At 43.7% G+C, this 121896-nt stretch overlaps 2 protein-coding genes, 1 long non-coding RNA gene and 1 pseudogene across 3 annotated transcripts; 2 read left to right on the top strand and 2 right to left on the bottom strand.

Moving 5' to 3' along the window:
- Positions 1-5752: 5752 nt before the first annotated feature.
- Positions 5753-8343, top strand: LOC117031944 (uncharacterized). Its single transcript, XR_004424648.1, has 3 exons — positions 5753-5879; positions 6679-6715; positions 8025-8343. It is a non-coding gene; the product is annotated as an uncharacterized LOC117031944 (long non-coding RNA).
- Positions 8344-20573: 12230 nt separating this feature from the next.
- On the bottom strand, positions 20574-45660 carry IL10RB (interleukin 10 receptor subunit beta). Its single transcript, XM_033132252.1, has 7 exons — positions 45388-45660; positions 43916-44039; positions 39967-40124; positions 36752-36918; positions 33215-33362; positions 27944-28104; positions 20574-22363 (listed from the first exon to the last, which is right to left on the bottom strand). Exons 1-7 carry the CDS (start codon positions 45434-45436, stop codon positions 22190-22192), a joined length of 981 nt encoding a protein of 326 aa, XP_032988143.1. The 5' UTR covers positions 45437-45660; the 3' UTR covers positions 20574-22189.
- A 719-nt stretch (positions 45661-46379) lies between these two features.
- Positions 46380-72437, bottom strand: IFNAR2 (interferon alpha and beta receptor subunit 2). Its single transcript, XM_033132224.1, has 9 exons — positions 72085-72437; positions 65880-65971; positions 64824-64865; positions 62907-63021; positions 61383-61561; positions 59251-59411; positions 55458-55629; positions 52181-52311; positions 46380-48632 (listed from the first exon to the last, which is right to left on the bottom strand). Exons 2-9 carry the CDS (start codon positions 65932-65934, stop codon positions 47943-47945), a joined length of 1545 nt encoding a protein of 514 aa, XP_032988115.1. The 5' UTR covers positions 65935-65971; positions 72085-72437; the 3' UTR covers positions 46380-47942.
- A 22334-nt stretch (positions 72438-94771) lies between these two features.
- LOC117033096 (ferritin light chain-like) lies at positions 94772-103422 on the top strand (annotated as a pseudogene).
- The last annotated feature ends 18474 nt before the right edge of the window (positions 103423-121896 follow it).

The raw sequence follows: 121896 nt of genomic DNA, 5'->3' as shown, positions 1-121896 counted from the left end.
GATGTGTGTGAGTGGGACTATGTGGGAACTCCGTACTCTCCTTCTATTTTGTTGTGAACCTAAAACTGCTCTAAAAAAATAAACCTATTAATTTTTTAAAAAAATGCAAATTACGTTTAGGCAGGGCCTCATGGTCCCCACCATTCCCTGTGGTCTCTCCCTGTGGGCATATAATCCCTTTTTGACTCTAACTGTTCAGTTGAGTGATTTTTAGTATATTCACAGAGTTGTATAATCATCACCACTATCTAATTCTGATAGAACATTTTAATCACTCTCCCGGAAAACCCCACGCCCTTTAGCAATTATCCCTCATTTCCTCCCAACGCCCCAGCTCTAGGCAACCACTAACCTACTTTCTGTCTCTATGGATCTGCTTATTCTTGATATTTCATGTAAATGGGATCATACAATATGTGGCCTTTTGTGACTGGCCCCTTTTACTTTGCATAATGCTTTAAGGTTTATTTGCGTTGTCTCATGTATCAGTACTTCATTCGTTTTTATTGCCAAAGAATATTCCAGTGTATGCATAGACTGCATCTTATTTATCCATTCATCTGTTGGTAGACATTTGGGTTGTTCTACTTTTCAGCTGTTATAAATAATAGTCCTATGAACATTTGTGCAGAAGTTTTTGTATAGACATATGTTTTCATTTCTCTTGGTTATATACCTAAGAATGGAATTGCTGGGTCACAAGGTAATTCAACTTACCCTTTTAAGGAACTTCCAGACTGTTTTCTGAAGTGACTCCACCATTTTATAATCCCAGCAGCAGTGGACGAGAGCTCCAGTTTCTCTACATCCTTGCCAACAAGTGTGATTATCTGTCTCATTCGTCAGGGCCATCGTCGTGGGTGTGAGGTGGTATCTCATTGTGGTTTCAACTGTATTACGCCAAGGCTAATAATACTGAGCGACTTCTCGTGTGCATCTTGGCCATTTGTAAGTCTTCTTGGGAGGAATGTCTATTCAGACCCTTTGCTATTTTTAGATTGGATTATTTGCCTTTTTTATTCTCTTGAGACTCTTGAAAGCCTCAGTTCTTCCACCCGGAACAACACATGTGTGACCCCAGATCAAGAAATTGGGCTCTGGGGCTGACCCAGGACAGCATTAACAGGTGAATTTGGGAAAGGAGGGGTGCAAGATCGCCAGGGGCCCACCTCCCTCCTTGCTCACAGTGACACTGGACTTACTCCCATTTTAATCATTTTTAATGTCTAAGGGCTGTTGTATGCTGAAAGGAACCCACACTAAATTTTTATCTGTTTTTACGGAGTTGGCAATTATCTAAATATTCACATTCTGCTTAGATAACTATTACATCAAAAAATATGAATTTTAGAAATAGGAGTTCCCCAAACATTTTAACAGTGATTAAAACCTTAATCAGCTAAACTCTTCCAAATGAAAATTTTAAGCCAAATTATGAGACACTTTAAAATGCTTTAAACACTTTAAAAATCTCACACACATGAATACAATGATTATAATAATTTCAATACAAACCCCCAAACCCATTTCTGCAAAAATGTCATGTATCTAAATTTGCTTCTTCATTATCTCTGTTCTTATTTTCGTGGTTTCATATTGCTTCCCTGGGGGGTTGGACACCTTCCATCTGCCTCCCCAGATCCATTCTCACCCTTGTCTGCCCTGCTCTGTGTCCTGGGAGACTCCTCGTCTAAAATGCATCAACAGAGTCCTTTATTCTCAGACTTCCAACTTGTTGGGTTCTGACAGTGGGGACTCAGCCTGAGATTGGAGGGTGGGGGACAGTGAGGCAGGCTCCTTTCCTGCAGGGTCTCCTGAGTTGGCTGTGTCACGCACAGAAGGCCGCAAGCCCTGTTGCTGACCCTCCCCTCTCTGGGATAATGGCTCCGCCCTTCCCCTTCCAGGCCTGGAGGTAGTCAGCTGCCAACGCCAGAGCTCACGCTATTCCTTGTTGGTTTCCCTTAACCCTGCCCACCCTTTAATAAATAGTCCCTTTATTCCACCCTCCTCTGTCACTGTTGAAGTGTGTCAGCTCCTTCCTGATAGATCCCTGACAGATAGGATGACATTTTTATTTGCCTGAGCTGGAGAGTTAGACTGGCTTTTGCTGGCTAGTTGAGGTGAACAGGTGAAGGCTCAGAACCAGGGCCAGGAGACTTGGATCTGCCTCCCTCCAGGGGATTCTGTCTGAGCAGAACCAGAACAGGCTCTTTATCTTTTGGGGAGATAGCCTTTGTCCATTATATGAGGAACTGCCCAGGTGAATGGCTCTAACCGATCAGTTTTACTCTGATTTTTGGGGGTCCTTTGTCTTATAATCTTTTGAAAAATAATGCCGTTTGAATGTCTTACCTTGAAAGTAGAGCCTGATAAAAGACTGTCTAATTACATAAGTGTTTATGATGCAAGTGATATAAGCCATTTTGCAACTGCTTGTTGTGTGGTTTTAATTAGTTACAGCCAAGTCAGCTGACGGAGAGTGAATTTTACTTCCCATTGACCATGAAGACCAACAATAATGAGGCCTCTGCTACCTCTGGGTCTGGATCTGTGTATGCACAGGACCTTGGGGGTGCACACAGCCCCCAGGACAGTGAGCACAGTCAAGGACCCGGGCCTTTCAGGCAGCCCACTTGGGACACCTTCAGGCTTTGAATAAAACGAATTTAGTGATTGATTCCCCGTCTGACCGACGGAAGAACCAGAAGAGAAAGAAGCCACGAGTCCATAGGCGAGCTCTTTCCCATACACACTGTCTGTATTCTGTGAGTGAACAGTGGCTGGGGATTTACTGCTTGTGTTTTGCCAGCAGATTTGGTGTCAGAATTTCCCTGCCTGGGAGCTTTGGCTGCTCAACTGGATGCATCGAAGTCCCTGTTTGATGCACCTTCTGGACTGCTAGAAACAGAGCAACATGTCAATGTCACCCCCCAGGGGGAGCATTTCTTCCAGCCCTTTCCCATCTAACAGGGCTATGCTGCCCCCACCCTGGCAGAAATGCGTGTGGCACTGGAAGGGGGGAACCCGCTATTGCAAAATGCCTGCTATTTGCCTGTCGCCATGTCAGGCAATCTGCAAATATTCTGCCACTGATTTTCAAATAGTCTGTCATCTCAACACTGCCCAGGGAGCCCTCTCCTTTGCTGGGTACTCTCTTTCTCACTCCCTGTGGGGACTGAGTCCCAGAGAGCAGTTTCCAGGCTCTCGGCCTCATGTGGAAAGGTGCTGGCCCGGGTAGTAGATGGCCATCAGCTGTGACTGGTTGGCCATTAGCTGTTATCGGTTAGCCATTAGCCACTAATATAGCTGCTGTGGCTGCATTGGTTGGTTGGTTGGTCGGTCGGTCGGCAGAGAAGTGGGCGGCAGATTGTGCATCATGTGGAGCCTGCTTTCTGTGTCTCCAACCCAGCCGCCAGCGAGACTATAGTGATAAAACCCCCCATCCATGGCTCCGTGGATGTTCCTTTTTGGCCTCGCCATATCCTGTGTTCTTATGTGGGGAGCGGGAGCAGAGACCCTGCACGACACTCTCCTAGAGGACGGCTTCATGCCTGCTCATTTCTCCCCAAGCTCTGCTGACCTGGACCTCGTTGGGATAACAGGAGACACCAGACTTCCTTAATTTCCCACCACCCAGTCCAGTAGCCTGCCAGAACCTGACCATGTTCTCCTCTCTCCCTCCTGTCAAAGGCCTGCTGTGCTGGGGCTCTGGGTCCTGTCATTACGCTCTTGTTCTTTCAAAGGGTGTCAGTCCTTCCTCTCATGGGTATCATCAGTGTTTGTGTCAAGAGCTCAGCTGAGTTGGAGACAGAGCACTGAGCTGCCCTGTGTCAGAGAATGCGATGAAAGCAAGAAGCCCAAAATGAAAGTAACAATGCCGCCTTTAATCACTTACTGCGTGGTATAAGCAACAGGGAGCCCCTATCCCGTTTCCCCCAGGGAACTGTGCACTTGTCGAGGGTAAGCCACTTAACCTCTCTGTGTCTTAGTCGCAACCTTTGGAAAACGAGGCACTTCATAGGATTGCTGTGGGAATTAAATACAAATGCAAACGTGCTTAAAGCGGGACCTGCACGCAGAGGGTGCTAAATAAGGACTGGCTGTCCTCCTGCCCCATCACTCCATCCCGGCAGGTATGCAGCTCAGCCCTCAGAGGGAGGGGACTTGCAGCTGTCTTGCATTTCCTGTTCTTGGAGAATTCTTGTCTTGAGTCTGTCTTTGCCATTTCTCCTGCTCAGAGAATTTACCCACATACGTTTAGCCTTCTGGGCATATTTTTAGTCATAAACCAAGGGCATTAAATCTAGGTCCAGCAGCAGGCGGCTGCTTAATGAAGCATTACTTATGGGCATGGAAATAGGCATTGTTTGGTGTCTGCTTGGTCCAGACAGGAGTAGTGGCAGCAAGGAGACAGACCATGAACGTGACTCAGGAAGAAAATCACATTGAGTCTTTGTTGCGTGAGACAGACTTTTTCCCTTTTGTTTTCCAAGGTTAGATATCTGAAGGGAGAATTCAGGATATAAGACAGCACACAGCCGTCTGTCCTTCAGGTAAGTCCCCTGCTGAGGAGAGGGTGGTGTTGAGACAGGTTACCTAGCATTTCCCTAGGTAGACAGGGTGGAATAAAGGAACACAGCCATATCCTAAAACTCCAGGTTTTGAAATCACTCCTTTGCTCCAGGACAAAATGTAACAACGCCTTGAGGTTAATCATAAAATTCCTTTTGGCCTGACAAATGAGCAGATCTGATAGATAAGAGTGGGTTATTTTGCTAATTCCTTCAGGGTGGGCAAGCAGAACAAACCTGGTAGACGAATTTCATTAGAAGGCACCAGTTCTCTTCTTCAAACAGTTCCCTTCTTCAAACAGCTCCCCTTCCCCAAACAGGCAAGGGAAGGTATAAAAGTAAGAGCTTTTGCTTCAGTCGCGGGGCACCCCCATTTGGGACCCCCTCCCGCTCGGGAGCTCTGAACCTTTGCTTTCAATAAACTATCTTTTTTTAAAACTCTTTGCCTCTCCTGGGTCCGTGTTTCCATTCTTCTTCGGTCTCACGAGACAGGATCCCGGCACACACTCACTCACTCCAAAGTCCCCTACATCATTTGGGGACTCACGGAGACATATTCCTCCTTTAGTGTTGGGTTTTCATGCGATGAACTGGGAGGGCCTCCTTGCTCTCCTGCCTTCCGTTTTAAGCACTGAGAAGAAATAACTGGTCAGGATGAAAAAGTGGAGCCTTTCACTGCCGTATCCCTTTCCTGTGGCCGCCTTAAATTACCACTAGCTGAGTGGTTTCAAACAACAGAAATGTATTCTCTCACAGTTCTGGAGACTAATCAAGGGGTGGCAGGGCTGTGCTCCTTCCAAAGGTTCTGGAGGATTTTTCTTTGCCTCTTCCTTGTTTCTGATGTTGGCCTGCGATCCTTGGTGTGTCTTGGCCTGGAGACGCATCACCCCAATCTCTGCTTCCGTCATCACATGGCCTTCTTCCTGTGCGTCTGTGTGTCTCTTCTTATGAGAACACCAGTCAACATTTTAGGATCCAACCAAATCTAGTATGACCTCATCTTAAATTATCTAATTACATCTGCCAAGATGCTATTTTCAGATAAGGCCGCATTCTGAGGTTTGGGGTGGACATGAATTTGAGGGGGTGGGGGAACACCATTCAACCTAGTACTGCTACCCATGATTCCATGATTTCCGTCCACCTTCACTTGTTTCAAACCACTTCCGGTTATAGCTCTGAGGTCCTCTGAAATCCGCAGCCAGGGATGACCGATTGTATTCAAGTTCAAGGGTTCCCCCCCACCCCCCCATCAAAACAAACCCGGGGAATGGAGTGAGCCTGTCTGTGAGCAGACCATCAATGACGGTGAGTGTTGAGATGCAGCGTCTGTGATTTTCCTCCTCTGAGCATGTTAAGTAGCTTTATAGACGCCCGAGTGTGGGGGTGACAAGGCTCCTCAGAAGTCACCACATGGAGCCAAGTCCCACCCAGTTCAGCCCTGACTGATGGGCTTGTGAGGCCGCAAGTCCACTCAGACCAGAGGGCGGGAGGGACGCGTCTTCTGTTCGGGGAGCTGAGGTCTGTCTCTGTGCGCCCACCTCTGCTGTGCTCCATTCTCATCAGTCTTCTACACGACAGCCTGGGGAAGGTTCAGTATCACAACGTCCACCCCCCCCACCCCACAATGTCCCCTATTGTGTCTCCATCTTCTTTTAAAACATCCTTATCCTGTCACCCTTTCCACAATGTGCTGCAGGTTTTCATGGTGGTACCAGGACCTAATTATAATTTTTCATTTTATAATCTGACACAGGCCCTAGACACTTAGTGTTTCTCTTCCTTTTTGTTTTAAACTTTTTATTTTGCAATAATTTAAAACTGGTAGAAAAGTTGTAAGAATCACACGAGGAACTCCTCTATACCGTTTACCCAAGTGCACCGAGTGGCGCTTAGTGTTTCTTTAGAAAACAGGATGGCCCAAAAACAAGGCCACGGGGAGGCAGGGGTCAGCAGATGGTCCTTGAGGCCTGCACACTGGGATTCGGAGAACAGACACAGGTCACATAGTTTTCTAGGAGACATGTCCCACATAATTACCACAGGCTGAGTTTGACATCAAATACATTCTCCAGCTTGTTTTTAATTCTTGCCTTCTTTTTGCCAGTTACCCATGAGAACCTCAATTCAACGAGAAACCTCTGGTAAGGATATCGTGTTAATTTTAGTCCATCATTGCAGCTTGTCACAGTCTGTTGAATGTCTCATTTAACATGTTTATTGCTTATCTTAGTCTTATTTGCTGATTTGAAAGGAATGGCTTCGAGACCTTTATTAAGTTTGTGGATTAAATGACTGAAAATGCTCCTGGGTGCACCTTCTTTATGCCACATGAAGTGATTAACTGATTGTTTCCTTGGCCACAGATCCTTCTAACTGTATTATTGTCTACGCTATAGTTCCTCTTCTTTTCCATATGGTTATTATTAAGACATTGTTGCATGACCTGATGAAATCAGATACCCAATGTCAGTGGTAGCAGTTTCCATAAGTACTTATGGATATTCTTCCATAAAAAGGTCTTACTATCAAATATTTAAAAATGATATGTACCATATTCTCTTTCTGGGAAAATTCACTACATGTGCTAGCATATGACATGCTGCAAAAAGGCCTGCAATAGTAACATGTTTTCAAACTGATTTTGTTCAACCAAGTGCTTCAGAAATTCCTCGATCAGTCAATTCCCCCCTTTCTGGTTACCATTTTGAGGAACTCCAGTGTTATGAGAAACACTGTGAAGGAAAAGCTGGTCTATAATGTTTCACTAATACACTGTACAAATTACCACGTCCATAGAAAGAAATGAGGTTACTTTGACCGTGTTCGAAAACTTCCATTCAATAATCAGTCGTAGAGAGTAATTTTTTCCTAGTGAATCAGAATTAATCTCAACAGTTTTTACTTTCCTGAATCCTGCATTTTTCCTCTTTCTGAAAATGTGGTAGTTCTTTATCTACATCTAGTGTGTTGTTATCTTCTCACTGACTGTAATTTCTCCAATTTCACTGGCCGGGTTCTGCAATCACAGTCGCAGGGTCTGTTAGGCCTGGGAGGCCATGTACCAGTCAAGTGGCTTTGTCTTTGCTCTGGAGGGGGTCCGGGTGACTCTTCTTGGTATTTCTGGACTTGGTTCTTGACTCAGTGCTGTGTATAGAGTAGACTCTGAATACAAGACCTTTCTTCCAGGACTGAGCAAGACCTTTGGCCATCTGAGCTTGCCAAGCATTCTTGACAACATTTTTAAATAATAAGACGTGTGGATACATCTAGGCCACAAGCTGTTTTTATCTACCTGTCTATATTAGTGTGCTAGGGCTGCCATAACAAAGTTTCACAGACTGGGTGGCTCCAACAAGACATTTATTTTCTCACACTTCTGGTGGCTGGAAGTCTGAGATCAAGGTGTCAGCAGAGTTGGTTTCTCCTGACACCTCTCTCCTTGGCTTTCAGATGACCGTCTTCTCGCTTCGTCTTCACATGGCCTTTTCTTTTGTTGACATAAGAACGTCCAAAGCTGTGGATAATTTTTACAAGGGTTTATTTGCACCAAAATTGATGACAATTGCCGGGAAGCAAGATCTCAAATGCTCTGGAGAATGGCAGCTTGCAGTTTCTTTTATGCATTTGAAATTAAGAAGTTATCAACCGTTGATTGTCGGCGCCAGTTCAATGCCAATAGGAATCCCTAATTTGGGATGTGGTGAAGAAAGAAACTTTATTTAGTGCAGCCAGCTCAGTTGTGATACAGCATGGCTTTAGAACAGCTCAATAGTGCCCCAGCTCAATTATGAAGCAGTACAGCTAAGAAACAGCAAGGCGAAAAGGAGGCCCTGCCGGGAGGCCACTCTCTTGTCTAGACAGCTCTGCTCCACATGTTCTAGTCTAGTCTGCTCCCCTCTGCTTCAATGAGAAGTCTTTGATGTTTCAGCTCCAGCCAGGGATATGCTGTCTTCAGTGAAAAGGGAAAGTATGCTCCTTGAGCCAGAGGGGAACTAATTTATATAGAAAGAAGTCCCTATCCCTGGTCCCTGGTCCCTGGTCTGTCTTCATGCAAATGAGGACTCCAAATTCTCACAGTTTGATAGGTCCAAAAACCACTGTTCTGATTGGTCAGAATGGAGCTGCTCTGATTGGTCGGTGAAGATACTGATAGGAATATAGCTGTACAGCTCCAATTGGATGGGGAAAGTCTCAGTCCTATTGGTTGAAATACAATTCTAGGAACTGCTTTGTAAGGGCTGGCTCAGATGGCTGGAACACAGTGGAGCCATCAGCACGGGCAGGATATCTTGCAGCAGCAGAGGCAGCCGTGGAACAACACCCACTGCTACGCCCTACTCGGCTTTCTGGGGTTTTGAGGACTTCACTAACAACAGTGGCAAGGAGCCAATAAGCATACGTGTTAACAACACAAGGAACTGGTCTGGGATCTGGCTAGGAGCCGGGGCCAGTCCTTGGTACGAGATTAGATGTGTCGGAGCTTGGCCCACCTGCGCCAAGGCGGAGGCCAGATCACATGCTGTAAATATTTTCTTGGTTCCTGGGAGGGTAGCCAATCCGTCCAAGGCCAAGCACGTAGCCCAGCCACTTTGAGAATTTACATCCCCAAATGTTCCCAGGCAGACCTTCATATATTCTATTCCTTACAGAAGGTGGGAGAATGCAAGGTGGGGATAGGATTACAGGGTAGTTAGCAAGGTTATGAGCTCTGTTGAGGATTGTTACACTTATTTCAAAGGTGTGTAAACCTAGATGCACAAAAACAATGGACAGGGCTTGCTTAAGGCAAAGATAAACCTCTTACTAAAAAGTTATATTCCTGGAGTGTAACAACCCACCATGACCTACCCAATTAGGAATTTACGATCAGATCCCCCTGTGAGGTTACTTTCCATAGAACCTCATTTTTCATTTACCATCAGATGTCATTTTATGTACTTGCCAGGTCCAATTCTTAATTGTCTTCAAAATGGGCTTCCTTTTCATCACCTTTCATGTTACAGATTAGAAAACTAGGACAGATAGATGTTAAATATTTTACCAAGGGCACGCAGCTAGTGATGACAGAGTCAGAATCAGAATACAGGCCAGGCTGCCTGCAGAACACAAGCTAATGTCCCCATCTGTATGAGTCTCCTGTGGCTGCTGTAACAAAGTCCCACAAACTGTGGTACTTTATTTAGTCGTAGAGGCAACAAGTCCAAAATCACCACCACTGAACCAGAATCAAGATGTTGTCAAGGCTGCACTAGCTCTAGAGGCTCTAGAAAAGAGTTTGTTCTTTGCCTCTTCCAGAGTCTCATGGCTCCAGACATTCCTTGACTTGTGGCCACATTCCTCCAATCGCTGTCTCTGTGGTCATATCCTCCTCTTCTGTCTATGTAATCTGCCTCTGCCTCTCTTAGAAGGACAGCTCTAAGGGCATTTAGGGTCCCCCTAATAATCCAGGATAATGTGTTTATCTCAAGATCCTGAATTTAATCCCATCTGCAAAGACCCCTTTTGTGAGGACCACACTCCTAAATTCCAAGGATTAGGATGTGGATGCCTCGTAGGGGGCCACTTTTCAGCCTACCGTAGCACCTGATCCTACTGCCTGATTAATCCCATGATTTAATTAATGCAAGATGCCCTTTGGACAAAGTGGAGAAATGTAGCCTCCATCACGGCCCAGTCATGGAGAAGCTGAGAGGTGCTGAAATCTCAAGACTGTTGGAAAGTCATTTCCAAAAGTTTTAGAACAAAATAAGGCTGCCACCAACGCACAGTAGAGAGGAAGAGGCTCTAAGAATTGAAATCACGACTGTAGAGTAACCCGGAAAGCTGAAAGGGGAGTGTAACTAAATAAATGTTTACTCATTAGTGATTTTTGAGCCTAGACTCCAAGAGGATTTATTCTAAAGATTCAAAGTGGGCACACAACCACAGGCAATTTTTTCAGAGCAGCGAGGTAGAACCTTCTAGAAAGAATGCCAATAGAACCAGAATGAGCTGGAATCTTCTAGAGGTGAGCTTTGACAAGGCATATTAGTGGCAGGAAAAAACAAAGAAGGGCAGCCCTTTGCTCTGGGGAGGAAGTGTTTTGTAAGTGGAAAACCAAGAGGAAGCACAGCTATTTACCAGCTGTTTTGCTTCTGGCTTCACCATCAAAGAGACTGGTCAGACAGGAAAGGACAGCTGGGGTGACTTGACGCCAGGCAAATCAAAGCCGGAGACAAGCATAGTATAGGGACCACAGGCGTGAGCTCTCACCTCCAAGGTAGGAGACTTGGCAGATTTGACTGCGGAGCCAGCCCCCAAACATCTGAGAAATACTGGCGGGGCTGCTGGAGAAAGGGCCCGAGGAGGGAGGATGAAGGAAGCACAGGGAACTGTGGAGATCAGGGTCCTCACGTCATGCAATTACCCAGTCTGACTCTTAACGTGGAGCATCCATTAATCACGGCCCTGAGGATGAGGCATGAGGACATTCTATTCTTGTTTTAACTCATCTGGGAACTTAAACTTTGGAAACTTCCAGTCAATGCCTGGATATATGTCAGACCTCCAGATAATCCTCTGATTGCTCCCTGAAGGACTCACGTATCCAAACCACCTGACATCTGACTGGTAACCATCCTGGACCAATGCTGGGGCTAAGAACGAAGGACTGCTCGTTCTCAAGACGGCACTTTTTACTATAAAAACTCTTAACTTTTCTTTCTTCCTTGGAACATTTCTGGGTTTTTGCTGAATTTTGTTTAGTTGTGTTTCCGGTTTGCAAACCTTATGGTGCTTGAATAAATTTTTATCATTTCTTTCTGGCAAAGCCTCCAGAGTCTTTCTGAGTTTGGTCAACAGCCCAGAGAATCATTCTGATTTGGGGGAGATTTGCTGGAGATGGAGATTTTCAGTTGAAGAAGCAAGAGGGAGATTTATCCAATACGGATATATTAAGCCAACTAACCAGCCACTCCTCTTTTTGAGTTTTATCCTTGGCCCTTTTCAAGGAGAATCAAGAGTATGTATCTCTTGAAACGACTGGATTCAATTCTTGGGAGTCGCCTCCTTCCCTTCCTCCCTCCCTTGTTTTCCTAAGCCCCCTAAGGACACAGATCCTCTAGCCTACACCCCACCACCCACCCCACCCCCAGCTCTCTTCTTCTTTGATGTAAATGAGGCAGATGAAGAGTGGAGCCCATAAAGGGAAATCCTGACAGCTCTGGGCCAGCTAAAGGGCTGGCAGCAGAAATTATAAGAGAGAAGAGACTGATTAAGGAAGAGGTAACAAGGAGTTAATTTGGGGAGAAGGTAGTCAAAGCAGGAAAAGCTTTACCAAGAAGTGTTTCTCAGTCTCACAGTGAGTGTCATGGTCACTAGTGGGATGAGGAAGATGGGCTGCAAAGAGCAGAGAACATTAAACCAGCAGAAATCTCAGCAAATATCTATTAGCACCTTTGTTCTAAGTGCTGGGGAGATAAGGATAAAACTAGAATATGGTCCTGACCCTCTAATAACAAACAGTGGAGAAAGACACTGAAAGGATTGTTTAAAAGTGCAGAACTGCTTTGGAAAACAGTCTGGCAGTTCATCAAGCATCTAAACATAAAATTATGAGAAGACACCGCATTTCCACCTCTAGGTATATAACCAAGAGAATGGAGAACACAGTCTACACAAAAACCTGTACAGAAATGTTCATAGCAGCATTATTCATAGTAATCAAAAGGTGGAAACAACCCAAATACCTATCAACTAATGAATGGATAAACAAAATGTGGTCTATGCATACGATGGAACACGACTGGCTATAAAAACAACTGAAGTATCGCTATATGCTACAGCATGGATGAACCTTGAAAACATTGTGCTAAGTGAAAGAAGCCAGCCACAAAGGATCACATACTGTATCATTCCACCTACATACAATGTCTAGAAGAGGCAAATCCATTGACACAAAGTCAATTAGTGGTTGCCTAAGGGCTAGGATGGGATGGGAGGAATGGGGTGTGCCTGCCGATGGGTAGGGGGTCCTCTTTTTGGAGAGATGAAAATGTTTTACAATGAGAGAGTGATGGTGATTGCACACCTTCGTGAGTACAAAAAAACCTTTTGGGTTGTGCACGTTAAATCGGTGAGTTGTATGGCATCTGAATTATGTTTCAGTAAAGCTGGTTTGGTTTTGTTTCAAGTGCTGACATTGCACACAGGATGCTGTCAGGACGGAGGAGGGTCACTAAGTCACTTGAGGGTGTGCTGAGAGCTTCCTGTGTTCTTCACACCTATCTCACTAGCACTGCTTCTCTGCACTGTTTCCTGGAGGCACCCCAGTGTTATAATTGCCACAAACACTTGCTCAGGTTTAAAACGGGAACTGAGTATGAACTTTCCCTCGTTTAAATAAAACAAGCAAATGCAATGTGTTGTCATTTTGTAAAAACCATGTTTTCTTGCCATGAATTAGTTCTACATAGAACTTCTGGAAGGCTAGAAAAGGAAAATTATTGATTTTTTTTTTGGTTGAACTTTTTTCCCACAGTATTTGTTCCACTCTTGTCACTTTCCTTTTCATTTGTCTTCACCTTTGGGTGGCTTTTAACATTAAGACAAAGTTTGCCACTGAGGGTGTGATTTCTAACCCATTCTTCTGTTGCTAACTAAAATAAAGGTTACATTTTAGCAACAAGAAACAAAAATATTAAAAATGATGTCTGACGGTGGGGTAGTTGTGTAATGGCCACCATATGAGAAGGTATCTTAAAACTGACAAACACAGCAGGCAATTCCATTGACTATGACTGAATTTACAGCAGGGTAATTTACTTGTGGGAAGATTGGGTCGGAGCTGAGAAGATGACCCAGAAGTCATACAGATTATTTTCTGCTAACAGTCCACTGTTATGGTACTTATTTAATGGTATAACTCGGATACTAATGGCTGACAGGACAGAAGGACAAAGAATGCAATAGTGCCAGGGGCCACTGGTGGTTGATGATTGTTTATAATCAATGCTGTCACCAGTATGGTATTTATTGGTTGTCATGCCATTCTGGCTGTTACTAACAAAAATATTTATGGCTACATTTTAAGGAGCACAGTTAATCATAAACTAGAAAGCTCTGATATGCTTGCTAAGGACAGTAAGGCTGGTCAAAGTTCACAGCATGAAACAAAAAATGAAATGAAACCCGGGACATGGAGATGGAGTTAGTTTTTTTCACATCTACATCTATACAAATGGAGAATAGAATTGAGATGCTGTAAACTTCTGATGTACAGTGTGCCAACTTGTACATCAAGTTGAAAAACAACTTCGACTCAATTTATAAGTAGTCAGAATAACTTTACAGAACAGAACTCTTTTCTTTAACCTGGACTATTTTCATTGGTTTTGTTTTTCTCCTTCATGTGTTTTATGGACTTTCTTAAATAGAATTCGCTCTGTTTAATCTGCATGTGTAATTGTCACGTACTCAAGAAGGCTTCCGTTTACCACTTTTTATTATCTATTAATTCAACAGATATTTCTTAGTACTAGGCACTGAGTCAGGTGCTGACGTGGAGACGAGCAGTGGTGAGCAGCTCAGAAGTCTGGAGCAGTGCTGGGAGGGAAAGGTGTCGGCCATGAAAATATTTCCTAGAGATGCTGACAACCCTGGATAACGTCTGACATTCCTGCAGAAGCACCGGGTGACAGGTGGACCCTGTTAACTGGGCATTAAAAGCAAGAGTGATCCCTTTGAAGGCTGGAGAACAGGAAGACGTATGAGAGTGCTGGTGAACAAGTACATACAACCTACCATACCTGCTCTGACAGAGCAGTGGTTCTCCACCTTGGTTGCACGCTGGAATAACCTGGGGGAACTTTAAAACACAGTGATAGCTGAATCCTGCTCCAGAAAGTGGGAGTTCTTTGGTCAGGGTGAGGGTGTGCATTGACATTTCTAAAGCTCTCCAGGAGGCTGCAATGGGCAGCCATGGCTGAGAACCAGGTGTGAGAGGAGGAACAGGGGGCTGCCCTGGAGGCTAATCCAGTCTGGGGTGGGCAGAGCCCCCTGAGCAAGTGGAGTGAGTTCCTTTTCCACAAGGCTGCGCTGTCAGAAAGCATTGCCAAGGGGAAGAATGGGGAGAAAGAGAAAGATGGGGAAGAGGGGAAGAAAGGGAAGTTGGCACAGGCTGGCTTCCCTCCGGGGGCCTTTCAAATAAACAGGACACATGTTTCTGCTACGACGTCTCAGTGGTGGCACACAGATGACCTGTTGAATCCCTTTCTGGTTTCAGAATTCTTGGCCATTTTCTCCATGTGGGGTTCTCCCATTCTTCACTTCTTAGCTGCAACGTCAGCCGCAGGTAGTTCACCCACATTCTCCTCCACACACCTGGGCTCCAGACACTTGGCAAGGCCACGAAAAACACTGTGACTACCAGCAAGGCGCAGGCTGGCCCTTGTCACACATCCGGCATGCACTCTTTTTGGTACACGATTTCAGAGGTTCCTGTGGAAGGTTCAACCACAAAGAATAAATAAGATAATAAATGTCATGGATTTCTCACAAAGCCTGGCACACCGTAAGCACTTAATACATGTTACTTTTGTCAAGATGATTACTTATTTAAAAAGATTAAAAAAAAAAGACTCACATACATTTGAGAGGAAAATACCTCAAATAGTCCCATGATGTGAAGAAAGAGATTTGAACAATGCTGGGGAGAAAAGTTCTCTGAGTGTCTGAGCTGACAAATTAACTATACAGATAAAGAGGAATCAGCTGGAAAGTTACTCAGCAGGAGTTTGTTCCCCAGCGTCCTTGCCAGTATCCATCAGCTCTGCTGTTCCACCCACTTCTCCAAGGAAGCCTGCAAAGGCTGCCCGGGTCACAGGCTCAGCCCATCTCACTCGCCAGCCAGTGTGGACAGTCTGTATACCATGGGTACGAGGCTCAGTAGTTCTCTGGTCTTTGGGGGCCCCCTTTCAGCACAGGCAGTGCCCCTCGTTTGGATGTCCTCCAACAACACCCTCTGTAGTGCAGGGGATCCTGCCGACTTCGCCATGTGTCATGCAGGGTGTCCTGCGGGGTCTCTGGTCCCGCTCCCCACATAAGAACGCAGGACATGGCTAGGCCAAACAGGAACACCCACGGAGCCATAGGTAGGGGAGTCACACCACTATACTCTCATTGGCGGCTGGGTTGGAGACACAGGAAACAGGAGCCACACAATTCTTAACCCTCACTGCTCCACTTGCTGGCTCAGCCACCATCTCCTTGCTAGCCCCCATTTTCTGCTAGCCTAGCCATGGCAGTTATATTCATGGCCAATGGCTCACTGGTTACAGCTGACGGCCAACTAGCCACAGCTGATGGCCATTTGATCACAGTTGATGACCATTTACTACCTGAGCCAGCACCTTTCTATGTGAGGCCGAGAGCCTGGAAACTGCTTTTTGGGGCTCTGTCCCCAAACCCTCCCTGTCAAGCCACAGTGTAAATGTTATCTATCACACAGACAGAGACTGGGCCAAAACAATTTATGACGTTAAGCAGCAAAACGAATTTTTTTTCTGAGACAGAGGCCCAGCTAATTCGGAGGAAATTCTGTGTGTTTTGAATTCATCTGGGAGCTGAATACATGTTGGAATGATGACTATTCGTAAGCAGTTGTATGTTTGTTATAATCTCTCCTAACTTTTTATTTTGAAAACTTTTAAACCTATAAAAAATTTAAATGCCCAGATACACTTCATCTAGAACAATGACACTTTGCCATATTTGCTTCCTCTCTCTTTCTACACACACACACACACACACACACACACACACACACACTTTAGCATCTCTGACATTTGGATGTGTCTAACAATTCATAGTGAGACATAGGTTGACAACATTTTCTTTCTTTTCCCCCAGTGGTTCAAATATGAGTGGTGCATCTTACAACTGATAACATCTTAGATTCAACAGACAAAAGAATCGGTAATGTGGTCAGCACAGTGTCTGGCTCATGTCAATGCTACACAGATGTTAGCTGTTATTTCTATGTTAATATGATGACAAATTTGTCTACTTCTCCTACGGCTCTGTCAATTAAATCTATTTTGAAGCTAGGTTGTTTAGCACATATATTTTTTAGAACTGTTTTTAGTTGCTGATGGACTGAATCTTTTTATGATTATATAATGGGCCTCTTTAATTCTAGTAATGCTTTTTGCCTTAAAAATCTATTTTATATGATATTAATATAGTGAAATCAACTTTGTTGGTTAGAATTTGCTGGGTATATATCTTTTGCCCTCTCTTTACTTCCAACTTTTCTATATCCTTATGTTTTCTGTGGGCCTTTTAAAAACAGCTAAAGATTTACTATTTTTATTTTTAAAAATACAGTTTGACAATGTTGTCTTTTACTGGATCATTTAGTCCATTTACTTTTGGATTTATTTCTATTGTATTACTTTATGCTATCTATTAGTTCTGCCTTTTTCAAAAAGATATCTTCTTCTTTCCTTTCTTGTTGGAGTAGTCTCTTGACTGAATAATTTTTCCTATTCTACTTTTCCTTTAGTACAGTTTCTCAGATTCAACTATATTGACCTATTGGGCCAGATAATTTGTTGTGTGGGGGCTGTTTTGTGCATTGTTGGATATTTTTGCAGCATCGCTGGCTTCTACTCACTAGATGCCAGGAATACCCCTCCAGCTGGAACCACCAAAAATGTTTCCAGACATTGTCAAATGTCTCCTGGGGCACAAAATTGCCCCTCTCCCCAGGTGAGAACTACTTCTGTAACGATGAGGTTACTGTAGAAATTTTAACATATTTAACTTCTCCATGTCTCAAATGAATCTTTATTCTTCTCTGAAATACAACGGAAACTTTAAAACTTCAAATGTTCCCTTCTCTGGGTTTTAGTTGTTTTTAAACCCAGAAGATATTATTATTGTTTTATACAGTCAATATTTATTTGGATTTACTCATGTATTTATCCATTTCTTTCCTATATTTCTTCTTATATGCCATAACTTTCATCTGGGAATGGTTTCCTTCTGCCTAAAATACATTCTTTAGATCTTTATCTAATAAAGTTCTTTTGATGTCAAACACTCTCAACTTCTATTTGTCTGAGTGTTTTATCCCTTTTCCCTACATAGGATATCCAATTCTAAGTTGACAAAGATTTTTTTTTTTCCCAAAGGTTTTATTGGGGAAGGGGAACAGGATTTTATTGGGGAACAGTGTGTACTTCCAGGACTTTTTTTTTTTTGCAAGTCAAGTTGTTGTCCCTTCAATCTTAGTTGTGGACGGTGCCATTCAGCTTCAAGTTGTTATCCTTTCAGTCTCAGTTGTGGAGGGCGCAGCTCAGCTCCAGGTCCAGTTGCCGTCCGTCGCCAGCTGCAGGGGGCACAGCCCACCATCCCTTGCGGGAGTTGAACTGGCAACCTTGTGGTTGAGAGGACGCACTCCAACCAACTGAGCCATTCGGGAGCTCAATGGCAGCTCAGCTCAAGGTGCCATGTTCAATTCCAGTTGCAGGGGGCGAAGCCCACCATCCCCTGCGGGACCCAAGGAATCAAACCAGCAACCCTGTGGCCGAGAGCCCACTGGCCCATGTGGGAATTGAACCGGCTGCCTTCAGAGTTAGGAGCACGGAGCTCCAACAGCCTGAGCCACCGGGCCAGCCCGACAAAGATTTTTAATGCACTTTGATTCTTGGCTTCTATTACTGCTGAGACATCATCCATGAATTTAACTGCTTTTCCTTTGAAGGTAACCTGTATTCTCTGCTTTTGATGTCCTACGGTTTCACTCTAATGTGAGATCTTCAGATTTGTTAAGCTTGGGATTTGTTGGGATCCCTGAATTTGTAAACTAGTATCTTTCCTCAGTCATTATCTTTTCAAATATTCAAATGCAGGCTTACCTCATCAATATTGTGGGTTTGGTTCTGGACCGCTGCAATAAAGCAAATATCTCAATCGAGTCACATGGAGTCTTTGCTTTCCTAGTGCATATAAAAGTTATATTTATACTATACTATAGTCTGTTAGGTGTGTAATAGTATTATGTATAATAAAACAATGGACATACCTTCATTAAAAATATTTTATGGTTAATGCTAACCATCATCCAAGCCTTCAGCGAGACATAATATTTTTGCTGATGGAGGATCTTACCTTCAATTTGTAAAAACGGAGTATCTGTGAAGCGTGAAGCAAGTGAAGTGAAGTGTAATAAAACGAGGTATGCCTGTACTGCATTTGCCTCATCCTTTCTCACCAATCCTTCTGAAACTCTGATTAGACGTGTAATAGATCATCTCACTCCATCATTCATACAGCTTATAGCTTAACCTCGCATATTTTCCATCCTAATGTTTCTCTGTACTGTACCCTTGATAATTACTTCAGATTTACTCTCCCACTGCTGGTTAATTTTATGTGTCACCTTGGCCAGGGCATAGTGCACAGATATTTGATCAATCAGCAATGAACACCAGTGTGATTGTTGCTGTAAAAGTATTGTTTTAGATAAGGTTAACATTTAAATCAGTGGACTTCGAGTAAAGCCGATTACCCTCCATAATGTGGGTAGATCTCATCCTATCAGTTCAATGCCTTAAGAGAAAAAAGACTGAGGTTTGCCGAGAAAGAGGTGATTTTGCCTTGAGACTGTCTTTGGATTCAACTGAATTATCAACTCTACCTGGGTCTCCAGCCTCTCAGTCTGCCCTACATCTTTCAAACTTGCCAGCTTTCACAATCATATAAAAATCACTTTTTAAGCCTGTTCCTTAAAATAAATTTTTCTTTCTCTCTCTACATATATACACAGACATCTTATTGGTTCTCTTTCTCTGGAATGCTAACTAATACACTTCTCCTTCTGTCCAGTGTACTTATTCTCTCTTCAGCTGTGTCTAACCTGCCGTTAAGCACATTCTCAGACTTTTAAATTTCAATGATTATATTTTTTCATTTCTAGACGTCTATTTGCCCCCGCCCCACAAAATGTTTAGTCATTTCTTGGTGTGTAGTCGATTGTAATTATTGCTCCTAATTATTCTCTCCCTTTCTTGTGAGAGAATTACACATTCCCGCCTGTTGCTATGCAACTTTCAGTTCTTCCCTGGGGAGTAGTACACTTCCCCACTCTGTTCACATTAGACTTTGCCATGTCTTTTTTTGGCCAAAGGAATGTGGACAGAAGTTACTCACTCCACCTCCAAGCAGAAACTTCAAGAACAATTGTGGGGCTTGTATTTCTTTCCCCATTTGCCATGTCCTTCAGCCTAGATCCTAGAATGAAAAAGTCATTTTAGAACAGACCCACATTTGACCTCCAGCCACACATAAAATGAGCGAGAAACAAGTCTTGGCTTTTAAAAGCCACTGAGATTTGGGGTTCATGTGTTACTACCACAAAGCTGAATGATTCAGCCTCTTGTGCTTTTCCGATATTATCAAAGCTTTCTTACATTTACTTATTTATTTAAATTAAAATTTACTGGGATGACAATAGTTAGTAAAATTACATAGGTTTCAAGTGTGCAATTCTGTATGACATCATCTGTATCTCACATTGTGTGTTCACAACCCAGTCAGGTATCCTTCCATCACCATGTACTTGACCCCGTTTACCCTCTTCTACCACCACTCTCACATTTATTTAACTGTATGAAGCATGCTGAATAATCTCTGTTTGTATCAGGGTCTAAAGTCTTTGCAGGTCTGGCTTCGCTGCTTGTTTTTGCTAGCTAGCTCTTTTTTTTTTTTTTCCCATTTCGTAATACTTTTTCTTTTTTTCTTTTTGTTAGTTTCAGGTGCACAAGACAAAATAATACTTAGACATTTATCATTTATATCCCTCACACTGTGTGAACACCCCTCCCCCCATCCACTATCCCTCTGACATCGCACAGAGCCATTACATTTCCACTGTCTCTATTCCTAATGCTGTACTCGCTTCTTGTAAGTATATACATACATATATATACATATATACATATATATATATATGATTATAGTTGGCATTCATTATTGTTCAGCTTCAGGTGTACAGTGCAGTGATCAGGTTGCTAGCTAGCTCTTGCTCTGATGTTTTCCTTTTGGGTTTTGTGATTTCTAACAGCTAACCCTGAAGTTTTACTTGACCACCCAGATAGTGTGATTTGGGGCTGCAAACCTACTGTTTGCGATTATATTATTACTTCTCAGAAAAGATATATTTTGCCCCTTCACTCAGAAAACAAAATCAAAACCAAAAAGGTTTAAGGTTTATTTGTAGTCCTTGGTGGGGGTGTTGTAATAGGCTGAATAACTACCCTAAAGACACCAAACCCTGCTCCCTGGCACCTGTGAATATGCCCTTATTTGAAAAAAGGGTATTTGCAGTTTAAATTAAGGATCTTGAGATGGGGAAATTATCCTGGATTATCTGGGCAGCCATTAAATGCACCACAAGTGTCCTTATAAGACAGAGGCAAAGGGAGACACACATATGGAAGAGGAGAGGGTGATGTGACTACAGAGGCAGAGACTGGACTGATGCTACAAGCCAGGGAATGAGGCATTTGGAAGAGACAAGGAAAGGATCGTCTCCTAGAACTTCTGAAGACTTCTTTGATACCTTGACTTCAACCTATGGATACTGATTTTGGACTTCTAGTCTCTAGAACCATGAGAGAATAAATTTCTGTTGTTTTATGTCACCCAGTTCGTGGCACGTTGTTATGGCAGCTACAAGAAACTAATATAGGGGTGGGATTAATTTCTTCCTGGTTCATCCTTACACACAGAGGATGGCTTTTTGGGATTTCAGATTTATGGGGAGGTCTCTTTTAGACCCCACCTTGTGTGAGCCCTAAGCTTTGTCTTTTGTCCCCTGAGCCCTTGTGAGCGGCTGCAATCTACAGGGTTTGTCAAACGCCCTCAAAGGGAAGGGTGGCATTTAACCAGTTTCTCTAGGTTTTGGCCTCTGAATATTCCTTCCTTCCTTGCTAGGAAACATTTTTTGTGTGTGTGCTTTATGTTTTCAAAAATGGCACCCAACAGGCTCATTCCGCATCTGACAATTCTGCAAATGGAGTATCATGAACACACACAGATTAAATAGAGAATAAAATTTTAGTAGAGCACCAGTACGATATGAAACAGATACAGGTAGAGAAACAAAACCCAGTCGAAACATCCCTGAGAATCCAGAAAGCTTGCACTCTGTACAGCGTTTTTCTGACCACTGTTGAAGTGAGGTTATTTTTTGGATCAGTCTTTTGGCAGTCTGGTGGGATTTTACAGCATCCATTTTCACTCCTCCTTTGAAATATTTTTATTTCTCACAATTAAAATCTGCTTCTTATATTAGTGAGCATAAGAGGCTGAAAATTATGCCTTCAGTGGTCAACTATTTTGTAATTATTAAGGTCTTTATAAAGCAGCAAGTTCCCAAGATGGAGTATTTTGCCAAGTGAGCCTTTAAAATTTAGCTGTCTGGTTGTTTAGACGTGGTCCCAGCATCTGCGAGTCTTACTGGGGCTTGCTCAGGTGGTCTCGGTCCTCACTTGTTGCTCTAATCACCCTCAGAGCAGCTGTGAGAAGTAGGGGGTCGCTGAGTCCAGCAGAGTGGGCTCCCTCCTCAGAGACTAGCACGAGGGCAAGTCCTGCCCAGAAGGGGCCCGGAGGCTGCAGCCGTCCACAGGCTTCTGGCTGCTTTCAGAGACTTCTGTGATGACACTCAGTTTGTCAAAAACTTCACTCTCATCAGAGAGCGGGAAGGAGAAAAACAGAAGCTTGCTGTGATGAGGGTGGCCCAAAAACTGCAGGAGGAAAAAAAAGAAAGTCAATGATCAAATTTTCCCTGAATTTTTTCCCTTGGGGCTTACAAAGATTTTACACAGAATTCATGGCTGGAAAATGTTGTTTTTTTTTAAAAAAAGTGACAATAATAATATGAGAGTTCCTCAAAAAATTAAAAATAGAATTACCATCTGACCCAACAATTCCATGTCATGGTAGATTCCCAGAAGAAATGAAAGCAGGGTCTCAAAGAGATACTTGTGCACTCATGTCCACAGCAGCATGATTCACAGCAGCTGAAGGGTGGAAACAGCCCAAGTGTCCATCGATGGATGGATGGATGGATAAACAAAGTACGGCATGTGCACGCAATGAATTATTCAGCCTTCAAAAGGGAGGAGATTCTGATACATGCCACAACATGCATGAACGCTGAGGCCATGCTCAGTGAACTAAGCCAGACACAAAAGGACAAATACTGTATATTCCACTTGATGAAGGACCTAAAATAGTCAAAGTCATAGACAGAAAGTAGAACGGTGGTTTCCAGGGGCTGGGGGATGTCGGGGATGGGGATTGACTATTTCATGAGTGCAGAGTTTCTGTCTGGGGTGATGAGCAATCTCTGGAGATGGGTGGTGGTGATGGTTGCACAACAATCTGACTATACTTAATGCCACTGAACTGTACAGGTCAAAATGGTTAAGAGAGCAAATTTTATGTTATGTGTATTTTACCACAATTCTAAAAAAAGCAACAACAAATCTGCAGCTCATTTTCTAAGTGATTGCGGGTCAACTGGGAGGGAAATGTTTAGGCCACTCGTGCTGCTGTGGCACTGACACAGCCTGGCTGTCATTTCTAGGAAGCTGGGATGTCGCAGGCATGGGATAAATGTGTCTTGAAATAACCAACAGAATCTCCCATGCATCCTAAGGCTGAGTTAGGGAGCCCTCTGGTGCTCCCAGCATCCTGTGTGTCCCTCAGTTTCAGCCCTCCGTCCTGCACTGTCCAGTATGGTAGCCACGAGTCTCCTGTGGCTACGGACCACTAGAAATGCAGCGAGTCCGAATCAACCTGTGCGCTAAGTGCAAAATACATACCAGAGTCTGAAGCCTTTGTGTGAAAAAAGAATGTAAATATTTCCATCATTTCTTAAAAGACTGATGACATGTTGAAACATTTTGGATATACTGGGTTATAGAAAATATATTAAAATTAATTCCACCTGTTTCTTTTTCTTAAAAAAATGTGGCTATTAGCCAATTTAAAACATACATGGCTAACGCTGGGTTTCTGTCTATCACGTTTTATGGACACTGACTCCTCACGGTTTGTCTCTCCCAGTCATTGGGGCTAGTCAGGCAGGGACCAGCATCTAATCATCCTTGTGTCTCCAACTCTTTGAACAATGAAGACGCACTTATGTTTCCTAAAATATCTGATTTCACGTTCTCCATTTTTTATCCCTGTAGGCCCACAATGCTCTTAAAGCGTTGAATTTTTCTTTTCTTTTTTTTTTAAAGGAGGGCACAGCTCACAGTGGTCCATGTGGGGATCGAACCGGCAACCTTGGTGTTCTTAGCACCACGCTCTCACCAACTGAACTAACCAGCCACCCCAAAGCGTTGAATTATTAACCTGTCCTTTCTAGCCTTTTATTTCTAGTTCCATCTCTAATTGATCTCTCTACTCCCTAATTTTTAATGTACTCTCTACACTCCACCCTTTGCTATGATTTAATCTACTGGTGTGAACTTGCAGGCTCTCTCGTCTGGGTTCTGACCAGCCAATGGAAGGGAGGGGCAGGGGCCAAGAGGAATTATGTCCATATCCCTGTTGGGCAAAGGATGAGGCGGTGGTTGGGGGTGGAGAGGAAGAACCGCTCCAAATCCGCAGATCCAGTGGCTTCATAAGAACAGACTAGAAGCTACCCTTGCTTCTCCTGGGAAATGGGGAGAGGAGAGAAGAAGACAAGAAGATACGCTAAGCCTCAAGAAAGCAAATGTCAGGCTGGTCTCCCGGCTGGACACACACACGGAAACTGGTGGACGGGTGCATATATCCGTGTTGGATAAATCTCACTGTTGCTTTTTCCCATCCGCAGCAAATCTCCCCAACTCAAAATTTCTCTCTGGGCCATGGTTCATGGATTTTCTACATTATGAGTCAAACTGGAGAATTTCATGTGAGGACCCTGATCTGCTCATAGTTCCTCGGACCTCCTTCGTCCTCCCTCCTTGGGCCCTTTCTCCAGCAGCCCCGCCCGTATTTCTCTGATATTTTGGGGCTGGCTCCGCAGTCAAGTCTGCAGAGTCTCCTAGCCTTGGCAGTGAGAGCTCATGCCCGTGGTCCCTTCACACTATGCTTTGATTTGCACGTCGCCCCATCTGTCCTTTCCTGTCTGCCGGTCTCTTTGATGGTGAAGCCAGAAACAAAAATAGCAGGCAAATAGGTGTAGTTCCTCTCGGTGCTCCAAGAGCAAAACACTTCCTGCCCAGAGCAAAGGGCCACCTCTCTGTGTTTTTCCTGCTGCAAATGTGGTTTCTCAAATTTCACCTCTGGAAGATTCTTGGCTCGTCCTGGGGCTGCAGTGTTGCTGGCACTCTTGTCAGAAGGTCCTTGTCACTTAGGCCCTGTGTCCCAGGTCTCCCTTCATGGTGAAGGTGCTTGCTCCCTAGCTCCCAGGAGCACTGGAGATGGAACACTCACAGAGAGGTCCCTCTCCAGAAATTGTCCTCTTTGGGAGGAAGCTGCCTCGGCCAGGGGTACGTGTCCTTCCCAGGGGTACGTGTCCTTCCCAGGGGTACGTATCAGTCGATTGACTGGTGTGGGGACAAGGCGTGACATCAGCTCTCAAGAGCACAGGTGAACAGGACCAGAAGAGCAAGAAGTGACAAGGCCATGGTAAGATACATGCACTTCGGAGGGTGGGTAACTCACTCTGTGAAGAGTCAGGGACCTGCCACATCAGCGAAGTTTTAGGGGTCCTGTGGAGTAGGGCATGGCAGGACATCCTCTCCAAAGTAAGGACCGATCATCGCGTCTCACCCCTGCCACTGCTATGAAGGCAGCAATATGCTAGATGGCGTCTTTGGGTTCTGGAGGCAGCACGTTCCGCACCGAGGAATACGACTCCACTGTGTGGACAGAGTGACACAGAAGGCTGCCCCCCTGAGGGGGCGCCGAGCAGGAAAGGGCCCTGCAGAAGGGACGGGCTGTGGAGCAAGCTGCCCTGGCCACATGGCATGCTGGCTGATGCAGGGGTACAAGGCCTGGCCTTAGGTACCATGACAACACGGTACTCGAACCCCTGGGACCTGGCAGATCCTTGACAGGTCTATGGTGGAGAAAGACACTGTGTGGAGTTGATGGCAGATCCGAGAGGAGAGTCACAAGGCACATCACATAGTCCCGGGCCAGGCAATGACATCTGCCCTGGACAATGGGACCCTATGTGAAAATCAGGTCCTGGAGTGCTATGGGGACCTGGCAAAGACAGGGCCTGTGGTCACGGGACCCCAGGTGACGCCACCCGCACTGACCATTGTGAGGCCTGTCAGACCCACCAAAGGAGGTCACAGGGCCCAGAGGCAGGTGGCCTGGCCTCCCATGCCATCTTCCCCTGCTGTACCAGGAGGTTGCCTCTGCTCACACCATGACCATGTAGGGGGACGGGTCTTATAACCAGCTGAACAAGGAGGAAAAGGACAAGTGTGGTTCATAGAGAGGTGGAAGTGGCATACGGGCGCAACAAAAAACGGCCTGCTGCAGCACGGGAGTCCCAACCAGGGGGCCTGAAGGGAGGAGTGGTGAGTAGAAAGCCTTCCACTGGCAGACAAGTGGAGGGACGAGTGGCCCTGCTGACCTCATTCCGTGACCCACCTGGGGAACAGGTGCTCTCGGGCCGTGTAATTTTAGGCTCTGTCCGTCTAAAGCAGGGTCAAATCCATGGCCCATGAGTTAAGAATGGATTTAGAATTTTAAATCATTACGTTTAAGTGGTTATGTAATATCTACATAGTATCACAATTCTGCCTCTTAGCTGCAAAGCCTAAAATATTTGCTGTCTGGCTCTTTTAAAACCAGTTTGTTGATATCGGGCCTAGAGGGTTCCCAGAGGGAGAGAGTTTCCACCAGGGCACACTGTTCGGGAATCCTGTTCGACTTGAAATTATGGCTGCCACCTCATGTCAGGCTCCTCATGCCAAGAAACTAGCCGGCAAGGAACAGAGACACCACCCTGGTCATCAAGGGGAGAAAAGGCTGCTGTTCCGTAACTGGGGGCACTTGCGTCATCGGGCGTCCCACGGTGTCCCCAGCCCAGTTCTGATGCGAGCGGTGAAGTGCAGTCGCCACGGGCCGTGAAGGCTCAGACCTCGCAGAGCGGAGGGGCTGGGTCACCCAATCAGGTCAGCAGAGGCTAGTGGTGGCAGAGAGGTCTGTACAAGGGACCCTGAGTGTGTGTGACCTGTGCTCCTGCGACCCACAGCAGCGGTGGGGCTGGCGCTTGTTCCACTCACCCTCCTCTTGTAACTTCCCAGGGAGAAGAGATGGGCTGCCACCCAGGAGGCGCCGCTCCAGCGGGTCCAGTGGTACAAGGGGTGGACTGTAGTGGACGCTGTGATGAGGCCCCCAGTCCTCCTCAGGGAGGAGACACCCACTCCCGAGGTGCTGGGAGCACTGTTTGCTGGCGTCTCGCAGTTGCATGTCTCCCCAGGACGATCGTTTGGTTTTGCCCCCTTCCTGGGGTAGCCCACATCTGGCCCAGGGTTAATGCAGGGTGCACAGGCCCTCTTGCCTCAGCCTGGGACACCCTGAAAGGGCCATCCCGGCTCCAGAGCCCCCTGGGGTTGGCTGAGGCCTCTGTTGTGACTGCCTCACAGCTCAACCTCTCTGTCCCCTCACCATCCTGCTGCCCTCCCACTTGTAGAGGTATTACCCCCACTACGCCTTCTGAATACAGAGCTCCATCTTAGAGTCTGTTTCCTGGCAAATGAGACTCCAGATAGGTTATTTGGGGGCTGGGCTTGGCATGTTTTCGTTCTGAAGTGTTGGTGGACATCCAGAATTTCACTCCCAGGGCCTCTGCAGTCGCTACCCAGGCACACCCTTTCTTCTTTCGTAACCTTTTGAAAACAGCTTTCCTAAAGTCGACGACATACATCCCATAATTTCAGTCACTCGCAGATATCCCCAAACTGAAAACACACCTGTCCTGCCCCCCATCTCTCCTCTGGCTGTTCGCTGGCGCTTGGCTTAGCATTTTCTCTCTTACTCTGAGCTCTGCTCTTTCTCTTCTTGTCCCCGAACCATCATTGCCTTTGCTCCCTGATGACCTGGGGCGTTAGGCAGGGAAGGTCAGAGAGGGAATGATGTCCAAGTTGGAGGGAGAGCTTCTGGAACAAACCTCTGCCTCCTCTTTGAGGGCTGTTCCATGACCACAGAGGTGCCCGCATCGGGCACCAGGAAACGGATCAGCATGCAAGACACGGGTCATTCTCTAGGAAAACATGCTGGCCTGAATTAGCGCCTGGACTTCAAGGGAGAACTCCTTCCAATCAGGGTTTCCAATGCACACGGGCTCCCCCACCACCTACCTCTTTCAGGTGCTGGGGAAGAGAGTTCCTAGGGCAGAAGGTGTACTTGGTCTTCTTGTAGACGTACCACAGCAGGGCGAAGCAGCCAAGGAGAAGCAGGCAGGCCGCGCAAACCGAGGCTGTGAGGACCACGGTGATGACGATCCAGGACAGGGATGAGTCTGCAGGGAGGACGGAGGTGGGGGTTACATTCTTGTCACACACAGACTGGGTCACGGTGACCTTAACACTGTTCCCACCATCACGATCCAATGGCAATCCCTGAAAACAGGGCCCATACGTTCCTCTCGGAAGATGTGAGGAAACACAGCAGCTGTCTGAGGATTCAGAGATTTCCAGCAAGTTTCACCCCTTTCCTAGCGTCTTCCAAGTTTGGTTTCTGGCATGATGGCTGATACGCACAAAAAGAATAATAAGCATGAACTCTGATCCACTTTCCCTACTCGCAGGGTAGGTAGTGAGGGGTCTCCCGTTCTGGATAAATCTCTTCTACCTAGAAGCAGAAAACGGGACTCCCCTGGGCACCAGAGCCCCAGTTAAACACACGCACTATAGCGCTTTGTACTGAGAACTGCTAAAGCTCTCGGCACAGATAATTCCACAGAAACACCTGCACTCAGACACCCAAACTCTAAGCGTGGCTTCCAGCAGCTGGAGGCCACGCTGCTGGGAGACACAGCGTCCTCTTAAGCTCCTGTCTGGAAAAACTCAAGGGCTGCCAAAAGAACTTTCTATTGTCCCACCAACGTCTGACCTTCCTTTCTTAGAACATTTACTATAAAATGAGTGAGTCCTTCCTCTGTCCCTGAGATGTGTATGAATCTCCTACAACCCAGCACTGTCTTTCTCAAGGACCCGAAAGCCATCCTGCGAAATGTAATAAGGAAGGAGTGGCCTGTCTCTCAGTCTCTGGGGGAGGGCACAGCCTGCCTTGAAAAATGCCAGTTAGCATTAGACACAGATGGTCTAATCGCACTGACCTTGACCCACCTTCTCCCTGGCTTTTTTACTTCCCTGACTGCGCTTTCCCTTTACCCTCCCCCATTCTTCCTTTAAAATGCTCAGTTAGCTCTTTCCCTTCCTGAAGCCCTTACTAAGTGAAATCTGTTCTTCCACTTTAACTAATGTCCGACGGCTTTATCTTTGACAGTATTCAGGATGTCACCCAGGTCTTTTGTGGTCCTAGCTCCTCTGGTTGAATACTAGGTCCCTTTTCCAGTGCCCTGGCCACCTAACTTGCCTATGCCCAACCCCTGGCAACCAGCACCACCCTCCAGATCAAAACCCAAAGCATCTGGTGCTGAGAGAGGCCAGGAGAACAAACCCTGCCCTTTCAGAGCACGCACTTCCAAGGGACCGTTTGTGGGGGCAATGTCAATTTCTACTTACACAGGGCAGATCGAGAACCCTGAAACAGCAAATGCTCCTAGAGCTACATTAGCCGCAGCCACCTGCTGGCCTCTCCCAGCACTTAGCACAGGGGCTCACAGACATTCCTTAAATATCTGGTAATGGAGGTGCGTCTGTAAGGCGGGCGGAGGCTGGGAGGGGCCTGCCGCATGTCTCTGCCTCCCTTCTTCCCATGTCATGCTTTAATTCACTCTGGCAGTGACCTCCTAGTCTTTCCAGCTTGTGATTTCAGAGGACCTCCTTTTCCAAGTTCCTCTATGAATTCTTGTTTCATTTATTAGAATTAAAGGGTGGTGTCTTCTAACCCACACATTTCAACATGTTCAAAGCACACATGTGCTTTCTTGGTGAATGCAGGGTCACGTGGCAGTGAGCTGGCTGGAGTGGCCCCAGGCTATGCCCTAGCAGACGAGAGGAAGTTGACCTGGGATCTGACATCCCAGCTCTTGAGGAAGTTCCAGCATCCACATCCATCTGTCCTTCTTTTTAATATTTCAATAGTCTCTAAGTGGCAATGCATCAGAATCGCTTGTTAAATGCTTATGGCTGGGCCCACCCTGGCACTGCTGGTGACATTGTGACGAGCCCCTGGAGGCCAGCACTGGGGTCTCCTTGCATCTCCAGCCAGGCCATCGTAGCATCTTAGACAAGGACAGTCCACAAGCACACCTGGTTGATGCTGACAAAATTCAAAAGATGCTTTTGTGACTCAACCCAAGGGAGAAGAGAGGAAGGAGAGAGGACACTGCTTTAGACAGGCTGTGAACTGTCAGAGACTCTATTAATCGATACCCTCTGCGTAAAGCTTTCTAGCTTGTGTCAGTTCCATTGTCAGTTCCAGGCTGTCAGGCAGACCACCCTCCTCTGTTTTACCCACAGAGACGTCATGCCTTTGCTCACCTATGGAATTAATCTGCAGGGAGTAAATTACAGGGAAGATAACCTGGGCTTCGACCAGCCTGTGTTCTGTCATTTACTAGCTGAGCAACTTTCACGTCTCTGAACCTTCGTTTTCTAGTCTGTAAAAAGGGAGAAGATCCTTAGAAGGCTCTCACTGAAAACGTGTCGTGAGGTTGAGATGAGATTATTCTGTTTAAGCAAACCTAAAATGATGTTTGATGACAGCCATTTTTCAATGGGTCATACTTTCATAAAATGTTTGAATTTTGTCACGTGGTGGGTGATCATTTATAGTCACAAAATATTTAAAAAGTTTTTCTCTTTGGTCCAATTGTATGCCTCATACGGTGTGTCATGATATAAACCTTCAGAAATACTAAACGATGTGATTTTAATGGTATCATTATTAATAACAGTTATGACATCTAACATGTACTAAGGGCTGACTCTACGTCGGATATTGTTCTGAGTTCTCCCAACCCCTACATACGGCGGCAACATTTTATTCCACCCATTTTGCAAATGAGGCAGCTGAGGCTCAGCGTGGTTCAGGACTTGCCCCGTGCCACATGTTAGGTTGGCATTCACAGTGGGGAAGGACAGGATACGGGGATACTTGGGCATGCACTCCAGGCTTTGGGACAGCAGACAGCAAATGTTTAGAGGAAGGCATGGTTCCAAGGCCAGGGAGTCCAGTGATTCAAGTGAAAGGGGGGTTCCAGAGGACAGAATTCTGAGTTAAGTACAAATGACTCAAGAAAGGAATACAATGAGAAAAAAACGTAGAGAAGGCCTGTGAAGATAACTTGTGGCACATATAATATAGGGTTTTTCTTTTTTTTTTCTTTTCTTTAAAGGTGTTGTTGAGAGGCCCAGCCAACTCAGGCATGGAGGAAGGCACTCACGCAGTTCCCTCAGCCACAGACCTCTCCAGAGGCAAGCCACGGAAATGGGGTTACAGACAAAGAAAGGAGTGTGCTAAGTGAATTCCCTCCAGAGACACAGCAAGACTTCTCAGCTTCTCTGTGGCTTTGCAGTCCTGAGAAAACTGGCTCATACACTTGCAGAACAGCTCGGATGACACTGCAGAGAGCATGTGCTTGGGAGAGGTAAAAGAATCCTGGATTCAGGCAAACAATTTGTGCCTTTACAAAAGAAGAGGAAAAAAAACCCAAGAAGATTCAGGAAACTACAGGCCAGTAAACTTGATGCTGATCTCCAGAAAACATACAAACATTCCAGAATGGATAATGAAATGGTTAATTACATACCCTTAAGAAAGAAAAGAATGATAATTAAACATGATAACATTAGAGGGGGTGGCCGGTTGGCTCAGTTGGTTAGAGCACGGTGCTGGTAGCACCAAGGTTGCCGGTTCGATCCCCGCATGGGCCACTGTGAGTTGCGCCCTCCTTAAATATAAATAAATAAAATAAACATGATAACATTAGGGCACCAGGAAGAAATTAGCTCAAAGTTGCTGCCTTTCCTTTTTCGGACTGGGTTACTTGTTGGTAAATTATGGCATATTATGGGCTGGTGTTTCCCAAGCCGTGTTCCTTAGAACGCTAATCCTCCAAGGTATTGAAAGATGAAATATGCTAAAAATGTTAATACGCAGGGTGACTTTTCTGAGAGGGCAACGCAGTGCACCATCATTTCCAACCATACCTGTCTACAGGGCTCTTACTTTGAGACACTAGATACTCAGAGAACACAGCGGGGGCAATGCTGCACCTGGCACTGGGTGTCGATTTCAGCTGGCATTTGCCAAAGTCTTTCACAAGGACTTTGTGTTCAATAGAACGAAACAGCTTACACAACAGGACACCACATTCAGGTGGACTGGTGACCAGTAAGCAAGTGGTGAAGCAGTCTAAAGGAAGGTGCGTGCTGGAACACGCCGACGGTTTAAACAACACGCTGGTAAGGATCCTGAAGCTCTTCCTAGCAAATCAGGAGATGAGACAAAGCAAAACTGGGTGAGAAATGTATTCGATGACAAAAACCAACATTCAAGAAGCACCTGACAAGCCACAACGGTGAATCAATTGCACATGCAGCGTTGCAATTTTCTCAGCCCTGCACAGTGACACCGAAGATGAACAGACTGCCCTCATTCAGAGGGAATTCTTTCTTTCCTCCAGATTTCTGTGACCCCCAGCTGAATGCCTTGCACCCAGAAGGGCCTTGTGAATGAAAATGGCCCAGAGTGGCCCCACTTGCATTCATCCTTCCATGGTCTGAGCTGGCTGAGCCTCTCAACATCGTTAATGAATAAAAAGGCCTCTCATTTGTGTGCAGACATCTAGGCCACGAGATTTTGTCACCTTGGATGCAATGCAATGCGTCTGCATGTAAATAATCACAGTCTCCAGGCTAACTGGTACCCTTCTGTCTCTTTTCCTCCTTTGTTTTCTCTTAAGAAACACCAAGTGTGGAGGCACTCTGCCAGATGCAGTGGCCCACGTCATATGTGAAAGAGTGTTGAGGTCCCAGGACTGTATTTGACGATGGACTCTGAAACAAGCAGCGCTTGCTGAGGAGTGACAGGGTTTCTAAACGCCTCCTTCCTGTCATGTGTCTGAAGGACGTGGAGATGTGCAGCCTGGGAAGGAAATGCTTCTGGGGTGCATGGGGGGGTGGTGGTGACGGAGCCTGACCTCTGCTGGGTGCTCTCCGGAGGGCTGATGAGACTTGCTCCAGGGACAGAATGAGCACAGCAGAGGTGGGCGCACAGAGACAGACCTCAGCTTCCCCAACGGAAGACGCGTCCCTCCCACCCTCTGGTCTGAGTGGACTTGCGGCCTCACAAGCCCATCAGTCAGGGCTGAACTGGGTGGGAGTTGGCTCCATGTGGTGACTTCTGAGGAGGCTTGTCACCCCCACACTCGGGCGTCTATAAAGCTACTTAACATGCTCAGAGGAGGAAAATCACAGACGCTGCATCTCAACACTCACCGTCATTGATGGTCTGCTCACAGACAGGCTCACTCCATTCCCCGGGTTTGTTTCGATCAGTAAGAAACCCTTGAACTTGAACACAGTAAGTTGTCCATGGCTCAAGATTTCTGAGGACCTCAAAGTCATACTGAGTACTGACTGAATGCTAGTAACGAAGACAAAAATAAGAACATGTCTCAGGAGTGAAGGGACACCCTCACCCTCATTGCCACCCCCCCACACACACACTTACCGGTTTTAATCTTTACTTCAGGCTCAAACTAGGAAGATGAAAGAATGAGGCATGACTCCCTGGTCATTTCAGGGGTCCCATTCTAAGGGACGGGGCAAGGACTGTGATCCTGACAAACCATCTCATTTCTTGAATTCTCTCATTTAAATGACATACAAACCACCCCACTTCTTTTTGAAAAACAGATAAACTGGTTGCATGGGTTGAATTGTGCACCCCCCCCCCGCCACCAAATTCATATGTTGAAATCCTAACCCTGTAGTACCTTACAGACTGATTCAGTTGGAGATAGAGTCTTTATAGAGGTGATCAGGTTAAAATGAGGTCCTTAGGGGGTCTAATCCAGCATGACTGGAGACCTTATAAGAAGAGGAAATTTGCACAAAGACACACACAGGGAGGATTCCATGTGAAGATGAAGGCAGAGATCAGGGTGCTGCTTCTACTACAAGCCAAGGAACTAAAGAGTTCCAGCAGCCACCGGAAGCCAGGACAAAGGCCAGCCCTGTTAACACCTTATCTCGGATCCCTAGCTTCCAGAACCCTGAGGCAATACGGTCGCCCAGCTCGTGGCATTTTGTGACAGCAGCCTGAGCTAATACACCAGTGATCTCCAGTAAGCCTCAGTGAGTTTTCTAAGTCAAGAGCACGTTCCTGACTCTGGCTGTCTGGGGTTCCCGTCTGAATCACTTCTGCACCTGCGTACCTGGGTTGCCTTCCTCCAGCGGCCACCTTACCTCGAGGGCGCACACCACAGCCCGCCTCTGATGAGAGCATCCCTGCCTCATCTTAGTTTGATCTAAATATAAAATACCATCATTGATGATCTGTTTCTGAATTTGAGAAACCAAAATAGTTCCCAGGGAAATAAAGGGAATTAGGAGTATATACTACTTGTACTTCCATCAGGGTTGTAATTTCCTTATAGAAGGGTCCTATGCAAAATTTGCTTTAGGAACGGGAACTTCAATAGAAAGTGAGCACACACTTGTTTTACTTTTGTAATTGATTATTTTCCTTTTGGGGCTGGGTTTGTTGACATCTTGTCTATATTCCTTTATTGTATGAGAAGCTAAATTCATTGAGGTTAAGAATTATTATACCAATTGACCACATGAAGAGTATGGTATAACTTCTAATAATTCAAAACAAAAATAAAACCCAAAAGTCCAGGCTTTCGTTTCTAGAAATCCAATACCTCTAAAACCTTACAATGCTCTGTTTTCAAAGACTAAACTCAGAGGCTGACCCATAAGGGGCAGGCAGGGAAGAAAGCAGCACAGATGTGATGGGACCTGCTCCCGTCCCCTCTAATTGCTTCCCCGCCCTTCACTTCTGGGCAAATTCTGGTTTTATCTTCTCCATTTCTCCCATCAGGAAGCAATAGAATTTGCAAAAGTCTTTTATGCTATCAGTTTCAGGATCTAGTATGACACCCTCTCAGAAACATTTGCATTCTAAAAGAGAACCATACTGTCTTATTCCTTTTGGACTGCTATATCGCAATACCACAGACTGGGTGTCTTATAATCATTTATTTCGCACAGTACTGGGGGCTGGAAGTCCACAATCAAGGTACCAGCAGACTTGGTGTCTCATGAGGGCCTACTTTCCGGCCCATAGCTGCAGTCCTCTTGCTGTGTTCTCACATGGAAGAAGTGGCGAGGGAGCTTTCTGGGGTCTCTTTTGTAGAGACAGGAATCTCATCTATGAGGGCTCTACCCTCCTGACCTAAACAGCTCCCAAAGGCCCCACCTCCTAATACCATCACATTAGGGATTAGGTTTCAACATAGAACTTTGGGGTGGGGGACACAAACATTCAGTCCACAGCACATATAAACCAGTAATGCAGGCACCAGTAAGGAGCTGGGGAGCAGACAGCCTTTCCAACACTCAGCATGTCACACCAAAGGCTTCCACACACGGGCTGAGTGACTGGACAAATGTGCAACCAGTTGCCTGTTCTGTGAGCATACTCTAGATAAGAAGCTAAAGATAAGCTGCGTTTTGTATTTCATGCCACTCAGACATAGTAACTGTGGAATCAAATCCTTAGAGTACATTGATTACGTCTTGAGTGGGTCCATCTGTCTTTAGTTTTGCATCCCAGAGCTTAGCAGACAGTTGCATGTGATAAGAAACCATAAAGCACATTATTCTATATTGCTTTCTAGGCTTACATTTCCTGGGGCAGATATCTTATGCCATTTAATGGAGCATTTTCTGAGGGAAAAAGTTAACCTGAGATTCTTTTGGGCAATGCAATATGTACATATAAGTTAATTACATTCCTAAGACAATACACATAAGTGACCCTTTCCTCCCAAACTCTTGAGAATTAAGTGATAATTTCAACATTTAATGTAGAAGAGATAGCATATATGTAACTTGACTGATATAACATATACGTCAGTTAGTTTAGGACCACAGAAGGCATTCAGCTCAGAAGCACTAAGTATAAAAATGAAATTTGATCAAGGATGAATGAAAATAACCTTAACGTGTCTACATAAGGGGAAAGGACCTCATGTACTGACCATATACATTGGCCAGGCAATGAGACAAGTTTATATTTTTCATTATGTCATTGAATTCTCCAGTAATCCTATGAAATACATTATTATCCCCACTTCATTAATGAAGTGGGTTATTATGCTCTTTCTGCAGAGATGAGGAAGCTGTGGTCAAGCACGTGACCAGAGTCACACAGTGGCAAGGGCAACATTCAAACCAGGTCTTTCCACTCCCAGCCATGTTTTCAAAGGAATTATCCCCTGAAAAGGAGGAGAGCAATGGGGAAAAGTGGGGCAAACAGGTAAAATGTGACACTGTTCATCCAGTATCCAGGGGTGGGGCTGCCTGACCATGAATTTGACTATTCTGTGGTGGATGCGGACATAGGGTTCAGGCCAGGGAACAGTAGTCAGTCAGCTGATCACCAGATTTGGCTGATTCCAAGTTCCCCAGCCAACTGCTGAGTCAGCTCTGGCTTCTCCTGCAACTTCCCTTCGGGGAAAGAAAGGCCTGTCCTCATTGCACCAGCATTTTGGAAGTCAGCTCTGCACATTTCCCTGGGTCTGGGAAGCATGAGCCAGAGATGCTGGTCATCCGTCAGACTGGGAACTTCTGGGGCTCAGACGATCAGGCCTTAGATCCTCTGGACCTTAAGGTGCTGCCACCTTGCAAGACCCTGACTAGATGGCTTCCTGGCCTCCTCTCTCCATTGTCCTGGCTTCAGACCAATAGTGAGCAAAGAAAAGGGAGCCTGTATTTGAAATACGTATGATTTGCCAAGCTTACCTTTTCATCAGAGCCATTCTTCCAATATTGCACATTATAAACCCATGAGTTATAAATATTCCTCATGGTCCATGTTTCATGTTCCTTCGCAATTTTAGGGGCTAAGAAACGTATATGTAAAGAATTAGCAAGTGCTTCTACTTGCATTCCAGGAGGTCCAATAATGGCTAAGTATGAGAACAAAGCAAAATGACAATCAAATATCACATTTTACAAACGTCAACATTTATTTTTCGTAACTGTGTAGACCAATTGGTCTACTGAAGTACTCTATTTGATATACCATTGCTATGATGTTGGTTGACACGGCTAAGGAGGATTTTGCTATTTAAAAAAATAATAATCTGATAACCTTTGCCTTTACTAATCATTTTTGTCCATTTATGTTTATTGTGATTTTTGATATGTTTGAAATTATTCCAAGTACATTATTTTGTGTTTTCTGTAAAGACTTTTTTTTTTTTTCTTTTTGGCTATCTTCTCTCTTCTCTTTTCTTTCCATTAGTTTGAATTTTCTTTATTTCCTTTGCTGGGCTGGAAACTAAAGATGGTATTTCTATTATTTTTAATGTTTAGCATATACAATTAACCACACACATTTTCCAACAAATTCTGAAGCTGTTCCCTTCCAAATGCTCTTTTACTAGATATTCATGTGGGTGGCCCCTTCACTTCATCTGGATCTCAGCTCAAATGCCACCTCCTCGGAGCGACTGTCTCTTACCACCCTATGTAAAGAGCAGCTCCCATCACTTCCTGCCCTGGTACCTTGCTTTATTTTCTTCAGAGTCATAGTCACTATCCATCATAAAACATATATCTGTTTATTATCTGTCTTCCCCACTAGAATGTATGGTCCATGAGGGGAGGGATTTTTGCCTTGTTCACTGCTGTAGCTTCAGCACTAAGAACGTGCTTCGTACACAGAAAGTACTCAATAATAACTGCAGAATGAATAATAGGTGGCTCTGGGCAATGGTGCCATTTGAGTTCTCTCCTGTATTCTTCTCTGGCTGCTGTGACTTTTTGGGGGGCTGCTAATGGGCCTGCTTTTTGCATTCTACCCTGTTTCTAATCTGCTGGTAGCTGAAAACCAGATAAAAAAAATTATTAGCTATTTCTCCAAAGCAAGTATAAATAGGTTCCACATGATATCTTGAAGCATTTTCCTATTATATAAACTTTGAGAGGCAAATATCCAACATGGGGTAGTTGTTACTAATAGCATGGATGCAGGAGCCTCATTTGAATCCTGCTCGGCCACTCTTTCTTTACCTGTGTGAGCTTGGGCAAGCTGCTTATCTATTTTATTTCAGTTTCTAAAAGGAACTTCCAAAATAGGATTCTCTAAAATAGGATTCAGAACTAGCCAGGACCTGTTAGTGAGCAATCACAGGAGCAGAAACCTGTACTATGTTTTAGAGACTTGACTAGTGTTAGGCTGTTTGTACTTTTTCATGGCCACGTTTTCTTCGTTTTAATAAAGATACCTTTAGAAAAGATAATGTAACTTTGATAATTTCTCACTCCAGAAATAAGAGTTTTTTGCCCAAGCCTGGGACAGAACTGAGAAAAGGCAGAAGGGCATCCTAGCTGCGTTCCCTACCAGGGAGGGCAAAATTGTAGGCGCCACCGGGGTCAAGAGCAGGGGAAAGGTACAAAGGCTGCTCCTCACACAGAGACAATCTAATGCTTCTCTCCGTCCACTCCTTAGAGGCTCTTTTGACCCCTTATCCTCTTATTTTCTCTACTGCTATATAGGGGTTTAATTACTTTTCAACTCCTGATATTCTAATTATGTTCATTTCATGACCTCTGGTGGGTCCCCATGACCCTCCAGATCTAACCTGGGAACATTTTCATTTGATGCTTACCAGCCAGCCTGACCCAACACCTCTGCCATTAGCTGCACCCATCCCTCTGTCCTTCATTCTGAGCAAGCTGGCTGTCTGCACCTGGTCTTCCTGTCTCCACACCTGCTAGAATACCTTTATTCTTCTGCCTATCACGTCACATTTCCGTAAGTTATAATTCCAAACTGACTTCCCCCCAGAAAATGTACTACAGTCATGCACTGCACAACAGCATGTCAGTCAACGATGGGCCGCATGTATGAAGGTGGTCCCATAAGGTTATAATGGAGCCGAAAAATCCCTTTCACCTCACATCGTCCTAACTGCCTAACATAGAGCAGCGCATGACGCACGTGTTGGTGGTGATGCTGGTGTAAACACACCTGCTGAGCTGCCAGTCGTATAAAGTACAGCACATACAATTATGTACAGTACATAATACGTGATGATGATAATAAATGACTATGTTACTGGTGTATGTATTTACTATGCTATACATTTGATTGTTATTTTAGAGTGTATTGTTTCTACCTATAAAAAACTTTGCTATAAAACAGAATATTGCGCCAGCAGCAGCTTCATACTGCACATCTCTTCTTTCCGCATGTCTTGACGGCATCATTTTCTCTTGTGCTTGATTCGATCTCGTGTTGTTTTGTAGACTTAGTGTAGCCTGTGTACAGTGTTTACAAAGTCTACTGTAGAGTACAGAAATGTCCTAGGCCTTCACATTCACTCGCCACTCACTCACTGACTCACCCAGAGCAGAACTTCCAGTCCTGCAAGCTCCATTCGTATGAGCCCTGTACAGGTGAACCATTTTTACCTTTTATACTGTATTACTTTACCTTTTCTATGTTTAGATACACAAATAGCACTGTATATTACAATTGCCTACAGTATTCAGTACGGTAATATGCCTGTAGCCTGGGAGCAATAAGCTATCCACACAGTCTAGGTGTGAAGTAGGCTATGCCATCTAGGTTTGCATAAGTGAACTTTATGATGTTCACACAGTGAAATCACCTAATGATGCATTTCTCAGAACGTATCCCCGTCGTTAAGCAGCACATGACTGTACATTAATCATTCCATTTCTTCTCGTTTACACTGGCCCCAATTCATCCTCACCCTCAAGACACTAAAGTTATTAAATTTATGTGTAATTATCTTATTGACTTAATGCGTATCCTTTCCTGTCTCTCCCATGAACTTAAGGCCACAGCCCGCTTTATTATATATTCCCTAAGCTCCTTGTACCGGGCCACCCACTTTATGGGCATTCAAAGAATTGTTGCTGATGGGAAAACCAAGGGGATAAAACCCAAGGCAGGATGATGACATTATAACAAAGTGACTTACTGTCATCCACAGGACAGAAGGTGATGTTTACCCAGTCTGAATATTCATCTGCAAGTTCAGCCCTGACTCGCAAGGTGTGGTCACCATACTTGGAAAGGTTTGAGAAGTCACATTCCAGCAAGGCAGTACTTGTGCACGTATCCTGGAAGTTCCTATAACTATATAATCAGAAAAAGAAAATCATGAGCGTTCTAACTCCAGTCTCTCTAAGGCTGACTGGGGCTTTATTCCCCCTGCTACCAAAGGATAATGGATGATAACAAGAGAAAAATAAAGCAAATTCTTAATCATCACTTTTGATGAATAGTATGCATCATCTATGAGCATTTTCTAACTGTGTCCCATGGGACCTTGATGATCCTTGAGATATCGTAAGACATTTCAAAACTAATCTGTTCCATGGTCAAACAATTTGGGGCAAAAACTGGGTTAAACATAAACAGGTATCTGTCTTCTTCACAACAGAACTTCTCAGAAACGTTCATAGCCTCATGAGCACGTGCCACTCCAAAAAGGGGTTGAGTGTTCAACATATTTGACCAAGGAAGCTTCCTCTCTTGATTATGTATGTCTGAGGGCAGTGGGACATGTTTTGTGCAATAACTGATACACACAGATTAGCCGAAATAAGTATATTACAATGATTTCAAATAATGTCCTATAAATGACTATGTTGCAATCACTCTGGAAAAATTATAAAACAATTTGTTGACCTCAGATCTCTAGCCCCGACACCAACCACGGAAGGAAGGGTGGCAGAAACATAAAGTGGAAGAAGAAAAGCGATGTTTGGGAATCCACAACAGGTGCATTAACCTCACAACAGCCTGAAGAGGTCTGATTAGCTCCAACCTGACGCAAGAAAACTCAGGCTCTTGTCTTGCAAAAAGTGAGGACTCTGCTGGTTTCTCAGTACACTATCTGTCTTGGTGTCAAAGCCAGTAGGGCTGTCCTTAGAGTTTACAGTAAAAGTGATGGTGATAAAAAGCTTAACAGCTAACACTTCTGAGTACGAGGTGTCCGAGTTGGTGCTAAGTGTTTTTTTTTTTAATTTATTTTTAATTTATTGGGGTGACAATTGTTAGTAAAATTACATAGATTTCAGGTGTGCAATTCTGTATCACATCATCCATAAATCACACTGTGTGTTCACCACCCAGAGTCAGCTCCCCTTCCATCACCATACATTTGATCCCCCTCACCCTCATCCCCCACCCCCCAACCCCTTTACCTTCTGGTAACCACCAAATTACGTTCCCCAGATTAATTTTCAAACCCGTGGCCATCCTGTGGTCACCGACTGCCCTCCAATCCCCTCACCCTCCCCCCCACCCCCCACCCCTCCCGCCCATCTAGCAACCCTCAGTTTTTCCTCATTGTCTCCCAAACTGTTTCTGATTAGTTCATTCACTTATTCTTTTCTTTAGAATCCGCAAATAAGTGAGATCGTATGGTACTTATGTTTTATCAGTATCATCTCACTGAATTTTCACAACCCCGGGAGGGCAGAACTGAAATCACTTCTATTTTATAGATGAGGCACAGGTTTGGAGAACATAAGAAACTTGCCCAACTGAACTCAGGTCTTTTTGACTCTGGAGCTCATGGTCTTCGGCACCACACCACATCTGGGCACCTTCTTAGCGAAGCCCAGAACAATCTCTTGCAAAAAGGAGGTAGAGATGATTAGGCTCATACTACTTTATAATCTGCTTTTTTCACTTAATGCACCACAAATATTTCGCCAATTAGTCACCTCTTCATGGCTGCCTAACATCCTGCCATTTGGAAAATTCAGGGGTCATTTCATGAAGGTGATTTTCTCACATGTGGCCAGTTGCTTCATTTAAACTAATGCAGCAATTGGCTAGAGGACACAGTATTTCAAAAGTTTTGCAATAACTTCTCTCTCACTAGATCAGCTTTATCGCATTTAAAAATATTTTTCTTCCTATTAAATAGGTACGATGACCCATTCCCTATATTTACACCTAATTTGTTTTAGAAGTTTCCATATAAAATCACCAACACATCCTCTGAAGTGATCCTTCTCTGGTCACCTCTACTTAAAGCGAATATTTAAGAGAGTTTGTGCTATGCCACAGCTCAGTCTTCTTTTTTTCGTCTGTTTTATTTTTGCTTTTTTAGTTGTTTTTTATTTTATTTTTTAAAGTATTTTTTAAAAATCCTTTGTTTCCTTTTTTTCCCCCCAGGCTAAACTCTAAACAAATGTTTTACAGAGCCATGGAAGAGTAATCAGATTTTTCAGGATCAAATTTCTTCCCCAAGGACACCCCCAGCATGTATTTTGTTCTCCCCAGGACATGCCATTCTTGGTCTGTACTTCTATGCTGAGGAGACCTGGAACCCAGGCACTGACTCTGGGTTATTGGGAAATCACTGGAACTCTCATCTAAACAGATGGACGCCCCGAACCAAAGAGCTCTACTACAAGTGCAAAGAACTGAACAATAAAAATAAACTACAGGCGGGAGAAGAGATAGAGAGAGAAGGAAGTTCATTTTCCACAGTGAAATCTCTAGAGCTATCAAGACTAAGTGGAGAAAACACTCAGCGCTAGAAAACACACCACAGGAAAGAAATAAGTTGTAGAATGACTCAAGTCCTCAGGAAAACTGACAAAAGCGGAATATGGACCATTGATGAGATAAGAGTATTGTATCAATGTTACAGCTGCCAGTTTTGATGACTGGTGATGTAAAAGATTATCCTTGCTCTTATGAAATATACAATGAAATGTTAAGGGGCAAAGGGCATGATGTATGAGAGAAGGAGAAAATGTGGTGACCCTTAAAAATTGGTGCATTTGGATATAGGCTATTAGAAAGTTCTTTGTACTGTACTTGAAATTTTGGAAAGTTCTGTTAGCTTGGAATTATTCTGAACTAAAAAGTTTTTTTTCAAAAAGTAAACGAGGACTATTTCATTCATCTTTCTACTTCTTCTTTGACTTAGCAGGCCTTAAACATGCTTAGAAAAATGAAAGCTGGATGAAAAGGAGTGTGGGATTAATGGAATCCAGGACCCACATTTTCTCCTGCTCCACTGAAGGAATTATCTATGTCTGTATGTTTCTGAGTCACATTGGAAGCAGGTGACCTCCCATTGCTGTTTGCACCTGGCATAAAGATGTGTCACCTGAAGTCTAGCCTCTGGCCTATGACGTCAGATTGCTAAGGGAGGGTTGGCACAGAGAAAAACTGATAGGCAGGACAGGTACGGGGAGGTCAGAGCAACACTTAGATAATCGTGTTGGGTGTCACACATCCTTCCTTCATAAGCCTCTGATGTTTTCAGAGAATAGAGCATTTAATAGCAGTAACTGTCTTACCTTCAATTTCAGGACACAGCCACAGAATCACTGAGCACCCACTATGCAAATTACCTGTACCCCACAGCACCGGGGCATGCTGTTACAATTTATTAGAGGGGATGGATGGAAAAATGGCAAGGGCCTTCCTGCCGGCATACCTCAGTTTTCCTCAGTGGCTCCCACCTATTTGTATATTGCTGACTTCTATCAACAGTACTGTAATCACTGGAAATGATAGTTTTCTCTGTCAGTTTCAGTGACAGTTTTCTCTTAAACAACAATTGTGACAAACCCGGTATGTTCGCTTTGCAGTAGGCTACCACTGTGGGCAAAGATATCCACGTCCAGGTGATTAAATGTCTGTATCTATCACTGTCCCTACGATCATCAAACCATGAACCATCACAGCAAGAAAAAGTAAAAAGAATTTGATTTGTGTGTTTTCAGAGAACAGAGTTTTCACAGGAATTCCCCGGACAGAAAGAAAAGGGCCAGCAGGGAGGCTCCCCGTGGGCTGTCCTGGTCACGTGGGTAACAGCAGTCAGATTTTCTCCTGTGGCCCAGCCCAGGGTCACCATCCTCAGGCACCTCCTACCAAGAGCACCCTAGCCTCACCTTAGGTGCTGAGCTGTGAAAGTCAGATTCCCTTTGGGAGAAGCAGGCGACTCCCATTGTAGAATATTCCGGAAATTAACTGAATTCATTCTGACGTTTTCAGGAGGAGGCACCATTCCTAACGCTGTAAAAATAAAGGGGAAAAGTTTGCAACTTTTTTCCTCAGAAAGGTGGTCCAAGAAAATGACCATATCCAATACTTGGGTCTCCCCTAAGGCTCCATGTCTTCAAATGGGTACATGGGTGAGGGAGAGACAGACACACTGTTAGTCGTGTTAGTTGTGAGCCTGGATTTTGCTGTAAGAGCAAGGAGAAGAAATTGTTGCAGGATGTGGGGATGGAGAGCAAGAGCGAACTGGATTTGGGTGGTGGACCATTTGGGTGTGTGTGTGTGGGGGGCGGTATAGATGGAGTTTAGATACATTTCCAGAGGTAGAAATTTCTGTCACATTTGGTGTTGAGAATTAGAACTTAATCTCCATTCCTGGCTTAAGCACCTGATGATGCCTTGACAGCGGCTGAGAGCAGGGAAAGCAAGAATCCCATTTTATTTGTATTAGATTTGAGATGATGGAGAGGTATGTAAGAAATGTCAAGGACATTTGGACAGCTGACAATGAGTCTGAGGCAGGGAGTCAGATCTGAGCTAGAGACAGAAATAAGTCCGTGTTTCACTGACAGTAAGACCAGGCGGGACCATCAGCTCTACTGTGTCTTTTGGAACAAAAATTAATGTAAGACCCGGTATTATATTATATTATACCCGATATTATATTATTATATTATATTCTATGACCAGGTCTTATACTAATTTTTGCTCCAAAAGATACATTAGAGCTGCTGGTGCGGCTAGGTCTTATTTTCGGGGAAACACCGTTTTAAAACCTTTTAATAGAAAAATGTCAGACATACACAAAGGCAGAGAGACTAGTATCAAAATCACCACTGCCCATCACGCAGCTAGTGCCAACAGAGACAGAAATTTGAGTCGCGGGCCTATGGCTGGTATTTAATGCCGGGGTTCTGCTGATCCCACCCAAAGGGACGGTGTAGGGGAAGGAGAGATGAGGGCTCCGGCCTGAACTTGGCTGTGCAGAGATCCGGTAGAAGTGGCGGGAGGGGTGAGCCATCATTGTTTGAATCTGGGCAGGTAATTTAGAGGCGAGCAGAAAAGGTTTCACTGGACTTAGAACTCAGAAGCCACAACAGAGCTGTGGAGTTGAGGGTGTTGGGGTGCTGAGGACTGAATGGGAGGCCCTGGAGGCCGACCGGGCACTTAGTCGCTTCCAGTGTGCCTACGGGGTCCGCTCAGGGGTCCCCCTGGGGGCCACTGCTGTCCCGCGTCGCAGCCGAGCCTCCTGGTTCCCAAGCGCACCTCCCGTCGGGACGCGGCGCGGATTGGGGTCCAGGTCCCTGTGCAGGCAGCCTGGCCTAGGAGCCAGCCCGGCGCCCACTCCCCGCAGACCCCTCACCTGACATCAAGAGGCAACTGCCCAGCAAGCTCCGCAGGCTGCGCGCCATGACCGCGCCGGGAACCCGGGAGGGCGCTCGGGGGGTCGCCGGCGGGCGCCGGGCACACCCCCGTTTGCCCCGCTTCGCGCCACGAAACAGGCTGGCCCGGCCCGGAGGCCGCTTCCGGGAGCCGGCGGGGGGGTGCGGGGGGCGGAGGGCGGGGCTATCCTGTGCCCCACCCGCTCCTTCGCTTGCGCTAGTTCCCCGGTTCTCCCGTGTCGCCGTGAGCCCTGCGAGAGAGGCCGATGTCACGGGCTTGGCAGGGGGTGACGCGGAGGAGGAACGAGAACTTGCTCCTCCCTCCGCGTGCGTGGACAGCACCAATAATAAAACAGGTTTCGAAACCGTAGGTACAGTGTCCCGATTTGGGGGCCACCCCGCCAACATTAAATGTACGCTTTGAAAGGTTCCCTTAAGTTAAATACACTACTACACCATCCCAGAGGTTCTATCTGGATGGTGGAATTATGGGTGGTGGTAGGTTTTCTCTACACCCGTCAATACTGTGTTGCCCAAGTTTTCTCCAACCAACCAGCACGGCCTCCAAAATCCCCACCCCGCAAATAAGTTAATTTTAAAGCACTCCATCCAGTTTGATAGGGTCTTCTTTACCCCGCCCCCAGGGATACACATGAAACCAAGTCATTTATTTGGCAATAACTCGTTTCTCTCACCAGGTTTCCCGGAGAGGTTTAATTTCCTCTTTTTAAACTTGAGCAGTGGTGAGAACGGAAAACCCGGAGCAGGGTAAGTACTGGGGCTGCCTGATGTCTGACGCTACAACACTCCACGTGCATGCGAGCACCGCGGGGTGGAAAGTTCCTTCGGCACCTGCAGGCCACCACACAGAAATAGAGGAAGTTTTGTGCAACCTTAGACATGCCAGCAGAACCACAAATCTGCTGCGTGTGTACTTTGATGAGAAACAACTCTGAAGACACTACCTGGTTTGTATTAAAAAGTATGTCTTTATTACCCTTTTTCAATCTCCAACCCGTATACAAAATTTAAAAATACACACACACCCACGCTGCCATAAAAGGTTATCCCAAAAGATCACTTGGAAATCTTTCAAAATATGGTAGATGCATTCAGAGGCAGAGAAGTGGACTACGTATATGATCAAGCCCCTTGCCTAAGGAATTTCATTAAATAACACTTCCCCTCTCACAGCCCTCTCCTTTGAGTTACTTTAGGGCAATTATAAAAATAATCTGTTCAAAGTCCTTGAGCTAGGACTCATGATTTTTGTTTTTCCCCTTTTGAATGGATCCAGAAGGAAGGTCTGAGAACCCTGCCCTTGGGGTGAGGGGGGAGGAATACCTTTCATTCACCCCGGGAGCCCCTCAGGGTGGCAGCTCCTCCACCAGCGTCTTTGTTCCTGTATTTTCTAATATTTCTCCTACTATCACATGAGCCTGGAGATTACCGAGTCCAATCTCACATCACAAGTGAAGAAACTGAGACTGAGAGAGGCTAACCAAAGTGCTCAGGGTCACACAGTGAAATGGGGGCAGTCATTCTGCTGAGTCCCAGTCCTTTTGTTTTTTGCTATTGATATTCTAGAATTCTCCCTCCTGCCCCCACCCATTCACAGGAACTGGAGTCACGTGTAGGACATTTGGAATCAGCACACACAGCACTTCCTGACTTGTTACCGATGACCCCTAGGAGGTTATTTCTTCTGAAGACCTTGAAATACTTTTGCATTTGTTGTCTCACTCGCTTTTTTAAACATCTTAAAATATGGCACTGAGCTTCTCTCCCCCTCCCTCATGCAAATGTTTGTTTCCTCTATTAGGTACCCGCCTGCCACTAGAAATAACGTGTGTGAGTCTGTCTTCCTCACTTAAAATATGGTAGAGAGGCTGGACGAGGAGCCGAGTCAACTTCTCAGAGTGTAGGCCACAGGATGACACCCGGGAGCTGCCCACGACTTGGCTGGACCGCTCCTACTTCCAAAAGGAACACGTGCTTCTATTTGTTGTGAGTCCCCCTCCACCTCCTCCCGTGGTCCACGCTCCTCCCGCCACTTTTTCTGCCTGTTTTCCTGCTCTTGCCTTGAGCCTGTGGAAAACACTGCCGACTGCTCCTGCTATGAACCCTGCTGAGTGTCTTCCTTTTCTCTTCCCACTCCCACACTGGCCCACATTACTTCCCAGGGCCCCGGACCACCCCTGGAAACCACAGGGAACCTTGCTCCTTACTCTGGAAACCATGAAGCAGAAACATTATAAACGCATGGGTGTAGGGGCATTCCCTTCAAAGCTGTCACTTTGAACATGTAAACACTGCACGGAATGATACTGTGATACCAGTTGTCCCACCTCCCCTCTTCCCTATACTGGGAATTTGCATAGAGGACGTCACCAGGAAGAGGGGGGAGGGCACCACTCTGCAGTCTCCAACTCCTTCCCCCAGAGAACACTTGCAGACCACAGGAGCAAGTGACGGTGCAGGAGAGAGAACCCTGGAGGTATCGTCAGCCCAAGTTAATTCAGTCTTTTGGGATTCATCATCTCGTTATATAACCATCCCTGGTGTCAACATCTGACTCGGAAGTGTCACTTGTTTCAGAAGGAGAATCTTCAGACCATAGACACTCCACGGGAAAGGACGGCTGTGTCCCTCCTCCACTGGCTACCAGAAGGTTTGTTTCCGTTTCGTTGGGATCCTCTAGTTCGGTGCTATCTTCTGGAAGAGATAACTCTGGAGGGACTTCTGAGTTGTCGTCGAGGACCCTCACAAACACAGAGTTTAAATCCACATTGAAGATAATTCTGTCCCCAGACCCCTCCGTGGAGCTGCCATCCTCCTCAGAAAAGCGGTCCTCCAGCCGAGTCCCTCTCCCCTCGTCCGCCTCACTAGTGCATTCCGGCGGCCAGGGGCCGGGCCCTGGTGCCATCAGAGACTCACATTCAGCCTCAGGCTCGGGCAGGTCAGTTTCCTCAGCATCTGGGTCACAGCAGTCCTCCACGGTGGAGGAGGAGCCAGAGGCCGGACACAGAGGCCTGCCAGTTAGTCCATGCATGGTGTAGCCCCCCGCGTTTGTTCGGGGGGTTGCTTCATTATCGCTGTCACTTTCATCATCATAATTATAATCCCATACTTTCTTCTTTCTTTTGACGTGAATGACCTCCAACAGAGCCACGGCTTCCAATGGCGGCAGCTCAGCAAATACCCAGGCTGAAAAGTTATAAAAATTCTTTAAAAGGAAAAAGAGAGAGTCTATCAATTCTAAGTGTTTGTTCCTTATTTTTGGACATAATAAAACTTAATGAGATTAACTGCACAGTGATAAGGATGGTGATGATGAGAACCACGGTAATACCTAACAGTTACATTTTTTTTTAGTATTTTCTAATAGTAACAGTATTTACTATTTGCCGGGCACTGCTTAGTACATTCCACGTTATAATTCATTTCACCCTCACAACTGCTCTATGAGGTAAGCTTACTATTCTTATCCCCACTTTACAGATGAGAAAATGAGTCAGAGAGGTTAAGGTTCACAATAGTCAGGGGTGGAGCCTGGATGTGAAGCTCAGCAGGCTGCCTGCAGCACCTGACCACGTGCTAGCTGGCTCTCCCCTCACTGCTTTTTGCATGTCAGGAGAATCTATCCATTTAGGCTGAAGAGATTTCAATTCTGGATTGCCAAGACATTCTTAAGTGGATGAGGAGAGACTCTAGGGAGCTGATTCCATTGGATCAAAGCATCCTGGACGAGAGGACCTTAAAGATGCAGATGACCACTAACGCGTGAGGGATGAGAAGAGTGGGGAGACTGGAGCTCACTCTACTCCAGCCCTTGAAAGAAAACACCTCCAGGACACACAGGGTGGGGTGAGCTAAGGCAAATACAGACAGGCTGAGGTTCACCCTGTCTCCAGATCGACTACAATGGGGGCCAATGGTGAGGAGGGTGGGCATGGGATTCCTTTCAATTATCCTTAGCACTGTTCTCTCTAGTCTCCCGTGCCTGCTTTTTCCCTGCTCTACCCAGACCCAGCTTTGGGATGAATGTTTCTATTGGGTTATTCATCCTTTTCCTTATTGATTCACAGGAGTTCTTTCTACAATCTGAATTCTAATTATGTGTCGATTATTTATGTTACCTATATTTCCCTCCAGTCTGTGGTTTGTCATTTTATTCTCTTTATGATAACAGTTGAGAAAAAGAAATTCTTAATGTTAATGTAAGAAAATGTATCAATGTTGTTCCTTGATGCTTTTTGCTTTTTGTTTCTGAGAGAATGAATCTTCCTTACCCCAAAGTCATATAGAAACTCCTATAGTGCCTTCTACAAATATTAGGAGTTTTGTCTTTCACATTAAAGTGAAAGACAATATACCTGGAACTGATGTTTGTGTATGGTGTGAGGTAGAGATCGAATTCCATTTCCTCCCATATAGACATGTATTGACCAGCCAATCCTTTCCCCACTTCAGTTCTACTCGTGTTCAGTCTTATTTCCTTACGTGTAGGTCTGTTTCTGAGCTCCCCATTTGACTAGATCTTTGTTAATGCTTTTCAATAAGGTTTGATAATGTTCTCTACAAAGGGCTTCTAACGACTTCTGTTAGATTTCTTCCTTCAGTGTTTTAAAAATATTTTATTACTATTATAATGGTATTCCTTTTTTTTTTTTAATTGTATAATTCCAAGTTCAAAATCAGGTAAAACTAATCTATGCTGCTAGTTATGTGGATAGCGGTTACTGCTTGTGGGGGGTAGTGAGGAGAAGGTGGCAGGAGAGAGACAGATCTGGGGAGGCTGGTCATGTTCTCCTTCTTGATCTGGGCATTAGTTACATGGGTGCGTTGAATTGGTGAAAATTCAGAGCTTTACTCTATAATTTGTGTACGTAAGTTCTTGGATGTTGCAAGCAGCTTCATGTTTATTTTCTGAGTGATTGTTGCTAGTGTATAAAAATGCAAGCATCTTTGTATTGATTATTTTGTATGTAACAACTTTGCTAAACTTATTAATCCTAATAACTTATTGCTAGAAACGTGAATTTTTTACTTAGTCATATCATCTATAAGTCATTGTTTCTACACTCACTCCTCAGACTTTAAGCTCCATAAGGGCAGGGTTTTTTGTTTGTTTTGTTCACTTCTATATCCCCAGTACCTAGAACATGTGGACACAAAGTAATACTCAATAAACATTTGCTAAATGCAAAGAAAAGAAGAAGAAAAAAAATAGATACATTAAAAAATTTCTAACATCTGTTCTTGACATACGCAAACACACTAGATCTAGGGGGTTCTGTTTTATTGTTCCTAGAGTTTTACTTAAACACAGAGCAACAATTTTTAATGGAGAAATACTAGACCGACATGAGATAACAACACCTCCTGTAATTATTTGGGGTTAACAAAATGACAGGCATATATATAATTGGCATATAATTCTGAGGCATCTTAAGGAGAGGAGGAACCCCAGGAGGACCTGGGAGGAGGTTTAGTCAGGAGTTTAGGTAATTCAGGCACAAGATTTATTTAGGAGGGTACGGGTGGGGCTACCGGCCTTTATATTTCAAGGCCTGTTGGAGCAGGATTTACAGAAGACCTCAAGGTCAAAGCAATGCATGGCAGATAGAAAGAGTTGGAATGAAGAAAATATGCTACACTGACAGATCAAAAACATCAATTCTTGCAAAACATGGATCACAGTGTGGATGAAACCCAACACAGAGCCACTTACATCTCATCAGGCGTAGCCAGATGCCAACTAAGTTCAAAGACTAATTGTAATTAAAATTTCCAGGAGTACACATACCACCCCAATAAACAATCCCTCCCCTAAACCACCCAGACCAGTAAAAATAGCAAGAAAAAGAAGAGAACAATTTTATCAACTACAGGAGAATATTTAAATATATGGCTATTAAAAAATAAGAAGAAGGTGAATGAGTTCAAACAGAAAAAGAAGATACTTCTGGATGAAAAATTATAAAACTAATATAGAAAGAAAGCAATGGAATAGGGAAAATGATAAACGATGGACAAACGTACTTGAGCCAAAAGACATGAGGAGGTTTTAGAAACATGTACGATCAATACCCAGACTTGGCCGAGTGGTTAAAGGCTCTGAACAGAAAGTATGTGCCTTGGGAAGCACAGAGAAGAAATGAAGACAAAGCGAAGTGGCTGGTTTCGCTAATAATTAAAGTAACAAAAATGAGAGCAACCATGCGGGACTGTTATACACACAATAATGAACAACAGTGGTAAACATGATGAATCAATGTCATCAGAGCTTTGGAGAACTGTGCACACCTACACGCCACCACTGGCACTGTGAATTACTTCTTTTCTTTTTTATAAGATAAATCCACTTTGTGTATTTGTTCCCCTGAAGTAATTCAAAATATAAAGGTAATCTGTATAAAAATGTTCATTGCATTATTCTTAATGGCCAAAAAAGAAAGAAAATAAAGGAAAAGAAATGAAAAAGAAATCAATCCAAACGCTTCACAGCTCGGACATGATTAAAGGAAAAACGATACATTCATAACAATGGAACAGTGTATGATCGTTACATATAATATGTGGACAAAGTAGAAAAAGAAAATATAAAATGCAAAATATATGTTTAGAGGGACGGAAAAGAACCCAGAGTGTTGAAACCTCATGGTGATTTTAGAAAATGGGATTTTCTTCTGTGAGAATATTTAAGTATATAATAAAAATTCTTAAGTTAAAATAAAAAATAAAGACAGAAATTAAAAAAAAATTACATACCAGCACTTTGGGGAACTTATTTTTTAAGCATATATAACCAGTGTGTTGCAGTATTACTATGGTGCTTATGAAGACAACTAGTATCAAAAACATAGTAATCAATCCTCCTATTTTGGCAGATTCTGATGACTCTGTGGATGAAAAATAAATAACTTTATTTCAAAATAAATCCAATAGACGATCTCAAGTGGGAATAAATGCACGTTGGTCTGGTGGTGGAAGGAGATAGCAAGGGAACAAAAGTTGGAAAAACTATTGTTAAATACAAAAAAAAATGCAAAGTAATCCAAGTATACATTTTTTCAAAATAATAGAAATGACAGATTTAGTTTTTAACAGTAAAATTTCTTTCAGTTTATAATTATATTTTATGACTGCGCTCTAATACAGTAGTCATTAGCCACCTATGACTACTTAAATTTAAATGACCAAAATTGAAAAACTCAGTTCCTGAGTCACACTGGCCACATGTCAAATGCTCAACAGCCACATGTTCGTATGCACTGCAGAAAGTGAAAAATGGGAGTGTGCCTGAAAACAGGGAGGTCATTCTGAGGCTGGACTTTGGCCACGCTAGGACCCCAAATCTGGGCTCTGCTGACCTTGCTTCGTCCTATTATGAGTTCTGCCTTAGAGTCTTGTCAAAATTCCATTTGGAAAATTTTAACATTCTGACTGAAAACAGCTTTTTCCCATAAATCCAATTGGACCGAGAAGACATCAGTAGTTATGTAATGACAATAGAAAAATTCTGAGCTCTTTTAAATTAAATTCCAGCAAATCAGAGTGAGACAGTCAGCCTTGGGAAAGAGTCTTGGGAAAGACATCAAGACTGCTTACTTTCCTGAATGTTTGTTGAAACTGAATCAACTTCCAGGTGGCTATCTAAAAAACAGACACACACACACGCACACACAAAAGGCCCACCACCAGTTCATGCTTATACGTTACATATGTGAACTTGATTGCCTATAACCAATCAGGAAGTAGTAAATATTTCTCCTTTACAGACTCTACACCTATCACAGAATTGGCCCTGCATCATCCTTTCCCCACCCCCATATCTATAGCCAAGGTAAATTCTTTCAAAACAACTTACATCTTTCTTCCCCAGACTCATTGTCAGCCCCAGGGTGGCGGACATGTTGTCTTCTCCACCCAGCCATGTTGCTGGTGGTTCAGACTGTATGTCCCAGGACCTGGTCATTTTCTGGCTTGCATATGGCTCAATAAACCCTTTCTTTCAAAAAAGCTTTTGACCGTGAAGGTTTTTATTGTAACAGTAACTAAGGCTCTTAAATTTCCAGAAAGACTTTTATTAATATTAATGTTGTAACCATAGCCTCAGGCAAAACAGGTACAGAGGAGAAAAAAGGAAAGGTCAGCCCTCCTAAGAGCCAAGGGTGGTGCACCTCACAGAGTAGGAATGAGAAAAGGGCAGTAAGGGCAGGGTGGCTAGTGCAATGGGCCACCATGGATTCCAGCGGCTCTCGTCCAGCAACATGTCACAAGCTGTAACCTCTGGTTTCTCTTCCTGGGGTCCTCATCTGTAAGATGGGATGAACCCCTACCGTATTAAGGTGGTTGTGAAGATTAAAAAACAAAACAAAGCAAAAACACCCAGCAAAAATGGGAGTCCCTTTTAATAAGCCGCTGTCAACTAACCAAAACTTAAAAACGAACCTAATTGTAGTTTTAGCCTCCCAGGAGTGGAATTTTAAACCAATTAGTCTGTAATTTCCAGGTTAACACTAGTGAAGTGATCTGCCTGATAAGACGTCTCTGCCTTTCCGGAAGGGAGTCCCATCCTCTTTCCGCCTATAAAAACCTTTCATTTTGTGCAACTCATCGGAGTGCTCTTCTACGTAGCTACTGGGTCTTACATTCATTTTTGCTCCAAAAGACACATTAGAGCTGATTGTCCGGCTTGGTCTTATTTTCGGGGAAACAGGGTAGATAGGATGCTGCCCAATTCATGAATTGCTTCATAAAGCCAATTAGATCTCCAAATTTATTCAGTTGAATTTTGTTCTTTAACATTACTACTTGGAGTTTTTATTAGTGTAATATTGTGGTTTATACTAAGAAATACAATTTTTTTTTTTTTTTTTAAGGAGGGCACAGCTCACAGTGGCCCATGCGGGGATCGAACTGGCAACCATGGTGTTATTAGCACCACACTCTAACCAACTGAGCTAACCGGCCACCCCAAGAAATAGATATTTGAGCTTTGACCCAATTCCTGGCATAGAGCTCTGTAGACTATCCTAAGTGATAAGAACAAAGGTGAAAGGAGTGTCTTTCATTTCGTAACAAGTCCCTTTCAACCGCACTTGAGTGTTTATTAATAAGTGTCTTTTGGAAAGCACCTAAGTATGGGGGCCAATTGCCAGGGGAACCAACCGTGTTATTAAACGGTTAGAACTTCCAGCCCCACCCCACAACTTCCTGGGTGGGGAGAAGGACTGGAAGTTAAATTAATCACCAATGACCAATGATTATTTATCAGTCATGACTCTGTGATGAAGCTTCTATAAAAATCCTACATGATTGGGTTTGGAGAGCTTCCAGGCTGGTGAACACATGGAAATGCAGGGAGGATGGTTCACCTGGACATGGCATGGAAGCTCGGAGCTCTTCCCCCATATCTTGCCTCATGCACCTCTTCTATCTGGCTGTTCCTGAGTTGTATCTTTTCATAATAAACTAAGAATCTAGTAAGTAAATTGTTTTCCTGAGTTCTGCAAGCCATTCTACCAAATTATGAAACCCAGAGAGGGTTATGGGAATCTCCAATTTACAGCTGGTCAGTTAGAAGCCCAGGTGACAACTTGGACGTGTGACTGGTATTTAAAGTGGTGGTGGTGGCAGGGCAGTCTTGTAAAACCGAAGTTGGATTCCAAGCCTTGTGCTACTAGACACAGAACTCGGGCAGATATTAATCAATCACGCAGCACCCCTGCCCCCCCCAATGCTTGGCTTAAATAATGCCCAACCTAAGGGCACACACAACTGCCTTGAATCACTCCCTGAAATAAAAGTGTTTCCACTTCAGGAGGATTTCTGACCATATAAAGGTAGGTATCTGCTTTTCCCTATGGTATGGCAACATACAAGTGACTCCGCCACTTAGTGGAGAAGGACCCATAGAAAACATCTCTGCGATATGCCTTTAGCAGAAGAAATCCCGTTCGTAGTCCCCGACTTTCAGAGTCTTCTTTAAATAGGGTTTCCCACAGAGTAAAAGCAAAACGTGAATTTTCTAAAACTCTCATACCTGATTCCTGTCCAGGTTTAAGCAGAGTACATTTTGTGGGAGATTCAATTATTTTTCCCACATCGCTGTGCTCAAAATAAACAGATACACAGTGGTTTGTGTTTGGAATTAAGTTGTCGATGACATAAGTGAAATTTCCAGTGATGGTTTTTGCATTTATTTTCGGTTTATGCTGTAAAAATAAGCAAAACAAATCAGTAAGACTTTGAGTAGAATTTTGTTTAGAGGCAGGCCCTAAGAATATCTTTGGGGATTTGTCTTCAAATCTTAAATAGGGGTAGAAATATCATAGGCTTGGCAAGAAAAAGTTTTTATAAGTCACTTGGAGCAAGCGATTTATCACAAAACTACACATATGTGTACACAAACACATACATTTTAAACATGAAATCTCATCTAGCAACTTCATTTTACAAATGAGGAGAAAAAGTCCCAATGAGGACTAAAGATCTCCATGAAGTCATTTTTGCAGGCTTATCTTACAACCAGATAAGCCTGCAAAAATAGGAAAATAAGATTATCTTATTAATGATAACGTGTCTACTTTACACTTCAGAAAGTGCTTTCATACATATTAACTCATTAGACTATCAAAAGAGTCTGCAGAGTAGGTATTATTCCCATGATCCAGACAAGGGAACTGCAGCTCAGAGTGGTTAAGTAACTTCCTCAAGGCCACACAGCTTGTCTGTGGCAGAAGTGAGGCTGATGTCTAGTTCCCTGTCTCCTCCCTTAAAACACCTTGCCTCTTCTTTCCCAGGTAGTTCTGTTCCATTTTGGAATTAAAGAGCTGATATGAAGGCTCCTTCATGAAAAATAACTTTTGTATAATGCCTTACAGCTTTCAAAGTACATTCTTACTAGTAGTTCTATAAATTAGGATTTCTGGCAATTCAAATACAGCCTTCTGTAATTATGTTTTTCTTCAAGTTTCTATATGAAAGGAGGGAGAATTATTTAAAAACAAACCAACACACTGAAAGCTCATGCATGGCAAATAAGCAATGAAGAAGAAAAAGGGGACAGAGCCACAAACAGTGCCATGGCAAAGAGGGCTCTTGCTTTGTAGTGGAACAGTTTAGGGGTAGCTGAGTGTCACAATGTCTGGGTTCTACACTTGGTGTTGCCATCGTGGGATCTTGATTAAGTCTGCAATGCTGCTCCCTCCTACCGTGTTTCCCTGAAAATAAGACCTAGCCGGACAATCAGCTCTAATGTGTCTTTTGGAGCAAAAATTAATGTAAGACCCGGTATTATATTATTATATTATATTATATTATATTATATTATATTATTATATTATATTATTATATTATATCATATTATATTTTATATTAAACCCCGGGTCTTATATTACAGTAAAATAAGACCGGGTCTTATATTAATTTTTGTTCCAAAAGACACATTAGAGCTGATTGTCCGGCTGGGTCTTATTTTCGGGGAAACACGGTATATCCTATGTGCTTCCATCTGCCTCCCCCGTGACTGGCATCCACAGTCCCTGCTCTCAGCCAATGCCAACCCCTCTCACGCTCATGATACTCCACACACTGTCATCTCCTCTAGGACACTGCTCCCACAACCCCCACTGGGACACTCTCCCATCTTAAAAATTCCTTCCCTTGACCCCACTTTCCCCTCCAACTACCACGGCATATCTCTCCTTCCCCCTATAGAAAAACTCCTTAGAGAAATTAGCTCTCCTCACCGTCTCCAATTTCTCTCTTCCTTCTCTTGCTTGAATCCACTCCCACCAGGTCTTTACCTCATCACTCCATCAAAACCACTCTTATCAAGGTCACCGTGACTTCCATGTGCCTAAATCTAATCCCCAATTCATAGCCCTCTTCTAACTTGTTCCGTTTATAGCACTTGACTCCGTAGATCACTCTCTCCTTCTGGAACTTTCTTCTCTCAGCTACCAGGACATCACCGTCACCCAGTTCTCCTCCTACCATATTGTGTTCCTTCTCAGTCTCTTTGGCTGTTTCCTCCTCATTTGCTATCTCTCTCCATTTTTGGAGTTCTCCAGGGCTCTGTCCTTGGATGTCTTCTCTTCTCTATGCATGACCGCTCCCAGGTGATCTCACCTGGTGTCAAGACATTCAGTCCATACCAAGAAGCCAACGCTCCCCAGAATATCTCTCGGGCTTGGACCTCTCCCCTGAACTCCAGACCTAGTACATTCGATTCTTGCTCACTATTCCCCCGGATGCCCTCTAGGTACCTCAAATTTAGCATGTCCAAGAATGAACTACCGACATCCAACCTATCCACCAGCTCTGTCCATAGTCTTCACCATTTTAATGAATAGCAGCTCTGTCTATCTAGGTGCTCGTGCTGAAAGTGTTGGAGTTCTAACTTCTCTCTTTCTTTACCACGGTGCACATCTAATCCATCGGAAAATACTGTTGGTGTCACTCACAAAATATATGCAGAATTTGACCGTTTCTCATTACTGCCAAGTGGTCGAAGTCACCACCATCTGTCACCTGGATAACACTGGCTTTTTTTTTTTTTTTATCTAATGTAATTTAAAGACTAATTTTCTTTAATGAAGATGTTTATCAATGATAACTTTCCTCTTACAGTGTTGTCAATGTCCTAATAAGCATAGGTGTCTTATTTTAGAAACAATCTAAAACAGAGAGTTAGTAGCTCATGGATGGAATATAAATTAGATGTGACTGGAATAGGATAATGAATGAAACCTGTACAGTCTCTAAGCTACATAAGCTTATTTTTGCTCCCTCTTCCTAATCAAAGGATTAGGGTGCTGATTATAATTCAGGTGGATATTAAAGAAAAAATTATAATAATTATATGATTTGTAATTCCTATTATTCCCATATAAATTGCTAATTCCTAAGAAGTTACCAGCCTCTGAACTGGTCTCCCAACTTCTGCCTTTGGCCCCTATGGTCTATTCTTAACACACCAGCCAGGATGCCCTGTTAAAGCGCTGGCTTCTCCAGTGGCTTCCATCACACTCCAAAGACTCAGACCCACAAAGCCCCACAAGATCCAGACCCCTTTCCTCCCTGACCTCATCTCCTTCGATTGTCTTGTCTCGGTCACTCCATTCCAGCTCCCCGCTTCTCAAACCCACGGGGACCACTCCAGCCTCAGGACCTCTGACTTCCTGTGCCCTCTGCCTGAAATGCCCCTGATACCTGGTGGGCTGGCATTACCTGCAAAGCTTTTATAATTGGCAAAGGGCCATGCAAACATAAGCTGCTATTTCAGCAAGGCCCACCGCAAGCAGTTTGTCCATTTTTCACTGATTCCAGCTTTCTAAGCGAACAAATAATATAAGATCCAGGTCTGTCTAATACCAGGATCACCCCAAGGTAACTGCCATTCAGTTAGGTCTTTCTGGGAAATGAGGAGGGAACAGAATTGCCAGAAAGAGCCATTTCCCTTACTGTGCATGAGGGCTGGACTGGTAGAGATAGATGCTTTTTACATGCAGCTAAACCATCCCTTTGAAAGAAAATCTCACTCTGACGTGTTGAAATTTGCCTGTTCTCCCCATCTACACCACACACTTCTCTCTCTCCTGTGTGTCCCTTGATGTGTGCATGTGACTTATTCTTTGAAAGAAGGCCGTACTGGTAGGCTCAGGCAACGTATTTCCAAAGTGAATGAATTATGGACGCTTCTCTCATGAAATCAGACCACACTGATCCAGACACTTTAGTTTTAATTGTTCAAATCATTACAAATGTCTTTTCTTTAAAAGAAGATAGTCAAATATCTTCATTGCCAACTCAAAACTGTTTTGACCACTTACCTTCTTAATAATCCCTCCTGACACTTCTTCGATGACAAGTGATAAGTAAACATGTAATCCTTCCCCACGAAGTATCTTGGGTATGACAGGTGGAAATTTCACTATCACTTTAATGTGGTCAGTAAAACCAACAATCTCAAAGTTTGGTGGTTCCAACGACACTGTTCAGAAAACAAAGTCAGAAACAAACTCCAGCGTCAATGATTGTTCCCACTGTCATGATACCACCTTACTTCTTTCTAGCTATCTTTCTTTTAATCTGCCTACGGCCCAAGCTGAGGCATGGGCTATGGTTTTACCTGTGAAAACCTGGGAACAATGAAAATTAAGTGATTTGCTTAATATTACCACAAGAAATGGAGGATAGATTTTGGGATGGAAGTCAGTACTGTCCCAATTTTCAGGCTGTTTTCTAACCACAAAAAATGACTTCTGTCCATATTATAATAATACATAACCATTGTAGAAATATCAGAAAACAGATAGGCAATTGTTCCTGAATGTAATCATGTTTTGTCCATGCTGTATGTGTGAAGATATATTTAGACATATATAAATTGAACTAGTGTGTGTGTATATATGTATGTATGTATGTGTATATATATATATGTATATACACACACACAAATATATGCATATATACATATATATGTATATATATACACACACAAATATACATATACCTAAACTAAAATTAAATCATTCTTACCCATATTGCTTTACATAGAATATATTTTTACTTATTTCATAAACACATTAATACATATTTATCTACATCAAGGGCTGGCAAACCATAGCTGGAGATTTCTAATGGCCTCCACGTTCAGAATGGTTTTTATTTTTGAAGGAGTTGTAAACACATGAAGACTATGTGACAGAGACCGTTGGTGGCCCATAAAGTATAAGGGGATGTTTTCCTCTGGCCTCTGTAAGTATAAGGGGTTGTTTTCCTCTGGCCCTTTACGGGAAGTCAGCTGATCCCTGAGCTTCATCATAAGTTTTCATGGCTAATTGTATTCTGCTGAATGGAGGTACCATGATTTAACTGATTCACTGTTTTGAACTTTTAGATTGACTCTAATTTGTCTGAATAGAATCTGTGTATTCTTGAGTGTTCTTGGAGCTAAATCTTTGTATTTGTCCTTAATTTCTTTAGGACAAATCAATAAAGAGAAATTCTGGATTAGAACAGACACGTGTTAAGGTTTTTAATACATACTGCCAATTACCTTCAGAAAGACTGTGCCAAAGTACACTCCCTAGATTTCCTCTAAACCTGGGTATTTGCATATTTTTAATAGCTGCCATTTTGAGTCTTGAAAAATGGTATCTCATTATTTTAATATACTTTCTTTAAAGGTCTGAATACCATGATCTATATATATTGTGCTTTTCTTTCTTTTCTATGTGGACACACTCAGATATGTCTATTTATACGCACACAGAAACACACAAACAATTCCAGTGAATCTCATAAGTATCTAGGTGTTTGCTAAATTGGGATTAGCTGTCATTATCATCTTGTAGGTGGTAGTGCACACCCACACAGCCTTTCACAGGATGCTGAAACTGAATCTTTCTCTTGGAAACAGGATGCATATTAGGACACTGAAAAAATGACGGAGTCTGGCTGAGGGCCAGTGACAGCTGCCCTGGAGCGGTTAACCCAAGTGCCATAGGAAGCTGACTCCAGTCACAGAGAAAAAGGGCAAACCCATTTGGGCTCCAGTCTTCTCTAAGTCTGGGCCCCATGTGCACGCATACCTGGGCCTTCACATGTAAAACACCTACTGGGTTATGATCTGGGGGAGGGGTCGTAGTGTTAAGGAAAACTCTGGCCTGCTGCCCACTTTCTGTTACACTGTAAAACAAACCAGTAAGTAGCAGCTACTACTGACTGACTGCCTTCTGCAGGCATTAACTCACCATCATTCCACTTTCTGGACAAGAAAACTGAGGCTCAGAGAAACAAAGTAACTACTCCCCGGTTAAAGAGCTAGGAAGTCAGAGGGCCAGGAAGGGAACCTAGCCCAGAGTCTAAAACACCTCTGTAGGCCTGCCTATTTCACGGCAGAGAAAATAGTAATGATCTTGATGGCAAGGCGGAAGATGATAAGCAGAGAGCCACTCACTGTTTATTCCTGGGAAGATGCTCTCCCTGCTCGTACAACTGACCAGGGTTGTGTTCCCTCGGAATGCGACAACTCTGGGGACGTACGTCTCAGGCATGCTTTCCCACACATTGGTTAGGTCACAAAATGATCCTGTGACCTCTGTACAATCCTTCACAACCTTCATATCCTCTGGTTTACTTCGAAAGGAAAAGAAATGGTAAAAGGAAAACATGAGCATTTATGGGATAAGACTCTGTTAACTCCACGTCCCACTTTCTCAGTCCTTCCTGATTCTGCTCAAATATCAATGTATCCAGTCATTTGGCCTGAGCACCTCATAAAAAATGGAACTCCTTATCCTACCCTGCACACCGCCTTTCCCCCCCCCTTCCCTGTCTATTTTTATTCATACCATTTACAACAACCTGCCTCATTATGTTATCATTGTTTATTGACATCTGTGCCAACTTTCAGAATGTCTGCACCAGTGGGGCAGGGACTTGGGTTCACAGTTGGACCTCCTGGCATGCAGTCGGTGCTCAGTAAATATTTGCTGGATGAATGAATGTGCAAACCTCAGGCTTTCATTGTAGAGGCCCCAGATCTCCTCTCCCCTGCAGGACAATCATAATTGCCCTCCCTGAGGTCCCCTCTCTCTCCTGCTGAGGACCACACGGCCCAGTCCTAAGTCAGCCTGTGCAATACAGGGACAACATGGGCTTCAGAAAAGTAGGTGGGAGATCCATGTGACTGCCTAGTGCAGAGAGAAACTTAAGTCTCAGCAGGGACCAAGGAGAAACTCGCCAAAGGCCCTCTACTGGGTCAGTCAGCAATAGGAACCGCTGTAAGCCAAATTAACAATGAACAACAGGATACTCTGAGGGGCTACTGGATCAAAGCAATGACTTATGAAGGGGACTGTCACAAACGGGAAGAAGAGAGCCACAAAAGGCTTCATCAGTTGTGTCATTCATCCTTGTGGCAACCCCTAAGTAGAAGGATTAGCTCAGAGAAGACTGAGCTCTGTGCCCAGAGTCACAGCAGGTTAGTGACCAAGCCAGACTTTGGACCTGAGCCTTCCCTAGTCTGGGCCAGGCCACTTTTTGATGTGCACATGCCTCCCTGAGCAAAGAAAAGTGAACACAAACCATCCATATGGTCACCAGACCTCAGACTCCTGTCCTCAGAAAACGTACTGGTTTTACACATTCAGACTTACTAAATCAGAGAAATAATTGTGTAAACCATACATGATAACAATTTTGCTTCTGAGGCTTGGACCTGGAGAAATTGACTTTGGTTATAAATATAAGCTTTATCAAAAATAGTTTTGGATTTTTATTCAATTTAATTAAAAGTGGATTTGTGTGTTGTCCTTGGACTTTTAAAGCTCTGAATGGGAGGGGAGGGAGAGCGAGAGCGAGAGCGAGAGCAAGAGCGAAAGCGAGAGAGGGACTGACTGTCACAAGTAAAATCACCTCTTCCCCACTCCCACATCATAGAAATATATATAGCAAGAGAAAAATGAACCGTCAAACTAACCTCATGATTGTGTACCACAGTGTATAGTGAGTTGGTACAATGGAATGATTTCTTAATTCCCATGATAAAATTACCCGGAAATTTCTTAATGTCATCCTGAAAATGCAGAAGTCCTCTGAAAAATATAAAGAAAACAGGAGAAAAAAAAAAAAGAAACACTGAAATCCAGAATCCATGGTTGTATCTTGGCCACAGTCCAGACTGTCTCCAGGGATCTGGAGCCCACACTTCCAGCAAAGCCCTCTCCAGAAGCCAGGGTTCTTGGAAACACAGGAAGGAAACACTTCTACTGGACATGAGAAATGAATGGATCTAACTGTACAATTAATTAATGAGCAATACAACGTAGGGCAGGCCACGATGGGAAACAGGAAGTCAATATCCTGTAAACGGAATTTGAACTCATCCAATTATCAGTGACGCTCAGTAGCCCATGGGATCAAAATGATCCAGGATATCCCACGCCAACCCATTCTCTCCACTCAGCTTGCAACTCCCCCTGCAATCCTCCCTAAGCTCAGCCCACAGCAAGCCTTTCCGCCTGCGAATTCCCCACTCAAGTCATTCCCCATTGCAGAGGGGAGGGAGAGATAAAGGGGCCATACCTTTTCAGGCATTACCCGTCCACAACAATGCTACCGTAGCTGCTATGATCAGACCCATTCTACAGACCATGAAATTGAGAAGTTGAGCTCTACAATGCTAACGCAGGGAGTTAGCTAACGCTGCAGCGAATGAGGCTCTAAAGCTGCGTTTGTCAAATCCCGCCTTACACGGTTCAAGTGTTTAAGATCATCTAAGTTTCCTAACCGTAATAGGTTACGGCCTGGGCCTCTGCTTCTTGGTTGCCAACTCTTTATTCCCCAGCTCATCACAAGGCTGGACACATATTTAATGCATAGTGAAGTTCTGTGGACAGATTTATGTATATGGGCAAGACGCTTAGTTAAAAAAATTATTTTCCTTTACCTGATACCAGACATTGGATAACAGGTAGAAAAGTGCAAATTACAGGGAACTTATTTCTGGGTCATTTTTATTTGGCATATTCTGTCTCTCCTCATTCTTCTATTAAGAGGTTTCCCACTGAATATTCTTTTAAGGGGTTTTAAAATGATCTCTATTGTTCTTATAATAGTTTTGTGAGACAAATGTGAAAACCAGAATTGGCTAATTTGGGCTCCTTTTACAAAGAAAGTATTTGAGAAAAAGGATTTAAATAAAATGGGCAATGGATCTGCAGCCGAAAATGGGTTCTTGATGTGGGTCGCAGGAAAGAATTCCAGGACACACTAAGTAAGTCAAGCGAGCAGTTGATTTATTAGAAAAGGACCATACTGCTCTCAGGATGGCGAGAGAAAGGGCAGGCTCAGAGAAGTGCAGCCACACCAACGACAAGAGAGGTCTGGCGATGTATTGCATAAAAAATAGAAGGGTGGAATATTCAGGACTTAAGGGCGGTGAGGTAGATGTTGTTAGGCGGGTCCTTGCTGACCCCCCCTCCATTCAGGAGGGGGCATTTTTGTCCTTACTTGGCTCTCTCAGAGCTGTCATGGCAACACAGGGGGTGGAGATTTTTCTTCGCTGGCATATTAATAGCTTTATAACCTATACAATCATCTAAAGTTCACGTCAAAGGGCAAGATGATGGCCGATTCTCCCTCCAGCCCACCCCACGCCGCAGAAATCCAGTTCTGGCCAGACTGTAGTGGGCTTTTTCCTTAACTGCTATCCTCGCCTCTCCCTTCCTTCCCCACCCCCCCACCGCCCCCCCTCTGCCCGCAGCCCTATTCTTCCTGCCTATAGTAACAGACTTGGGATCAGAAATCAAATTTCCCACATTTCAGACTTCTGAATGGCCACCCCAACACTCTGACCCTTACACAAAATGTAGTCAAGCTAAGAAAAATCTCTTACCAGACAAAGCCTGTAAAGTACCAAACACGAGGCTGATGTACACTAGGAAGGAGAAAAACATGTTAGAAAAACACTAACACTTTCTCTGGGCTCAATTTAGAATTGTTGCTCTGGCTCTGGCATTCTCTTACACACATCTATTAATATTGGATTGACACTGTCTCGGGCAAACAAACAAAAACATGCTGAACTTAGTGGTTCTGAGAGAGTTGATATTGGTCACATGACATGAGGATTGAGTCCTGAGTGGATCCAAAACAAGATCTGCTTGGGAACTGGCCTAATAACAAGGGTTGGCTGAAGAAGGGTCCCGGGACGCAGTTACCTGTCTGGAAAAATTATCAGAACATGAATAAGCATGTTGCTAATTAATAAACTTTAAAGGTAAAGATATTTATCAAGGGTGTTGAAAGGTGCTGGTGATGGGAATTGGGCTTCTCATTTGTTTTTTTGGATGTCACAATGAGTTGGAAGGAGGGGTTACTGGCATTTTTCATGGGTGGAGGCCAGTGACATCATTTACACACTCCAAGGCATGGGGCGTCGTGCTCAGCGGAGAAGTGTCCCATTCAGGGATCCCATACTCATAAACTATGGGACAAATGATACAATGATATGGAAATAGAAATAAATAGGAAGGTAGAGAAAAGGCATGAATAGGACCACAGGAAAAAGTTGATAATAAATGAAAGTGTGGAAACCAAAGTTCAGGGATGACTTTTCAGTCTAGTGACACTGGTAGGAGATAAAGGGCTTGGCCTCTTTCCAAATATAGGAGTAGACTGATCAATTCCATCCTGGATTAGAAGGAGGGTATTAAGAGAAATTACTTCCAATTACATACAAGGATATTCTCCATCATTATTGAGCCTTAAGTCATTCTTGTTTATTGTTTGTTTCCTTAAAAATAACAATAGGGCAGAAACCCATAAGCACAGGCTTCTTATCTGGCCCGGAACCTTGAGCAGGCTGAGCCCCAGTCCTCAGGAGGGCTCCTGATGGTGATGACTTCACAGCCTTGCTTCCATAAGAGCTGTGATAAAAAGTAGCACTTACCCACGAGATACACATTAAGTGGTCTCATTGCAGAGGCATGCTGGCTCAAAAGCATCTTTGTTGTTTGATAGGTCCTTTCTTTACTTTCACATCTGAAAGGAAATCATTAGGTGATCAAAATGCTGAAATGTCTAATTAAGAATGATTAAACACAAGACAATGCAGGAACACAAAGACGAGCAGGAAACTCCTGCTCGCAGGCTTCCCCTGCCCTCCTGGGAACTAGACAATTTATTGCATTATTGCATGTACATGAAAAGCCTGATCTCAGCTTCCGGGACCAATTCCCTACTCGGACAGGAAGAAATTTTAAATCTAACTCTTGAACAGGCAACATAGTCATTTGGTTCCAAAATTTTAAACATACAGAAAAGTAAAAATAAAAAGAAAGAAAAAAGAGAGAAAATACAAAAAAGTAAATAGTGAAGAGTGTTGCTTCCTTTAGAAAACTACTTTTATTTTATTTTATTTTTTTTTGGTAAGTTCTTCAGAACATCTTTATGCATAAGCAAAAACAAATCTATGTCATTTCTCCCCTGCTTTTTCCACTTAAAAATATATTTAGGAGCTCTTTCTACATCAGTACCAAAGATAATTAGTTGCGTTGTCTATTCTACAGACATGCATCATTTATATACTCAGTCCCTAGAATGGCTATTTGAGTTGTTCCCAATTTTTTTCTGCAATTAATTGTCTTGGACATGCATCATTCCACACCTGGGAAAGTCTAAATGAAGGGGAGATTTCCAGAAGTAGGACTGCTAGGCAAAAGGGCATATCAGTCAGGGTCCCAGCAGGAAACAGCTCATTCAAGTAGGATGTTTTGAGAAAGTTTTTCTCTTTTTTTAAATTCTTTTTTTCTTAACAGGACTTTATTGGGGAACAGTGTGTACTTCCAGAACTTTTCCAAGTCAAGTTGTTGTCCTTTCAATCTTAGTTGTGGAGGGCGCAGCTCAGCTCCAGGTCCAGTTGCCAGTTATCAGTTGCAGGGGGCGCAGCTCACCATCCCTTGAGGGAGTTGAGTGGAACCAGCAACCTTGTGGTTGAGAGCCCACGCTCCAACCAACTGAGCCATCTGGCCATCTGGGAGCTCAGTGGCAGCTCATTGACTTTATTCTAGTTTCGGAGGGCACAGCTCGCTGACCCATGTGGGAATCGAAACGGCAGCCCCGTTGCCCAGAGTTCGCGCTCTAACCAACTGAGCCACCTGTCCACCCAGAGAAAGTTTTTAATCCAACGTGTGAGCAGGATATCCGTAGGCATAAGGAAGAGTGTAGTACCTGAAGCTACCAATAGCGGGGGCTGTTACCTCCCTGGGCTTGAGGAGTAAAGGGAAGGTGCCAAAATCGGACTTTGGAAGGAGAGAATCCTGTGTGAGGACCTAAGATGTAAGCCAGACACAGCCAGCCCAAAGTGACTGTGCAGAGTGGGGGCTGAGGGATAAATAAGTCATCCATCACTATCTTTCCTCCCTTCTCTTGGGGCTCCACGTTGGTTAAACCCAACCAGAAGTCAGAGAACAAAGATGCTGGTGGTTGTACCTACAGAAGACAGGATCCCAGGGCAAAGTAAAGGGTGGGGAAGGAGGAGGCTGGGTCTGGAGGGGGAGATATAAGAGACCCAGGACAAAGGGGCTATGCATTTGTAACTTTGATAGAAAAGGCCACAGTCCCGCCCTTGTGGCTGTACCAATCTACACAACTACCTGCAAGGTGTGAGAACGTTTTGCCTTCCCACAGTCTCTTCAGAGAGGTTATCATCAGGCTCTTGGATTTTTAGGAAATAAACTCATAAATGAAAAATTGTTTTCAGACTAATATTCAGTTGTATTTCTCTCATTTTGAGATTGAGCATCTTTTCATATCTGTAAGAGCTATTTGTATTTCTTTTCTTGTTAACTGTATCTTTGCCCATTTTTTTATGGAGTTGTTGCTTTTTCTTCTTACTGGTTACCAGGAGCTTTTTAAGTAGGAGGGAAACCGACCCTGTGCAACAAGTCACCTCTTTTTTCCCCTCCTCTTGTCTGTTGCCCTTTGATTTGCTTGTGCTGCTTTTTTTTGTTTGTTTTTTAACCACACAGCAGTTCCTGAGTTTTACAGCAGTTTCTGAGTTTTGTTTTCAGATTGAAAGTATTTCTTTTCAGGGGGAGGAGGGTGGTAATGAGAGTATAAAGGGGATCAAATATATGGTGATGGAAGGAGAACTGACTCTGGGTGGTGAACACACAATGGGATTTATAGACGATGTAATACAAAATTGTACACCTGAAATCTATGCAACTTTACTAACGATTGTCACCCCAATAAACTTTAATTTAAAAAAAAAGAAAGTATTTCTTTTCTTAGTGTCTGCATTTTGAGTCACAGTTAGAAAGCCTTCCTCGCTCCAAAGTGAGAGAGAAATTCAAGAATTTTATGGAGCCCCCCCCCCCCGCCAGTCACTCTTGTTCCTTTCCTGACTCAGAGCTTTTGTCTCCATCTAAGCAACAGGGCTCTCTAGATTCTGGGTGTTCCTCTGTCCCCAAACACTGGGGCAGCATCAAGCCCCAAGTCAAAATGAAAAATGACTATAACATAGCACACTTGAGTTCAAGCTAAAAACTAATTTAGAAGTCCTCTTGACTATCACGGTAACAGGTCCCACCCAGGGTGTTCTCCTAGAGAAATACAAGAGATTCCAAGTCAACACTGCCATTCCAGCTGCAGACGCCACAGACCATGAGAGATCAGGGCATCTGTGCCCACAACTTAGCCCACAACACTGCACCCATTTAGAACATCTAGAGATGTGTCTGTGAAACGTGAAGCCATTTCCCATCACTACTCCTCAGCAGAGGGCTTGCATGGTTGGAGACATTCCTTAGAGGCTGGGCGTCCCTAGATTGCAGGCTGCCACATTGGGGGTGATTCCCTTACATTTGAACGTCTGCTCTGTGCCCTCTGGTCCCTGTTTTTGTTTGATAGTGGTACATCTTCCTTCTGCATCTGCAGAACACGCAGTCCCTTCAGCAGCCGAGAAACACACACACACACACATACACACACAAAAGCTCACAATTAGAAGTCCGCTCTCTGGCTCAGCGCCAGGGAACAGTCCTCCCCTTTTTTGTGGCTGGTGACTCACATGCCACTTTCAACCAGATATCTGGGAACTAACTAGACTCCAGCTTGCTCAGAAAATCTATCTTCTTGTCTTGGCAGCCTGCCTGGAATTGTTAATGAAGCTCCTTATAACTCCCCCTGACTACAAATAGATCAGGCTTCCTAAGCCTCGCTCTTGTTACTGTCACCTCTGTAGCCAGGGCCAGCTTTAGTTCCCAGAGCCCTGCACGCAGATGGGTCCCACATTTGGTTTACTGCTCTTCTGTGGCTGTTTAGAAATTCTTAACAACTTTATCTCCAAACTGGTCATTTGTTCGGGAAGACTGATGGGATAATGAAACATGCACTGGGCTTGGAGCCTCAGCTCAAGCTTGCTCTTGCTACCCTCTCCCCTGCAGTGTGAGGGTCCCAGGCCCTACCTGGCCTCTTTCTAGATCCATGACTGTCAATGTTCTTTGAGTGGGGTGGCAGCTGGATCGCTGTTGGAGAGTCCCATGATGCACTGGTACCTTCCTGATGGGTGTGCAGGGAGGGTGGGGGCAGGTCAGGATGGAAGCCATCCTTGCCCCGGGCTGGCAGTGTCCCACTTCAGCCAGGAAATGCCAGTCTGGTGGGGGTGTGCATCTAGGTCAGCTTTGATCCAGGAGCAGAGTTTAAAGACCCTGGGACTTCGTCAGTGTGCTGTGGCTTGGGATGGTAGGTCCTCAGGAAGGGGAGACTTGACTTCCCCAGGGCCCATCCCAGGCTGGGGTGTGGGGCAGCTAGCAGGAGGTAGATCCCAGCACCCTTCAGGCCCAAGTGCATGCGTGCCTAGAGTCACCAGCGCAAGGGGCCCCAGGTATGTGTAGGAGCTGCCCTGGCCCTGAGTTTCCCTGTGCATGAGTCAGTGCTTCTTGAGTGTGTGTGTGTGTGTGTGTGTGTGTGTGTGTGTGGACGGGGGTATGGGGAAGGGGACCCTCTCTTCCTCCTGGCTACCTTCCTGAGCCTGCCTTCACTTTGCTTCTTCTGGCTGGTTGGAGGCACCTTCCCAAAATGTGTAATTTGATGACTCTCCATGCGAATTAATTGCTCTTATATTTGCAGTTAGATCTGACTTTGTAAAATATAGATTAGTCAAATCATGCAAATAATTATAAACAGTTTTTTTTAACTTAGAATGACATTAAATAGCGAATTTAAAAACAGCAAGTTGAGACAGACTATGGAAGAAAAGAAAAAGCTTTATATTTTAGTACCTTTAGTGGTACTTTTATCTGGAAAATGGCATTTTCTTTTGGCCCACAGATAATTTTTGTTCCATTTTGCAATCAGAATGCTTCCTATAGTTAGCACAACATAGTGTTAACTGACAGTGTTTTTTCTTATTGGTGACATAAAATAAAAGTACATCTTATACTCAATAGCATTTTAGTTTTGGTAGAATATAATGGCTGATAGTCAAAGAATATAGATATGCTGTTGACTCTTAATAGTTTGAAGGTTTATACATTTAATAGGAAAATGAGTCCAGTATGGCTGTGTGTGTGCAAGTGGGAGGGATGGGATATATAATTTAATAAAAGTTTCACTTTCAAGACAGTAACTCTGGTGCTATAGTTCTCCCAATTTTTTTTTTTAGACAAATTACCATTTGTCAAATTATAGGAACCAAATTTTGGGCAGATTAACTTTTAAATAAATACTTTTAATAAATTAGAAATTTTAGAGGGAAAATGGGTAAGAATAAAAGAGCCGTGTAGATTTTTGATCATTTAAAATTGAAAAACAACTTGTGAACAACTTGTGAACTTCAAAGTTTGGGGCGGCCAGATGGCTCAGTTGGTTAGAGCCCCAGCTCTGGGCAGCGGGGTTGCTTGTTTGATTCCAACATGTGAGCTGCGCCCTCCACAACTAGATTGAAGGACAACAACTTGGAGCTGATGGGCCCTGGAGAAATACATTGTTCCCCAATATTCCCCAATAAAATTTATAAAAAAATAATTCAAGTCATTTCCTGGGACTAACAGGTCAAATCTCATCAAGTATACTGCATATTGCTATGAAAGTTTACCAGATGTTTTCTTTAGAGCAGATTTTCATAAGGCCTCGCTCTGTCCTTTTACTCCCTAAACCTAAACAGCAAATGTGTATGTGTGGGTGGGTGGGTGGTACTTAGAAACCTTGCCAAGGTGTGGGGCAGCTGTCGGCCAGTGTAGCATGATACCGGGGGGGAGGGAGGAGGGACTCCAGGACTTCCCTGCACCTGCCTCTGCCCCTCCCACCTCGTCCCGCTCAGATCTGACCCTCAGGCAAGTCAGACCGGTTTCTAAGACCTCTTGCCAAACAAAAAGTAGGAAACCAAAGAAATATTAAAAAAAGAAAAGGAGGCCAGGTATCTAGAGTTTCCCAGTACAGCCATCGCTAGACACATAAGTACTTTGATGGACAGAACTCGACTTTAACTGGTTAATTTGCTCCGGGTCGCAACGCAAACGTCGATTCGCACGTTTCTCACTACCTCCCGACTCCGGAGGGGGATCCACTCCTCTGTCTCGGTGATGATGCCCCGTTAACCACTCCAGCTTCCAAGCGGTGGATCTGGAAGGACGTAGGACACTCCAGCCCCGGTTGCCCCTGTGACCCTCTCCCGCACGGGAAAGGATGGTTAATTCCGGGTGTTCTCTGGGAGGACAGGTCCAAGTCCCAACCAGAGGCCCGAGCGGGTAACCCATTTTTGCAGGCGGAGTGGACCATTAGGAATTTAACGCTCGAACTCACAACGGTTCACATTCTGCAGCGGCAGATGCCCGGTCCCGGGCATCCTTGCTGGCGGGGGAGGCAGGGAATGGGGGAGACAATGTGCAGGGCTGGGTGCAAAGAAAGGGGCTCCGGGGTAGGGCTATGAATAGAAGAGGCCGCGGGGGGGAGACAACCCTTAAGGGGGCGGGGCTGCAAAGCCAGAGCTCCTCAGCCGGGAAGGAGGCGGGAGGGGAAGGAGTCCCCGGGAGGCTCAGGAGGCTGGAGCCGGATTCCGGGAAGCGGCTGCAGGAACGCGGCGTTTGCCGGGAAGTCAGCCGCCCTGGCGATCCCCGCCTCCCGCCCCATCCCCGCCTGCCCCGCGTTACCTTGGCAGTTTCGCGTTGCCGCTCCGCTCCGGGGCGCTAGCCTCGGTCCCAGCCTCTGGAGTCAGGCTCCACCGTCGCCCTTTCGGCGCTCGCGGCCAGGATACGCGCTGCTGGCGGCCCCTTTGGCTGTGGCGACTGGCGACGACCACCTCGGGCGGGAACCGGCCGAAGCCCGCCCGGAGCGAAAGTGGGAGGAGCGGCCAGATGGTGGCCTGCAGACGCCGCTCCCGAGGGCTTACGGGGTCGAGCCGCAGGTGGTCCTCGGGCGGAGGTGGGGAGTCCCCAGCGCGGAAGCGCGCCGCGAGCGCCCGCCTCCCTCGGCTCTCCCGGACCCAGGCGAGCGCCGCGGCGGGCTGGGGCGGGGATAGCGGATTTTGTAATTTACTGACGTTTGTTAAGTCCGCCCCTTACCAACCCCCACCGCCACTCAATAAAAATGCGTTGAACGAATGAAATGAATGGATTGTTTCCTGGCTTTCCCACGTACTAGTTATATAAACCGCTCCGATCATAGTTTCCAATCCATAAAACAGGAATAAAAACAGCTGCCATTGAGTTGTAAAGGCTTGGTTTAGTTCCAGGCTCAAGCAGGCCTTTGTAAATACGGTAAGTAATTGGTTCCCTCCTCCTCTTTGGGTCTTGCCTGCATGCTCCCACTGCCCGGATCCCCACTCATTGACGTGTTTGGGGTAGGTGGAGGGGAAAGACAGATTAGTCCCTCATTATTTTGTTTACTTATTGTTTATAACCTGCCAGTTTCCAAAATAGAATATGAGGTAGCTATCAGTAAAATGTATGTGTATGTTTTTTAATTAGTTTCTCCTTATTAACAGTTTTTGACATCTCCCTGAAGTGAGATTGCTTATTCTTTTTTTATTTAAAAACTTTTTATAAAAATTTTTTATTGGGGAATATCGGGAAACTGTGTTTTTCCAGGGCCCATCAGCTCCAACTTTTCCTTCAATCTAGTTGTGGAGGGCTGGAATTGAACCCTCAACCTTGTCGGGCAGCTCAGCGCTGGGGGGGAGAGGGGGGGCTCCTTGTCTTCAATCTAATTGTGGAGCCCGCAGCTCACTGGCCCATGTGGGAATCCAACCAGCAGAGCTCACGCTGGAACCAACTGAGCCATCCCACCGCCCCAAAATATATGTGTGTTTTCAACATTAAAGCTACTAAAATGGAAACGTTAAAGTCCTTTTGAAGGAGAAGGAAAAAAACACAGGAACCACCTAGATTATTCAATTTCACGTTCAGCTTTCTGGCCTCTGAGGAAAGGGAGCAGGAAGATGTTTCATACTTTTTGTAGATGAAAAAAAGAAACAATTACATCCAAGTCCACTGCCATTTGCTGATCTCCCTCTGTATTATAGGCACAGAGGTGAAATAAGAGGATGTCAGTCTGCTTACCATGTTACCCTCAGACTGCAAGAGGAGCAGAATTCCCACCAGCCGCTTAAGACTTTGAGGGAACCCATCACAGGGTCCTGGTCCTCACAAAAGACATTCAAGATTGAAAATATTTTCGGTAGCAGTGTTAGAGAAGCTGCAGAAATAGTCTCTGACTTTGGGGGAAAGCCAAAACAAAATTCCATGTACTCCTTTTATATAAACATATATAGATAACAAATGGAAATACATCAAAATGTTAACTATGGTTAATTGCAGAGTAGGCTGCTATAGGTGATTTTTATTGTTTTACTTTCCAAATTTTCTAAGCAAATAGTTTTACTTATATAATCAAGAAAAAGATGTTTAAAAACAAATGCAGGAAGGAGAATTGACTCCGGGTGGTGAACACACAATGGGATTTATAGATGATGTAATACAGAATTGTACACCTGAAATCTATGTAATTTTACTAACAATTGTCACCCCAATAAATTAAAAAACAAACAAACAAACAAACAAACAAACAAACAAATGCAGTCTGCTGCTTTAAGCGGTAAAGAATTTAGAAGTTGTCACTCACAACAGGAGAAAAGCTGAACCAACTGAAAATCAACAACTCTTCTTAGATTCATCCATGAATTGAAGTCGCAGGGCAAATTGCAGCCCCGAAAACTGGAGAGACAGGCAAATGCAGAGACTCAGTGTATGTGGAATAGAAGTTTCTGAAATCATAGGAAGACTTAAACTGTACTTGACTAATTGCTGGAGGCTGAGCATGGACTAGCTTGAGAATTAAAAATCTGGAAGCCCAGTTTTTGTGGGATCCTCCTTGAGCATTACTCCCAAGTGCCCCACCATGTAAAACTTGCCTCCTGTTTGTCCAAGAGAATGGAAAAAATAAGTATTTTGAAATACACCCAGAGTGTTCTGTAACAAAAGCTCGCCTTCAAGGAGAATTATTCTACCTGAGCCTTATCTGATTTAGCTCCAGGGAAAGTATTAATTAATAAATAACTCAGTCCCTCTAGCCTTCCTGTCTATCATGAGAGGAGGAAAACAAAGGGTGTATGTGTGGCTAAGAAACTCCTCCAAAGGTCACAGCTCAGAGTCTCAGGCCCATTAAAAGAAAAACAAATCCTGAGATTTCATCATAACATTATAGAATGTTTCCCCTCCACTATACCTTACCAGGACATCCACAGGACTCCAGTATAATAACAAATTATCATTCTATTTAAGAGGGAGTCTCTAGGAAAACCCGAAGATAACAGAGAGAGGAAAACGAGGACATTAGATGAAATCAAAGCCTCTGACACCTACACGTACAGCAAACATTAAGCACAGCCTAACCCTTAGCCAAATAAACATCGTACTTCATATATCATGTCTGGCTTTCAACAAAAAATACAAGGTGTGCTAAAAGGCAGGAAAAGACAAAATCTGAAGAAACAAAGTAACTTGAGAACAAGACTAAGATGTGGCAGAGAATTTGGAATTATCAGACCAGGAATTTGAAATCACTCTGATTAACATGGTAAGGCTTCTGTAATATCATAGAAAGATATTTGGTCTTTGTCAACAGTTCCTGACACATGAGGTGCTAAATCCCTTGTAATGTCATGAATCATAGGGGGTGATAAGAGCATTTGTTGTTCTAAAGAGGTGACACTTGGTAGGCCCCTAGGTAGCTTCAGGATAGGGAGAGGTCACCAGAAAGACCAAGTCTTGTAATCAAGGAAGTCTGGAATTTTCAGCTATCCCTCCCAACACCACTACCTCCAATCTCTGGGGAAGAAAACTGGGCTGGAGATTGAGTTAATAATCAACCATGCCTACGTGATGAAACCTCCATAGAAATCTCTAAATGACAAGGTTTGGAGAGCTTCTGGGCCGATGTATCTGTGGGCAGGGAAAAGTAACCTCACAGGATGATCTCATCATAAATTCCTAATCAGGCAGGTCATGGTGGGTAGTTATGCCCAAGAAATACAACTTCTCTCTCTTTTTTTTAAAAAAATTTTTTATAGTGGAATATTGGGGAACAATGTGTTTTTCCAGGACCCATCAGCTCCATGTCAAGTTGTTGTTTTCAATTCAGTTGTGGCTGAGGAGGGTGGGGGCGGGACATAGCTCACTGGCCCATGTGGGAATTGAACAGGCAACCTTATGAGCACTGCGTGCTCTAACCACTGAGCCAACCCGCCACCCTGGCATACAATTTCTTTAGTAAAAGGTCTATCTTTGCCTTAAGCAAGTCCTGTCCATTGTTCTTATGCAGCTAGATTAACACACCTTTGAAATAATCATAACCACCCTCAAGAGAGCACCTAACCTTATTAATTATACTGTAACCCAATCCCTGCCTTGCTTTCTCCCACCTCCATGTAATTTTTAAAATTCTTTCCTTAATTTCAAATGCATAAAAGAAGCTGCAAACTGTCATTCTAAGAAGCATTTTTCTCAGTTTGTTCAGCTCTTGCTTCCAGGCATATCCTCTGTTTGGTTCAAATAAATTTTTATAAAAATACCTGTTTAGATGTTCTTACATCCACACATCTCTTCCATTTGGCTGTTCTTGAGTTGTATCCTTTATAATAAACCAGTGATAGTAAAACAATTTCCTCATCCTAGCGAATGATCAAACCTGAGGGGGAGGTCATGGGTACCCTTGACTTTGTAGCCAACTCTTAGAGAAGTGTGGGTAACCTGTGGGTAAAGCATGGGAACCAGTACTTGAGACGGAGTGTCTGAAGTGGGGATAGTCTTGTTGAACTAAACCATTAAACCTATGAAGTCTGATGCTAGTTCCAGGTAGGATCAGAATTGAATTGAATTCTAGGACATCAACTTGGTGTGAGAATTGGCCAGTGTCGGGAGGAAAAATAATTTCTCAAGTCTAATGGAATAGTGGACAACAAGAAAGAACAGATGAGTAATGTAAGTAGAGAGATGAACATTCTAAGAAATAATCAAAAAGAAATGTTAGAAAAAACACATTGTAACAGAAATGAAGAATACTTTTGATGGGCTCATTAGTAGACTAGACACAGCCAAGGAAAGAATCAGTGAGTGTGAAGATATGTCAATAGAAAATTTCCAGAGTTAAAAACAAAGAGAAAAAATAATGGGGGCAAAAAGAAGCAGAATATCCAAGAACTGTGGGACAACTAAAAAAAGGTATAACATATACAAATAAGAATATTAGAATGCTAAGAAAGAGAAAAAAAGCAGAAGAAATATTTGAAGTAATAATGGCTGAGAATTTTCTAAAATTAATGACAGACACCACCCACGGATCCAGGAAGCTTAAGGAATACTAAGAAGAATAAATACCAAAACTTTACACCTTAGATTTCATATTCAAACTACAGAAAACCAAAGCCAAAAAAACCTGGAAAGAATCTCGAAGAACAAAGTATCAGAAAGAGAAATTAAGAAAACAATCTCATTTAAAATTGCATTTAAAAAATACCTGGGAATAAATTTAACCAAGAAGGTAAGACACCAGTGCTCAGAAAATTATAAGACATTGAAGAAAGAAATTGAAGAAGATATAAATAAATGGAAGCATATACTGTGCTCATGGATAGGAAGGAGAAGTTTTGTTAAAATGTCCACACCACCCAAAGCAATTATAGATTCAGTACAATCCCTATCTAAATACCAATGGCTTTTTCCACAGAACTAGAACAAATAATCCTTAAATTTATATGGAACCATAAAAGAACCTCGAATAGCCAAAACGATCCTGAGAAAGAAGAACAAAGTTGGAGGTATCACGCTACCTGATATCAAACTATACTACGAGGCTATAGTACTTAAGACATCAGCGTACTGGCATAAGAACAGACACATAAATGGAACAAAATAGAGAGCCCAGAAATAAACCCACACATATATGGTCAATTAATCTATGACAAAGGAGGCAAGAATATACAATGGGGCAAAGACAGTCTCTTCAATAAATGGTGTTGGGAAAACAGGACAGATACATGCAAAAAAATGAAACTTGACCATCTTCTTACTCCATATACAAGAATAAACTAAAAATGGATTAAAGACTTAAATATAAGACCTGAAACTATAAAACTCCTGGAAGAAACATAAGCAGTAAACTCTTTGACATTGCTGTTAGTAATATTTTTTTGGATATGTCTTCTCAGGCAAGGGAAACAAAAGAAAAAATAAATAGGACTACATTGAACCAAAAAGTCTTTGAGCTGCGAAGGAAATCATCAACAAAACAAAAAGACAACCTACTGAATGGGAAAAGATATTCGTCAATGATATATCTGATAAGGGGTTATTATCCAAAATATATAAAGAACTCATACAACTTAACACACACGCGCGCAAACACACGCGCGCGCACACACACACACACACACACACACATATCTGATTAAAAATGGGCAGAGGACCCGAATAGACGTTTTTCCAAAGAGGAGATACAGATGACCATTAGATATATGAAAAGATGTTCAATGTCACTAATCATCAGAGAGATGCAATTAAAACCACAATGAGATATCACCTCACACCTGTCAGAATGGCTATCATGAATATATCAACAAACAAGTGTTAGCGAGGTTGTGGAGAAAAGGGAACCCTTTTGCACTGTTGGTAGGATTGCAAATTGGTGCAGCCACTATGGAAAACAGTATGGAGGTTCCTCAAAAAATCAAAAATAGAACTATCACGTGATCCTGCAATCCTACTTCTGGGTATTTATCTGAAGAAATCCAAAACACTAATTCAAAAAGATATATGCATCCCTATGTTCACTGCAGCATGTATAGATGTAGATGTGGAAAAAACCCACTCCATCTCTGTCTTGAATTTCATCTCATTTTTCAATTTTGTGCTGTGACCTTTGACCAACTTTACTGTCCTTAGCAAGCACATCAAAGCTTTCCAGTTGCTGATTAACTGTGTTCCTTAATATATTGTCATAAATATTTTTGTTAGTAATAGTTGGAATGGTATGACAACTGAGATCAATATCGAACTGGTGACAGTATCGATTATAAACAATCATCGATTACAAGTGGGCCCTTACACTACTGTATTCTTTGTCCCTTTGTCTTGTCAATCATTAGTACATGAGTTATACTATTTTAAAAAGTACTAGAACAGGGGTCTGTTAGTGAAGAATAATCTGTGCAGACTGCTGGGTCATTGCTTCCATTCCAACTCAATCTTCCCATAAGTAAATTACCCTATAATAAATTCTGTTGTATTCTATGGAGTTGCCTGCTTTGTTCTTTTGGTCTGAAAATATCTTCTCATTATGGTGGCCATTACACCTTTGCTCTACCATCAGACACAACATTATTTACAATAGCCAAGACATGGAAGCAACCTAAGTGTCCACCAATAGACAAATGCAAAAAGAAGATGAGGTACATACGACTATATGCAATTGAATATTACTTGGCCACAAAAAAGAATGAAATCTTACCATTTGTGACAACATGGATGGACCTAAAGGGTATTATGCTAAATGAAATAAGTCAGACAGAGAGAGACAAATACCATATGATTTCTCTTATATGTGGAATCTGAAAAACAAAGTAAATGAACGAACAAAACAGAAACAAACTCATAGAAACAGAAAACAAATTGATGTTTGCCAGAAGGAAGGGGGGTTGGTGGGCTGGGTGAAAAAAGTGAAGAGATTAAGAGGTACAAATTGGCAGTTACAAAAGAGTCATGGGGATGTAAAGTACAGCATAGGGAATACAGTCAATAGTATTGTAATAACTATTATGGCATCAGGTGGGTAGTAGACTTATTGGGGGCATCACCTTGTAAGTTATGTCTAACCACTGTGATGTAAACCTGAAACATAAAATGTTGAATGCCAACTGTAATTGAAAAATTAAGAACAAAAGAATCCAGAAGAAAGAAACATTTTGCCTGAAGAGGAACAAGGATAAAAATTACATTTGACTTCTCCTCAGAAACGATGCAAGCAAGAAGAGAGTGGAGTGAAATAATAAAACCCCAGCACCTAGAATTCTATATCCAGCAAAATTATTCTTCAAAAGTAAAGCAGAAATAAAGACCTTCTCAGGCAAACAAAGTCTGAAGGAATTTGTCACCAGTAGATCTTTCCTGCAAGGAACGCTAAAAAGAAGTTCTTCAGAAAGAAACATGTTAATAGAAGTTCCTCAGAAAGAAAAAATAATATAGGTCAGAAACTTGGATCTACATAAAGGAAGAATGTTAGAGAAGGAAAAAATGAAGGTAAAATAAAATCTTTTATTTCTTTATTTCAAATTGATCTAATTGATTACTGTTCAAAATAATAGTAGCAGCATTGTTTGAGGTGATGAGCTTGTGGATAAATGAAATACATAACAGTAATGTTATAAGGGATGGGAGGGAGGAGTTGAAATTCTCTGTTACAAGGTACATGCGCTACTCATGAAGTGGTATAGTGTTACTTGCAAATGGATTTAGATTAGTTGTAAATGCATATTGAAAATGTAAACAATAATATAAATGGGAAATGGAGTTGGAGCTGCAATCCCAGAGGAACTGCCTTGCCCATCTTATGCCTCAAACCTTTGGGATGTTAGAACAGGGCAAAATAACCTTTGGACTGGGCCTAAAGCAACATTATGTCCCAAAGAACTGTTCCTAAGGATAACCAAAAAAAAGCAGATATTATGACTACCAAACTGAAAATGAAAAACATTGTTTAGAATCAGTGTCATTATGTTAGTTATCTGCACCAATAGAAGTTCCTTCCTTATTTTGATGTAATTGTTCCCCTTCCCTTTCTCATAAATACCCCTTGCTTCTGTCTCCTAATCAAAACAATATTTGGGTTTCTGCCACTATTTCCTGGAAAGCTTTGTTTTTTTTTTTTGTTTTGTTTTTGGTGTTGCTTTTTTATCTCAAATAAATACTTTTCCCCTCTTGCTTTGAAAGGCCTTTTATTTTTACATTAACAAAAGCTCTAGAGTAATCACTAAAGATATGTTATAAAGAAGTATAATTGATATACTAACAGAGGAGAGAAAATGGAAAATGCTCAATTAAAACCAGAAAAGGCAGAAAGAGAAGATTAAGAAAAAGAAAAAATGCAATAACTGAAAAACAGTTATAAATATATTAGATATTAATCCAACTATATCAGTAATCAATTTAAGTGTGAATAGTCTAAATATGCCAATTAAAAGCCAGAGACTGACAGAGTGGATTAAAAAAATGGACCCAACTATATGTCGTGGACAAGAAACCCACTCTATATAAGACACAGATTAAATGTGAAGGGGTGGAAAAATATGTGGTGTGTTAACATTAATCAAAAGAAAGCAAGAGTAGCAGTATCAATATCAGTCAAGCAGATTTCAGAAAAAAGAAAACTATCAGTGATAATATCACATGATGATAAAGGGGTCAATTCCCCAAGAAAACCTAACAATCCTTAATGTGTATGTGCCCAACAAGAAAGTGTCAAAATATGTGAGGTAAAAATTGATAGAACTGCAAGGAGAAATAGACAAGTCCATGATTATAGCTGGAGGCTATATCAATAATTGACAGACCCAGCAGGCAGAAAACAGTAAGATTGTGATGGTGTTGATTGACCAACACCATCAATCAACTGGATGTAAATGATATTTGTAGAACACTTCATCAAACAACAGCAGAACACACATTGTTCTCTCACAGGGAACATTCACCAAAATAGACCACATTCTGGACCTTACACAAACACACCTTAACACACCTTAACAAATAAAACACATCTTAACAAATCTGAAAGAATAGCAATCACACAAAGTATGCTGTTACATCACAGTAGAATTAAACTAGAAATCGATAATAGAAAGATAGCTAGAAAAATTTCCCCAAATATTTGGAGATTAAACAACACGCTTTTAAATAATGTATGGATAAAAGAAGAAGTCACAGGAGGAATTAAAAAACATTTCAACTGAATGAAAATACAACTTATTAAAATTTGTGGGAAGCACTGAAAGTCATGCTTGAGCTGGTGGTATCAGGAAACAACATGAGAAAGACTGAAACAGAAAAATGGTCTAGGGGTGGAGGATGGAAACCCAATATTCTGTTTTGTGGTGCTATGCATGAGAGGCCTGTTGAGCTCAGGCAGAGAGAGAGAGTCCTAAAGCCGCTAGGTAGAGGACAGCAAGACAGGGGCCATGCCAGTGGGGGATGAGGGAGCCGTGGAAACCCATTAAGGGTGTCAGAATCTGAACAGGGTGAAGGGAACATCATGGGAGCAACCTGGTCTGAGGGGGGTCAGAGCAGGTCAGGAAGGGAGGGTTATAGCTCCACTTGGGCCTGGGGCAGTGTGAGGCACCAAGGCCTAAGGGTAAGGAAGGAATTCTCGGGACTGCCTGGAGTGTGGGGTTGGGCGCCAGGTGGGGTGAGGAGAACATCCATGCTGGCATGAGGGCAGCAGGGGAGATGGGAGGCTTGTGACACACAGGAGGAAGAATCATAATATAAATTATTAAGGATAATGGGAGCTAGGGTTCTCCTTGTTGGAGAAGGAAGTTATCCGTTTTGAAAGGAAATTGGAACCAATGCTGTGGTGTTGGATTGGAATTGAAAGTGTTGAAGTGAACGCATGGTTTTCTACATATAGAAAGGATAGTTAGATGCGTACGAGTAGAAGGAGAGATAGAATTAAACACAGATATACATGCATATGTGTGTGTGTGTGTATTTTCCCCCTAGCTCTGTCCTCTGAGGAGCCTGGTTACCTTAGATGGTAAAAGGGACTTTGCAGATGTGATTAAGAATCTTAAAATGGGCAGATTATCCTGGATTATTCCTCCAAGGTAATCACAAGGCCCATATAAGAGGGAGGAAGGAAGGTCAGAGTCAAGAGAGACAGAAGATTGGACAGAAGGAGAAGCCAGACAATGGAAGATGCTGCATTGCTGTCCTCGAAGATGGGGATAGGAGCCATGATGACCCAGTGAATGCAAGTGGCCTTCAGAAGCTAGGAAAGGCCAGGAAATGGATTTTCCCTACAGTCTCCAGAGGAACGCAACCCTGCCCTCACCTGGATTTTAGGACTCCTGACCTCCAAGACTGTAAGATAATAAATTTGTGCTGTTTGAAGCCACTATGATTGTGATACTTTCTTAGCAGTAATGGGAAACTACTACAGAGAGAAGGTTAGGTACAAAAGATAGGAGGTTAGAAAGGAGAGAAAGCAACTTTGGAGAAGTTTGGTTGTGGAAGTGAGCAGAGAAATGGGCTGGGAGCCAGGGGGGGGGCGACGTGGGACAAGAATGGATATTTTTATTTTTTTTAATGAATAGATTTTATTTTTTAAAGCAGTTTTAGATTTACAGGAAAATGGAGTGGAAAGTACAGAGTTCCCATATTACTTCTTTTCCCCAATTTCCCTTATTAACATCTTGCATTAGTGAGATAAATTACAATTAATGAGCCAATAGTGATACATTATTAACTCAAGTCCCTACTTCACATTGGGGTTCGCTCTTTGTGTTGTTCATTCTAGGAGTTTTAACAAATGTATCATGATGTGTATTCGCCGTTACAGTATCACACAGAATAGTTTCACTGCCCTAAAACTCCTTTGTGCTCGACTATTCATCATTCCTTCCCCTCAACCCCTGGCAAGCACTGATCTTTTTACTGTCTCCATAGTTTTGCTCTTTCCCAGCATGACGTACTGTTGAAGTCACGGTATGTAGCCTTTCCAGATTGGCTTCTTTCACTTGCAATATTCATTTAAAGTTTCTTCCGCGTCTTTTCATGGCTCCTTTCTTTTTAGTGCTGGACACTGCCTGGAGGCACCCCAGTTTGTTTATCCATCACCTACTGAAGGACATCTTGGTTACTTCCAAGTTTTGGCCGTTATTAATAATGCTGTTATTGACATTTGTGTACAGGTTTTTGTGTGGACATGGTTTCAGATCATTTGGGTAAATATCAAGGAGTGCAATCACTGGGTCATATTGTAAGAGTGTTTTCGTTTTGTAAGAAGCTGCCAAGCTGTCTTCCACAGTGGCTGGACCATTTTGCATTCCTACCAGCAATGAATGAGCGTTCCTACTGCTGCATATTCTAACTAGCGTTTGGTGTTGTCGGTGTTTTGGATTTTAGCTGTTCTAATAGATGTGTGGTGGTATCACGTTGTTTTAAAGGGTGGGTATTTTTTTTTAAATATTTTATTGGGGTAGGGTAACAGGACTTTATATTGGGGAACAGTGTGTACTTCCAGGCCTTTTTTCCAAGTCAAGTTGTTGTCCTTTCAATCTTAGTTGTGGAGGGCGCAGCTCAGCTCCAGGTCAGGTTGCCATTGCTAGTTGCAGGGGGCGCAGCCCACCATCACTTGCGGGAGTCAAACTGGCAACCGAACCGGTAACCTTGTGGTTGAGAGGACGCGCTCCAACCAACTGAGCCATCTGGGAGCTCAGTGGCAGCTCACCTCAAGGTGCCGTGTTCAATCTTAGTTGCAGGGGGCGCAGCCCACCATCCCTTGCGGGAGTCGAGGAATCAAACTGGTAACCTTGTGGTTGAGAGGATGTGCTCCAACCAACTGAGCCATCCAGGAGGCAGCTCAGCTCAAGATGCCGTGTTCAAACTTAGTTGCAGGGGGCAGAGCCCACCATCCTTTGTGGGACTTGAGGAGTTGAACCGGCAACCTTGTGGTTGAGAGCCCACTGGCCCATGTGGGAATCGAACTGGCAGCCTTCGGAGTTAGGAGCATGGAGCTCTAACCGCCTGAGCCACCGGCCGGCCAAGGGTGGGTGTTTTTTAAGATGGGAGATTATCATGCATGCTTTTAGTTTAGTGACAGTGATCCCATAGTGACAAATTGATAGTGGGAAAGAGAGGAGATAAAGGCATGAATGAAGTCATCGAGATGGGAGAGGGGATCCAGGAACACGGGAGGGGCTGGTCTGTGGGAGCAGGGACCTTTTGTTCTCCGTAATAGAAGAAAGGAAGGCAGAAAAAGTGGGTAGATTTGAAAGCAGAAGGTAAGCGAGTGTCTGACAGCTTCTACTTTTTGCAGGAAGTATGTGGCAAACTCATCTGCGGAGAATGAGGTGAGCAGAAGGGTCGGAGGAAGTTCTGTGGAGGAAGAACAACCACATATGGAAAACCCTTGTGTATCAAAGACTTCATCACAGGAGGTGACCCAGTGATGGCATTCTCCGGGCTGGAGAATACTGGTGCCAGTACGATCCTTCCCTCGATAACATCTGTACCCCTCCACCATTCTACTCTTCTGAACGGTCAGTGGAAAGAAAGCCAGATGAGGAGTCTGGAGAACTGGATGTGGTCTCCACTCTGGCTTGAACATCTCATCGGTCAAGCTGACCTCGGAGGCCTAATGCTCAGCGTTAGCTTCCTCATGGCAGGTCCTGACTGAGGTTCTAGATGGCTGTGCCCACGAGAAGCCGCAAGCTCTCCCTCAAACTTGCATGTGAGAGATCAGTGGGGGCCTCTTCCTCCTCTGAGTCTCTGACTAACGAACGCTCAACCATAGTTTGACCACACTTAGCCTCTTTCTTTCTGCAGCTGCAGAAAGAGGAAATGGGGCAGCAGGGGGCTGCTTCTGCCAGCTCAGCTGTGGGGTATTTGTACTAACAGTTCAAGGCATGTCTGCTTTGGTACCTTCTGGTCCTATATGCTAAAGAGGCAGTTGCCATCATCACGCCCAACCACAATTCAGAGCCTAAGCCACATGCACATGACCTCTTTTCTCACCTGACTCTTAAATTGCTCATTTCCTTCCTCTTACCCCCTCTTCTAAAGCCAGCATTATCCTCTAGGGAGTAGCTCTACCTATACCTTCATCCTAACAGACTTCTTATGGGGAAGTCTACTTACCAGCCCAGTTCGTCCCCCAAGCTTGCTTAAGAAATGGAAGCAACCAGGGCTTGAAGGGAAAGAGAAAAGGAAGTGAGGGATTTGAACCAGCTTCCTCATCTAGAGCAAGCCCTGTGGATGATAAAGGGTGGATGAACGCTTGCTAAAGGGTTCTACGGAAAGAAACCTCACAGGGTGATCTGATATAAATTCCTAACTGGGCAGGTCATGATGGGGAGTCCACCCCGGGCATACAACTTCTGTGCTAAAAGGCTTATCTTTGCCTTTAGCAGCCCTGGCCACTGTTTCTGTGCATCTGGGTTAACACACCTTTGAAATGCCCCCTTGCAGACACCTCCTTCTAATAATACACAACAGCCCTTTCAGACCCCTGCTTCTAAAGCATGAGAGCACGTAACCTTAACTATCCTATTATCCGACCCCTGCCTTGCTTTCTCCCACCTTCATGTCATCTTCCCTACATTCCCTCCTTAATTTCAAATGCGTAAAAGAAACTGGGAAACCATTATTCTCCGGAGCATTTCAGATCTTGCTCCCCAGCATATGTCCTCAGTTTTGGCTCAAATAAACTCTTATAAAAATTCTCTACAGGTTTGGATGTTTCTTACGTTGACAGACCAAATGATTCCTAAATTCTCTCGAGACTTTAAACTATGGCAGTGAGTTAATTTTCCATATATATTATTGAATCCCATCTAGTAAGTTACTATGGAAATGTAGATTTATTTTAAAAAATCCTCAAACCTCACTGTTTTCTTATGTACCTTGAGTCTCCCAATGGCCGTGGCCATCTGCTGAGAGAACTATGCACAAGGGGAACGGGTGGCTTCCCAGGAGACCTGCTTTTCTAGGGAAGTAGCTGAAGAGAGCAGGTAGCTCATATAAGTCTGGCAAGGAACCATCAAGGAACCTGGACACAATCCTAGGTCCTGGTGCATTGCTGGGGCACAGTAATGTCTTGGCTATAGCAGTCCTCAAAGATCCCCCAGTCTCGCCCAGAGGGAAAGCTGTAAGAAACCCCAAGACAAATGCAGTGGACCTCTCATGATGGAATTAGTACCATTAAAAGACAGAGAGACTCTTACCAGGAACCGAACTGGCCAGCACATTGATTGAATTTCCAGTCTCCAGAACCAAGAGAAATAAACATCTATTGTTTAAGCTACTCGGTCTGTGGTGTTCAGTTAGTTAGAGCAGCCCGAGCAGTCTTAGACAGCATGGTTTTAATATAACTGAATTTTCCAGGAATGTCATCTGCTGTGTACATGGAAGGAAGATTGTACTTTGTTTTGTTCAGAACTTTACCCCCAATTCTTCTCCGTTTTGGAAAATCACAGGTCAACAACTTCACTCGTGAGAGACCATGCCTGTATCAGACTGTATGATACCTGTGGCTTTCGTGGTGGGTCTAGAGCAGGACATTAGCATGGGCCACTGAACAGGTCAGTCAGTCGTCTCCTGGCTGCAGCTGGGGAAGATTTGAAGGTGAGACTGGAAGTGTGGATTGCAGTATGGAGGCCCTTGCAACAACTCAGATGTGGAGGAGGCCTGGGGTGAGGACGATGGTGGCAGGGGAGGGATATTTAGGAAGATGAATAAGTAGGACTTGGTGCCAGTTTGGCTGTGTGGAGTTAGGGTTACATAAGGACGCAAGGCGAACTCCCAGGGTCCTGCATTAGGCATCTGTTAGGTGGTGGCACCATTTTCTAAGATGGTTAATTTCATGTGTCAACGTGGCTAGGCCATCGTATCCAGCTTTGGGTTAAATCCCACTCCGGCTGTTGCTGTGAGGGTACTTTTTAGATTACTATTTCCATTAGTAGACTTTGAGTAAAGGAGATCACCCTCTATTGGGAGGGTAGGCTTCCAGTCATTTGAAGGCCTGCAGAGAGAAGACTGCATTCTCTTAAGAAGGAATTCTGCCTGAACACTGCCTTCAGACTCAAGCTGCCACATCTCCTCTTTCCTAGATGTCCAGCCTGTCAGTCTCCATAATCATGTGAACTAGTTCCTTAAAATAAATCTCTCTCTCTGTACATGTGCCCATCCCACGGGTTCTGTTTCTCTGGAGGACCCTGACAAATGTACTATATCTACATCAAGGAAGGAGCAGATGTCGGGGGTAGAGAAAACGATGAGCTCATTTTGGGGCACAGAGAGGTGCGGGGGCGGTGAAGAAATTTCCAGCAGGCAGTTGGTTCTCTGTGGCCAGAGCAAAGATCACTTCAGCTGTAAGAAAGGATTTGGAGACCAGCAGTGTACAAATGGCAACTGATGGGCTGAGTGCAGGTGATCTGCTCCACGGAGACGACAGCCAGGCCCAGGAGGTGAGGGCAGAGCAGCAGGCAACCTCTGCAGTTATGGAACAGCAAAGGAAGGTGAACCTGCAGAGGAGCCAGGAAAGGAGCGATCAGAGAAAGGACAGCAAAACCAGAGGGCTGTTGTATCTGCCAAGGAGAAAGAGTTTGAGGAGGAAGTGGTTGATGAGAGTCAAAAGGTGACAAAATGTCAGATCAATTAAGCGCAGAGCAGTCCTCAGTGGTGACTTTGGTGGAGCGGAAGTTTTATGCAACGGGGGTGGTGAAAGCCAGTTGGCCAGGGCCTGTGAACTGAGACTGAAATTGTAGAGGACTTGTTTGCAGCAAGTGTTGCTGGGGAAGTGTGGGAGGGAGTTGGTGCTGCTGCCGGAGGGGAGTTTGGGGACAAGAGAGGTCCTGCTTCATTTTTGCCTTTTTTCTCCCCCAAAATGGGAAAGGCTTGAGTGTGTCTAAACCCTGGTGCAAAGAAGCCAGTGGCACCGGGAAGGTGGAGGAAACAGAAAACAGGAAGGGACAGCCTGAAGTCTCAGTGGGTGAAAGTGGATTCTGATCTTCCCAAAGATTTTCAGACTAGGCTTTTCTAAGAACACATGGTAATTTCTATTGACATTGTGGAACTTTTCCAGGATGATGTTTGCCCTGAGAAAACAAGTCATTGCCTTTTTGGTGCCTCCACTGCCCTAGAGAGAACACATTTTTAAATTCCATAATATATTCTTTCATTTAACAAGTATTTTTTTGTTCCTTCTTCATTTTTAATTAGCTCTCTGGTGCATAGAATAGGAATAATCATTATCCTTACTCCATGACATTCTCTCAGCGTTGGTTCATACTTGTCCTGCATCAAATTAGGTATTAATTTTTTCGTATTTATTTTTCCAGTTTTATTTAGATAGAATTGACATACAACACTGTATAAATGTGTTGTTTTAAATAATATAATAACATTTATGAGCCTACTTACCCTTTGCACCTCTCTCCTCCAAGTCTAGGCCCTAAAAATAACCTGTATCTAATTCTGCAGCATTCTCTCTCCCTACGTCCCCCAAACTGGGGCATCCAGAATCCAGTCCGTAATCTGCTTGCTTTCTTTTTTATATCACTTTGTTACATCTATATGGATCCCTTAAAAGTACTTTTCAAATTTTAGTTGTTTAACATTCAGTGTCTTTGGGGACTATATTTTTCCGTATAATATTAAATTGCTAAAGTTCATCAATATTGTTTCAGGTGGCTATAATTCATTTCATTTGACTGTTACGTAACTTTTATCACGTGACTAGACCATTGTGGAAAGCGCATTCTATGATGGCCCCCCAGCTGAGATGGTCTTGAGACTCCTGGACCCTGGTATCCACACACGTCGTATAATCAAACACTAATCTAGGTCTTGCGGTGATGGGATTTTGCAGATGTCATTAAGGCCCCAAACCAGAGGATCTTAAGAAAGGGGCTTGACCCAATCACGCTTTCGATTGCATCCTCGTGCATCCATTCTTGCTGTGAGGGAACATGCTATCAATCTGGTTTTCATTCCTCGGTGTGAAATAGCTCTTTTCCTCTAGAAACTTTCAGAATTTTCTTTGTTTTTGATAGTCCCATATCTTTTTATAAGGTATCTAGGTGTGATTTCCCCACCCCCTTATTTTTCCTCTTTCCCATTCTATAGGTCCTTTCATTCTGAGGTATTTCATTTCCCTTTTTTTTTTTTTAGTTCTAGGAAATCTAACTCTGTTATCTCTTTAACTATTTCCTCTTTTTATTTCTCTGTCTTTCTGTTCTCATTAACTGGATATTAGCACTTGTACATAAATCACTCATATTTCTTTGTTTTTCTTTAATATTTTCTATTTTTTGTCCCCCTTTTAAAGGATTTCCTCAATCTGGATTTCCAATTCACCCATTTGTCCTCAAGTTGTATCCAGTCTGCTATTTATTCCCATCAATGTGTTCCTTACTTCAACCATATATATGTGTGTGTATATATATATATATATATATATATATATATATATATATATGTTTATTGGGGTGACAATTGTTAGTAAAATTACAATTTTACTAAATTTTACAATTTTACAATTACTAAAATAGATTTCAGGTGTACAATTCTGTATTACATCATCTATAAATCCCATTGTGTGTTCACCACCCAGAGTCAGTTCTCCTTCCATCACCATATATTTGATCCCCCTTACCCTCATCTCCAATCCCCCAGCCCCCTTACCCTCTGGTAACCACTAAACTATTATCTATGTCTATGAGTTTTTGTTTCTCATTTGTTTGCCTTGTTCTTCTGATGTTTTGGTTTATATATCACATATCAGTGAAATCATATGGTTCTCTGCTTTTTCTATCTGACTTATTTCACTTAGCATTATACTCTCAAGATCCATCCATGTTGTCACAAATGGTCCTATTTCATCTTTTCTTACCGCCAAATAGTATTCCATTGTGTATATATACCACAATTTCTTTATCCATTCATCTATCGAAGGACATTTTGGTTGTTTCCATTTCTTTGCCACCGTAAATAAAGCTGCAATGAACATTGGAGCACAGGTGTCTTTATGTATAAATGTTTTCAGATTTTTTGGGTAGATACCCAGGAGAGGGATTGCTGGGTCATATGGTAATTCTATTAGTAATTTTTTGAGGAACCTCCACACTGCCTTCCATAGCAGCTGCACCAGTCTGCATTCTCACCAACAGTATATTAGGGTTCCTTTTTCGCCACAGCCTCTCCAACACTTGTTACTATTTGTCTTGTTGATAATAGCCATTCTGACTGGGGTGAGGTGATATCTCATTGTGGTTTTTATTTGCTTTTCTCTGATGGTTAGTGATGTTGAGCATTTTTTCATGTCTATTTGCCATTTGTATGTCCTCTTTGAACTATTTATATTTTTTACGCATTATACTTGGTAACTTTTTTATATTTCTTTATTATTGTTTCATTTTCCCTTACTGCTTAATAATTTATTAGACTAATTTTAACTTCTTGGACTTTAACAACATTTCTGCTTCTGATGGAATCTGTAATCCAGTATTTTTTGTTTGTTTGTTTTTGTTTATTTTGGAAATAGTTGTGTTTCTAAAATGTCTTTTGCTAATTTGACCTGTGAGCTCATTTTCCATGGTGGGGCTGGTGGGGACTGGCGACTCCATCAGGCAATGCCTATGGAAGAAGACTGGCTTCCAGCCCCTATCTGCCCCAGGGCGATGGGTGGGACGGATGAGTCCCAGACACTGATGCCACCTTCAGTCACTCTACAACTCAGCAAAAAACTCCTCAGGTCTGCTCTCCATCCTTTGCCCCAGGGAGAAACAATTTAGGAGGAGATACTCTTTGGACTGTGATTCCATTGGCCTGGAGATTTGGAAAGAGAGGTATCAGCGAAGGGAATCAACTGCCTGGGGTTTGTTTTTCCCAAAGCCTCACAAGCGCAGGACTTCTGAGATGCTTGGATTTTTCTCCTGGGAACATCTGGAGCATAGGTCTGAGTCAGCATCAGTGTGAGGCAGGCACTGTTTGCCCCTGGCATTGGTGGGGGAGGACCAAGCACAGAGCCCCCAGTTCCTTTCCATGGCCAGCCCACCAAGCCCTGCTTCTGGCCACAGCCCTCTGTCATTTCACATCAACCCAGTTTCCCCCCTGTACTTTCTCCTGTGTTTATCTTGGCTGAATCAGCTCTCGTGCTGATTCAGCATCTTAGTTGAAACTAGAACTGGAATCCACTTATTAGATATTTTCTGATTGTTCATGTTGCTAGGTACTGTGCTTGCTGCCTCATTTCTCATCCCGCAGAGCTGCTTCCAGACACTGAAAAAAGACATTAAATAAACAACTACACAAACAGGTAATTCATGGCAGTTGTGATCAGTTCTAGAACAGAGACAGACTAGGAGCCATGAGAATGTATGGGGGACTTATCCTAGGGGGTTAGGGAAGACTTCCTGGAAGAGGTAGCATTTGAACTGATACTGGGATATTGGAGTAATGTTAGCATTAGCCACTGGGAGGGTCTGGGGATGGTGGATAAGAGAGAAGGGTATTTGCTAAGATGAGGATTTTTTTTTTAATGCTTATGTAATTAGAGTTAATTACAGAGTAGAGGATGGGTTAACATAATAAAATGTTCTCTAAAGAAGCTATTAGGTAGTTTATTTATTTATTTAAATGGTCAGAAACAGTATAAAAATATTTTTGCTGGGAAGTCTCAAAAATGTTTCTTAAGTAACCAAAATTGTTCTTTTGGGTAGTAAAAAAAAAAATTATAATGGTAGCTGGCATGTATAGGGTCACTGAGGAGCTGGCAGGAGACCACCATGGCTCCAGTATCAAACACGGGGCGAGCGATGCTAGAGAGGCAGGTGGTAATCTTCCTCACAAGCCGGGATAAGGATTTGGAGCCAGATTCTAGAGCAGCGGGAAGGCATTGGTGCATTTAATCGGGACAGTGATAGGATCAGAGCTGCTGTTTTTGAAGAGGCCTCTAGTTGCAATGAGGACAGGAATTGGGAGCATAGAGGGGGTGCCTGCAGGAGTCCAGGTAGAGGAGATGGTGGCTGAGACTGGTGCTGGCAGTCAGTGGATGTGGGAGAAGCGGATGGCTTTTACTGAGAGGTAGGAGCTGGGCCTGGTGGGATTTGGTGATTGGCTTGAGCGCAGAAGGCCAAACGGTGATGCTGAGCACTAAGGAAGGGCATCTGGAGGAGAAGCATGTTCGTGGGGAAGATGGGGTTACTTTAGACATACTGCCTTGGATGTGCCTGTTAGACTTCTAAGAGAAGTACCAGAGCGCAGGGAGAGGCCTGGCTGGGGAGTCATCGGCCTGCAGACAGTAACTGGATCCATGGGAGTGGATGTGGTTGCCGTGTTTCTCAGTGGGGGTGAGTATTAGACTTGGGCTGGACATTGCCCTCTGTTTGGTCTCTTTGGTCCCCACCCACTAAATGCTGGCAAGGGAGCCTCCACCCCATCATTGCGACAACCCCATACTGCCTTCACCCATTTCCCAATGCCGCCTCCCCCTGAGAACTCGAAGCCTAAAGAGAGAATATAGAATGAAAAGAGAAAGTGGACTAGGACAGAATCTGAACACTTGAGGTTTTGTAGAGGAAGAAGAGCTGGAAAAGGAAGCTGAGAAGAAGTGGCCTGAGAGGCAGGAGAAACACTCGGAGTGTCTGGCATCAGGAGGAAGCTGAGTGAAGCCAGGGAGATCGATTGTATTGAATGGTGCTGAGAACCAAAATGTATCCATTGCTTTTTATTGAATGGTGCTGAGAACCAAAATGTATCCATCCACCTGGAAGTGGATGAAGACCTTAGCAATGCCGACTCAACGGAGTGTGGGTGAGGGGTATAAGCCAGGGTGAGGTGGGTTGAGAAACGGGGGATGAAGACAGCCAGGGGGGAATCTTGTGTATATGTATGTGTATCATGTACATGTATTCATATATGGTGGCTGCAATCCTGGATTTTCTAGGATAATACCATTAAAAAAAGTAATTCTTTCCACCAAGGCAATTCATTAAAAATGTACTTAAGTATAATTTAACTTTATAATCTAGCAATAATTTTTATATCAAAAAATTTACCAAATTAAGACTCCTTGTCAGTTTTTAGTTGCAAATATATATATATATATATATATATATATATATATATATATATATATATATATATATATATACTGTGTTTCCCTGAAAATAAGACTTAGCCAGACCATCAGCTCTTATGTGTCTTTTAGAGTAAAAATTAATATAAGACCTGGTCTTTATTATATTATATTAGACCCGGTCTTATATTATATTATATAAGACCCGGTCTTATATTATATTACAATTATATATATATAATTTTTTTTTAAAGAAAAAACCCCAGCTAATCCTGAATATTCCAGTAATGCTGCCATTTCTCAGAAGACTCTTGATACAATGTCCAAGGACCGAATTGCAGCTTTGAGGGAAATTCCAGAAGCAGAAATTCCCACTCTTCCAAGTCCTGGCCCTTTGTTGGCACGGAAAAGCAAAGACTGATCTTGGCCTGAGGGCTTCTGAAGCAGGGTGAGTCACTGCGGTCATACTCAGGCCAGTGTAAAACAAGAGAAATAATCAGCTAGATTGAATATTAACCAGGAAAAAAATTGGTGGAGAGAATAAACTACTCTCCACTCACTCTGAGTCATCATCTGGCAGATTCAGTCACAGGCTGTGGGCATGGGACGGTTTATTTTTTACTCTGTAGTTTCTTGAGTTACTCTATTCTGTACTTCTCTGTGTGACTCACTGGACATGGCTGATTCTCTGTGCTTTGTATTTATAGTTTCACCTATTTAATAGCTGGTTTGAAGAAAAGTTATAACACAGTACGTGCACACACACACACACACACGTCAGTACTTATCTCCTATGTGTCACATGCTCTACTCTACTCCACTCTCCTCCATTCCATTCCTTCTTTTTCTTTAATAATATCTGACACTCACTAAGGTGATTTCATGCCCCACCAGTAGGTCCCGAGCTTCAGTGTGGAAAACATTGATTTGGAGGAAGGCAAAGGAAACCCACAGGCAACTGTAAGTGAAGGGGTGATTAAAAACAAAAACTGGTGAGGTTACTTCTTGGGTCAAATTAGCCATGCAAACACAACAAAAGGGCCCTTTCTTTTTGGCTGCCGTGGCAGGCTGTGAGGCGGCAGCCACAGTGGCAAGATGGCCTTGTGCCATAGCTGCGTCCCAGGCTCGAGCGCCCCCCCACCCCTCCCCGTGCCTAGAGCACACCCTGCTTTGAGATCAGTGACAGACAACAGATCAAAGCTCCCTTTCACAGTGGACTGTGGGTTTCCTTTGCTCCCTCCAAATCAGTGTTTCCCAAAGTGCAGTTTGGAACCTATTAGTGGGTCATGAAATCAATTTAATGAGTCTCAGACATGATTAGAAATAAATAGAATGGAATGGAATGGAATAAAAAAGTAGACTAGAAAATAGCAGAACACCCAGTACATAGTAAGGATAAAGATCGACCTGTTTCAAGTATGTGTGCTATATATGGTGCCTGTGTGGTGAACGGTGTGTGTGGTGTGTGTGTGGTATACGTTTACGTATGTGTGGTGAACGATGTCTGGAGTATGGTATGTGTGTGGTGTATATATGATGATTGGTGTGTGTGTGTGTGTATGTGTGGTGACTGGTGTGTGTTGTATGTGTGGTAGGTGTGTTTCTGGTGTATGTGATATGCACGTATTGGGATATAACCAGAAATGGTTTTACCCTGAGGCTAATGAACTTGAACTTCAGAGGGCTTAGCCCCGCAAAGGGGGCTAAGGAAGTTGGATCAAGAAGAGGCAGCCTTGTGGGCCCCACAGAGGAGTCTGCATTTTATGCTGAGGGCGATGGGAGCCCGGGAAGGCGTATACATTTGTGATGTCATATTGAATTGTTTTTCTTAAAAATGGATAAGCTTCATTCCCCTCAAACCCTGGGCCTGTTTCTTGTGATGTGGCATACATTACTTCCTGCGAGTCACAAACATGAAAAAACCCCAAAATTACACGTTCTCTCTCACTTTCCACATAGCAGCCAGAGCCACGCGCTAAAACGCGAATTCGATGCCTTTGCCCCCTTGCATGCATACGCCTTCCCGGGCTCCCACCGCCCTCAGCATAAAATGCAGACTCCTCTGTGGGGCCCACAAGGCTGCCTCTTCTTGACTGGACTTTCTGCTCCAGTCTTATTCCGGCCACTCTTCCTCCCGTTTTTTGGCCCCCGGAGAGGCTAAATTAGTGTCCTGCCCTGGAACTCTGTTCGCCTTGTGCCTACGCAGATTTGTACTCTAAGGCCGCTCCCTGCCCCTGGAAGACTTCTTTTCTGGCTCCTCCTTTTCTTCATGAACTCTGGGAAGCCTCCCCTTCTTCAAGTGTGGACGAGGTGACCCTCCTGTAACACCCACCGCATCCTGTGCTCCCACCATCATAGCACCGTGACACCACATGAAGGGTTTACCTGTCCCTATGTGTGTCACCTGGCTCCTCCTGTGCCTACCACATGGCAATGCCTACTGCACTGCTACTCCATGCCTGGTGCTGCTATGTACTTGCCATGTACTAAATCACCCCTCACACCGACCCTAAGAGTCAGGAGCTGTTATCACCTGACCCTTTTACAGATGAGAAAACAGAGGCCCAGAGGGGTTAAGTAACTTGTGCAAAATCACACAGTAAGTGGTGAAGCCAGGAGTCTAACCTTAGGGTCTGGTTCTAGATTCCCCTTTGTGACCACAGTGTAGAAGGCATTCAATGAGAATTGGTTAAATGGATGGTTAAGAGAACAGAAATGTTAAAAAATAAAAACCAAAACAGATGAGCAAACAAAACAGAACAGAAACAAATTCAAAGATACAGAAAACCGATGCTTGACAGAGGGGAGGGGGCTGGGAGGATGGGCAAAAAAAAGCGAAGGGGATTAAGAAGTACAAACTGCCAGTTATAGAATAAGTCATGGGGATGCAATGTAACAGCATAGAGAATATAGTCAATATTATCATAACTATGTACGGTGTCAGATGGGTACTAGACTTATTGTCGTGATGCAATTCGTAAGTTATATAGATGTCTAATCACTATGGTGCACAACCAAAACTAACAATGTTGTATGTCAACTATTATACAAAAATAAAACTTAAAAACTCTGTATGTAACCTTAGCTGATCTTTGAAAAGAGTGGATCATGTTAGAAAGAAGGTTTAGGGGAGCCCCTAGATGGGGTTGAAAATGATGGGTGTCACAGGGACTGGGGAGAGCTGGATTTGCCTGCAAATGCCCACCATAGCGCTTTGGGGACAGAGGCAGCCCTGAGGGTGGGGGGTTTCCGGGATTGAGGACGGGGACTCCAGTGAGGTGGGCACAGTGTGTGAGAAGGGGAGAGAGAGAGTGTGCCGGGCAGGAAAGAGCAGTGACCCCCACCCCCCACATCCCCACCCCCACACCACCCCCACCCCTGTGCCCCCTGTAGGCAGGGCACCGGGAGAACCAAAATATCAAAGCACATGTTGTGAGGGTGTTTGCTGTGGATTGTGTGATGTAACCACTGAGCACTACCCAGCCCCTTCCCCGACCCCAATACAGTATTTTGCCAAGTGCTCACAATGCTTTTTTTGTGCAAGTGTATTCCTTTGGCAGAGCTCAGAGAAGTCCTGAGATTATGCTGGGGCAGAGAGGGAGATTCTAAGAGCGAAGGTCCAGAGAACTGATATCCTGGGCTGTGATATTGACGAACCTGCACCAATCACACTTTGATCTCCACAGGGGAAGGGGCCCCAGCTGACTGCTGGGATTTAGAATGAATGACTGGGCAAACCAGTGTTGATTCAGCACTACCCCTTATCTTATTAGTGCTGCCTCTGTCCCACAGCCTTGCCTGCCTCTGAACCCAGACTCTGGCTTTCCATCTCTTTTCAGAAAGTAAATTATATCTGACATGCCCAGTAAGCACAAGTTACCTTATGGTAAAGCAAGTGCACTTTATGCAAAAAATTGTTCTTTCTGAGTCACATCTACTATACTAGTGGTGGTAATGGTATATTTTGCATCAAATCTCTGCTACGTGAATGCATAAAGAAGCATATGCCATAATTTTCTAATGATGTTTATTTGCAATGACCTAATTGCAAAGTAAGACAACTGGTTACTATTTAGATGCATTCACTCATCCTTAAGACAGCTCTTTAGACTGGTAGACCCCGTTTTTAAGGCTGCAGGGTGAGATCTGCAGTTAGCTTGACTTCTCCAAACACCCGTAAGTGCCCTAGTCTCTGCTCTGAGGCTCTAAGTCAGGGCCAATTGGAGGACGCTCTGTTTGTCTGGGTCCCCCACCTTGCACACCATCGCAGTAGGATTGCTATTGTCTAACTGCAGGATTGATGAGGTGTACCAGGCCCAGTGAAGTTTCCTGTGCAACTCCAGGCTAGTGCATCAGCAGAACTGCCAGCCTTGGGTGTATGAAGCTGGCGTGGGAGAGGGGAAGTCAGGGGGGAGGAGTGAGTCTCTGAGACTGGACTTGAGGCCATCTGGGGTGGCTCTTACTACCCTGGCTTTATCATCTGCAACCACCCGTTAGTGCCTCAGCCTCTGCAGACGGCTGCCAACTGGCCTGCTTGTATCTTAGCCTCAGCAACTGCTTTCTGTATCTTTACACATGAGAACTTGCATGACTTCCCCAAGAGGTGCCTGGGTGGGGGCTTTCTATCAGGTTGAGCACACCATTCATGTCTGCCAGCATGGCGGTGGGACAAAGACCTTTGAACCATTGGTTTATCATCATATAGGTGACCTAATTTTTAGAAATAAGGGGAAAGCATTTAAAAATAAGTCTTTGAAAAGGTTAACAAAATTGAAAACAGGTTGGCTGTTATGGGCTGACTTGTGGCTCTACCCAAATTCCTATGTTGAAGTCCTAACCTCGAGTGCCTCAGAATGTGTCCGTATTTGGAGATAGGGTCTTTAAAGAAGTAATTAAATAAAAATAAGCTCAATAAGCTCATATGGGTGAGCCCTTATCCAGTATGGCTGCTCTCCTTATAAAAAGAGGAGATTAAGACACAGACACACACACAGAGGGATGACCATGTAAGACCCGGAAAGAAGACTGCCATCTATACGCCAAGGTGACAGGCCTCAGAAAGAATCAACACTGCGACACCTTGATTTCAGACTTCTGGGCTCCAGAACTGTGAGTAAATACATTTCCATTGTTTAAGACTCCCTGTCTGTGCCACTTTGTTATGGCAGCCCTAGCTAACAGCGGCTACTTTGTTAGTGTCTGTAGCAACTTTTATGCTAGGGTATGGCTCCCTCTGCTGGGTCTTTATGTTAAAAGCCAAATGATGCCCTGAAAACACCAAATTTCGTGTTTGTACAGTACAGAGTTAAGAACAAAGTACTTAGATGCTTCTTTATAGAATCCTTTATAGGATCTATATAGAATAAATAATATAGAATCTTTGTAGAATAAATAATATGGAATCTATAGAATTCCGTATAGAATCCTTCATCTGTAATCAGGGTTGATATTAAAAATATTTAGCAACTGGTGTGGCTCCCTACTGTTCCACGCAGGGAGGTTGGACTGTGAGGAGGTGGTGGGGAGGGTTCTGGGGGAGGGGCTGACTGCCAGGGCAGTGCGGGAAGGACTGGAGTGGGCTGGGGGAGCGACACTGCACCAGCCTATATGGAAAGATGCAGCCACGCTGGATGTCTGACTGAAGATCAGTTTATAATTATATACACATAGTTTCCTAATAACTCCTTATAAAACTGCAACTCTTTAACTTCACCCAGTGCTCCTAGAAATAATCTACAAACAGGCACTGCTTTCTAAGCAGGAAATCACTGTCCTGCTGTGGCTTTTGGTTGTTCAACACATGTCTCTTTTAAGCGGGCTTAATGCTATTAACCTGACTTGCCTTCTGGTGGTCAAGTTGCATCATCACTAAGACTAATTATAAGTCTACTGACCATATCTGGTGCATTGCAGTTAGACTGTTAAGCTTTCCACCACTTTCAGCTTGTGTCACCACTATAAAACAGAGAGCAATCCAAGCAGTATGTGCTCCAAAAAGCTATCATGAGAATAAAGACCTCAGCCCCTAAGATAGTGTTTGGCACATAGTAGGTGCCCAATAAACAAATGAGTGGTGGTTGGATGCCATGAAATGAAAACACTGGCAGCCTGTGTTCCAAAGTTGGGTAGTCACTTGCCTCTGCAAAGTGAAGATTCTTCTTTTATTGCACAGTCTGGGGAAGATGATAGCACATTTTTGTAACTGGACACAAATGAGAAAAGTTGGGGCGAACGTGCAGAAGAGTCTAGCTCATCCAGCCTCAGCCTCCATGACCCAGTCTGATAAGAGGACCTGACATTTGAAATAGGGACTGTCCTGGCATGTCCAGAGGGGAGAGTATGGTCAAGCCATCCCCCTTAGAAGGATAAGGAAGTGCTCAGTGACTCCTTACTTGAACCTCCCACCATTCCATCATTCACGAATTCAGGAAGCATTTACTGAGTGGGTTCCATGTACCTGGCATGTGCAGGGTTTATAGCAGTGAACCTGAGGGAGACAGACCCTCCTTTCTGGGAGCTTAAATGCTCATGGGGAGAAAGACAATTTCACACATGCTTATAATTGTGATGAGGCTAATTTAGGGAGAAGTACAGGGTAACAGGGCAACATGAGAGGGGAAAACTGAGCAGCTTCCAGCTGAGAGGGGCTGAGAAGGCATATCTGAGACAGTCACCTCCAAGGTGAGACTTGAAGGAGGAAGCAATGTAGGAAGAGAGAACAACCTGAGGAAATGCCCAAGGCAGCACGCACCACCAGAGCAGGGCTGGGAGGTGGTACCTGGGAGCTCAAGTCCAGTTGTGGGCTTTGAGTTTTACCTAGTTCTCACAAAGGAATTCTCTGCTTGCCAAGCCCACACCTGGGCTGCCCAGCCCAGAAGATGTACCTTTCCTAAATGCACACAAAGAGCTGGCAAGTCCCGAAGCTTGGCTCATTCGAGGAACTGAAAGTACGCCAAATCACAAAGAGCTAAAACCTCTTTGCCAGTTGCTCCTTGTAGATAACTGTCTTCACTTTTACCTATGTACCTACATGTTCCATTCCCTCCAGTTCAGATAAAATCACTCCCCATCTGTAGACTTTGCCCCTCAGAAAGATCTCTCTTATCCCCGTGCCTAAACTCCCATCTCTTCTGGACCCAGCCAAATGCCTCATCTGCTTATATTCTTTTAGAATTGCCCAAGAACTTGGTTTGTTGCAGTCATCCCTCTATGCCCAGTGCATGGCACATAATAGGTGTGTAATAAAATGTGTAGTTGAATGAATTTGTTTTCTAAAACACGGGGACGTCTCCAGGGGAACACCTCTTACTCTGCCTGAATCCAGACCTCACTGTACACCTACTTATACACACTGTGCTACCATCAGAGGTGATGCATATTCTTAATCTCGAATATCCCATCTCTCTGGAGCTACATCAGCCCTCCAGATAACACCAAGAACAAAAGAAAGCAGCCTCAGAAAATAATGCACTGAGGACAATGCTCTGGATGCTGCAGAAGCAGCCCTCAGTACTCTGTCCCAGCTCATTAACTCTTAGTTTGTACACAGTGATAACTAGTACAGATCTCTGTTGTCCTAGCCTCCTGAAGATTCGATATTATAAAAAGGAGGTAAGAGTAACTGAGGGTGGGGTGAAAAGAAGGAAAAGAGGGGGCTAGTAGTTGAGAAACATGGACAACATTGACAAATGACAAAGGATTGCTAATCTACCATCATTGTTCCCGGGGCTTGAGAAGGTTTTTTTTTTTACCAGGTTCCAATCAGGATTCACTTAGCCACCACTCCTGCTGTTGTGGCTCACTGCATGACGTGCTTTCAGGGACACATGCCATGTAGACAGTTCTGCTCTTCTGCTCCAGTTCCTTCTTGGTGGTTGCCTCTGTGACATTAGCCCCGAGCCAGGCTGGTTTCCTTCTATTTCCTCCTTCTCAACCTTAGCTTCTGAGACACCACAGTTGGGTAGTCACTTGCCTCTGCAAAGTGAAGATTCTTCTTTTATTGCACAGCCTGGGGAAGATGATAGCACATTTTTGTAACTGGACACAAATGAGAAAAGTTGGGGCGAACGTGCAGAAGAGTCTAGCTCATCCAGCCTCAGCCTCCATGACCCAGTCTGATAAGAGGACCTGACATTTGAAATAGGGACCTGACACTGCCAATTCTGATTACTTGAAACAAGCTGGATAACAACCATTAGGCATTCTTTCTCAACTCCTAATTAGCTGCAACTTGGTGGTCACTCAACTTTGAATAACAATTCCCTCTGTGTATAGGAGATGTTTAAAATTGAGAAATTTCTCACTTGCACAATATATTATTTTTTTCTTTTCTTCCCCCTAGCATCTGACTTGTGATTTAGATATCATATCTTAACTTCTCCTTCTCCAAACGGTCAACCTAACATTGGTATCTTGTTCCATCTGGGTCTTTTCCTACACCCACCCATAATCCAAAGTCCACGGGCACTTCTCCTATCCCCCTCCCAGCCAGGCTCCTTCCTTAGGCTCTGTCCTAAAATAACTCAGCTATAATAAAGCTAAAATAACTTGCAAATATGTCTGAACACCCCAGCCTGTATGTGGGGACAGAGCCAGGAGAGCAGTTTCCAGCTCTCAGCCTCACGTGGAAAGGTGCTGGCTCAAATAGTAAATAGCCATCAACTGTGATTGGATGGCCATCAGCTGTGGCTAGTTGGCCGTCAGCTGTAACCAGTGAGCCATTGGCCACTAATATAACTGCTGTGGCTATGCTAGCAGAAAATGGGGGCTAGCAAGAAGATTGTGGCTGAGCTAGCAAGCATGGATTGCAGTTAGCAAGTGGGGTTGGTTGGTTGGCAGAAAGCAGACGGCAGGTTGCAGATTGTGTGGCTCCTGCTTCCTGTGTCTCCAACCGCCAGCGAGAATATAGTGGTATGACTCCCCTATCTGTGGCTCCATGGGTGTTCCTTTTTGGCCTCACCATATCCTGCGTTCTTATGTGGGGAGCAGGAGCTGAGACCCCGCATGACACCCTGCATGACACTGTATAATTCTTGTTTTCTGCGTGTATACCATTTCCCTCCCTAAAGCATTGGCAAATATTTAGTGACTTCATATTTAATTGCCCAGTATTCTGTAAAATGTAGAGGGGATACAAAGACTAGAAAACTTGATCTCACCAACCAGAGTCACCTAAGCACATGTGAATATAGGAAAGCGTGAGATACACAATCCAGAGCACCCAGCATCCAGCAATGGTTCCCCATCTCTCTTCTCAGTGAAGTACAGGAAATACCATACTTGCAGATATGAAACATCCCTGTGGGCTAGCAGTTGCTCCTCCCCTTTCTCAACCAAGAAAACCTATGGACTTTAGGGAGTAATGGGATACTATCAAAGGGACAATCTTAAATATTCTTTACTCTATTTCTCAAAAGAGTCATCGTTTAAAAACTGTGATGCTTACTTAGTAACCTCAGCGGTTCCTGGATCTGTCTCTTGCTTAAACAGTGTTTGGATGGAACAGACCGAGGGACTCCCCATCTTCCAGCCTCCAACCACCGTCCAACTTCTTTTCCAGTCTCAACCTTCAGAACCAACTCAGCCATCCTCGGCCTCTGAGACCAGCCAACACCATTTTTTGAGTTTAACTCCTTATTGCTGAGCAAGCACGAGCTCCCAAGTTCGTCAAAATTATTCCACTGACCCGGTCAACCTGCATCTGCAGGCCTCCTACATCTACCTCTCTCTGGGCTTCTATTTCGACCGCGACAATGTGGCTCTAGAGGGCATGAGCCACTTTTTTCTCGTTGGCAGAGAAGCGCCAGGGCTCCCAACATCTTTTGAAGATGCAAAACCAGCGTGGCGGCCACGCCCTCTTCCAGCAGGTGCAGAAGCCCTCCCAAGATGAGTGGGGTAAAACTCAGGATGCCATGGGAGCCTCCATGGTCGTGGAGAAGAATCTGAACCCGGCCATTTTGGATCTGCACGCCCTGGGTTCTACCTGCACAGAACCCCATCTCTGTGATTTCCGGGAGAGCCACTTCCTGGATGAGGAGGTGAAACTCATCAAGAAGATGAGCGACCTCCTGACTAATCTCGGCAAGCTGGCCAGCCCTCAGGCTGGGCTTGGCGAATATCTTTTCAGAAGACTCACCCTCAAGCATGACTAGGAGCCCAGAGGCCTTTGAGGGTCCCCTCTGCATATCCCCGCCTCACCAGCCCCCCACCCCTTCCCCCCCCCCCGCCCCAATCCAGCATTGGGCTTCTGCCTGAGCCTCTCCCTACAATCACCGCAGCCTTCTAACTACCATGGAGCCCTCTCCCAGGTGCTGTGGATCAAACTGAAACAAAGCTTTTCATAGCATAAATAAATAAATAAATACAATTTTAAAAAAGTAAAACTGTGATACTTAGTAACAAATCACCACATCACACATTATACTGAACCCCACTCCTGTGCCTTAGGGAGCGGTAGCTAAGGCTGGCTAGCAAAGATAGGATTGTTTTCTGCGTACAGATCACACTTCAAAGAAATAAACGGAGTTCTTCAACTGCCTTAACCACCAGTTGCGATCGGGGAACAACACAGCTAAGACATAAACTCTCAAAGGGGCACTGGCTGTCCCGCTCTTGGTTGATTGTGGTCCATCCTTACTCAGGAGGACTGTATGAATGTAAATGTTTGCATATTCAAGCTTGAAGGCCAGGCTGTTCTGTGTGGGTCTCTCTGATTCTCACTTTCCTTATGTTGAAACATGAGGATCTGAATTCCTACCTCAAAAGGGCTATTGTGGAAATTCAATAAAAACAATCTTGTGAGAGCCATCAGCACTGTGCTGGCTCAATAAATATGTGCTGGGTGGAAAAACTGTTTTTTTCTTAACAGTCTGCTCTGTAATTTTTCTTAATAAAAGTATACAAGTGATGTCTCCACGTTGGTATCATGTTATCAAGATAGCTGGAAACTATCTTAAGAGGAATTGCAGAAAGAAGAGGTGTGTCCGTGATCATTGTTTTATGGGCTGCAGTTCCAGTGTGTCCCTCTCTTCCTTTCCTTCCACCAGGAATTGTTCTGTGGGTGAGCTTCCTTAGCTGGGGGCTGTGATAAGAGGGCCAAGGTCATGCATCTGTTCCCGTGGGCCCATTAGCTCAGCTTGGCTCCATGTCCATGCACATTGATTTTAACACAGCTGACAGACTCACAAATGTGTGACCACATCCCAAAGGACACCAAGGGGAAGGGTTCCTGTGGATCTGGCAAATATCTCCTGTCTGATGGAGAAACACCACCACGGACTACTCTGTTATGGTCATTGTGACCTGAAGGTGGCGCTGTTTTCAAGGAAGAAAGGTATGGGGATGCTGGTACCTTGTTTTAAAAGTTTGCATGTATAGAACATCATTTCAGGTACAGACAGATTTAGAATCTGCAAGGTAATTTGGTGGAATTTCCTCACTTTCCATAGAAGGAAACTGAGACTCAGTGACACAAAACTCTTGCCTGAAGTCACAACACAGAGGCAAGCCTAGACTCGGGTCTCCTAGATCATAAACGTTTGCAATTTTCACTACTCTAAGGGTTTCTTGGTCGTCAATGGTATCAAGCAATTAATAATATTTAAAACAAAATTGAATGAATCATTGATATCTAATCCGGTGATATTTCCAAAGAATTAAATTGTAATTGAATTTCAAATGTCTGTTAGTCCTAACCATAGGCCAGATTCAAGCTATTTTGGTTGTTATTATAAAAAGTATTTTTATATGTCTGTGATTTAACAGATTATTTATTTTTGTTTTCCACATATCTGAAAGACGAAAATTAATTGGTATAAGTAGAATTTTATTCTATACTGGCGTCTTTTGAAGTGTCGAAAAGCATAATTTCTGTTTAAATGATCACAAATGGAACAGCATGTATGTTCTTTTAAGGTGCACATGGATAGTAGCCTGGTAATGAAAATAATTCCAAGGAGGTTATTTTTAGCCCCTTTCATAATTCATAAAAAGGGGAGCATATTAAAGAGTGTATGTGGCAGGTAATCCCCACAGGCATGTACAAAATCTGAATTCAATCTTTTAGAAAGTTTCTGCTGTCAAAATAACTTACTTTTTTTTTTTTCCACAAAGAGAAAAGCTGAAATTTATTCCTCTGGTTACATATCAAGTGGTGTTTTATCTGGGTAGGTCATTTACAAAATTGTGTTGAAGACTTCTTTTGGGAGAAATGTTGTGAGACATTCTACATATTTTAATTTAATTCTTTTTTTTGTCCAAAATTTTTTTTATTAGTTTCAGGTGCACAAAAACAAAGTAATAGTTAGACATTTATCATTTATGTCCCTCACACTGTGTCAAGCCCCCTCCCCCCATCCGCTAACCCTCTGACATCGCACACAGCCATTACATTTCCACTGTCTCTATTCCTAATGCTATACTCCGCTTCTTGTAAATATATATATATATATATATATATATATATATATATATATATATATATATATATATAAACTTGTAGTTGGCATTCATTATTGTTCAGCTTCAGCTTCAGGTGTACAGTGCAGTGATCAGGCATTTTTTTTTTTTTTAAGTAAGCTTTTGCTTGTTTTCTGGGGATAGTAGGACTGAGGAAATTCAGAGAGTGTGCTACGTTCTCCTAATGGAGGTTGTCAAGGTGTGGTCAGTGAGCGTCCTTCAGGTGTTTGGAGCCTATCGTACAGAACTCAAGGTCACTAAAAATGGTGGCACCTGCACCTCTGCTCTTGGCACCAGTTGAAGCTTTCTCGAGATACTGATTGAAGAGAAGACACTGTCTCAGTGAGAGCAGCGCCACTTCCCCTATTCGTCTTGGAGAGGCGATTTTTATCATTCTTGTGTTTGTTTTTCGCTTCAGTACTAAAGGAGACTAATAAGACCAGATGGTTCTTGAAATATGTGTCTACTGGATTCAGGAAGACTATTTGTGTTATCTGAAAACTATTGTCCATCCAATCACTTAGGTTTTTTCCCCATTGCACCTTCCTATGATATAACAGAATTTCAGAATCTTCAGGTCGTGATCTGCTCTCTATTTTAACTTTATCTGTGCTCTTAAATGACCCCCTTTGCTACATCAGCATCACCTAGGAACTGGTTAGAAATACAGAGTCTCTGGCCCCAACTCGGACCTACAGAATCAGCATCTGACATGTTGGGGTTCCCCGGGTGAGTGGTGCTCCCAGGAACATTGGAGGAGCACTGACTAGAACACACACGTCTACCAGGAGAGCTGAAAAGACCATAAACATTTACTTTAGTTCAATCTCTATTTTCTTTTTTTCCCCTATCCCTAACCCTAAAAGTCTCTATTTTCTTATCAGTGTTTTATCTTTCCCCACGCAGTCATCTCATTCATGCAATTCCACAGAGATTTATTGAGGCCCCTGATGTAGTGGGTACCATTGTAAGGGCTGAGAGGAAAGGGGAAAATCCTTGGTCTCATGGAGCTTATGGGAGGAGATCAAAAATAAACTTCATTTGTTTAAAATATGCAATATGTCATATCGTGACAAACTGCGGGGGAAAATGAGGCAGGTTAATGGGGACAAGAGCGTGAGCAAGGGTGCAGTGATGTATGGGAGTGTCAGTGACGGCCTCTGAGCAGTTAGGGCAGGAATGAAGGAGGGACCATGTGGGGCGCTTGGGGAAACCCTCCCCACCTCCTCCAAGGTCATCCCTCAGGTCACTGTGTGCCAGGGTTGCCAGATTTAGCAAAAATGAAAACAGCATGTCCTATGTTTTTGAATTTCAGATAAAAATAAATACATTTTTGGTATAATATACTAAATTTTAATATTATGTGTATATATAATTTAGTACATATACCAGTACATAGTACTAAGTTATAGTACCATTTTTTAGTGTGTCCCATGCAATATTTGGAACATATTTATAATAAAAAAATTCATGGTTTAGCTGAAATTAAAAATTCACTGGGTGTTCTGCATTTTATCTGTGACTTTCTGTGTGGTCAGTGGCATTGGGGCAAGCCATGGTTGGAGGAGATGGCCTTCTCAGAAGAATCACCATATCCTTTCTCTGTCAACCTGCACTTTGCTCCCTGGGCCCCAGCCAGGGCCACTGGGAGGCAGTGGCCATCTGTGACCTTATTGCGTCATCCCCACAGGTAACACCTGGATGTGGTTCCCTTGGACCTGTCTTCTGTAGTCAGATAAGAATTTCCTGAACAAAATACCCCTAAACTGTCTTTTCTAGTAAAAAAACAAAACCAAAACAAAACAACACAACTTAGAATACCTCTAGTTATACGTTATATTGTAAGTGTGTCACATATCACCAACTGGAAAGAAAGTGCTAATCATTCCTTTGTTCATGTAGCGTGTTTGGGAGAAACTCATGATTTATTTTCAGGGAACCCCCACGTAGTACAGCCTTTGCAGTTTTCCAAGTTCTGTTTTTGTTGCGGGGTGTGTGGCCCCTCCCGCGTTTTCCCGGAAGAGTCTGTGGCCCAACATCTGTGTGACTGTGCTCAGTCAACCTTCCAAATTTAAATAAGGGGAAATCCTCCTTCCCTTCCTGCTCCTCTCCTCTATTTATTTATTTTTAAAAGAAAACCATAGCAATTGCAAAGCATGTGGCTGGTACAATAACAACAGCATTATGTCACTTGGGTAATTACCTCTTGCAGAGTCCAAGCTTGAAGGGAAGGTTCTAGAACTCGAAGTTTTGTGTATTCTAATTAAGGGAATAAAGACTGTAAACAGACCACCTGACTGAGATAAGGTCACCTGAGGGGCCACTTTGCCATTTTCTCTCTTATACTTTTGAACACCTGCCATCACAAGTTAAAATAATCAATGATACCCAACAAAACACGCTTTAGTTGTATTTCATAATAATAAGCCCCTCCAATGAGAGGTCCCAGCTAACTTGAAGAACAGAACCTCCTCTGTGCCTCCTGACTTGGGACCTCCCCTGGTGGCTAGGCCAGTCGTAGGGACCCAGCTGGTCTGTTGCAGTGAGTCGTAGGTCCTGAGCTGAAAATCGGACAGGTTCCTGGGATGGGGCTGGAGTGGGCCGAACAATAGGATAACTTTTCAGAAACATTTTGTACAAGTAACATCAACACTGTCAACTCAGCTTCCAAACAGTTTTAAACACTGATTTAAAGTATCGCTAAAGCTAACAATTTGTCCAAGTAATTAGGAATACACTTTATCTTAGTTTCTCATGCCCTATTTTCAGTAAAATGTGAGAAGACCTACATGAAAAGAAATTAAGTTGTTTAAATTAATCTGTGGCTTTATTGGGAGTGTAAACGAATTTAGAATTGTTGTCTGCTGTTCCCTAGTGCACTAGAGAGTATTTGTTGAACTAGCTGGTTTGCAATTTTAAAACCTATCTTCAAAATTTGGGATAGTGAAATAAATTGTAGTGTGTGTGTGTGTGTGTGTGTGTGTGTGTGTGTGGTGTGTTTGCATTTGTATGTTTTACATTTTTATTAGTTATAACATGCATTTGTAAAATCAAGACTTTCTTAGAAACTTCAGGATAACAATAAAGTAAAATGCTCAATAAAAGTGAAAACCAAGAAAACCTACCACCAAAGATCAAATGAAACCAACCAGCCAACCAACTAACCAACCAACCATATAACTAAACAAGCAACCAACCAATAACTAAATAAAAAGAAGAAAGAACAATTACATTTTAATTACTCACTGGGATATATCAGAATGAATTTGAAAAAATTTAGCTTTATAAAAGTGAATTATTTAAACTGAAAATTTAAGTAGGAAGATTGACAGCAATATTAAATTTTTTGTTTATAGTTTTCACATTAACTTAGAAGTGAAATTATATATAGTTTGCACATGCACTATAGAAGTCATGCTACTTTTAGCAGTTGTATATGTTTAAAGATAATTATTTTCTTATTTAATAGTGATACATCTACATTGTAGAAAATTTAGGACATAGCTATAAGCAAGAAGAAAATAAAAGCCACAGGTTCCAGACAGAGAGGATCTCTATGAATTTTAGTGTACATCTTTCCAGTCCTTTTTTTCTCTCTGTATTTATTTTTTAAAAATAGTATTGCCTAGTTTTTTTTAAAGCTGTCATTTAATTTGTGTGTAATACGAGGAAGGGAGGAGGCTGCAATGCAGAGGAAGGAAGATGCGATTTTGCAACGACTGATAATAACACATGAAACAAAGAACTCCTGGACAGATAGAAAGCAGAGTGCCACAGCTCTCTGCTGCTTTTACTTATGTCATAGTTAACAGTCCATGACACCCCACAATTTTGATCATCAGAGTCATATATATTTTTGCATGGGTAAAACGCACATTTATGTATGATTTAAGAATTAATGAGTAGGATAAAGTTTTCTTTTCTAGCTGATTAATTTCAGAAACATTTGAAATTTCCAGTCTTGACCTAGTTGAACCTAATCACATCGATGTGGGTTAAGACTCGAGCACATTTTCTCTCTGCTCTTAACAGACGAAAGCACTTGGCAGGAAATGTCCGGCTTCCAGCCTTATGTGGTAGGGACATGCAGGATGATGGAGAAACTCAGAAGACAACTGCAGTAAATTTACATGTAAGCCGGAGGCCACCGCAAGCGACTGCTAGGTTAAAAACCTGTTACAAGGAAACGTGCAGTAAAAAGAAAATGAAAGACCTCACACATTCACCCTGTCCCTGAAAATAAATAGTTAGAAAATGGTGACTCTAGCAAACAAATGTCTTTATCATCATCAGAAATGTACTTCATTATCTGAAAGATTTGCAATGCTGTGCAGACAGAAGCCGGCATTAAAACAATAAGAACAAAACTATCATGCCTTTCAGCCAGGTGTGTCACCATATTGTACTCAACGTGAGGATATTAATTTCACAGTTTCCGCAAATAAGTTTAAACATAGGAGCATGTCACAAATAAGCAGCAATCTCTGCGAGGCTACCTCAGCTGGGATTTCATAGCCTGCAATTTTTAAATTCAGCCGTGTCCCCAAGGGCCAATCAATATTGGTGGCAATTATTCTTAGTACACAGTCCAAATGAAATGGGTGTGTTTTTCTTTTTTATCAAGGTGGGAGAGTGTGATATCGAAATAAGCAAATTCCCCTGTGGATGGCAATTGGGCTGCCGACCAGCTGCAGCAAGTCTGCCGTGAGTCTCTTTTGCCCGTTTCTCGAGACTAACCCAATAATGATGCCATTATTTTAACCCTTCAAAGTGAGCTCTGTTGGATAGCAAGCTCAGAAAAACCTAGTATGTGTCAAACAAAGGAAGAATGAAAACGTAAATAAACAAACAAGCCAGGAGCACCTCCCAACGCAGCTGCCCAGAGCAGCACCCTCCACACAGGTTTTATTTACACCCTGGTTTCCAAGCCACAACCTCTAGAGGGCCAGTGCTTGGGACGCAGGGATGTTTTCACAAAGCAGAGTCAGTTTACATTCTAGAGGGAAAGGTGGTAAAAACCTTTTGTTGTTGTTTTTTTTCAATTTCCAAAAGGCAGATACTGAATTATGCAAATCCTCAGAGTTTCATCTTTGAAAAGTTATTATTATTTTTTTCTTTCTTAAGTTTTTGCCTATTTGGGGGGTGGCTTAGGGAAGAGCGGTGGTGGTAATGAAGGTGGGGCATGAGGAACAGAAAATCAGAGAAGCGAGCCTCAAAATGACAGTTCAAATTCCTTTTCTTGGTGGGGCCCACGTTTAAGTCAGCTGGCACTCACGTGGCTAACAACACCAACAAAACCAAGTCATCAAGGGAGAGTCGCGGGGACAGAAACACACACACATGCCCTTACGACAAATTAGGGTTAGCGTGTCATTCATTCAGTTTCCTTGTCCTTGGAGTGGGGCTTCTTTTGTCTTTGGCCTGATCCCAAACTGGGCTTTTCATCCCATTTGACTTTTTATCTAATTAATCACATAACATGTCAGAGTGCTAGGAATCTAAAATTATTCTGTTATTTTTATGTTAGCTGATAAACAAAGCAAACCAAAACAGCGTGCTCTGTTTCTACGTGTGCTTTTAAACCACAAGTTCTCCTAAATACATGTTATAAGAAATGAAAAATTCTGAAAAAGGGACAGAAAGAGGCAAGCAGGACAGGCCCATGATAAAAACAACCTGGTGGTTCTTTCTGTAAACCAAAGAGCTCACTAGCTACCTTGGAGTTTGGGATTTTTCTTGTGGAATTTGGTTGTTTTTCTCTCACTTTGAAAAGAAAAACGAGAATGAATGAAAGGGAAATTTTAGGAGAGTTTTAGGGTCATGTTTGTCTCTTGAAAGTTCCAGGTACACGTGGATGATCGTCTTTAATTTGGAGGGGTCTCCAGGAGGGACGTGATGAATGTATGAACAGAGCTGAGTGGTACTGAGTTTAAGATGGCATTTAAATCTTTCTGGCCTGAAAAGGGGGTATGGGTGAGGTATTGGTTCACCCGTAACTCTGCACTTCCTTTTCATTAATCACAGTTCTTTCTTTTAGTTTCTTTGAGAGAGTGGATCAAAGTCACCGGGAATTGGTGGTTAGAAGTCCATGTTTTAAAGCTCAGAAATACTTGTTTTCCTTCCCTCCTCCCCTACTTTGAAAATGTTTTAGAATAAAGATTCCTGATTGCAGCGGTGGTTGGCGGTTAATATCATTAGACTTCTGGTTTGGATTAATGCTACTAATTAGTTTTTGTCCTTGACTTTTTCCAATTAAAGCATAGAGGCCTGGGTGCTAAACACCTGGGCAGATTACCTAATTAGATGACAGACACATACACAGTTGTTCGCAGGTAATTATTTTAACTTTCCCTGCTTGGGTGGTACTAAACACACTGATGGAAAGGACCTCCTTTCTTCCCTAGTAACGGTAAAACATCAGCTCGTGGGCAAGGCAGCTGGTCCTGGTACTGCCTGCTAAACAGACAATGTTGAGTCCTTTTTTTGGTGAATATGTGCAGAAGTGACAGATTTGGGTTTTGCCCCCAGACATAGGAGAAAACACACGTGTTGGTGGTTCCCACTCTATGCCCCGCCTGTTCCTCTGAGCAGGCAGTTTCCTTTGATGAGCGAAGTAGGACCCAGACTCTCCCTTTGCGGGTAGCCCTGGGCGTTCTTCGATGCGTGCTTGTCCGTCCCAGTGCCGAATAATCTTGGGGGTGGGGGGAAGGGTTCATTGCTCTAAAGGTGGGATGTAGTCTCTTTTTTTTAAAAAATTCAAAATTGAAAACCCAACTTCTGCGCTTTAAGTTCTTAAAAAAGAAAAAGGCTGACCACTCCTGGGATCCTTTCAACTAGGAGCATGGAGCCATGGATTGATCCCAGCTTGCACGTGCTCGCCGGAAGGGGCAGGCCCAGGTGCAGCTGAGCAGGAGGTGCCCGCGCTGAACCCACCTGGGACCCAGGGAACATTCTATCCTGTGAGGCACACACACTGGAAGCTTGTAACAAATCTCCACGCGCTGCCGCAACCAGCCTTTGTAATCTCAGCTTCACACAGTCCCTCCCGACCAGCCCAAGGGTGCCACTGGCCGTTTTCTGAGCATGCGCAGGCCTTGCTTTGCTAACATTTGCTCTTACTAACCCCCCCTGGGCCACCCCTTCCACCACAGCTTCATCTCTTGAGACCCTGTTTCCTTTTGAGGCCCATTCCCCATGGTGCCCCTTCTCCAAAACTTTTCCTAGAACTTTCAGTTGATTTGACGTATTTTTCTTTGCTTTGAAGCCCTGTAGCTTTGTGTGCCTCTCCTACATGCCTGACTGTATTCTCTTTTTCTTTTTCTTTCTTTCTTTCTTTTTCTTTTTCTTTCTTCCTTCCTTCCTTCCTTCCTTCCTTCCTTCCTTCCTTCCTTCCTTCCTTCCTTCCTTCCTTCCTTCCTTCCTTCCTTCCTTTTTCTTTCCCGCTTTAACCAACTGAGCTAACCAGCTACCCTGTGTTCTCTTTTGTATTGACGTTATTGGAGGCTCTGTCTTAGTTCTCCAGTGATATCAGTCTCTTCATTCATTGCTCAACAAGCATTTACTGAGTGCCTGATATGTGCTAGGCACTCTTCTAGGAGCTGACGATTCAGTGATAACAGAACAATTTCCCTGCCCACAATGAGCTTACAGTCCAGGGAGGAAGGAGGTTAGATAGCAAAGAAGCGAGCACACAAAAAGATACAGAAGGTCATAAAGTGATAACAGCTATGAAGGAAAGAGTATCACTGAACAGACAGCGATAAAGGAGCTAATGTAGAAAACAATAATGTACAAGCACTGCTCATTGAGCAAGAACTGTTGTCTTCATTTCCATTAATTTGTCTAATCCTCACAACATCTCTATGAACTAAGGAATCTCACTCTAGAGAAGACAGCTTGAGACCAGAGTGGTTAGGAAACTTGCCTGAGGTGACCCAGCGGATCAATAGCAGAGCTGCGTAGTCTGGTCTGGCTTCAGAGTTCACACTCTCAGCCAGCACACACACTCTTGTGCCTGGTCACCCTTCCTTCCCTCTCGTCAAGGCCACAACAGGGCTTAGGGCAGGACTTGAATGTGACAGGCCCTTGATGAGCTATGTGGGTCACACACCTGTGGACTTCTTGCTCCAAAATGACTCATGAATTTGTCCTTTCTTTCCTTCTCCCGTCCTTCCTGCCCTCGATCAAGCCGAGACGATCTTGGATCAGGATACCTGGCTTCTCTCTTTCTTAGCTCTGGTCTTCCTGGTTTCCTGCAACTGGGCAGCTACCCAGGCCTCTGAGAATCTGGCTCTGATGGTGAGATGAACACTCGTGGGACGCCCCCTTGTCTCAAGCTGATTCCAGGGAACCCCAGTGGTGGGAGGGTGTGGTCAGAGGTCAGCAGGGCTGTTTAGACCAGCCTGGGGGCAGTGTAGGAAGGCCCAGCCACAGCTCAGATGTGGGTAACAGGCTGGGGGCCTGTCCCTGGCTGGGAGGGTCCTGGGCTCCTGGGAAGCCTGCCACCCAACCTGGCTGAATCAGGCCCCTCTGTGTCCCTGGGCCTGGTAATAACACTAGTTCTCATAGAGCTTCAGTCACATGCTGCACTTTCAGTAGGGACCAGGCCTTGTAGTACATGTGCCCAGATCCTTAGAGTGTCATCTCACCCTGAGTAATGGTCCCATGAAGCGATTGTCCTCTGGTTAGGCAGTGTTGTCACGGGCAGGTTATGTCCCTGGCCGAGCTGCCCATTGAGGCGTCCAGAGGATGCGGTGGCTCTCGGGTCCCTCTGCGCTCCCTTTCCTTGTGTGGAGAAGTCTCCATCTCTTGAGTCTGCTCCTCCTCCAGGAAGGACCCATTCTCTTCCCCAGCCTCCCTTTTCACTGGGGTTTGTCTCTGGGACCTGGCCCCACTAGTCAAACGTCCATGGTAGAAGTTCTAGCACCAAATGCCATGTTCAGCGTCCCTGGTATGAACCATGGGAGTCTCTGCCCCACAGAAATGGCACAGGGACTTAGCTGTAGCACTTTTGCAATGCACTTTGGGCAAAGTTCTTGGCCACGGAGCTGCTGCCTCAGTCATCTATTACTGTGTAAGCAGCCACCGCAAGCCTAGAGGCTTCAAACAACGGCAATATTTATTTTGCTCCTGAATCTGCAATTTGGGCAGGGCTTGGCAGACTCACTTCTGTTCCACGCAGTGTCAGTTAGAGTGATTGGTAGATGGGTGGGCAGGGACCATCTCAAGCTTGCTCACCCGCGGGGCTGGTGGTTGATGCTGGCTCCTGGCTGGGCCCTTAGTTGGGGCTGTGGCCAGGAAATCTACATGTAGTCTTCCACAGGGCTGCTTACTTTTCTCACAATATGGCAGCAGGGTTCCAACAATAAACAGAGGGAGAGAGAGAGAGAGAGAGAGAGAGAGAGAGAGAGAGAGAGAGAGAACATACCAGGCAGAACCTGTGTTATCTAGCTTCAGAAGTCACAGAAATCATGCAGCCAAGTGGGCCCACCTTCAAGGGAAGGAGAATTAAACTCTGCCCTTGGTGGGACGAGTGTCCAAGAATTTTCAGGCAGGTTTTAAAACTGGCACAGCTGGCATGTCTGGTTCCCAGCCTTTCCCAGAGGTTCTATGAGCTAACTAATATTTTAAAATAAATTATTTTCAGGTTAAGCTATCTGGAGAGGTTTCTACTGTCTTATTCATATAGCTGGTCAGGCTACACACCCGAGTTTGTCCGATTCCAAAGTCTGTTCTCCAAATCCTGTGGTGTCGACCACCTGGAAGGCACAAGAATAGAGCTCTCATGACCAATTCGTCCATTCATCCAACCAACCAATCAACCAACCAAAAACCACACATGTGATGAGCACCTCCCATTTGTCAGGCCCTGAAGATACAGTAGTAAACACATTTCCCTTCTGTGTACAGCCTGAGAGGTGCAACAGATAGTGAGGCTGTTATAGTGAAGTGTGATGAGTGCTGAAATAGGGAAACTTCGGGAACACAGGAGGTATGCCTAACCCAGAGGAATTAGGGGGTCGAGGAAGGTGTCCTAGGGAAATGACATTAAATCTGGGACATGAAGAATGAGTATGAATGAATTAAGCTGGTGGTGGTGGTTGTGGTGATGGTGATGGTGAAAGAATGCTCCAGCAGAGAGAGCAGGACATGCAAAGGCCCTGGGGCCGGAAGAGGCCTGCCCCTTTATAGCAGTAAAGGGAGCTGTATGTGGCTGGAGCACTGTAGGTGGAAGAGGGAGGAAACAGAGACATGACGCTGAACTGGTGAGTTAGGAACACGGCATGTAGCGCCTGATCACATAATTTAAGCAGAACCACAGTGTTGGACATCAGAAGTACTTAAGGAAGAAAAGAATTATTTGATAAAGTCAGGGGCCCATGTTTAAATTCTGAGCATTCAAATAATTATATCAGAATATCATTCAACAATTGCCTGAAGTGATGCCCGTTCATTCATTCCACAAATATTTATTTGAGAGCCTACTACATTCCAGGCAAAATCTATCACAGTTGTATAAAAAGGATAGCTAGCATGGTAGTGTTTGTTTTTCTGTGACTTATAAGGGAAACGTTTCTTTTTTTTCTCAATGGATACTCCTGTCTGACCCATGGTCAGGAGGAGGGGACAAATTAATACCAGCACTGCAGTGACAAATGCTAACTGTTCAGAGTCACAGATGTGGTGCCTTCGACCTGCTCAGGCATTACAGCCTTAGCTGTAACCGGGCAAAGTGCAAACCAATCGCCATTTCTCCATACGGAAAAGGAACAACACACAATCTTCCTGTTGCTTTGTTTTTTAAATTGAGATAGAATTAACATGCAACATTATATTAGCTTCAGGTGTACAAAATAATGGTTAGATATTTGTTTACATTGCAAAATGATCACCACACTAAGTCTAGTTAATATCTATCACCATACATAGTTACAGAACTACTTTTTTTTCTTGTGATGAGAACTTTTAAGAACTATTCTCTTAGCAGCTTTTGAATATACAATACAGTTTTATTAATCATAGTCACCATGCTGTACATTATTTAGCCAGGACTTACTTATCTTATAACTGGAATTTTGTACCTTTTGACTCCTTTCACCCACCCACCACCCCTTATCTCTGGCATCCACCAATCTGTTCTGTTTCTATGAGCTTGGTTTTTATTTTTTAGATTCCACACGTGAGATCATGTGGTATTTGTCTTTCTCGGTCTGACTTATTTCATTTAGCATGATGTTCTCTAGGTCCATTCGTGTTGTCACAAATGGCAAGATTTCATTCTTTTTATGGCTGAATAATATTCCATGGTATACATACATGAAATTTTCTTTATCCATTCATCTGTCGGTGGACACTTAGGTTTCCATATTCCTGTTGTCTTTTTGGATTGATGCTTGAAAAAAGCAGATACAGATGAAATGTTTCCTTGACGGCAGGTACATGAGACATGAAGAAGACCTAATGATGGGTGTAGACCTTTCCACAGACCACCCCTCATCATGATCTTTCTAGTTTAGTCAGCTGTTGGGAGCATCTGTACGTTACTGCACGCAGGAAGGATGATTGGGTTCTGATTTGTATAGAGGTGTGCATTTATCCCAGACCAACAGTTTAAAAGATAAGTTGGATTATAGCTAAAGCTGTAGGGTTTCATTGATCAAGGCCAGCATGGCTATCGACTTTCTGTTCAAACAGCCAACGACAAGGCAAATGAGTCGGATAGTGAGAGGCCGAGAAACTGGTGCCTTCACCATGCAGAAGCTGGCGTCCTCGTGTGCTGTGTGACCCACCTGAGATTCTTCTGTGGTAGTTTCCAGGATGAGGTAGGATCGTCTTTCAGGGTTCTCCTGCCTCAAGGGAGGGAGCCAGACATTTATATCCCACATCGACCATCACTGGATGTAGTGTGCCCCCGGGAAAGGGTGTGACGGAGTCCTGAAGGGGGCATCTGGGCAGCATGTCTCAGAATCCACTACACCGTCACTCCCACTACTTCCCTGAGCCTGAAGCCAAGGGTCACTTGTCATTTGTAGCTGCCCTTGCACTGTTGTTTGTCTTCTGGTAGAGATCATTTCCCTTTTACCTATGTCTCTAGAAAAAGTGGCAATGAAACACCCAGGGAAGCCTGCCTGTTTTGAGAAAAACAGAAGAGTGCATTGGTCTTTTGGGAGGTGAAGAATACGGGTACACCTCATTGTATTGTGCTCTGCAGATATTGAGTATTTTTTACAAATTCCAGGTTTGTGGCAACCCGGCATTGAACAAATCTATCAATGTCATTTTTAGCAACAGCATTTGCTTACTTCGTGTCTCTGTGTCACATTTTAATTATCCTTCCAGTATTTCAAAGTGTTTCATTGTTAGTATATTTGTTACAGTGATCTCTGATCAGTGATCTTTGATGTCACTGTTTTAATTGTTTTGGGGCACTACAAATCATGCCCATATAATATGGCAAACTTTATCGATGTTGTGTGTGTTTTGACTGCTCCCCTGACCAGCTCTTCTCCCATCTTTCTCCCTCTCCTTGGGCCTCCCTATTCCCTAAGATATAACAATATTGAAATTAGGTCCATTAATAACCCTTCAATGGCCTCTAAGTGTTCAAAGGAAAGGAAGAGACACACATCTCTCACTCTAAACCAAAAGCTGTAAGTAGTTAAGCTTAGTGAGTAAAGCATCTCAAAAGCTTAGACAGGCTGAAAGCTAGGACTCCTGTGCCAAATAGTTAGCCAAGTTGTGAATGCAAAGGAAAAGTTCTTGAAGGAAATTAAAAGAGCTACTCCAGTGAATATATGAAGGATAAGGAAGCAAAACAGCCATATTGCTCACATGGAGTTTTAGTGGTCTGGATAGAAGATCAAACCAGCCACAACATTCCCTTGAGCCAAAGCCTAATCCAGAGCAAGGCTCTAACTCTCTTCAGTTCTATGAAGGCTGAGAGAGGTGAGGAAACTGCAGAAGAAAAGTATGAAACTAGCAGAGGTTGGTTCATGAGGTTTAAGGAAAGAAGCTCTCTCCACAACATACAAGTGCGAGGTGAAGCAGCAAGTACTGATGTAGAATCTGCAGCAAATTATCCAGAAGATCTAGCTACAGTAATTGGCTACACTGAACAACAGCTTTTCAATGTAGACGAATCAGCCTTATTGGAATAAGATGACATTTAGGATTTTCATAGCTAAGGGAAAATCATCCATGTCTGGCTTGAAACCTTCAAAGAACAGGCTGATTCTCTTATTAGGGGCTAATGCAGATAGTGACTTTTAAGTTGAAGGCAATGCTCACTTATTATTTCCAAAATCGTAGGGTCCTTAAGAATTATACTAAATCGACTCTGCCTGAGTTCTATAACTGACACCACAGAGCCTGTATGACTGCACATAGGTTTGAAACATGGTTTACTGAGAATTTTAGGCCCATTGTTGAGATCTGCTCAGGAAAAAAAGTTTCCTTTCAAAATATTACTGCTCATTGACAATGCACCTGGTCACCCGAGAGCTCTGATGGAGATGTAGAATGAGATGAATGTTGTTTTCATGCCAATGGACATAGCATCCTTTCTGCAGCCTGTGGATCAAGGAATATGTTTAACTTTCAAGACTTATTATTTAAGAAATGAATTTCATAAGACTGCAGCTGACATAGACAGTGATTCCTCTGATGGATCTGGGCAAAGTAAATCGAAAACCTCTGGAAAGCATCCACCACTCTAGGTGCCATTAAGACCATTCATAATTCACGGGAAGAGGTCAAAATACCAACATTAACAGGAGTTTGGAAGAAGTTGATTCCAAACCCCAGGGATGACTTTGGGGGATTGAAGACTTCCGTGGAGGAGGTCACTGCAGATGTGGTGGAAATAGAAAGAGAACTAGAATTAGAAGTGGAGCCTGAAGATGTGACTGAATTGCTGCAATTTCATGACAAAACATTAACAGTGCGGAGTTGCTTCTTATAAATGAGCAAAGAAAGTGGTTTCTTGAGATGGAACCTATCCTGGTGAAGATACTGTGAAGGTTGTTGAAATGACAACTAAGGACTTAGAATATTACTTAAACCTAGTTGCTAAAGCGGCAGCAGGGTTTGAGAGGACTGACTCCTATACTGAAATAAGTTCTGCTGTGGGCAAAATGCTACAAACAGCATCACGTGTTACAGAGAAATCGTTTGTGAAAGGAAGAGTCAATCGATGCAGCAGATTTCATTTCTTATTTTAAGAAATTGCCACAGCCAACCCAACCTTCAGCAACCACCACCCTGGTCAGTCAGCAGCCATCCACCAGCAAAAGGATTACAACTCACTGAAGGCTCAGATGAGGGTTAGCATTTTTTTAGCAATATTTTTAAATTACGGTATGTACATTGCTTTTTTTTAAAAAAAATAATGTTATTGTACACTTAATAGATTCAGTATAGTATATACACTGGGAAACCAAAAAATTCATGACTCACTTTATTGGGATATTCACTTTGCCGTGGTGGCCTAGAACCAAAACTGCAGTATCTCCGAGGTTGTGCCTATATTCATTCATATGTGACTGATTTACACTCTGCCTCTCCACTTGTTCATATTACTGCAATGAAAATGTTTGGGTGTGTGACCACTGGGGAATGATTCGGCAGAGCCAGGAGTCACGGGAGCCACTTAGTTTAACAGGAACCAGGGCTCCTCTGACTGCACCATTCTTCTCCCCAAGATGGACCAGGCCTGGCTGAAAGGGCTTTTGAATAGAGCTCCTCTAGAGAGGCTTTGATTCAGCAGAGTCTTGTGGTAGATTCTCAGTTTCCTGTTGTTTTCAACAGGGCAAAAAACATGTTATGTATTTCTGCTTAACACATCACTCCAAATTTAGTGGCTTAAAACAGTAACAATATGTTAGCTCTCAGGATTCCGTGCTGTCAGGGTTCAGCAGGCTGTTTTGCTAGTGCAAGTGATGTCAGCTGGGGTCACATATGGGGCCCAGCTACATTCAGCTGGGAGCTCAGAGCTCGACTGGGGTTGAAATGTCCAAGACGGCCACTCATCCCTCAGGCCCTCTCTCTACGTGGCCTCTCGTCATCCAGGAGTCTGGCTTATGGCATGGAAGCGGAGCAACAAGAGCAAAAGTGGAAACTGTGAGACTTTTAAAGTCTAGATCTGCAACTGACACAAGGTAACTTCTGTGGCATTCTGTTGGTCAAAGCAACTCATTAGACCAGGTGAGAGTCAAGGGGAGGCAGAATAGATTCCTCCCCTCAGTGGAGGAGAAGGAAGAATGAATGACCACAATCACAACACTCTCATGTCTGTAGATCTCTGGTGAATGATTTAGATGCAGATACAAAAGGGGGCGGGGCACAGAGTCATCTTTTTCATGCTTCCCTGGCTCTGGAAGCACACTCTTTGGAAACCCCTTCCTTTGCTCAGTGGTACAGGCTATAAATGCCTTTCTGTAGATAGAGAGAGAGATGGGCTGTCTCCAGGGAGGAATTCTCTCAACAGTCTGTGGGGAGGAGTCAACAATTCAGTGAATTACAGCATCAGGAGATTTTGATGTTTAGCTTAACATCCCTCTGCGTAATTTCTTGCTGCTTGTCATGATCGTCACCATAGCCATCACATCAGTATTACCCTCAGCAGTGCAGAACCTTTATTAGGCACCTAATTTCATGCGGAATGGTGCTAGGAGATGGAGCGCAAGTACAGGAAGGCACAGCTCGGGCCGCCCACCGGGTGGTGCCTGAGTCTGGAACCGAGGTGACAGAACTCACGGGAAGGCCGTGAGGGACTCAACCAAGAAATGTGAATGGGCACCCAAACGCACAGCGAAGGGCTTACGTCGTGTCTCAACGAAGGCAGCTCAGCGTTGAAGGGCCACAGCACAGCGTTTTGAGTTCAAGTTCTTCTGCTTCTGCCGGTTGTTGAGGCTCAAGGTCAGTTTGCACAAAATTAATTTGCTGAAACTGTGAGATAGATTCCTCGATCTGGGTCTGAGCAGATTTTGGTTTTGCCGCCAAAGACAGAAGCAGAAGCAAGACATAGTCTACCTACAGAAAGAGAGGCGGGTGAAAGCCGCCCGTGGCACAGCTCATGCATTCACATATAAACTATAACGCGATGGGCAAGGTCTTGACCCCACAAATGTGAAACACTGGGGAGGCCAACGGCTGCGCTGGGCCAACACATT

The sequence above is a fragment of the Rhinolophus ferrumequinum genome, chromosome 2 (assembly GCF_004115265.2).
Source record: "Rhinolophus ferrumequinum isolate MPI-CBG mRhiFer1 chromosome 2, mRhiFer1_v1.p, whole genome shotgun sequence".
In the NCBI taxonomy this organism is placed as follows: domain Eukaryota; kingdom Metazoa; phylum Chordata; class Mammalia; order Chiroptera; family Rhinolophidae; genus Rhinolophus; species Rhinolophus ferrumequinum.
This window is presented reverse-complemented; position numbering and strand designations above follow the sequence as displayed.

Bases quoted from the DNA above. Each gene is read 5' to 3' on its own strand.
- IFNAR2 (XM_033132224.1), bottom strand. From the start codon at position 65,934: ATGCTTTTGAGCCAGCATGCCTCTGCAATGAGACCACTTAATGTGTAT. The intron at 52,312-55,457 runs GTATGAGAGTTT...TTTCATCCACAG, and splicing joins TAAACCTGGACAGGAATCAG to AGTCATCAGAATCTGCCAAA. The intron at 48,633-52,180 runs GTATGTAATTTT...TTCCTTTTAAAG, and splicing joins ATAAGTTCCCCAAAGTGCTG to AATTTTTATAACTTTTCAGC.
- IL10RB (XM_033132252.1), bottom strand. From the start codon at position 45,436: ATGGCGCGCAGCCTGCGGAGCTTGCTGGGCAGTTGCCTCTTGATGTCA. The intron at 44,040-45,387 runs GTGAGGGGTCTG...TTATTTTTACAG, and splicing joins CAGTTGCCTCTTGATGTCAG to CGTTAGGAATGGTGCCTCCT. The intron at 28,105-33,214 runs GTGAGTGTTGAG...TCCTCCCTGCAG, and splicing joins TGAGCAGACCATCAATGACG to ACTCATCCCTGTCCTGGATC.